Below are 144,179 nucleotides of genomic sequence, written 5' to 3'. Positions count from 1 at the left end.
CTCCATCACAATGGTGATGGATATTTCATCCACCTAAATATAAATCCTATAGGATATAATAGGATTTATATCATGACGGACAAGATGTCCGTCACTGTTCTGATGGAGTAACGCCTCCACTAAAATCTAAATCAGGCCCCGTGTTCTTACCTACAATATTCTTTCCCACAGTATTCTTGTCCTCATAATATAACAGCATGACAACATGGAAACAGTCAGAAAAGATTTAAATAAACTTTAAAATGCCCCAAACACTAACAGCCCTAGGCAAAAATTTCCAATCCCACGTGTTATTCTCAATTTCTCAGTGCAATCTTGCAACTAAATGAGTATTCCTACAATTTGAAAGTACCAGGTAGTCAGTACTCCTAAGTGCATTAATACTGATTAAGTACTACTGCATCAGTCATATTCACCCCCTTGAGCTCTAGCCAGGGCCTTCTTGCAGCTCACAGAGTCATTTGCAGTGCTTAATTTGAGCCGGTGGTTTCTGGTGCGGGGCACAGCACTTATTTTTGAGGGCTCGTACTTATTTTTCTGCCTCAAGCATTTACTGCGAACGAAAGACACATATGAGAAAAACTGAGGAAAAGAAAAATGAAAAAGTGCCACAAAGGGAGAAAGCTACAAGAGAGCTGAAGGGGCAGTGAGTATATGGAAATGGATTAAAGAGGCCCGCGATGGCTTCAGGATTACGATGCCTCAGTAATCTGTGCTCTCGCATTTCATTGCAGCAGCCTTGTGTTTCAGAGGAAACTTTTGGGCACTGACACATTTTTATTTACAAACTAAGCACTGGGATTTGTACACTTAAGAACAAGGATCTCCCTCAACAGATTCAACGCAGTATTACAGTATTAGTAAGTCACCCTCCTAATTTGTAGTGACTGCTGCTCGTCATCCGTGTATTGTTTGGTACCTTTTTCCTTACCAATGACTGTCATGTATCCTCACTGCGACACCTCTAACTAGTACTGCCATTTGGGAAAGGCAGTTTTCAGCTACTGCAGGGTTTCAGTTTTCTTTTTGCCAATATAGTGATTAAACAGAATGATCAGCGAGTGGTATCAAACTTTCAGCTTCACTCTGCCCATATAGATTACTTTAGAGCTGCACTACAATGCCATTACAGCTGTCATTAAGGGCACACTTAGGAGTAGACCAGTTTTCAGATATACTATGGTGAAATTAACAATTACCATGAACTGGCCACCACAGGTTAAAATCCCTGTAATGGCGAATAACATGAAGACCCAGGAACACAATGTCCTACACCAACGCAGGAAACCCATAGGAGACGTTTTCTGCCTTTCACGATCCACAATTTCGGACTTGCATGTTATTCTATCACGTTCAAATGCATTTAATGAAATCATGAGGGTATCCATGAATCCTGTAAATTCGGGGGTGGAACCATCAGACCACCCAGAATCAACTGGGGCCTTATACACCAGATGATACTGTTCCAGTTAATTCAACAGGCCATCTTCATGTTTTTTTAAAAACTTTTATCCTTGTTCTCACCAATCACACTCAGGAAGCTGTCCAAGACATCAATGCCTAAATGTGATATTACTCTACATTGCATGGTGACTGCTTCCCATTCAGCCCAGCTCTGTAACAGTAATAGTCTTATTCTTGTAAGGTTGATACATATATACATACTAGGTCCAGAATTACACTTCCTGATCCTTCTTGGGCTTTATTCTCATAACTAAACCTGAGAACAAACTCAAATCAACTTCTTTTAATGCTGCCAACGAATATAAAATAACGGCTCTAAGAAAAGAGTGCAGTTTTCTGGTTTTAATTTTAAGAGATGGGTTGATCGAACAATTTCATGCTTTTTGAGCATGGGGCCCAACTGACATACGGTCTCATTTAGGACATGGCACTGAAGTAAACAAAAAAGTGGTGGGTGGAATGCTTGAATTATGATAGCCTGAGTTGCACGCCGGATTAGTATACAGTGACTGAAATGATTTCAAGCATTCCACCGTCACTGTTTTGTTTACTTTATTATGAGGCCCTAAGTGCTACGGGTATGTACAGGTGTGGATCGCATGCTCACTGTGCCACTAAAACCAAGTTGCACCACACTAAACTAGGGCTTAACATGTCTTGAGTTGCTTGTTTTCTAGTTCAAAGAAGACCTGGCTTAGCAGTTTGGGCTGGACTGTTCCTATTGGAATAGGACTAAGACTGATTTGCAAATGGATGGGTCTAATCTTAGGTGGAAAGGTGTGCAAAAATTCATGGACTGGGATGCAGCACAAACAATTACCAGTGGCTGAGATTAATTCACTCATTCAACCTATCACTTTTTGTTTACTTCAGGTGCTCCATTAAAAATCAGAACTTTCTAGCAGTTACAGTGGATTGAGAATAAGAGCGATTGCTTTAAGAAAGTGAAAAAAAGAAGTACCACATTCAGACTGCAGTTATCAGAAGGTTTCTAGCACATATCTCTTAGTATATTTTGGAAAAGTTGAGAAAGTTCGAAAGTGAGCAGTGCATCTGAAGTAACAGATGGATTTCTGATATATTCATTGCCAGCAATTTGAACATTTGTATACTTTTTGTTATTAACGAGGCAATCATTAATCGCAGTGTTTAATAAACCATCATAATTATTGAATATTTCTCCAAAAACTGACTGCAATTTACGTATAGGTTAGGAAAATTATGTCTGCAAATATTCTGAAATAGAATCAAAATAGCAATGAAAAGAATGAAAAAAAAATGCTCTTCTGCGCATTCAGCTGACATTGACCCCACAACCCCAAGGGGAGCAATCGGGTATTTACTGCACAGGATAACACTTTGTGAAACTGCCAGCCAGCAGGCCCATCTCCATGAATTTTCTTTTACATTGGCCAAGGATAAATCACGGTGGGCCATGCCCATTTTGTCCCTTCTGGATGTAGCCTACAAGCCCTAGATTACATCATTATCTACTTCCAAACAGGCACCACAATACATATGGTAGACATTCTGTGTATACAAGGGATGTAGAATGTGGAGTAGTGGTAAATTGAACTAAAGGTAATTTTAGGGTTTAGTGGTGGGTAGTGGTAAAGAGATGTAGGGGGAATTTAGGGTTTAGGGATGGGTAGTGGTAAATTGAGCTTAGGGTAATTTTAGGGCTATGGGGTGGGGTACTGGTAAAGGGATGTATGGGTAATTTAGGATTATAGGATGGATAGTGATAAAGGGATATAAGCATTTTGTGTGTAGTAGTCTGAGTTTGTTTCAATTGAATTCTTTAGACAACCACTGAATACCAATTATTTGTGAGTTTAAAGTGTATAGCTGGCAACAATGTCTGTATTAACATGTAGGGAATGTATAATCGTTCACACAGGTAAATGCTTCTGGTACCTCTAGTAAGCTTCCTAAATGGAATTGGGATTGAAATCACCAACTCTCCAGTCTGCAATCCTGCTGTCCTTTGCACAGGAATTTAGGGACACCTTACTACACAGAAGTGTTAAAGCTGCATTTTAGCATCTCAGATGAATGAGTAAATGGAGCAAGGAAGATAAGCAAGAGTAGGTTAACATAGTGTTAATATTGGATTGATCGATGTTGATGCACACAGTGATACAGTTATATACACGAACAAAGCTGCATCACCATTATTAGATTCCCCGTCGTGAACTCTCCGTCAACCCTGGCACATAGGAATGTGGTCAGGCAGACTCTAGGACCTAAGCCTGAGGTTATTGACTGACAGGTCACAGGTGGGGTAACACTTAGCCAGGAACTGTTAGAAATGGGCTCTTTGGTTGGCAGTCAGGTTACCCCCTGTCCAAGCAAGGACCCTCAGTAACCTAGTGAACCCACCACAAAAGGACAGAACACAGGTTTAGAAAATAGGTAATAGTTATCTAAACAAAACAGGACCAAAACGATAAAAATCCAACATACACAAGACAGGTTATGAATTTAAAAATAAAAATAATCTTTAATCCTTTAGAAAACAGTGAGAATGCTGGTATTCCACAAAAGTACCTGGGTAGCGTCAAAATAAATATGTCGTTCTTCCTCCGGTCGGGTCGGCGTGCATCGTTTCTTCTCTCCCGCAAGAGAGTCATGCTTCGATTCTGGGCGGCACCCCAGGTCCGGGCAGGCTTGGCGCTGATTTTCCGTGCCCAACACTGTTACAGTGAACTTGGGTCACACAGTGTCAAGAAACCACACTGCATGGGGGCTTGCGTCGATAACAGCAGTCGATGCGTGTGTTATGCGTCATTTCTCCAGCTGTGTTGTGTCGATCTCCCATCTGGGATGCAGGCGGAGTGTCTATTTTGACCGCAAGGTCAGTGTGTGCCATTTAGCAGCTGTGAGGCGGGTGGTGCATCAAAAGTTTCCCCGCACAGTGGGATTTGCGTGGATTTCTGTCCTTTTCCACCCGCTGCACCTTTCAAGGGCCCAGAGACAGGGTAGAGCACAACTTGGCAGGCAGGACTCTCAGCAGAAAGCCCAAGTGCTGGCAGAAAGGAGTCTTTGTTGTCCCTGAGACTTCAACAACAGGAGGCAAGCTCAGTTCAAGCCCTTGGAGATTCTTCACCAGTGAGAAATCATACCACAGTCAGTCTTTGTCCTCTCTCAGGTAGAAGCAGCTACTGTAGGCCAACCCAGCAAAGCATAGTCCCAGGTAAAGGGGTAGTACCCCGCCTCCAGCTTCTTCAGATCTACTCCCGGACAGAAGTTCATCTTGGTTCCAGAAGTAATTTGATTTTCAGGGGTTTTGGGTTCTCCTCTTATACCCCTTTCTGCCTTTGAAGTAGGCCAACTTCAAAGAGAAGACTGTGTTGTTTTCAAGATCCTGCCTGGCCAAGGCCAGGCCCCAGACACACACCAGGGGGTTGAACACTGCATTATGTGAGGGCAGGCACAACCCTTTCAGGTGTAAGTGACCACTCCTCCTTTCCCCTCATCCCAGATTGTCCATCAGGATATGCAGGATATACCCCAGCTCCCTTTGTGTCACTGTCTAGAGGAGAGGTGCAAACAACCCAACTGTCAAACAGACCCAGACAGGGAATCCACAAACAGGCAGTCGCAGAATGGTTTTAGCAAGAAAATCTCTATTTTCTAAAAGTGGTATTTAAAAATACACAATCTAAAACCAACTTCACTAAAAGATGTGTTTTTGAATTGTGAGTTCAGAGACCCTAAACTCCACATTTACATCTGCTCTCAAACGGAATCTGCACTTAAATCACATTTAAAGGCAGCTCCCACGTTAACCTATGAGAGAGATAGGCCTTGCAACAGTGAAAACCAAATTTGGCAGTATTTCACTGTCAGGACATGTAAAACACATAAGTACATGTCCCACCTTTAACATACACTTCACCCTGCCCATGCGGTTACCTAGGGCCTACCTTAGGGGTGCCTTACATGTATAAAAAAGGAGGTTTTAGGCCTGGCAAGTGGGGACACTAGCCTAGTCGAATTTGCAGTTTAAAACTGCAATCACAGACACTGCAGTGGCAGGTCTGAGCCATGTTTACAGGGCTACTACTGTAGGTGGCACAACCAGTGCTGCTGGCCCACTAGTAACATTTGATTTACAGGCCCTGGCACTTCTACTGCACTTTACCAGGGACTTACTCGTAAATCAAATATGCCAATCATGGATAAGCCAATGTACACATATAATTTATACAGGGAACACTTACACTTTAGCACTGGTCAGCAGTGGTAAAGTGTCCAAAGCAAACAAAACAGCAAACCCAGAGTCCAGCACACAGAAGCAACCTGTGAGGTAGAGGCAAACAGTTAGCGGAGAGCATGCCAATGATGACAAGTCTAACAGCAGCCAAATGCACAAACAGGGAAATTTAAATCACATCCCATAGATAGGCAGCACCATCACAATGGTCCCGCAAGATTGGCCCCAATAAAGCACACATGGCCAGAGGGACATGTGTAATCCCAGAAATACCATAAAGTTAGATGCCACATGTAGTTATGAACACATAGCCAATCAGAAGACAGCACACACGGTGACCATGTGCCCCTGAGGTCGGACATCTGAACACGTACTCACTGGCCCACATTGTGTCCATGCCAGGTCAAGGCCAACCTGCGTTTGCTATCTGGAAGTGTATTTATGACTCTGTAACAACTATACACATTGTTTACCAAGGAAATATGTATTTTATGGTTCTGAAACACTCAGAGAAACCTGCTGCAATCTGATGTACAACGAGAGGCAGCCCTCAGACCCTTGTTCTGTAACTGCTCTCCCGGCTGTAATGTTTAGTTAAATTAACCGTTCTTGTTTTGCGAGGCACCTCTTGTCTTTTTTTTTTTTAAGGTAAATTCTCATTTGAGCAACAATAACAGAAACCTACAAGAATTGTTGGAAAATCAGAGACTCAAAAAGTGAAGATGTGCAGAAGAAAATCCTTGCGTTAAAACATTGACGGTCCAAAAGAAGTCAGTGAATCCAGGGTAATGATGGTCTACCTCCAAAGAGCTTCTATTCCATGAGATTCAGGATGCCATGTAATCTTAGTTTCAAGATGAGGGTCCTTAACAAGATGCCACCTTTCATCCCAGACAGACTGGAATTTGGTTGTAGGCAGCATAGCAGGCAACCATTAGATTCAGCATAGCTCACTTTGGGTTTATCTCTCCTTTAGTCTACCAGTGCAACTACAGAAAACAGATTTTAGTGATGCTGGCTATAGGGTGGAGCCAACAGCAACTCTTCACTAAAAGCACCAGGGTTGCAATTGGCTCACTGAATGGCCAACTTCAACTTTAGGGTGTTTGTCGCTTTCACAAGAGTTGGTTGACACTTACTTCAAATTAAACCCTGTGCTCCTAAGCAGGAGCTGAACTCCTTTTTATAGATTCAAGTGACCACCCCAATATACAATTACATGCAAACGGTGACTTCTCTGATCTCTGAATTTTCACCAATCACTGTTCAAAAAAGCTGACTAAAACCTGTCTGTTCTACTTATGATAGTGTGTCAAAACTTTAATTGATGGAGTCCAGTTTTCCAATTGCAATTTAGGTTTAAAAGCTGTGTCTCAGGGCACCTTAATTCTGTATATTTGTATGATTGTTATAGCTTGAAATAGAATATTCAGGGTTGTAATCAGGCCTCTGCAGCCTTTCAGTGCGGGAATGCCCCCAACACTCTAAGCGCACCTTCAACCCTTCAGATGGCCCCATTTATTCTAAGGCCAATGAATATCTGTAAGATATGGGCTGCTCATGGCCCCTCATCAATTTCTGCAGGGGAGGCTCAATCATTTAAAGTTATGCCACTGGGAATGATCTGGCTCAATCATGGTCAAGGGGAACCGATCACACCAGTCTTCGGACCCCACTGCAGTCCCGAGAAATGTGCACTGCGTTTCATGTTACAAGACCGTAAATACTTGAGGAAGAAGTTACAGTGTTCAGCTATAATATTAAACTAAAATAAAATGTAAAAAAACTGAGTTTTCATCTCTGACAGCTGTCAATGGTGTAGCCAGTGTGGCATGGGCCCTTGTTCAAGAAACAAAGTGGGTCCCTATTTGAACTGTGAAATAGTACTATAGTCAGGGTGCAGTGGCCCCCTCTGGCCTTTGAGCCCTGGTGCCACAGGACCTGCAGCATCCTGGTATTTCTTGTCTTCTGCTTACCAGGGTACCTGTCCTACCCTTACCCTAACATCCCTGACCTCCACCCAATGTATCCAATCTCTCTAAAATAGATCACAGCCTTAGTCTATATCCTACAGCTCAATATTCAAACATTTGGGGGGTGTTACATCTCACACATAGGGTTGCCGCATAGCCATTTTATGCAGGCCTGACTAAAAATTTTATGTCCCAGTCAGAACAAAAATTAGTAAAATCACCTAAGGCCGGTATTGTTTCACCTTTCATACTTAAACAGTAAATATAAGGTGAATACTATCCAAAATGTGTCCACAGTTACTCTTATGACCAGATTGATAATTTAAGTGCATAAAATCAGAAAGAGAATGATTAAAATGAAAATTAACAATTTTACAATAAGTTCAGTTTAGAGATCATGCCCAAGCTTTTAAAGAATCTCAAAAACGTGAACAAATGGTCAGTATTTTTTGTGGGTAAGGTTTCAGCCACCCCACACACACGCAGCTAGAAAGGTGCAAGGCTGTAACAGGATCTGCAGAGCAAAGGTGAGGCTCACAGAGTAGAAGCCAGGATCAGCTTTTGGCATGGGCGAACTGGACCAGACCCAGGGTGCCAATCTTCAGATGGGCAAAAAGTACTGTTTGCATAAAGGTTCTGCAAACAGCAACACTGCCTTACTTGGCTCAAGTAATTCAGGTTTACGTGCTTTATTGCATTCTTCATGTACTGCAATTGATGCTTTTTAGCAAACAATCAGTCTCCTACCTTACACTCCCATCTACCTCTCACCCTCTGCTGCCACACATCAACACCCCTTCCCCAACAAACAACTTGGAACCCGTCTGAGGGTGCTAAATTGTGGGTGATTAAGGCGAGCTGACAATTGAAAGTAAAAAAAGAAAAATCTGACTGGTAGAGCCCCCACAGCACCATCTGCTAAGGGTGGGACTGTATCTCAAAAGTAGTGTTTCAAGGTGCAGGGGCACGGTGCGGCTTCCATTTGAGCAGCAGGTGTAGTGGCATCAGAGATAAGTGGCCAGAGGGGCCACTTAACCCTGATTAGTGCTGTATTTTAAAATTGAAATTGCAGCCAAAGGACTCATTTCCTTCTTCACCTTGAGGCCCATGATGCACTGGCTAGGCTACTGTGCATGGGAACACCAGTGCTTGATGCAACACCAGTGGCCCAAAGAGGGCAGCATAAAGAGAAGAGAGGGATCTAAGTGGAGGAGAAGTGTCAGTGATTTCTTTGGTGGGAGGGACAGAAACAGTGAGATGTGGAGGGCAAGATAAGGCAGAGAAGTCCAGATGGTTGGAGAAGGTTAGGTCACTTTTGGTTGATACAATACAGCAAATGAGGGCAAACAAGGCCAGAATGACTACAATGTGGCCCAAATCGGAAAGGGATAACATGAGACTTAATATTGGAAATGTATGGCTGGGTTATGGGGGCACAATATGGGAGAAGGCATCAAACACATAAAGGCAAGGGAAGCTGATGGACCTGTGAGTGGAGAAAGAAATTATACTGTAAGTGCCTGAAAGGTGCAGGTGGTGAAAAGGTGCATGACTCAGATCTGTGGTCAGTTGGCCACAAATAACAAAGCCTGGGTTGGGATTAGGAGAATGGGGCAAAACAGAAAGGATGACAGAGACCAGGTATTGGGAAACATGGAAAAAATAAAAGTATCTTGAAAGCTAGAGAAAATGGGAAGGGGAAACAAGGGGTAGATGAAGTCTTGGGTGTAACAGCAGTGGACAGATCTGTAACCAAAAGGAATGGCTCTACACTCAGCACAAGCCAGCTGCATTTTGTCCCTTAGGATGAGAGACTAAAGACCTAACTGAGGCTGCCGTTGAATATACAACAAGCAACACTAAATCCACAAGCTGTGAGCACCATATACTGGCTGAGAGCCCTTCTGTTTTAAATAAGTTTTAGTAACCTCTCCTCTCCAGTTTCTACCTCTGGTTTAGTCTGTCCACTGATCTATGCCTTTTCCGCACTACCTCAACTTCATTAGATTCTATCTTACACCTAACACCAGTCAACGTCCTGTTATATAATTTGTGGGACTTCTGCAATGTATACTATATTCCATTGTTCATGGCTGTTGGACCTGGCCCTTGTGGCAGGTTCATCCCCTGACTTTTTGCCTCCTTCCTCCCATTTTCTTTTACCTCTTGCTGTTGGCTCTAGTACTCTGAGAACGTTATCACTGCTGATCAGTGCTAAAGTGCAGGTGCTCTCCCTTCTAAAGTTGGTATGATTGCCTCATACCTAATTGGCATATTCAATTTGCCTTGTACAGTAGTATCTCTATACCCAAGGCCTGTAAATTAAATGGTACTAGTGAGCCTGCAGCGCTGCTTTTGCCACCACTGAAGTAGCCTTTCAAACCTGTCTCAGGCCTTCTAGCGCAGGGCCTGTGTGCTCAGTTTTCTGCCACAGGGACCTGGCATCTAAGTTTACTTACCAGGCCCAGAACTTCCCTTTTACTACATGTAAGTCACCCCTAAGGTAGGATATGGGCCAGGTAGCGTGCCCTTTAATGGTAGTGACAAACAGCCTATTTGGTTTCTCACTGCTGTGAGTGCTGCCTTCTCATAGGATTCCATTGGAAATGCCCTGCCTTATGTTTAGGGGTTATTGTCTGATTTATGAGGGGGTAGCGTGGGCATGTTTGATATGGTTGTAACAGTGGTGAGAAATGCTGCTTACTGGTGCAAGTGGATTTTTTATTACTATCACAGAAATGCCACGTATAGAAAGTGAGTATTTCTCTGGGCCTATGACTCTGATGTTTTGTAACTTGACTCCAATCCACGTCTCAGTAGAGTGACAGTTGAGCTTTGTGCATACTTTTCAGACAGCCTGTACACAGGGAAGGCGGAGGTGTCACAGAGGTGCATCTGCATACTGAATAGTCTTCCTGGGTTGAGAGAAGGGAGAGGCGCGGCACACCTGCATTTGTAGAGGCTGTGCCCTGGCCTCACATAATACGGTTGTTTACCCCCAGCTGATGTTTGGAGCCTGTGCTGGAGGAGAGAGGGGGCACTCCCAGAACCATTTGTAATGCGCTGGAACCTCATCTCCCCTTTCTTTGTAAACATGCTGTAAAACTGAGTTTCTCCACAATTTGCAGACATCTTTGAACTGGACACAGAATGCTGCTGCTGTGCTGACCTGGGACCTGCTTGGTAACTGTGAGGAACTGCCACTTGCCTGTATCCACTTTGCGCTGGCCTGCTGCTGGGCCCTGCCACCCTGTGCTCCTTGTGTACTTTGTCCCCCCAGGGGAAGGGTGCTATGCCCCCTGACCCTTGCATCAGTCTGAAGCTCATGAGGAGCTCTTCTCCATCTTTGCTCTAGCACCTGGAGGGTGCTCTGCTTCTTCCTACAGCAAGCGCTTGGAAAGTGTCTTGCATTATTGCTCCCCAATGCTCAAGAGTGCTTTCCTGCTGCAGAATTCACTGCCGCAACCCGGACTCTATGAGCATGCTTCCGCGCTTGTAAGTGATGTACCGATGTCACCGCTGCAGCCTGGGTTGGCTGCTTCCATTAAGCACGAGTGATACGCTGCCCCTGCGACCCCCGGAGCACCATCAAGTAAGGAAAAGGAGCAAGTGCGCTCCTACCGTGCCCGCAGGGCAAAGCGTACTCTGAGGAGCACCCCCGAAGCACAAGCAGGCACCTGCTTTGGTGCATGCTCACCGCTGCGGCCCGAGAGCTGGCTCTATACTCGCGCACCAGGTCGAGTGCGGGCAAGTTGGTTGCTGATGGTCCTGGGCGGGAGAGGAAAATCTGAGGCCCCTCTGTCCCCCCCCCAGGGCCGTACAGATAGGAGGACGTGGGAGGGAAGGCGAGGGTGAGTTCCCCTCCCTCCCAATCGCTGCCTAAGGAGAAGGAAGCTCCCATTCTTTGGCTAGGGGATCCCTGTTTGTCCCTGGGCCCCCTTGTGGTTTGCTGGCTTTGGCCCACCCCATGGAGGGCTGGCTGAGGCCTGGGTGGGTCTCCTGAGACCCCTCCTGGGGCCTGTTATAAAACCGGAGAGGGTGCATGTAGCCCCTCCATACCCCCAGCAACACGCTCCAAGATAATGTTCTGACAGTGTCCATTTTTACGAGGGGCATTGTTCTCTTACTTAGAGAGTCAGCCTCTAACCATACCACTCTTCATGGGTTTTCCTTGTGCTTTAGCCTTATTCTGTTGCTTTTCATAAGAATTATAAACCACGTATTTGTTATGATTAAACAGGGTGTGTGGAGATTGGGACGTGCTGTAGGAAGAATACACAACAGAAGCTGCAAGAGAATCCCTGTGAGACTGTGGCAGAGTGGCCTGTGACTGCAAGGATGCTAGGACTTGTAACCTGGAAGGTCAAGGAGGAGAAGCTTTGTAGTCATGGTTGGCAGCAGTATCTTATGAGTGGATCACTTCCCTAGGGAAGGTGCCAGACAACGCCTTGTGTGGTATGAGCTCTTTTGCTTGTGCTGTAGTTTGTTCACCATAGTACTCATCCTTCACATGTTTTTTTTCCTTATTTTGGCTATTATTTCTTAATAAATGTTTGTCATTAGCCTGTATAAACACTGATATGAGTCCCCTGGGAGACGTAAACCAGTTGAGACTGTGGAGCTTTGGCTGTCTCTTTTCTCTCTCATTCTCATTCCCTCCAGAATTTGGCACTAATATCAATGCTTACTAATGTATGGGCAGTGCTCCATCTCAGGAAGTGAGTTGGTTTGGCAACAGACACTGCTGTTCAAGTCCTTCAAATCCAGACAGTACTTTTGAAGACATGTTAATTGCACGTCATTTACAGCCCAGTATCAAGAACCCTCTGGAGGTCAACTCTTTATAACATCAGAGTACAAGATAAATACTTTAATCTCATTGATATGAGCCCGGGATATAGATTTCCTCAGAAAAAAACTCACTATAAGAGAACAGATGTGTGATAACACAGACCAAAAAGCAACAAATATTAGAGTTTTTCTTATCAACATAATGGAGCAGTGAGTAACGGACAACACCGCACTTCCCCCCTTGTCCCGAATATTCATCCAAATGAAGTCCTCCGACGGGCACTGTACCAAAGCACCCACTTCTCAAAATACCCCAAGCAACCGCCACATTTAAAAACACATTTGCATATATTTAGTAATTTAATTAAAACAAAATCAACATCTGAGACGTTTGAGTATAAGATAGAAAATACCTATGGCACAGGTAATGGATTATAACACGTCGAAGCCACATATCTAGGTACGTTAAGTGATCCTATTCAATTATCAATAGCTTATATTATCATCATATTTTTATCTACCCATATGAAATCTAACAGCATACGATAGCACGCATCTTATATGAGCAAGTTAAGTTCACAGTGCGTAATACATCAACCATAATCCATTCTCACCATGTAGGATACCTTATCGCTTTCCCCATTCTCAATTACATCACAAAAGATACTTGAGGCCTGGAACGGAAGCTTTCAAATATATATATAAATATCTCATCAAAAAAGGATGCTCTCACAAGTGGTTATGGCGGTCCCCCCAGCAAGAGTTCCAAAATAAATTATGGTCCTCACCCAAGAGGGCTGGATACATTGTTCCTACACAAATACCCAACCCACCTAATATCACAAAATGAATAATGTGAACAATAGCAAACCAAACATTACATACATTAGAAATTCTATATTCACCAATGGAGCATCTTGTTACTTGATCCCAACAATAGTCAGTTCAATTCAAGTCCTTTAGGTACATGTGATCCTTGTATTTGTAACGGATCCCAATATCTCAATCAGTTATTGGCTATTAAGCCGCTATTGTTGACACTTATGGATGGATAATACACATATATAGGTTCACTTTAAAGGGGGATGGACCACACAGTAGCACACTGCGCAATCCCTTCTCCGCCTAAATATAATATATCCTCTGACCACTCCCACATTTACTCCAATGACTATCTGCACTTTATAATGGTATACTTTCACAATTGACACCCAGTCACGCTAAAATTATGTCATAAAACAATAAATTGCACCTAATTATTAAGATGTGTTAGAAATGGGGTTTCTGGTTGGCTAGGGTATGGACGTAAGCCAGGTAGAACCCACCCACTCTAGTCAGGGCAAGGGAGTTACACATCCAAGATAACCTTTGCTCACCCCTTTGGTAGCTTGGCACAAGCAGTCAGGCCTATCCCAGAGGCAATGTGTAAAGCGTTTGCCAACACACACAACATACACGATGCACTATCCCCACCACAAAGGAAACCCAACACCAAGATATATGAAAATATACTGTATTGTACACAATGCAATTATTAGACCAAACACAACATGTCAGTAATATCCTGCTACCCAAGCAGTTGTCAGAACATTACACATTAGTTACGCTACAGAACGAGCAGTAGTGACATATGACACACACAGGATACTTATTATTTTGCAACATAAGAACATAAGCAGTAGTCAGGAAAAACATTACTACGAAAATGCACTTGTCATTAGAGTATTATCAATGCCTATACTAAGAGCATTATAAACACATGGCAAGTCATAAAACATGTCAGCATGTCATGCCCATAGGAGGAACATCAGCACATACATGTAACACATCATAAAACTAGGCAGGTTACCATATAAATCAGGCATGTCCATACTAGGAACATTTGAATATGATCTGTCCTTTTAAAAAGTACCTGATTGTATGATGAAAGGCACTTCCAGTGCTAAGGAGAACAAAAAGACGCTACAGGCGCTCTGTGCGCTCACTTTGGGGGCCACTCCGATGATTGGGGAAGTAGTGGGGCGATATGCACCCCCTCCTGTTTTTATAACGGGCCCCTCCTGCGGCCTGTGATCTCTGGGGTCCCATGATGAGGCTTCCACCCACCCGCCCTTCACTGGGCTCAAGAATCACTGGAGCTTCATTGGGGCAGGGGGAGCCTCCGATGAGGCTTCCTTCTCCGACTGCCCGTCCACAAGACAACAGGGGCTCTGGCGGGGGTGGGGAAGCCTCTGATGAGGCTTCCTTCCCCCACCTGGCTTCTCAAGGCAGGCTGAGGCCCGCCCGAGCCGTAGCAAGCAGCATGCATCACAGTGGGTGCCTGCTTGTGCCCCAGGGGCGCTCCTCCTAGTGCACTTCACCCTGGGGGCATGGTAGGAGCACGCTCGCTCCTTCCTGATATTTGGTGGTGCCCCGGGGGTCCCAGGGGCAGCGCATCTCCAACACGCTTAAATTAGATAACGCCCGGGTCACTTTCAAGGGGCTTTAAGACAAGAAGCGCTTCTAAGGGGCTCTATATCAGCACAGACAAGCACCCTCCAGGCGCTATATGAGGATATGGAGAACTCCTCATGTTGGATGCAGTTGCAGGGGTCAGGGGCCACCTCACCCTGACCCTAGGGAACAAAGTCAAGGAAATGGAGCACAGGTGGCAGTGCCCAGCAGCAGGCCAGAGCAAGGGGTATGCAGGCAGTTCCTTACAGTGACCAGGCGGGTCACAGGTCAGCACAGCAGCAGCAGTTCATGGCGGTTCCTGGTTAGTCCTTCCTGCATTCTGTGTCCAGTTCCAAGATGTCTCCCCATTGTGGGGAAAACTCCCCTGTACTTTTACTCAGCTTTACAGTGTGTTCACAAAGAAAGGGGAGAGGAGGTTCCAGCCGGTTACAACTGGTTATGGAAGTGCACCCCTCGCTCCTCCAGCACAGGCTCCAAACATCAGTTGGGGTTAAACGACCCTATTGTGTGAGGCCAGGGCACAGCCTCTACGAATGCAGGTGTGCCCCGCTTCTCCCTTCTCTCAACCCAGGAAGACTATTCAGTATGCAGATGCACCTCTGTGACACTTCCACCCTCCCTGTGTACAGGCTGTCTGAAAAGTATGCACAAAGCCCACATGTCGCTCTGCCCAGACGTGGACTGGACTCAAGCTGAAAAACACCAAAGTCATAAACACAAAGAAATAGTCGCTTTCTAGGAGTCATATTCTGTAATAGTAGTACAAATCCACTTACACTAGTAAGCAGCATTTCCTACCACCATTACAACCATACCAAACATGCCTACACTACCTCTCATAAATCAGACAATACCCCTACACATAAGGCAGGGCATCTCCAATGCAATCCTATGAGAAGGCAGCACTCACAGCAGTGAGAAACCAAATAGGCTGTTTGTCACTACCAGGACAGGCCAAGCTACTGGGCACCTGTCCTGCCTTCTACATACATAGCACCCTGCCCATAGGGCTAGCTAGGGCCTACCTTAGGAGTGACTTGCATATAGTAAAAGGGAAATTCTGGGCCTGGCAAGTAAATTTAGATGCCAGGTCCCTGTGGCAGAAAACTGCGCACACAGACCCTGCGCTGGCAGGCCTGAGACAAGTTTGAAAGGCTACTTCAGTGTGTGGCGCAAGCATCGCTGCAGTTCCACTAGTAGCATTTAATTTACAGGCCCTGGGTATAGAGATACCACTCTACAAGGGGCTTACAGATAAATTCAATATGCCAGATAGGTATAAGCCAATCATACCAACTTTAGAAGCTGGAGCACCTTCACTTTAGTACTGATCAGCAGTAATAAAGTGCTCAGAGTCCTAGAGCCAACAGCGAGAGCTCAGAAAAAACTGGAAGAAGGAGGCAAAAAGTCAGGGGATGAACCTGCCACAAGGGCCAGGTCCAACATGATGCAATTCAGGTTGAGAGCGGTGTTACTAGAATTTCTAACAACTGATGCCACCATTCATCATCCACATGAAATGCAGTTCACCTTTGTGATACACAAGCCTCCATGCCCCCAAATTAACATAAAAATCAGGGATCCAGCAGTAATCACCAATTGATCCTTGGCATCCTGTAAGATTGGGTATCATCCTGATGTATAACGAGGTAGCTTCCAACCATTAATTTCACATGGCACAAGCTCCTCTCACCCGATTTCAAACATCACTGTGATTTCTAAAAACATATATAATGATCAATAGTTCACCCTCATCCATGTAAAAATAGGACATCCTGCATGCGTTTAGTTGTATAGTCTCCCACATGTAGAAATGCCATCGCAGATGGCCCCACTTTGTTCTCATACCTTAATAGGGGCCCTAGGGCATCCCAGCACCATAGTATATGGTAGTGCATCCTGGACAGCGGCATGTTTAACGGATCTGCCCCCCACACCTGCATCAACTTAGATATTGTTGGGCGGTCACATGGCCCCCATGTACACACACACTCTGTTTATAGTTAACCAACTCCATTTTTGGTCATAATCTATTTCAACAGAAAAATACTGATAAGCTCCACTTATTTTACGTTGTCAATAAAGTTTTTTACACATATTTGCATTAATCATATCAGATCACACAGTGATCATCAGGACAGAGGTGCGGTATCCACAATGTTCACCCTTACTATGCAATTGTCCATGTATCACCTATTTCGCCAACTCCACATCATTGATCCCAAATAATGAGCAACATGGGAGCGGGAATTTCCCTGTATTGATCTACTGGGAAATCTAACCAAGGGGTCACAACCTTGTTCACCAGACATACACTGAAAAGACCCACCTAATGTGTGTTGCCAATAATATCATTTAAGCTTATTGACACAACAGTCATCTGTCAAGCAGCGCTATATCAACAATGCACATTGTCACTACATGATCGCCCGTATAACACATATTTCATCAGCTCTACATAAATGACCCCGAATGATGACCAACATGAAGGCTGGGATTTCCCTCTAATAACCCTGAATAATGAACAATATGGGAGAATGGATTTCCCACTATTAACCATGAATGATGAAGAATATGGAAGCAAGGACTTCCCTCTTTTTGCATCGGGAGGCCTAAGTAGTAGCCCTAAGGGGGAAAGGGTCTCAACCACTATAAATCGCCTTTTATCTCCTGAGCATCACATCTACAACTCAATATACCGAATTGACCTCCCTGTAGATTCACAAGAGGTGGTCTTTCTTTCCCCGAGGTCCCAAAATCACTAGGTCATATCAGGTAGGTCGAGGTGGGGGTCACAAAAATAATGGAACTCCTCATCTATGTTGTGACCCATCTCAAAACCATGCAAGCGGCAGATCCATCGTGCCTCATTGCATTCTCAAAATTAGCTCTCTATCCCCTCCCCTAGGGTTCAATGGGATATGGTCAATACCATGAAACTAGATTTCAATATGCCCTGCATGCCATTACGCCATATGGGAGGTCATAGGATACCTCCTATCATTATTCTTTATGTCTCGAACATGTTCCTGTATCCAAGATTTCAATGACCTCACTGTTTTGCCAATGTATGCTATGTTGCATTTACAACCATTAACATATGTCACAAATTGTGTTCTACAATCGTAGTGATATTGTATTTTGTGAGTACGTTCAGTGTTATAGCAATATTGTTTGAGCTTATTTTCACCATATCTGCAGATGTTACAGTCATTACATATAAAGAAAGCCTTACTAGGTTCAGGCAGCCATGTGTTTGTTACTCTCAATGATACCACATAGCTTGGAAACAGCCAATCCTTAATTGGTCTCCCCCTACGAAATGTTATTTTGGGTTTAGGGAAGATACCATCCTTCACCTCTGGTATGTCCAATAATAAGTTCCACTTTTGTCATAGAATCCTATGGATGTCATTACTATACTTTGAATATTTGGTAACACATGCCAATTGGCCCTGTTTCCCCTTGTTTTGTCTGACTTTTTTGTTCAATGTGTTATTTTTAGGTACATGTCATGTTGTTTCCTATTCTCTGCCTTCTGTAAAATCCTGTTCTCATAGCCTCTGGGTCTAATTCACTGTTTTACACTCTCTAATTTGCTATATTAATTATTGTTTGTTGAATTGTTTGTTGAATTGTTTGTATTTTTATATATGCTAATTGTTGACTTTGCATTTAGTAATGTGGGTGTGTAGATACATGTCATACTGTATATATGTTTTATTGCAGCCCTGTGGGAATTCACATAGAGTGAAGGAAACGCGTTGGCTGTCTCACTTTATATTACGAAAGAAAATTAAGATGATTTGGAATATACTCAATTTGGAAATGGACTTGTATTTAAATAAATTATAACTTATTGGGGCACTTCAATTTGTATAAATATTAGAGTTATTTTTGCCAGATCTGTAGTAAAAGATTGAAGTACAAAGGGCATAAGGCAGCCACCGTTGGTAGTCACCTGGCCTTAAACCTACACTACTCCCAGATTGCAAATCCCTATATAGTAACAGAAATTGGTACACATCTTGTAACATTTATGACTGCAATGTAACCCCCGGCCAAACTGAAGAACAGCTGTCTAATTTGGTCTGATGCTGATCAACTAAAGGTAATTGCCAAAAAAAGGATGACAATCCTCTGACTGACCCTCCATCTCAGAGTTACTCCATGTGATAGTTTCCCTGTCTTGAATCTGCCTAGCAGTTTTATGCTCAAGTGCCTATATGCAGAGACAATGTTCTGTAGTATCCACACTCTCAAAAGGAAAGACGCTACAAGGATTCATGAGGTAGGTAAGAGGTCTCTTGTGCAATTCTTTATAACAGCTTTTAAAGGTTGAAGATTGTTTCCTGAAACAGATAGACCCAAACACATGAAGAGCTGGACCTTCGTACCAAACTCTTTGGTTCTGAACACATGCTGAGGTGTTTGTCACTGGGCAACTTAGAAAACAATTATGTCTGGTAAATGTGTGCACAGACCTAGGAGCAAAACCAAAAGCAACCCATTGATCCATGTAAAAATCAGGACTACGTCACTGAAAACCTTGAAAAGTCAACCTCTTTTAAACCCACAGCATCCAAATAAAAATCCTGGTTAGATCACAGCTTTAACTTAAGTTCTCACAATCATCATCTGCTGTCAGTGATACCTGCTCTGGTTTGGAGTTTTTGCAATGTCTCACACAGTCTTCCGAGTTTATGGACCATTTGTCATCTTCTACTAAAAGAGTGAATTCTGTAGAGTGATGTTCGATAACCAACCAGAAAAAAACTACAGCTTGGATACAGAGGCTGTGTGACCAGCGTTTCCCCACTGCAAACAACTTTCATTGAATGCTTCCACTAAGCCGATCCAGGGCTGTGTTACACAGTTCAGATTGCAACTGACGCTATCTCTCACTGGAGTGACCTTTGCTCCAGACTTTCCTCTTAAAAGCTAGGTATCATTTGTTAGCAGTGAGGTCCGCATTCCAGTTAATTATGTAATCCACACAATCTGTTTTAGTCATGAATCTAGGCCACACAAATAACATCCTTAGCTTTTAAAGCAGGAGGCTTGACTTTGCCAAATTTTCCAAAGTGGTTAATGGATTTCCAGTGCAAACCACCCCTTTAGCAGGCCCTTTAGCCCTGAGGGCAGGGTGCAACATACCTGTGAGTGAGGGCATGCCTGCACTAGCAGAGGTGGCCGCAAAACCTCCAGGACCATTTTCCCAGACTTCATGAGTATGGAAACACTACTGGACATAGGTCCAGCTACATAATGGTAACTCAGAACATAGGCATGATTGATATCAAACATGTAGGAATCATACCCCCATGCTTTTGCAAGCATTGGTTGTTGATCTCATGCTCTCTGGGGCTCCATAGGGGACCCCCAGTACAGCCATTACAGCCTTCTGAGGTTTTCCAGGCAGCCCCAGCTTCTGCCACTTCACAGACAGGTTTCTGATCTCCTGTTACTTGAGAAGCAGCTCAAGCCCAGGAAGGCAGAACAAAGTATTTCCTCCTTTGGAAATAGGTGTTTCAGGCTTGGGAGGGGTAGCCTCCGCAAGTCCTTGGAAATACTTTGAAGGACACCTTTGGTGCCCTCCTTGCATAATCAATTCTACACCGGTTCAGGGACCCCAAGTCCCCGCTCTGGTGTGAAACTGGACAAAGGAAAGGGACGTGACCACTTCACTGCCCATCACCACCCCAGGGGTGGTGCTCAGAGCTCCTCCAGAGGGTCACTGGGTTTTGCCGTCTTGGATTCAAGGTTGGCAGGGAACTCTGAGAGCATCTGAGTGGTCAGTGCCAGCAGGTGATGTCAGAGCCCTCCCCTGATAGGTGCTTACCTAGTTAGCTGACCAATCCCCCTTTCAGGGCTATTTAGGGTCTCTCCTTTGGGTGGTTCCCCAAATTCGGATTGAAAGACTCTAGCAGGAATCCTCTGCATCCTCCACTTTGACTTCTCACTGAAGAAACTGCATCTGCACCCTCCCGGAATTCTACAAACTGCAACAAAGATGCAAGACGCCTTCTGCAACATTGTATCTTTAGCTCCTGCCAGCAACTGCAACTGTTCCCGGTCGTGCATCCTCTGAGGACAGCCCGTCTTCAGCCCGCACCATAAGAGCAAAGGAATCTGCCTTGGAGTGTAGGAGTTAATCCCCTGCTTCAGCAGGCACCAACTGCAACGATGACCAGCTGCGTGGAACCCCTCTCCTGCTGAGTTTCATGGATCTGCATCATGGATGGTGAATTGAAGTAGTCACGACTGTCTCACATCCAACTGTCCAACTTTGGTGGAGGTAAGAACTTGCCTACCCCTGCAAGACAGTACCTCCATGCACCACATGTTTTGCAGCTGCCAAGGCTTGTTGGCATCCTTCCACAAAGTTCTTCATGCATCTTGTAGCTCTGGCCCTCCGCACACTACATTGCGACGCACAGCTTCCTGAGTGGTTTTCTGGTGGCGTGGGATCCTTTGTCGTCTTGCTTTGTGGGCCTCTTTTGCACCTATCTTTTCTCCATGCTGTGGGACTCCTGTGCATGCTGCCTGGTCTTCTGTGGGTTCTCTGAGTTGCTGAGAGCCCCCTTCGACTCCCCCACCTGGTCCTTCCTGGTTCCAGGCACTGCCATTTTCTGTTAACTGCAAGCTTTACATGTGCCAAGGCTTGTTGGTGGACTATAGCGTCACAAACCAGACTGCAGTCCTCCATCTGGCGTGGACATCATTTGCACAAACCAGGAACCCGACTCTATCTTCTTGAGTGCAATACTGACTGTTCTTCACAGGTGGTTCTTCTTTTGCACCTTCATCTGAGTTAGCAGGGTCTCCTGTTCTTCTTGGACTCTTCTGTGTTTCTTGGATTAATCTTCTTCCACAGGTCCTCAGGTCCAGGAATCCACTGTGTGTGTCTTGCAGTCTCTTATGGTTCTTGCATAATCTTTCTTTTCATTTCTGTGTGTGTCCTGGGAAAGTTACTGTGTTTTTTTCCTGCTTTTCTGGGCACTGGGGTGTGTTCTTGTACTTACCTTTGGGGTTTTCTAGAACTCCCAGCTCGCCTCTACACACTACACTTGCCTAGGTGGGAGATCCAACTTTCGCATTCCACTTTCTTAGTATATGGTTTGCGCACCCCCGGCCCATTTCTAACTATTGTGATTTTCACTAATTGTACTTTTTTCTAACTGTTTGTATGCCTATTTTTGCATACTAGTGTATATAATTTCTGTATTACCTACCTCCTAAGGGAGAATAGTCTCTATGGTAATTATGGTATGTGCGTCACCAAAATAAAGTACCATTATTTTTGTAACACTGAGTATTTTCTTTCATGTGTGTGAGTAGGACCACAGCAACACCCATTGAATGTCCTTTCTATGCACAGTGCTGCGTGTGAAAGGGCCGTATTTACAAGGTGGCGCTAAGCCACAAAAAGTGGCTTACCGCCACTTTGTAAATACGATGCTGTGCTTAGCGCCACAGGAGCATCAGTATAGGTGACGCTCCTGTGGCGCTAGGGACCTATAAATACGGCCCTTAGACTCACCCTGAGTGAGTCCTAAACCCCCAAGGTGTCTCCAAACACTCCTGGACCCTTGGTGTTGGTGCTAAAGTGGAACAGATACCCCGGTTGGAGCTTTTATCTTTTATTCACTATTTTTAACGTAAAACTTTTAAAATTCATAACTCCAGTTCTGATATTAGATTTGTTTTGTTTTTGGGCAAACCATTTATTGATTTTTATTTTATTTTTCTTGTGTTATGTATTCACGCTATTATTGTTTGTGTGCTGCAGAAATACTTTGCACATTGCCTCTGAGATTAGCCTGACTGCTTTTTGTGCTAAGCTTCCCAGGGTTAAGCACAGTTAAATTTAGTGACTTTTTGTGGTTCACCCAACAAGGGATTTTGGCTGTTGTTTCACTAGGACCCCAGTCAACCAACAACCTAATTTCTTACACTGAGTAGCAGTAAACCATACTCAATTTTTCGAACTAGTAATTCTGGCTGGAAATCTGCTTGAGGATTAGGTTGGAGCAGCATTCAGGCCTCATTCCTCATTTTGTGACAGGTGGAGAATACGTTGCTCCACTGTGACCAAAAAGAACAAAAATAAACCATCCCCTTGCTCTCCTGCTGCCCCACCCCCTCCCTCACTTCTCAAACCAGCCATCCAAATGCCGCACAAATTTTGACCCTCTCCTCAGAGCAAGTGCTAAGTGTTTGCATTATCATGTATGTATGAAATCCTCATGGAACTAGGAGTTGTGTGTTTTTTTGATGACTGGCAAAAATTAATCCCATCCGAGCAATAACTTTTAAATAAAGTGTTTCTTTCTGTGCAACTTATTATCAGTTTTGAGCAGAGCATGTGCTGCCTATGAATGAGTAAGTATACTGCTAAGATGGCCTTGAGCTTCCTCTAGTCACTCTTATCTGTTTTTTACACATTGAAACTGGTGCTTGTTAAATTAACAAAACTGGGCCCGTAACTCATCCCCTATGACCTTTGTATTTCTCAATCTCTGCTCTGCCTTGCTTTGAAATCACTTGACTTTTGCCTTTACTTTCTGCAGTTAATGACCTTGGCGTTCTGCCTTTCCTTTTCCTGAATTTCTTGACTTCCGCTTTCTTGACCTTTGCCTTTAGTTTCTTTCCCATTTCTTGATCTCTGCCTTTTGCCTCTATTTTCTTTATTTCCTGCCCACCCCCTGCTTCCTGCCTAACATCTGCTTCCTGCCTTTTCTGCCCTCCTGCCACCCAACACCCTCCCTTCCCACAGGACCTACTTAATGGAGGCCACAGAGTAATCCCATTAAGCAGGACCTCATGCCATCTCCTTGCGAAGGGTTCTCCTGTTTGCTCCACCCACAGTCTGCTCTCCACTCTCCACCCTCGCCTCCTGGTCTCTTGTCTTCCCTTGTCAGCCTACTATGCCCCCCTGCATTCCTGATCTCTGCTCTGCCATTACCCTCTGCTCTTTTGCATTTCTCGATCTCTGCTCTGGCTTGCTTTCGCATCACTTGGGCTTTGCCTTTACTTTCTGTATTTCTAGACCTCAACTTTCTGACTTTACTTTTTCTGCATTTCTTGACCTCTTCTTTTTGCTTCTACTTTCTGCTTTTCCTGCCCACTTCCGGCCTCTCCCCAGCATCCTGTTTCCTACCTTTTCCACTCACCTGCCACCCAGCACCCCTCCGTCCCCCATGACTTACTTAATGTTGGTGCAGCACGATCCCATTGAGCAGGTCCTTGCACCAACTCCCTTGCAGCAGGTTATCCTATCCCCTCCACCCGCAGTCCTCTCTCCACTCTCCAAATCACCTCCTGGTCTCTTGTCCCTCCCTGTTTGCCTATTCTTCACTCCATGCATTCTCAACCTCTGTTCTGCTGTTACTTTCTGCTGCTTCACATTTCTCTCTGCCTTTCTTTTCATTGCTTGACCTTTACCTTTACTTACCCCATTTCTGTACCTTTTCTTTCTGCCTTAACTTTTTCCACATTCCTTGTCCTCTGCTTTCTTGACCTTTGCTTTTACATTATTTCTGTATTTCTTGACCTCTGCTTTTTGCCGCTACCTTCAGCATTTCCTGCCTGCCTTCTGCCTCCCAACTCTCACCAGTTTCCTGCTTTTTCCCTCCCCGCCTCCTGCCTCCCTCCACCCAACACCCCTCCCCCCGGACCTACTTAATGTAGCCTGCAGTGCGGCCATGCAGCAGGTGTGCTAAAGGCATAACAAAGGCATGCCAAAGGCAAGCCCATCTGTGCCTGTCCGTACCTCAACCTCATCCAGCACCAGGGCCCATGGCTCATCTCACCACCCACCACTACACCACAGAGGAAATCCTGACCCTGGATGACGTAACAGAAACCACTGCACCTTCTCCCCTCAAACCATTGAAGCACCCTTCACCTGCCAATGCTGCCACTTCTCCTGCAACATAGGACCACCAGTCCACCCAGATGCCTGCACTGCACCTACACGGAAAACCACAAACAACCCAGAGTCGTCCCAGTGCATCATACTCAACGCCCGATCCCTCACCAAACATGCAAAGGAAATCTGGGACACTATTACCTCCCTCTCTTCTGACGTTGCCCGTATCACTAAAGCATGGCTCAAACCCTTGCCCAACCCTGACATAGCCACAGCTACGAGATCATAGACCAAGACCACACCAACAAGCATGACAGGGGCATCGTTGTCATCTTCAAGGACACCATCTGATGCACTGGCGATGCCTCCACACTGCTCATGGAACATCTCAACTTCCAATTGTAAACCGTTGACAAGACTATGGTATGTGGCATCCTGGAATGCAGAACCCCGGGACCTCAACCAGCCTTCTGCAATGCCATTGTGACATCATTGCCCCTTTATCCATCAACTCCAACCACTACATCCTACTCAGTGACCTCAATGTCCACATTGAAGATCCCAAAACCTTCAACACCACCACTCTCCTGGAGAACTTGAGCAATACTGGCATCAACCTACTGGTCACTGAGCCCACACACAAAGCCGGACATGCACACTCAACCCCATCTTCACCTCCAGCACAAGAGCCAAATTCACATGGCCCGACCACACCATTGTCCACTTCACCATCTCCGGCGCACAGCATACCATCACTAAGCATTACAGATCCAAACAGCGCAGATGGGGCAAGGTAACAGAGATGCAGTGGACTCAGGCCCTTGGCGCCTTCCAAGCCAGGGCTTCATCAGACCGCAAACAGGCCATCCAGAACTTCTCCAACTGAATACCTGAATGCACCGACAGGGTCGCCCAATGGAGGCCAGCCAAAACGAACAAAACCTCAGGACAAACCTGTTGGTACACTCCAAAGCTCAGAACCTCCAAGCTCAGCTGCTATCAACTCGATTACCACTGGCAGATTAAAGAAGCCAAGAGAGCAGCCATCACAGCCCGAAACGACACAGCAGCCAGCTGTGTGAAAGAATGATTCAAAATAGTCAAAGACTACTCCAACCCGGCAACCACAGAGCACACAATCCATCCTTCCCAGTAACTCTGTGACACCCTCTTGGAGTACTTTCTCAGAGAGATCGCCACTATCTACAACAATTTTAACCCTCAACCCACAGTCCTCCACCTCAGCAGCCTCGACCAACCAGTGCACAGCAACCGGATGATCCCCACATGGACACCACTCTCCACATAATCCACCTTGGCCATATTGTCATCCATCCATCCCAGAGCACTGACCTACCCATGCCTCCACCACCTGTCCAACCTCAGAACCAATCATATCAGCCTGCAACTCATCAGAATCCTCATTACCTCCATTATCACAGCATTCTTCCTGAAAAAATGGAAACGTGCAGAAATCAGACCCCTCCTAAAGAAACCATCTGACCCCAGTAAACTCACAAATTATCGATCGATCTCTCTGCTCCCTTACCCCGCCAAAGTACTCGAGAGGGCCATAAATCAATAATAAATCAACAACTCACCGAATACCTAGAACATCACCCAATCAGGATTCCGTGCCAACCACAACATGGAAACCACTCTCATCACAGCCACGGAAGACATCAGAACTCTCCTTGATCACAAGAAGACTGCTTCCCTGATTATCCTTGACCTCTCAGCTGCTTTTGACAACATTTCCCCCAAAACCCTCATCAACAGACTCTACAATATTGGAATACAAGAGAACGCCTTCAAATGCATTGACTTCCGGATGTGCTCAGAGCACCAGACTACCTCCCTTCACCTCCAACCCCAAGAACATTATATGCGGCATACCCCAGAGATCACCCCTTATCCCCCTGCTGTTCAACACCTACATGACCCCCCTGGCTAACATTGTCAAATCCCACAGTCTTAACATCAAATCCTATGCAGGTGATACACAGCTCATCCTGTAGATCACAGAAGACTGCTCCACTACCAGAAAAAACATCTGCAACACCATGATCGATGTAGCCAACTGGACAAGAACAAACTACCCCACAATCAACGCCTACAAAACAGAAGTACTGATCTTCAGGAGAAACACATCCATATGGGACCACAGATGATTGCCAGCAGAACTTGGACCCATTCCCATGCTAATAGACCACACATTCAACCTCAGCATCATCCTTGACAGCCAACTGACCATGAAGGGACAAATCAACATAGTCACCTTCTCCAGCTGCCACACTCTCTGCATGCTCTGAAGAATCTTCAGATGAATCCCACTCAACATCAGGAAATCCGTCACCTTGGCCCTTGTCACCTGCCACCAAGACTATGGCAATGCACTGTATGCTGGCATCTCCACCCAACTTCTTAAAAGGCTCCTGACTACACAGAATGCAGCTGCCAGACTCATCCTGGAACTCCCCAAACTGGGCCACATCACCTCGCACCTCACAGACCTCCACTGGCACACCATCCAGAAGAGATGTCAGTTTAAGATCCTCACACATGCCTACAACACAATCAAGGACTGGCCCACATCAACCACCGACTGAACTTCCACCAAACCTCCAGACACCTCAGTTTCTCCACACTAGCCCTTGCACATCTCCCTCTGAATCCATTGTAGCTGCAGTCATTCCCCATCTACATCGTCACTGAGACCTAGAACGACCTGTCCCTCCATCTCTGAACAGCACTCTCCCTAGGGTACTTCAGGAAAAAACTCAAGACCTGACCCTTTGACTGAGACCTCACACCCCTGTTCCAAGACACCCCCACAGGTGATAGTGCTGCGCTCTACAAAAACAAATTGATTGATTGATTGAACTCAGGAAAATTCTGAAATTTACACCAGGACATTTGTCTTCAGGATAGCACATTTACAAAGGTTTCCAAGAGTGTTCTAGGGGCTGATGTACAACCATTACAGATTGCAACTCACACTTTGCATTTTTTTGCAAGTCGCACTATGAAATGTACAACAGTGTCTGAGACACTGTAAGCAATTCCCAAATGGGTTGCAAAGGACCTGCCTCATTATTATTTATTATACAATTTGTGACCCATTTTGGAATGGCTGCACTCACAGGGATGGTGGTCTGCTGGGGTCAGCAGACCATCATGTCTGTTAATGGTTTTTCAGTAAAGCATTTTTTTTTAAATACAGATGGTTTTTCTTAAAGGAAAATGGGATGCATTTCAAAAATAAAAATGAAAGTTTTATTTTTATTTTTTCAGAGTAGGCTGTGGTTTGTGGAATTAGTGCTAACTGCGATTTTTTTGCGACTGCACCCATGGTAGGCCCCTTCCTAATTGCAAGTCACAAACCCTGTTTTATGGGTCGGTTATTGCATCCTGACTCACAAAATAGGGATTTGTACATAGGGAAATTTCTGTTGGTCACAAATGGGCCAATTCTGCGAACCAACAAACTCTACATACATATGGCCCTTAGGCCCATATATATACTTTTTGATGCAAAACTGTGCAAACACAATTTTGCGTCAAAAAGTATAGTACCTGCTTGCATCATTCCAAAGTGCCAACCGGGAGCCAAATTTATGGAATTCCACAAGCGGGCGCAAAGGGTGAACTAGCGTCTGGGAAAATGACGTTAGCCGGTTGGGGGTTGCGGTATGGGGGAAAGGGGTTTTGCACCAAAAACTGACACTAGGCTGGTTAGAGGCAAAAAGAATGCTTTTAATCAGCCTAGTGTCATTTCCTGACGCAAAACCATCCACACCACATGACTCCTGTCTTATAAAAGACAGAAGCCATGCCCACCACTCCAATGGCCAGCACAGGGGACAATGGGCACCTGAGCATGGCCACTGCACCCAGAGTCATGTAGGGGGCCCATTTCAGGGCCCTGATTGGCACTTTATTGTATTTTTTTTTAGGTATTTACCTCTACTTACTCTACCTACCTGGGATGGGATGCCCCCATCCTCTAGTGTCCCTCTGGTGTGGGTGGGGTTGTTCCTGGTGCTTTGGGTGGGCACCTGTGGGCTGTTTCCATGGTGTTTAACCTTGGAAATGGGTCCACAGGTCCCCTAACGCCTGCTCTGACCCAGGCTTTAAATAATGGTGCTAAGCAGGTGGGAACACCCACCTTGCATCTCATTGACTCAAGGTGGTTTCAGGCATCAAAAAAATGACTTTCACTCCAATAGACGGGTCTAGTGTCAAAATATAAAAAAGGAGTTGAGTTTGCGCTGAATTTGCATAAGAAAATGATGCTAATTCAGAAAAAACAGAGCATAAATATGCCCCTTAGTTTTTAGGAATCTGGATACACTATCACTTTTGACATCTTTAATAAAATTATTGTATTCCAGCTTGAAAAAAATATATATATACCAGATCAAATTGGATTACAATGAGTTTAGTGTGCACGTTATGAAAGAAGGCTTGTCATGATTCTTAGAAACCCACGTACCCCTCTCAACTGGATTGAAGGTTCGTTCTAGTAGATTCCATCAATTACGCCCCAGTCATTTGATTTATAAATAGTTATGCAAGCATTCAAAGTCAGCTTTTATCCAACAGAGTAACTAATTTTCCAAGTGTGTTTTATGAAAGGTTTTTCGTATTTCCTTACATACATGCTAAGGCTATTTTGCACGTGCAGTTACAAATAGTGATACATTTCACACATAAAATGTATTTGCATGATTGCATTTATTTGCTCTTTTCCTCCCTGCGAAAAAATATTTCCTCCCAAGAAAAACCCTTTACTACAGTACCACCAATTTCGTAGTTGTTACAATCCTGTTCATGACCTAGAAACAGATATTCTCGTGGGGGAATGAGTTGTGGCAAGTTTCTGAGTACCTACAAATAGACAAGTTTAAAATCTTGCCAATGATTCCACAATATTACTTTCTGCTCCAAGCCAGGGAGGAAGATTTATTATAGATTTGGAGCCCAGTGCTGCAGGCTATGTAAGCAATTAAAGGCCCAAACCAATGGTATTACAACGGAAAGGACCTTTAATGGCTCTAATAGCCCAATATGGTGCGATGTGAGGCTATTAGAATTCTGCTTTATAAAGGTGGAATGACCTAATTAGGACATAAGGGGCAGATTTACTAAATTGAGTGTTGGGGTTACATCACTTTTGTGGCACAGATTCAGAGCAAAATCATTTTTGCTGTTTACTAAGCCATGCAAAGCCATTTTTCTTATGGCCTTTCATGGTTTAGTAGATGCAATACAGAAACTTTGGTTGCGGTCCTCTGTTGCGTGAAAAATATTAACTCTGATCCAGGGGGGTTTACAAAACCTTGTGCCTCCAAAGCTTCACTGCTTTTCACATCCTTTGCTGTGTCTGCCTGACAGTTGGTGACGCCCACGCAGGACCAAATCTATTATTACAAACATTAAACATGCACAGCATCACCTGCTCCGTGAGGCAACTTCAGCCCTTTTCTCCCTCGTCTCAACCAACTGCTTTCCAACATTTGGCAAAGCCAAGGGAGATACACGACCAGGGAAGAATTTCCATCACCTGCCTTCTGAAGTCCCAGTGACACTGTGAGTTATGGAAAGGGAGGACGGGGTAGGATCGTTATGTGACCTCCTCACAAGCTCTGCCTCTCTCATTTCCCTCGTGCAATCCACTTGTTTTGTAGGGCCAAAAGAGCAGAAGAGCTAGAGGCTGGAGACAAGAACATTGTAAAGTTGACAGCAGCAGTTCTATACCAGTGTTTATTGTCCACTGCTACAGCATTATTTTCACTCGAGCTCTCAACATTCCCTTGTTTTAATTTGTAATTCGTACCACAATGGGGTAATATTAAGCATGGGAATATTCCCTTTCATTTTTTAGAGCTTTTCACAACTAAAAAGACCATGCTTCAGCATTTACATTGCTGGTTAGTAAAAAGGAACCACATTAATGGAAAACTGAAAGGCACTTTCTTAAGAAGCATCGTAGTGGTCCATTAACATTATATGCTCCTTAAAAAAGTGTAGCCCTCAAGCAGCTGCACAGCCATTTTACAGGAGGTCTGGCTGAAGCCGTCAAAACCACCTTGTCTAGATTTCACTCAAAATCGCTTTTCAGTGGACTCTCATATTTGGAGGCTAAAGCTTGGTGGGTAGTCTTCAGAAATGGTAAGAGTCTTCATTATGAGTTGAGGTAGAAACCTGAAATATTTGTTCCAGCACCATGGCCAGAGCACTTGACTAATGAGCCTGTTACTTGACGTGGAGGCTGAAGACGTGATGTCATTTAGCAAGAGTTATAATTGTGGTAACTGGAACTATGTGATAGTGCAGGAGCAAATTGCATGGCAGGCTCGACTAAATTATGCAGCAACTAAAGGAATATTATGCAGCATTATTTTGAAATTTAACACTATTAATGCTGCCTTGGAAAAGGTTTTCTTCATTAGTGTAATAATGAAACTTGGACACAACAATCAGCAATTGAAAAATGACCACTTAATATCTGCAAAGCATTTGCCTTTGTTGGGCACCAAGTGTGTCACTTTGTCCATAGCTTCTAAATTATGCTGAAAATGCCATGGCTGCATTTGTACATTTTTAATGGCCCTGGAAAAAATAACACATTTTTCAGTGAGGTAGGTTTGAACCCAACCCAGATGGAAAATGTTATTAGGAGATTGCAGTCCAGGACTAGACTGACATTGACTCTAACTTAGAATTCAGTTGTAATTCAAAAAATCATCAAGTTTCTGGCTAAAATACTAGGGGCCAGATGTACATAGCTTGACGTTTGCGATTTCCTAATAGTGAATTTTTGTGATTCACTATTAGGAAATAGTGAACAGCTATCTAGATCGGTGTGATGCACACTGTTTGCAATTCCCAAATGGGTTGCAAGAGACCTGACTCATTAATGTGCATGAGGCAGGTTGCAATTTACCATCTATTTCGGAATAGCCTTAATCACAGGTGATGGTGGCCTGCTGGGGTCAGCAGACCACCATGTTTGTGATTGCTTTTTAAATAAAGCAATCTTTTTTTTTTTTTGTAATGCAGTCGTTTTCCTTAAAAGAATACTGAATGCATTACAAAAAGAAAACTGAAAAGTTGTCTTTTCATTTTTTAAGAGTAGGAGGTGGTCCGTGGGACCAGTGCCTGCTCCTAAGAAATGTTTTCAACCACATTCACAAAGGAGAAGAGGTCCCTAGGGATCCTTTCCCGTTTTTGAATTAGTTACCACCAACTTGAAGTTGGTGGTAATCTTTGAATTGTTTTGCGACTGCATTCTTAATCACAAAAAATCCTACATACCAGTGTGACTCTATTAGAAATGGGGTCTTTAGTTGACAGTCAGGTTACCCCCTGTTCAAGCAAGGACTCACACTCTAGTCAGGGTAAAAGAGAATCACCCTCAGCTAACCCCTGGTTACCCCCATGGTAGGTTGGCAGAGCAGTAGGCTTAACTTCAGAGTGCTAGGTGTAAAGTATTTGTACCACAACACCCACAGTAACTCAATGAAAATACTACAAAATGAAACAACACAGGTTTAGAAGAATAGGAAATATTTATCGAACCAAAACAAGACCAAAGTAGTTTTAAACACACGCTAGCGATGCTGGCGTGAAAATGTACTTGGTGCACGTCAAAAATAACTTTGCACGGACGGGTGTGCGTCAAAAAGGGCTTGTGATGCGTTGATATCACTCACGAGCGAGACCTTGCTTCGTTTCCCCCATCTGTGGAGTCAGCGTGCGTCGGTTCTTCTCTCCGCAGGAGAGCGATGCGTCGATTCAGTTCGCACACAGGTCCAGGCAGGCCTTGCGTTGTTTTTGCACACACAACGATGGTTCGCGTCAGAAATCCAGCCGCACGATGATCCGAAAGCCACGCAGCGCGGGTTGATCTCCCAGCCTTCGCTAGCGATGCTGTGCGTCGTTTCTCCTGCTCTGTGCATCGATTCTTCGGTTGCGTTTCCGGTGGGCGTTGATTTTTAGCTGCGGAGCTGGCGGCTTGCTGTTTCTTCAGCGGCAGACCAGAGTTGCATCATTCTTTTCCCCGCATGGCGCTCTGTGCGTGGATTTCTTCCTCTTAGGCTGCCAGCTTCTCCTTTCAGGATCCCAGGAACTGGATGGGCACCACAGGGCAGAGTAGGAGTCTCTCCAGAGACTCCAGGTGCTGGCACAGAGAAGTCTTTGCTGTCCCTGAGACTTCAAACAACAGGAGGCAAGCTCTAAATCAAGCCCTTGGAGATTTCTTCTTAAGATGGAAGGCACACAAAGACCAGTCTTTGCCCTCTTACTCTGGCAGAAGCAGCAACTGCAGGATAGCACCACAAAGCACCGTCACAGGCAGGGCAGCTCTTCTTCCTCAGCTCTTTAGTTCTTCTCCAGGCAGAGGTTCCTCTTGTTTCCAGAAGTGTTTCTAAAGTCTGTGGTTTTGGGTGCCCTTCTTATACCCAATTTCTCCTTTGAAGTAGGCCTACTTCAAAGTAAAGTCTCTTCTGAATGAGAAATTCTGACTTGCCCTGGACAGGCCCCAGACAATCACCAGGGGGCTGGAGACTGTATTGTGTGAGGGCAGGCACAGCTCTTTCAAATGTGAGTGACCACTCCTCCTCTCTCTCCTAGCACAGATGGCTCATCAGATATGCAGGCTACACCCCAGCTCCCTTTGTGTCACTATCTACTGTGAGGTGCAACCAGTCCAACTGTCAAACTGACCCAGATAGGGAATCCACAAACAGGCAGAGTCACAGAAATGGTATACACAAGAAAATGATCACTTTCTAAAAGTGGCATTTTCAAACACACAATCTCAATATCAACTTTACTAAGAGATGTATTTTTAATTTGTGAGCTCAGAGACCCCAAACTCCATATGTCTATCCTCTCCCAAAATGAATCTATACTTTAATCAGATTTAAAGGTAGCCCCCATGTTAACCTATGAGAGGGACATGCCTTGCAACAGTGAAAAACAAATTTAGCAATATTTCACTGTCAGGACATATAAAACACATTACTAAATGTCCTACCTTACCCATACACTGCACCCTGCCCTTGGGGCTACCTAGGGCCTACTTTAGGGGTGTCTGACATGTAAGAAGAGGGAAGGTTTAGGCCTGGCAAGTGGGTACGCCTGCTGAATCGAATTTACAGTTACAACTGCACACACAGACACTGCAATGGCAGGTCTGAGACATGATTACAGAGCTACTTATGTGGATGGCACAGCCAGTGCTGCAGGCCCACCAGTAGCATTTGATCTACAGGCCCTGGGCACCTCTATTACACTGTACTAGGGACTTACTAATAAATCAAATATGCCAATCATGGATGAGCCAATTACATACACATTTTGTAAAGGAGCACTTGCACTTTAGCACTGGTTAGCAGTGGTAAAGTGCCCAGAGTAACAAAAACAGTAAAATCAGAGTCCAGCACACATCATCACCCTGGGGAACAGGGGCAAAAGGTTAAGGGAGACCACGCCAAGGTTGAAAAGTCTAACAGACTCACTTTTAGGAAAGGATGCTCTTGGCATACCCCTTACAAACAGAAACCCTAGGTTACCGACTCGCAAAATAGAGTTCGTACATGGCAAAAAGCATTTTACTGGTTGCAAATGGCCCAATTGGCCGTTTGCGAATGGTAAAAGGCTTCCAACATCTGGCCCTAGATCCAGAGTAGAATCTACTGAATATCTTCTTACATTGGATTTTATGATGGAGCAAATTCAACCTGTGACTTTTCACCAAAGTAAATGTAGTCAAAGGTAACAGCAAATGCATTGTAGAATAGATTGCAGAATTTTTGTGATTGAAAATGTTTCTGCTTCTCTGGATACTACTACTTCTACCACTGTTACTAGTACTAATATAAATAATAACACTTTTACTAATTGTAAATGTATTTGTATTTACAATTAGTACAAATAGCACACATATTAATGCTGGCAATAGTAGGTCAGTGGCACACAACACAAATTAGGTTGCCATAATGTTCTCACATAATAGATGCTATCATAGATGCTATCATGGTAAATTTGCTGGCTGGAACAGTTTGCTCATGATGTTAAACAATATCATCTTACTACTGGTCCCTTGGTTCTATTGGGCCGCTATTATTGTTTGCTACATTAACTTTTTGTAGGATCCTTGAATAGAGAACACTTAATTTAGCTTAGCTTGTTTTGATGTTTTCCACCATCCTCCTTCCATGTTTGATGGCACCTTGTTACACATGAGTGAATTCCAGAGTAATATGAGGGTCGATTTGTTCCTTTCAGGGTCACATTTTCGAGACACATATTTTGTTTTTAAGAAAGGTATGCTGAGAAAACTTTGAGAAGCTGTTTTATTGGGGCATTGCTGATGTGAAGGACAAATGCACATTGAAAGATGAAGAGAAAGTTCCTTTTTAAACATTCCAGTAAATGACTACGTTAGAGGCTGTATTGAGGGTGTTTTCATGAATGTAAGGTTCTAAATTTTGATTGTATGAACAATCCTTCATCAAAATATGGCAGTGAGGTTGGACCCTGGCACCACACAGCCTGTTAGTGGTAATTTCGAGCTCTAAAGAATACTGTCTGTTTCTGGCCTAGTTCTGCAGAGGGAAGAAAGCGCAGAACCTGAAATTCTGGCCACGGAATGTTGAAAAGTAGACATTTCCTTGGAACAAAGAGATATTTACTGCACTGTATAAACCAAACTCATGCTATGATCCTCAGATGGAAATCGAGCAAGCGACTTGTCTGTTCACTATACTGAAATTGAGAAAAATGAGGATGCAAAATACGGGAGGCACATATTTGCTTGAGGTGCTCATCCATTGTGTTGGATGATTGACCATACCCTAAAAATAGTGGACACCTTTTTCCAGTGGGAGCACTAAGGGGGTAGAGAGGTGCATGCGGAGCAGAGGTGCATCCGGTGCACTGTCATTGTGAACAAAGAGGAACAATGCATATCAAAGAAAGACTATAAACTGAGATTGCTGACTATTTCTATATATATATAGCTGTATGTATTTTATAATTGCATTCACAAGCAGCCAAGGCAAGGGAATTTATCTATATTGTTGTCTGGGGCCCATATTCAGAAATACTTTGTGCTGGGTTTGCATTATATTTTTAATGTAAACCTGACACAAAGTTTAGTGGCAGTGTTTGCAATTGAACACCGATAGGGATTTGCATTAGATTGTAACCAAACTTAACACAAAGCTGCTCAATCTGCTGCCTTGCGTCACTTTGCATTAAAGCGGCTTTCCCTGACTGTTGTATGGGTATTCCCATTAAACCACCCACAGGTTTTGATGCAAATCACTATCTACAAAGAATTGTACACACAGATTTGCACTAAAATCTGGCACCTCCATGAGGCAGCTCTAATGAGGAGAAATGTTTAACGGTTAGTTTCCTTCCATCCCTTACTAAAACTATGCTTACAACATTCCATGGAGCAAGGATGTCTTCAATGAGGAAAATCTAAAAGTGAGCCAGCACAGGGGAAGAACAGGGCAGTGCCACATCTCAGTAGATATAGGTCCTCATTATGAACATGGTGGTCCAGACCGCCACGACGGCGGTGGCGGAAATTACTGCCACCAGCATGGCGGTCTGGACCGCCATATATTGTTCACACGGGAGACCGCCACAGACGGAACTCCGCCACCGCCAGGATACCGCCGCCAGGCAGCCTGACGATGGTGGAGTTCCGTATCTGACAGGGCAGCGCTGCAAGCAGCGCTGCCCGCCGGATGAAGAACCTGTATTCCCCCAGCCTTTCCCTGACGGTTTCTCCCACCAGGGAAAGGCTGGTGGCTCCGGGGCCTCTGGGGGACCCTGCACTGCCCATGCATTTGGCATGGGCAGTGCAGGGGCCCTTGTGCTCAGCCCCATCGCCATGTCACTGCCGGGATTTACAGGCTGCACCCGCCGCACTGCAACATTGACAACAGCTCCATGTGGAGCCTTCAGCAATGTCAAGGTCCACTGTTTCCACCAGCAGAGTCAGCACAAGCGCGAGTGCTAGTGTATCCAGCAAGGCGCTAGGAGAAGCGGAGGAGGTGAGGAATGTGGCAGAGGTGGCTGAGGAGACAGTAAGGCATCCATCGAGAAGGTGGGGTTGTGGCTCTGGCTTCCTGAATGGAGGAAGGAGACCAATGTGGAAAGGTAGGAAGCCGTTTCAAATGGAGGTTGGAGGAAAGAACTGATCTGACTAAGGCAGTAGTAACAGGGGACAAGCGAGGCAATTTTCAGCTAGAAGAGAAGGGGATAATGAGAGTAAATCCTGTAAAGTAACCAAAAACAGAGAAGAAGCCTTGTTACAAAACTGAAACCCAAAATCACTCCCTCGTTGAGGTCTTATTTCAAGGTAAGATCGGTAGTAACGGATACTTCCCCTGGTTAATGGAGAAAGAACAAGAAGTGAGAGACCTTATCTTGCAAGGCATGGAGGGCGAGAAGGAGATGGGGAGAGTGAAGTAGGGGGTAGTCTGCAAATACTACGTATGTGATCTTTCTTATTAAGTCAGCAGTTTCATCCATAGAGATACTTTTAAGAGAAACCCCAAAAGTAAAAAGCCCTGGAAAATCTTGATAAACTTTCAAACATATGTGTTGAAAGAAAAAATATTGACAAAGGCGTTAAAATTGAAATCTATAAGAGGAGAAGATTTCTCATTCGAGATCAGGTCGGACTTGTCCAGGGTAACCATGAACAAACAGTGGGAGTTAGGGAGTCGTTTGGAAGAATTAAAAAACCTAGGCACGTCAGCACAACTAAAGTTTCTGGCCGCCCTCCGAGTAATGAACAACAACAGGATGTACAATTTAAAAGATATTAAAGCAGCGGATAAGCTGCTGGAGGTTATCAAGAGTGAGCGTGTCAAGAAAAATTAAAGGATTAGACGGTGTTAGGGTGGATGCACCTGGGAAACCCATAGGCGCTCTAAAATTGGACTAACACCAGTCCACTATGCAGGAAGGGTTTTCAAGAGAAGGGAAGAGGGGGTCACAATGGAGGGGGAAGTGGGGTCGCTTGGTGGGGAGCATGTGGGGGAAAATCAGGAAAAACCTCATACACCTCAGCTAGCTTCATGTCAACCGTAACAGACAGATAATATTGGTGGGTGCCAGGGGGCCAGGAGTAGAGTAATCCAGATCATGTCATCGAATGTTAATAGTCTGAGAATTAAAGGGAGAAGTGATAGGATCCTACAGTAGTTGAGTAACTCTCCAGCACAACTATTAATGCTGCAAGAAACTCATCTAACTAGAGCTGAATGTACTGAGTTGTTTAAGACACAAAAATGGGCTCAACATTGTGTCTGCACCGAGCATAACATTAATACTAAGGGAGTGAGAATCCTGATCAAACAACAGGTCAATGCAGAGCTATTGGAGGTGAAGTCAGATACAGCAGGAAAATGGATTATAGTTAAGTTACAGATGAGCGGTAGGAGGACTACGTTGGGAGTTTTTTTGGGCCCTAACTGGGATGATATAGAGCCACTCAGAAGGATGTTCTCTCAGCTATTGAATTTTCCAGATTTTGGGTAACAAATTAGACAGGTCAACAAAATGTAGATCCATAGGTATGCCAAAATCTCAGCAATATCTGAGGGAGATGATGAGGGAACTCGGGTTGTGTGATCTATGGAGGCAGAGAGCAGGTGTGAAACAGTGTTTTTCCTATAGCAATAAAATGTACGGCCATGCCTCATGGATAGACTATTTCCTAGTAGATTTGATGTTGTGTGACTCAGTAGAGGATATAGTCTACAAGCCAATTCACATATTGGACCGCGCAGATGTAGTACTAAGAATAAGTCTAGCTCAAGATACAGGAAGCAGGAGATTGACGTTAGACCGCACGCAATTGTTAGATAATGAGGTTGTCTCCCAACTACGTGTAGAGGCAGAGGAGTTTTTTAAGAGCAATCTGGGAGCCTGCCCCTCTGTTTGTGGTATGGGAGACATTCAAACAATCATATGAGGAAAAATCATGAGCCTTTCCAGTTATAGCAATAAACAATATAGTAATGAAATAAGTCACTTAGGACAAGATATGTTAAGGTGCACGAATCAACTAACAATGAATACAGAGGGGGAGGAAAATAAGGTTTTGACCAATAGGTTGAGTCATCTGAGGCAGCAGCTTGAGGATGTATTACAAGTTAGAATTACAAAGAGATGGGAGGCAAGTAAACTAACTCATTTTGAGTATGGAGAAGGTTCAGGAAAATTGTTAGCCTGGAAGAGCAAGAGGGACCAAGTGCAGAATCATATTAATGAAATCAAGCTAGACCAGCCAGGGGAAAGGACTATCAGCAGTGAGGGTATAGAGAATGATTTTCAGAAGTTCTTTGCACAACTCTATACAGAAGAGTCAGAGGTGGGAGAGGAAGAGGTAGGAACCTGGTTACGGAAGGACACACTCCTGAGTCTTACACAAGAGGAGCAGATCTATTTAAACAAACCAATTTCTTCAGGGAAATAAGAACAACTCTGAAAGGAAGTAAGGGAGGGAAAGCTGCATGTCCAGGTGGCATCCCGGTAGAGCCTTATACAGTCCTGAGGGAGGTGATAATACCAGCCATGTCAGAATTGTTTGTGGGGATCCTTGGGAACGGGGCCCCTATACTGACCTCTTGGAAACAGGCAACCATTGCATTGATTCTGAAAACAGGCAAGAGTCCAGTTAAGTGTGAATCATATAGGCCTATAACATTGTTAAACAATAATTATAAGTTATTTGCTAAGATACTGGTGGATAGATTAAATGGAGTGGTGAACTGTCTGATACATCCAGACCAGAAAGTTTTCATCAGAGGATGATTTTTACATAAATTGACCTTCAACTTGGTTGGGGCAAGAGATTTGGCCTATACTCACGAAGCCCTTCTAGCTGGTATAACTTTGGATGCAATGAAGGCCTTTGATAGAGTCAATTGGGAGTATTTAAATACGATTCTGAGATTCTGAAATTTAGGTGACACATTCTGTAATGATATTGGGCAGATTTATCATGCTCCCTCGGCAAGGGTACTGGTGAATGGAAACCTTGCAAAGCCCTTAAGGATAACAAGAGGTACTAGGCAAGGCTGTCTCCTATCTCCACTATGGTTTAATTTGTATATAGAACCTTTTGCTAGGAAAATAAGGCCTATATCCTTTTAGATGTAACAGCTGGGTTAAAAAGATAGTCTTGTATGCGGATGACTTTTTGCTGTACACTGCTGACCTATCAACAGCTCTTCCCGCACTATTGGGTATAGCAGAGAACTTTGGCAGAGTGTCTGGATATTATGTGAATCCTAGGAAGAAAGAGCTAATGTCCTGGAATCAGAAGAAGGAACAAAGACAAGGAAAGAGTGAAATGAGATACCTAGGTATAATGCTCACACAGGATATTGAGCAACTCTCAGCGCTGAACCAAAAAAAACTTTTGGGAGATTTAAATACGTTAATGCAAGGATGGGTACACCTCCCACTGACACTATTGGGAAGAGTCAGTCTGGTGAAGATGGTGATCTTGCCTAAGTTGAATTGTTTGCACAATGCCATCCTACTCCAAATTAACAAAGGATACTTAGATAAATTTCAGCAAGCTATGAATTCTTATAAACGGGCATATAAGGGCTCCAGGATTTCCTGGAAAAATCTGCATAAGTGGATAAAAAAGGGAGGCTTAGCGCTGCCGGATCTACAATATTGTACATGAGCATTTCAACTAAAAAACTCGAAGATGCTCTTCGACTCTCCGGACTCCACTGCAATTGGTGCCATGTTTAAAGCTATGGTAGGCACTGTGAAAGGTGCAGCAAAGCAGTTTCTATACAAAGTTGGAGATTCAAAATTCTTCAAAAAGGTCTAACTGAAGGTACTACATGATCTCGCTAAGAGTTAGTATCAGTGAAGATCAGCAGCGAAGGCTATTTATTACAGTCAAAATGCCCCCATCTGGGAATCGCTGGGCACTCCGGAGTGTTTAAATGATGTATTAGCCGTGCCAATCAGGAAGGCTGGCATAGAATCCAGGGGAGACCTTTTTAGGGAAGGATCCCTACTCTCCTGGGAAGAGCTAAAGGACAAAACATGGGGGAGCCTATCCAGATTGAAGAATATTTCGTTGGAAGGCTGGTCACAGAGCACTCGTGTGAATTTGAGATCAGAAAACCCCACAGAAGATAAATTACTCGGAGAATCCTCTAGTCCGAAGAAGGTATCAGTTTGGTACTGGGAAATCTTAGAGGTATTGGACAGTGATTTTAAACTGGCAGAAGCCCTTTGGGGAGACAACATACCCTGGAAACTGGTACAAGTGTGGTGGCAAGAGTCAATGTCCACTTTGTTTTACGTAGTAAAGCCCGCTCCTTTAAGGAAAAATCATCTTTCTCCATACATAGAGCTTATATATCTCCGGGCAATCTTTCCAGAATGAAGAAGGGAGGAGTGGTAGAACGTGCTAAATGTGGAATGCAGAGTGCAGCTGATATACACATGTTTATGGATTTCCCAGTTGTTTGTTCTTTCTCGGAAGAAGTGTGTAAAACGCTATCAAGTGTATTGAGGTGAGATATCATCGAAAGCCTCCCCTTGATTATATTTGGGAAATCACAGGAAGCCAAACTGAGAAGCAGGAAAGTGGGGAACCTGCTTTTTTACTCTATTCTTCTGGCTAGAAGAGAAATTTGTCAAAAATGGGTGGCAGTGTCCCCTCCTTTGCCCACGGAGTGGCTTAATGCTCTTTTTCACACGTCAAAAATGGACATAGATGTGGTAGGGTCAAAAAGGAAAAAGAAGAAACTGTGGCCCCCCCTGGTTATGTGGAGGGGAATTCAAGGGTGTCAGTAGGTACCAGATTTGGGTCAAAAACAAAGTCCAATGATTATACACTTTCCCACTACCCAGCCACGTTGGTCTTTCTAAGAGAAGACAAAGTGAGAGAGAATTGGTCTCCCTGGCATAGGTCATCTCCGGATACGAGAGGGTGCGAAAGGCCAGTGCATATCCAAAAATATAGCGAATCATGACTCCACAGCTGAAACCCTGGCAAAAAAATGATTTTCTGGATCTCAGAGCAAAACTGAAGTGGTGAGACCTTTGCATTGGCCTGCAGGAATTAGGGACAATGCTGATTACCATAGAGAGTAAATCCAAGGCATTAAATAGCTCTAGTATATTAAAGAACTTCCTTGAATCACAGGAAAACCCTTTATGGATGCCTCTACTAGACAATCCTCACATGACACAAAAGGTGTGTAACATCTAAATAAACATTCCAAAAAATTCTCACTACCAAAAGGAGGGAGGGAGAGTGATGAAGGGGGAATATAGATGGGGAGACCTTTAAGTGTGCAGCTACTCAGACACAACGGGATTGTCTTTAAATTAACTGGAATTGTACCTGGTTGTAAGACACTGATCTGCACTCTAATGATTTAAACATAACATTGTCATGACTTATATCTGCCTATTTGTTCTATGATGGAGTCTAAAGATCAGATATCAGAATATATTTACAAGTTGTTAGACCTGACAGCCTTAGGGTGGTCACCCCTAACTTTTTGCCTGTCTCCCTCCACTTTTTAGACACTGTTTTTGCTGATTTTTAGACTCTGCGCACTTTGCCGATGCTAACCAGTGCTGAAGTGCATATGCTCTCTCCCTTTAAACATGGTAACATGGGATCATACCCAATTGGACTATTTAATTTACTTATAAGTCCCTAGTAAAGTACACTATAGGTGCCCAGGGCCTGTAAATTAAAAGCTACTAGTGGGCTGCAGCACTGATTGTGCCACCGAATTAAGTAGCCCCTTAACCTTGTCTCTGGCCTGCCATTGCAAGGCCTGTGTGTGCAGTTAAAATGCCACATCGACTTGGCATTTAAAAGTACTTGCCAAGTCTAAAACTCCCCTTTTTCTACATATAAGACACCCCTAAGGTATGCCGTAGGTGACCCATAGGGCAGGGTGCAGTGTAGGCAAAAGGCAGGACATGTCCATGTGTAGTTTACATGTCCTGGTAGTGTAAAACTCCTAAGTTCGTTTTTACACTGCTGTGAGGCCTGCTCCCTTCATAGGCTAACATTGGGGCTGCCCTCATACAGTGTTTGAGTGGTAGCTGCTGATCTGAAAAGGGTAGGAAGGTCATATTTAGCATGGGCAGAATGGTAATAGAAAATCCTGCTGACTGGTGAAGTTGGATTTAATATTACTATTTTAGAAATGCCACTTTTAGAAAATGAGCGTTTCTCTGCACTTAAATCTTTCTGTGCCTTACAATCCAAGTCTGGCTGGGTTTAGTTGACAGCTCCTTGTGCATTTACTCAGGCACACCCCAAACACAGGATACTCAGCCTCACTTGCATACATCTGCAATTTGAATGGGTCTTCCTGGGCTGGAAGGGTAGAGGGCCTGACACTTACATGACAATGGACATTAGCCTGCCCTCACACAGGGACCCTGGCAGACATGATTGACCTGAAAAGGGAACTTGTGCACTTCTGAGGCACTCTTTGTAGTCTCCCCCACTACAAAGGCACTTTTGGGTATAAAAACAGGGCCCCTGCCCTACCAAGACAGACACTCCCTGGAGAAGAAACCTGAACCAGAACCTGCATCCTGCCAAGAAGAACTGCCTGGCTGCCCAAAGGACGCACCTGATTGCTTTCTGTGAAGGACTGCTGCCTTTCTGTTGCCCTGCTGTCTTGCTGCTCTCTTGCTGTGCTGCAGAAGTGCTCTCCACAGGCTTGGATTGAGCTTGCCTCCTGGTCCCTGAAGTCTCAGGACCAGAAAAGAAATTCCTTGTGCTCCGAAAAACGACGCACAGCCTGCGAAAAGCAACGCACAGCCTGCACCGCGGTGAAAAATCACCGCACGCTGAATCCGGAACGACGCTGCCTGACTCCACAACAGGAAGATCAATGCAGCGCCTGCGACGTAACTGGAACTTTGACGCACGGCCCACTGGATCGACACACATCCGACCCGGAATGACGCAGCCCGACTTCCAGAGAGGAATCTACACCACGCCTGCTGTGCGGGAGAAATTTCCACGCATCGCCCACTGGAATCGATGCAGTGTTTGTGACTTCAAAGCAAGCCCAGGATTTTCCACGCATTGACCCCGGGGAGTCCAAAAACCCCGCAACCTGAAGAGGACCCGAGTCCGCGTGTCAGAAATCGACGCACGGCTTCCCCGCATGGAAAATATCGATGCAAGTCCGTGTGCGAAGGGGCGAATCCGACGCATACCTAACTGTTTCCTAACTGTTTTCCACACATCTCCTCCTCTTGCGAGGATTTTTCAATGCAAACCAGGTACTTTGCCCTGCAAGAGACACTTGTTGTTTCTAGAAGACTTTAAGACATTTTGGGGGTCATTCTGACCCCCACGGGCGGCGGGAGCCGCCCGCCTGGAGGGAGCCGCCATATGGCCGCTCTGCGGTCGAAAGACCGCGGAGGCCATTCTGGCTTTCCCGCTGGGCTGGCGGGCGACCGCCAGAAGGCCGCCCACCAGCCCAGCGGGAAACCCCTCCCCACGAGGAAGCCGGCTCCGAATGGAGCCGGCGGAGTGGGTATGTGCGACGGGTGCAGTGGCACCCGTCGCGTATTTCAGTGTCTGCAAAGCAGACACTGAAATACAAAGTGGGGCCCCCAGGGGCCCCACGACACCCCTCACCGCCATCTTGTTCCTGGCGGTCAGAGCCGCCAGGAACAGGATGGCGGTGAGGGGGTCGGAATCCCCCATGGCGGCGCAGCAAGCTGCGCCGCCATGGGGGATTCCCAGGGCAGCGGAAAACCGGCGGGAGACCGCCGGTTTTCCTCTTCTGACCGCAGCCAAACCGCCGCGGTCAGAATGCCCTGCGGGGCACCGCCAGCCTGTTGGCGGTGCTCCCGCATCCCCGGCCCCGGCGGTCGGAATGACCCCCTTTATATTGCTTTTGCAGTAAAATTTCAATTCCAAAGACATTTTATATTACTTTTCCAGTAATATTTCAACGTATACTTATTGCATTCTAACCGTTTTTGACCTACAATTATTCAGATAAAGATTCTAGATTTTTATAAACACTGTGTGGTGTGTTTTTGGTAGTACTATATGGTGTTATTGTATGATTTATTGCACAGATACTTTACACATTGCCTTCTAAGTTAAGCCTGACTGCTCAGTGCCAATCTACCAGAGGGTGGGCACAGGATAATTTGGATTTTATGTGACTTACCCTGACTAGAGTGAGGGTCCTTGCTTGGACAGGGGGTAACATGACTGCCAACCAAAGTCCTAATTTCTAACACAAGTGTATTATTACTTTACCCAAGTCCTTTCTATAATTATGCTATAATGACAATTAAGATGCTCAAGGCAGCTTAAGCATAACTGTACCTCCACTACATGGTGGTCAGGAGCTCTATCACTCCCCTTGTGAGTGTAGCAGTGGCTCACATGTAAGTGCTGCCCCATATATTATAAACAATACCATTTGTTCCCCTTGATTTTTCAGGCTTGACTTTTTATGTTAGTTCTAGATGTGGTGAACTTTGTGGAATTTCACTTTGTGAAAGTCCACAGAGTTAAATATAATCTCTGTGACATTCCTCAGAGTTCTACTAACAGGCAGAAAAAATTAACTTTGTACTGATCGCCCTTCAGTTGAGTGACTGAAAAATCATCGGGAACAGCAATATGCAGTGTGCAAAAGTGATCACCTATTCGAGTTGATTTTGCATCCTCTTGAATAGAAAGTCTACTTGAGAAGAAGCCATATGACTGCTCCTACAAACGCTCACATTAGAAAATCACACAGGAAGGCTTCCTACTTGCCTTACATCACACTAGGGGGCACCAAATCTTGAAGTACATTTAGAGGAGTGCACCCAGGGCACCAGCCAGCTCTGACTTGGGTCCTATCACTGCTGCGACTTGGGCGGACTGCATCACACACTTGCACCGGATCGGGTGCAGGTGAGCCAGTGAGTGTTTGGCAGGACAGGTGGGGAGGAGGTCTAATCAGAGGCCCCAGGGAGTTCAGTGCAGAATGAGCAGGGAGGAGGCCTCATCGTAGGCTCCCCGCCCCACAAGGCCCCCCATTCATGTACAGGAGTCGCCGGTGGGGTGGAAGCCTCATTGGAGGCCCCCGCACCGCTGGGCCCCTTTCTGTTGTTGCTCTGCTCCTCCCAGGAAGGCCGGTCGTGGCCCGGGGGGGGGGGCCCAGGGACTGTGTGCACCCCAGGAGGGGCCCCTATATAAGAACAGAGGGGGTGTGAGCCACCCTTCCACCCTAATCATCAAGCGGCCCCCGTTTTGGTGCCGAAGAATGCTATGGGCCCCCTTTCCTTCCTGGCACTAGAGGGGCCATCATTCCAAATGCAGGTGCATTTGATGGCATGTTTAGTGTGACCAATGCATTTATGCTACTGTCCCTTTTATGTGCATGTAGGCTAATGTGTTTCTCTGACTTGCCATGTATTTTGTTGATGTTCCTTTGATGGGCATTTCTTCTGGTTTGTTTCTCATGATATGCCATATGTTTCCAGATGTTCCTTTTATGGACATTTATGATGATTTAATGACATAGGCATTAATGTAGTAATGTTTTTCCTGAATACTGCTTATGTTGCAGAATAATGAGTAACCTGTGTGTTATATGTGACTACTGCTGGTTTCTGCAGTTTAGCAGTACTGTGTAACTGTGTGACAACTGCCTGGATAGCAGGGTATTACTTATATGTTGTGTGTGGTCTAATAATGTTGTGTACAATACAGTTTATTTTTATATAACTTGGACTTGTGTTTACTTTGTGTTGGGGATAGTACATCACTTGTGTTGTGTGTGTTGTGCAAACGCTTTACACATTGCCTCTGAGATAGGCCTGACTGCTCGTGCATGCTACCAAGGAGGTGAGCAGGGGTTATCTTGGGTGTGTAACTCCCTCGCCCTGGCTAGAGTGGATGGGTTCTGCCTGGCTGAGGGTCATACTCTAGCCAACCGAGACACCATTTCTAACATGTATATTAATACATTTTCTGTTTATAAGTAGATCCACAGCTGTTAACAATTATCAACAATTTAATATATCCTGTATTCTGTATGCACTCATGTTAGACACTCCTTCCTAAAGCTGAAATTGATGTTGACTGAAAACACACTCACTTATACACTGAATCAGCTGAATTGAAATTTACCGACTGTAGGAAAGTACCATCTTTCTTGGCATGTTACCCCCAATTTCTGCCTGTTTGTCAGTGTGGTTTTTACTGTATCACTGGGATCCTGCTAGTCAGGACCCCAGTGCTCATAGTTTGTGGCCTATATGTGTTGTCAGTATGCTTGACTGTATCACTGGAGTTCTGCTAACCAGAACTCCAGTGCTTATGCTCTCTCTCTGTACCAAAAATGTAACTGTAGTTTAGTGGCTCCATATTCCAATTCTGGTTGGCACATTGGACCCCCTTATAAGTCCCTAGTATGAGTTACCTAGGTACCCAGGGCATTGGGGTTCCAGATGATCCTTATAGGCTGCAGCATTTATTTTGCCACCCATAAGGAGCTCATACAAACCTTTCTTCAGGACTGCCACTGCAGCCTGAGTGAAATAGTGCACACACTATTTCACAGCCGTTTTCACTGCACTAAAGTAGCTTATAAGTCACCTATATGTCTAACCTTCATTTACTGAAGGCTAGGTGCAAAGCTACTATGTGTGACAGCACCCTTGAACTAGCAAAGGTGCCCCCACGTTGTCCAGGGCCAATTCCCCAGACTCCGTGAGTGCGGGGACACCATTATAAGTGTACACTACATATATGTCAATACATATATGTAGCTTCACACTGGTGACTCCGAATATGGCCATGTGAGGTGTCTAAGATTGTGAAATTGAACCCCCAATCCAAGTATGGTATTGAGGGTCAAATTCCATGCACCCTTGGGGCTCTACCTTGGACCACCTGTACTGCCAAACCAGCCCTCTGAAGTTTCCCCTGCAGCCTCAGCTGCTGCCACCTCACAGACAAGTTTCTGCCCTCCTGGGGATTGAGCAGCTCAATCCCAGGAATGGAGAACAATGCATTTCCTTTAGGAGAGGGGTGTTACACCTTCTTCCTTTGGAAATAGGTGTTACAGGCATGGGAGGGGTAGCCTCGCAGAGCATCTGGAAATGCTTTGAAGTGCATAAACAGTGCCCTCCTTGCATAATACAGTCTACAGTGGTTCAGGGACCCCCAGTCCCTGATCTGGCATGAAACTGGACAAAGGAAAGGGGAGTGACCACTCCCGTGTTCCTCACCACCCCAGGGGTGGTGCCCAGAGCTCCTCCAGAGTGTCCCTGGCATTAGCCATCTTGGATTCCAAGGTGTGGGGGCCCTCGGGGAGCATCTGAGTGGCCAGTTAAAGCAGGTGACATCAGAGACCCCTCCTGATAGGTGCATACCTGGGTAGATAGCCAATCCCCCTCTCCTGGCTATTTAGGGTCTCTCCTCTGGGTGTTTCCTCAGATTGGGTTTGTAAGACTCCTCCAGGACTCATCTGCTTCCTCTGCTTCAGCTTCTGACCGTCGGGTCAACCGCAGACTGCTCCAGCAACCGCTGTCACTGAAACAAAGTATCCAGGAAGGCTACTGGGACCTGTAACTTCAGCTCCAGCCAGCAATTGCAACAGTTTCCAAGGTGTGCATGCTCTGAGGACTGCCTGTCTTCGCCCTGCTGCAGAAGAACTGAAGGAATCTCCCGTGGAGTGACGGAGTCACTTCCCTGCTTCAACAGGCACCTCTCTGCAACAACGACCAGTACTCTGGGACTCCTCTCCTGTTGATGAGCATGATCCCTGAAACACAGATGGTGGACCGAAGTGATATTGACTGTCCAAAGGTCCAGCTGTCCAGATTTCCTGGGTTAAAGGCTTGCCTCCCCGTGCCAGACAGTACCTCTGTGCATTGCATCCTCTGCAGCTCCTTTAGCTTCTGTGCACTTCTTTCAAAAGCACTTTGTGCACAGCATAGCCCAGCTCCCCAGCACTCTATCCTGCGACACTCAGCTCACTTAGTTGTTCTCCATCGGTGTGGGAACCCTTTGTGTAGTGCTGCAATGACTGCACTTTGCAACTCCTTTGTCATAGTGGTCTTGGACTCCTGTGGGTGCTGCCTGGTCTTCTGAGTGCTCTCTGAAGTGCTAAGAGCCCCCTCTGTCTCCTCAGTCCAAGTTGAGACCCCCAGGACCTCCTGGGCCCAGACAGCTCCTCTTTGACGCAAAACGCGTTCTTGCGTGAACCAAGGCTTGTTGGCGGAATCCTAACCAGCCAAGCCCACCCCTTTGGCTGTGTGTAGCACAAGGTGGTTGCAGGTCCATGTGGCCCCCTTCCCCTGCCTGATTTCAGCCCCAGGTACCCCGTTCCCCAGGGCATGGCCTTCTAAAAAAGGTTTTTTGAAGAAGAGGGGCCCGCACCTCCCTGACCAGGCCGATCTAGGCTCTGGGAACCCCATCCCCTATGGCCTGGCCTAAACAAAATGCTTAATTTTTTGGGGGGAGAGGGGCTCCTCCTCAGGCTGATCTCTGCCCCAGGGACCCCATACCCAGGGCCTGGACATGTGACCTGTGTGCACCGCAGGCCACCTTGTGACAATTTTAGGGACTGTAGGGAGAGCTTGAAGGCGCTTGTGGTCCCAGCCGACTCCCCATAGCCTGTGGGCATTGTTGTGAGCTCCCACCAAATCACAGGAAACAGCTATGTCCTCGTGGTGGGCACACCAGGACATGGCAGGAGCCGGCCCTAGGGGGTGGCACTCCCCAAGGCCAATATTGGCCCGGGGAGGTGGTGGTCCCCTGGTTGGGGATCCACAATAGACTCCCTTTATTATTTAAATTGTGCCCCCAGGAGGTGTTGTTACTCAGGGCTAGGCACCACACTGCATTCTCTTAAGTGGTAGCCCCAGGGAGGTGGTGGTCCCTGGGGCTGTGAGGGGATGAGTCGCCCCCCACATTCCCTTTAGGTGTAGCCCCAGGGAGGTGGTGGTCCCCTGGGCTGCTGGTTAGCTGGGTGGATCCTGCACATTTTATTAAACAATGTGCCCCAGGGAGATGGTGCTCCCCGGGCTGCAGGGGGGCTTGGATGTCCACCACATTATCTTAATTTGTAGCCCCATGGAGGTGGCGGTCCCTGGGGCCATGGGGTCCAGGCGCCCCCCCCCTGCATTCTCTTTAGGTGTAGTCCTGGGGAGGTGGTGGTACCTAGGGCTGTGGGAGAGGCTGGGGCCCCCCCACATTTTGTTAAACAATGTACCCCAGGAAGGTGGAGGTTCCTGGGGCTGCGTGGAGGCTGGGTGCCCCCCCCATTTTATTAAACAGTGTGCCCCGGGGAGGTGGTGTTCCCCGCATTCAAAATTATAATGCCCCCGAGACTTGGCCTACCTGAGAGGCTTGCTAAAAGAAGCACAGGAGCCCACGCTTGCCTTTTTAAAAAAATAATTCAGCAGATCTGCATATCCACATTGGCTCCTGACAAAAAAAAATGTGTTTTAAGCTTTTTTGGTCTGCGGGGTCCCTCTGGGTCTCCAGCACCAGAGCAAAGGGGTCAGGATGTCCCTACCCTGACCCATTTTCTTTTTTTTTCATCTTTCTTTAAGGGATTTGGCTGAGGTCAAGTCCCAACATGTCTGCCAACACTGCCTTGTTGAAGTATTGGCAGCCAATCAGATCTCAGAATGAGATCAGGAGGGTTTGCGGAGCCTTTGCATCCCTATAAATTCAAATTTGGATTTTCTTTAATTTCTCTAAAACTACTGAACGGATTCACACCAAATAACAAAAAGGTCACTTTCTAGAGCAAGAGCTACCTTTCTCCCAAATTTGGTGTAGAAACTTTCCAGACAGCAGCTCACATGAGTGTTGAAATGTATATGTTTACAGTTTGGCAAAATATTACTTCACCATACGTTTTACATCTCAGGCAGAATACACATTTATATGCAAACAAAAAAACATTATGAACACGGTGGAAAGCTGGTTCAATATCTGGTGGGTGTACAAGTGCTGCACAATTGTGAAAGGACTTGTCATCCCTACTTTTTTTGCTAGCTTTCGAATCACTGGCAGCAGCATTACGCAAAAATGGAGATTTAAACTCAATACAACACACAGCAGGAGAGCTAAAAGTGATGTTCTGTGTTGCTGAGGTAGAAATTACGTTATTGAGGCCAAATACATTGCTACAAGCCCTCATATTACAGAATTCATCCCTCTCATGATTCTCGGGAAATAGGATAAATTGGACAGAATTGCCATCTGAGTATATGATTTTCAATAGCAACATTGGTGATCACAATCGTGTGTCACCCTACCTTTGCACCAATACTACATTCCACTCATTGGCTGTTATGTCCCTCCATCTTTCTCTTCTGATGCGATCTCAGACTCACATAGAGGGTCGAAATGCTGTTGACATATATATTAACAAACAAACTTCATTGTAACATTTCCCTATCAGTGTATTATGATGTATTGTATGCTATGAATACAAAAGGAGTTTGTATCACAATCACGTCTCTTTCACTGCTTTGGGATGTGATTTTCTTCTTTCAATGAGGACCCATTGCACTTATGGCGGTAGTGAAGCATTGAACACTGATTATCAGATGACAATTTTGAATAACATTTTTTCTCTTGAAATAAGAAGTATTTTGGTCGTATAATTTAATAAGTTACACGATATTCATTGCATACAGTAATTTTTGACGATTGTTGAAATTAGATGTGAATGATACCAATGAGAACCACTGTTAATGCTAAGTTGCGAATTTCCCAGGTTCCCAAGAGTTTAAGGGCTGCTCTTGTCTAGTAATTATACTCTGCTTTTATGTAGAATATGAAAGATATGTTCATCATGGCCTTTTACATGAGACTCATTAACAAAATACATTATCAACTACATGCATTTTAGGATATCTAAGGACTTTTCACCCAAAAAAACAGAATGAACATGTCACATCCTACAAATAATGGTAATAATAACACTATCATTCTATTCTGGTAGGAGATAACAATGTTTGATCTTCATTTTCACAACTGTGCCCTCTTTGAGAATTGATAAATATGGTACCAGGTCTAGCACTCCTGTGTCTACCTATGTATTTTCCCATATTTTCTTTATTGATATACATTCATCTCCCTTGCAGATATGAGAATGGTGAGGGAGAGACGGAAGAGTGTAAGATGGAACAGTGGAAATATAATTGTTAGAATTATATTAATGTGAAGTTGCTCCCAGTTACCACTGGTGTTCCTTAATATCGTCCCCAGAGTGGTAGTACACTTTTGCATTGTATCAGCTACTTCGGGACATACATGCGTACTTGATACTGCTCTATACAAACTGCTTCTTTTGAATAAATTATTGTTCCATGAAATGTGGTACTAAGAATATTGAGGTCATGAGAGATAATTAATGAAATCCAATTTTGCATCGATTCTTGACTGTATATGATCTTCATTAATAAGAATTTTGGAGATTCACTAGGACTTCCCACCAGCAATAGTAAAGAATGTACGAATCATGCATTGACAGTAAAATTGCCTACCACTTGCGTTCGGCAAAATTTTTATTATACTTTCACAATTTTGAGACATTTCTGTTTTTCAAATTTCCAAAATGTCCTCATTATTTCATTTCATGTCATTTTTCGTGCAGTTAATGTCTCTTGTGAATGGTAAAACGGCGAGAAAGAGACATTTTCTACCAGAATAATTCTCCTACTGGTATTTCGCATGATCTTTGTGTGCAAGATAAATAAAAGTATCAGCAAATCGCACTTTTTGTGATTTTGCATAATTTTCATACAAATATCCAATTTTGATAACCCCTATTTTTTCTTAAATTGCTAACGTGTGCTCGCTGAAAACATTATATACAGTACATTGGCATAGGGTTAAGAAATGGTTGGAATTTAAACATTTTCTTTTGATCAATGGTTCTTCAATAAACATGTCTTTTTAAAGTGTCACTCTGCACGCACACTCTGTAATAACTAGGCATGTTGTACTCTTTCCCATAATTCCTACACCTGAACCATTTTGGGGAAATTTTAGGAAATGCAGTGAGAAATTTTAGGGAATACCCACAATATTATTACTTTGGCAGTGTTCTCATCATTAACATTGCATTATTCCGATTACTTATTTAAAATGTTTTGGGCAGTGCACAAGGATCTCCTTTAAGTTAATAGTTAAGAATTTTTTTCACAAAGCCTCTTCTATGAGTAAGTGTGTCTTATTCCAGGTTTGGTATGTATTTATTAAGATATGAGTCAGGCAAAAGTAATCATCCAAATAGATCTCTTAATCAAACCCCATGTGTGTGCGGTTTACACATTGTGTACAAAACAAAAGTGTGATTGACACTTTGTGAATATGCATAAATTATAGCTTGGGAGCAGATTCACAAAGGGACATATTTAAAGGCCCCTAGAGCCTCCTTAGCGCCACCATAGAGTAATTTTTTCGACACTAAGGAGGCACTAAAGTGGCAGTTTCCCTGCACCATATTTACAAAGTGGCCAATGCATGAATTAAGCCACTTTGTAAACCCTTGTACCACATTATGCCTGCACCAGGGGGGTGTTCACCCGTTGGAGGGTGGGTTTGGGGGGTGCAAAAGAAATGGCTCAAGGAAATCTAAGAGATTTTCTTGCACCATTTATTTTGGCACTTTTATCGCCTGCTCAGAGCAGGCGTTAAAATGAGGCATATGATTATACCTAATGGGCCCCTATGTACTCTACAGGAGTAGTGCCAAAATGTTTGTGCTTCTCCTGCAGAGTACATAAATAGCATTAAAAAAATTACACTAGTGTCCCCCTACCCTGCGCCATGGTGCACCGCACAGTATTTCAAATATGGTGCACATATGGAGGCGGTAGAGGGGCGCTAAGGGGCGCAAGGAAAGTGGAGCTGCACTAAGTGCTGCACCAATTTTCTTAAATCTGCCTCTAAGGGGCATATTTATACTCCGTTTGCGCCAGAATTGCGTCGTTTTTTTAAACGCAATTTTGACGCAAAACTAACTCCATATTTATACTTTGGCGTTAGTCGCGTATAGCACCAAAGTCCATGGAGTTGGCGTCATTTTTTAGCGTGGACACCTACTTTGCGTTAATGAGATGCAAGGTAGGCGTTCACGTCTAAAAAATCGACTCCGAGGCATGTGCGTCGGATTTATACTCCCGGGCAAAATTCACGCCCGGGAGTGGGCGGGTCAAAAAAAATGACATACGGCCGCTTTTGCGCCGTTTTTTAGCGCCTGCAAAAGGCAGGCGTTAAGGGACCTGTGGGCTCTGAAGGAGCCCAGAGGTGCCCTCCCATGCCCCCAGGGACACCCCCTGTCACCCTTGCCCACCCCAGGAGGACACCCAAGGCTGGAGGGACCCATCCCAGGAACATCAAGGTAAGTTCAGGTAAGTGTTTTTTTTTAATTTTTTTTTGTGGCAAAGGGGGGCCTGATTTGTGCCCCCTTACATGCCACTATGCCCAATGACCATGCCCAGGGGACATAAGTCCCATGGGCATGGCCATTGGGCAAGGGGGCATGACTCCTGTCTTTGCTAAGACAGGAGTCATTTCTATGGGGGTTGGGAGTCGAAAAAAATGGCGCAAATCGGGTTGAGGCGAAAAAATTGCCTCAACCTGACTTGCCCCATTTCTTGACGCCCAAGCCCCATATCCCCCTACGCCGGCTCTGCCTGGTGTACGTCGTTTTTTTACACGCACACCAGGCAGCGCCGGCGGCTAACGCCGGCTAACGTCATTGATTAAATACGGCGCCCGCATGGCGTTTCAGAATGGTGTTAGCCGGCGCTAATTTTTTTGACGCAAAACTGCGTTAGCGCAGTTTTGCGTCAAAAAGCATAAATATGGCCCTAAGTTTTAGCTCAATGGTGCGCAGCATTCAAGTAGCTGTGTTGCATTGTTTCAAAGGTGGAGGGTAAAACAGTGTGATGTCTACTGAGATGTGGTGTTTTTCTCTCCCCAGCTATGTTGCAATTTAGGCTGACATGCATCAGAACACAGGCCTTTAGACCACCATACTGGAAGAGTACTCTTCCTGTATTCAAACTATGCTTTAATGCATTTCCCACTTTATATTTATTCTGTACAGAGCAGCAAACATGCAACGTTTGGTACATCTGTATACGTAGATGGAAATAGTGACCACATCACATACCTCACATTACATAGTAATTTAGTTTAAAAAAAAGCCGGATTCGAAAGTTAAGAAAACTACAATAGCAAAATGTCTATTATGAATCGTAACTGTGTTGTTTTTTTAATTGAGTAACACTGAATACAATAAACCATTACAAATATGGTCTTTCGTTTGTTTTTGCTCATTATAACATGATTCCTCATCTATAATATCAGCTTAATTTAGTCAGTGGATTTGATATAAGCTGTTCCTGTCTTCATTTGTAAGATGTGCAGTTTGACTTATACAAGTGGGTGGAGAAGTGTCCTTATACAAGTGGGTGGGGGAGTGTCGACCCCTGATTGCACTAGTAAAGTAAAATATATTGACGGTGTAGTAAAAGCACATCCATAAATGAAGACATGCTGTACAGAGCAGTTCTTTTATAACATTTTTATATTTGCCACCGTTTAAATTTACTAACTAAAGCATTTAGGATACATACATTGTGTTTAATGAATTATGTGATGCTTTCTACAGGTTCAACTCAGTATTTTATATCGTAAGAAATTAATATGTACATTCAATATTTGTTGGTTTAAATCTTCATTGTTTCACTTATGCCCTATTTAGAGAAATCGGTAGTTGATAATTCTGAAGTTCTACAACATTCCTCCTTTGTAGTGTGGAACGATAATTGTGTAAGAATCTTCATAGACTCTTTCTTTCTTTTTGTCAAGCAGAAGATACATTTAAATTCTTTTGAATTACTATCAAAGGCTTTCGTTAATGCAAAACATTGTTAATTTCTTCTTTTAAATGGCTAAAAATGAGGATTGCGATCAGTTTTGAGGAATGTTTACGAAGGCAAGAGGAGATACCAGCTTGCACGGAACTTGACAGCTCCCGACAATTATGCATAAAATGCAAAATAAATGTATTTTTCCTGAGAGGGAAATAACACAGTGTGCTACTGCCCTCTACTGGTAATCTTACATTGTGCTCTGCTTGCATTGTAAACATCTCAAGTAGAAAGATATGAATACCTTTCCAACCTATAAGGTATCACATTTGAAAATACATTTTCAAAATGGAAATCTGCCTCTTAAGTTTGAATTAAATATAGTTAAGCTGATAATGTTCTATTTGATTTTTATGTACATTCTGATGTGCTGCATACCATCTTTTGAAGACAGTCATATTTAGGCACCTAGACTCCTAGCTTTAATTTTTGTCCGTACCTCTATTTTATGTCCACATTTAAACACTTTGTGAATGCAAATTTATGTGACACTCTACTGATGTTTCAAGTTTAAATGTTTTCAGGAAGTGCAGGTGACCATTGAGGTACCTATGACTAACATCTATCCCACATTTGTTTTATTTTAAAAGATACATTTAGGATCAAGCGAGCGGAAGAGCAATATTTAGTTCTCCTATAATACGAGATCACTTGACGTGTCAGATTTTCAGTCCTGTAATATGACTGTAATATTTTTCTATCAATTCATTTTGGAAGCAAGTGCTACACTCTTACATTTAGTAGCATTAGTTTCCATGAAATACTTGCACATAAGTCATGAAAGGTAGCCCGAACATCCACGCCAGAATCACAGAACATATAAAAAGGGTTTAGATGTGATGTGAGATTTCTTTTATATAACTCACACGAACCTCGCTTCTTGGAAAGAATGACGCGAGGCTTACTAGTCGGCCATTGAAGTAACCTAACACACAGGAAGCAGTACATTATTTCTTATCTTAATATATTTGTCTCCCCCTTTTTTCTGTCGCAATCTTTTTCTTTCTCCTTCACCTGTTTTTCCTTCTTTTGCTTTCCCCATTTGTTTTTCTTTCACCATCTTTGTTTCTCTCCATCACTCTCCCCTTCTCTCTCCCTCAATCACACCTTTAATTTCTCTCCCTCATCTCCTCTTCCAGCTCTCTTTTTCTCTTCTTTCAACCCTTCATTGTCACTGCCTCCTCTTTTTTCTTTTTCTGCTACTTTTCTCTCCTCTGCTCTATCGCAGACTTTTTTTCTGTGGCTTTTTAATCCCCTTGATACAATACACGAGATATTGGTGTGCTGAGAATTTGAACCATTTGGGTACTAGGTATATCTTTCAATGATGCATGCTTTTTGTTTTTTAGAACAATAGATGTTATTATCCTATAGATCGTATTTTGAAATAAATAATAAGTATTGTTTGAAGTGTGACATTTGCAAATATTGAAAACTGGTTTCACCAAACCTTCGGTTATTAAGAGTTTGTTGTAGATCTCTCGATGAATCGGAGAACAAAAAGTATAGCTACAAGGTTTCAAAAGGATATTCTTTATAACCAGGGGAAATGTTTACTACACCTACGAAGTTTCTCTGTATTCACCCATTTCGTGTTGTATGAATTTTAAATTATATTTCGCGAATTTTTCATCAGTTGGAGAAGCTTCCAGCCGAAACTTTCTTGTAAGGTCTACCGTGGTAAAGAGACATTTCTGCCTGAACCAGTCTCTTGCCAGTATCTTGCAAGGCTTTAGCACTTGATGCGGCGCTCACGTTCGATTTTCACTCAAGATGCCGGCAATATTGGCAAAATAACTACAAGCTCCCATAATTTTATAAAGCACCACCTTTTCCGCCTGACTCCTCTGATATCATTGATGGCTGCACATGCTGTTATGGTGTTACATGTAATGAAATATAGCATGAAAGAGGAATTATGTTCATGTTAGTCAAACGTGCAGTGCATCTAGATTCATTATGGCAACAATAGATATATTTTTTAAATCGTTTAATCTGCATTGCCCAGTAGAATTCTCATAGCATGTTTTTTAATCCTCCCCCTCAAGTTGTCTATACCAATGCTTAGCATTTTTTTATTTGCCGTTTAATTGTAAAATAAATTGCACCTTACATGTTGGCCCAGATTTACTAAGAATAGCACATCATAACTGCATGGAAATCAGCAGCATTGCTCAAACAGGAAAACAATATACAGTCTCATACCGAAAGAGCATACACAAAATGTAGGGCCAACGTGTAATACTAAATCCAATTTAGGGCCAGATTTACTAAATTCACATGCAATGCAGCACAGCAGGCAAAAATGTTGCGCTGGGTTGCTAAGTAGGCGAGACCAAAAGAGTGCCATATCTTCAGAGATATGTCTCTCTCCTCTCCCTAGAGCTGGCACAGAATTTTGCTCCCGAAATCCTCACACACATCATTGTGCCGTAGTACAAGGGTGTGTGCATAAGTCTAGCAAGGTATTCTAACAGGAAGATTCCCTTACAGTACAAAATACAATGCCTCGACAACTTTAAAACTTTTCCTACATTGTATGTGTGCTGCACAGTCCAGTACACATACTAAGTCGGAAAAGGAAGGAGAAATGAAAAGATTTCTCCTTTTAACACCAGCTTTCGAGTGGCATTAATTCTTGACGCAAAACCCTGTTTCAAATTTTGGTAAATAGAGTTTTGCGTCAGAAAGCATGGATGGTTGCATGGGAACACCCATGTACTACCCATGTAATGCCCGTTCGATGCTATGTAATGGAGACAGTGCTTTACGCTAATTGTGCCTTACTTTTAGACAATTTCATAACAATTTCATAAGTAGAAAAAAACATTTTGTGCTCGTTTGCATCACTTTTGTTGGTAAATCTGGCCGTTATTCTTGAGCTACGGGCCCTGATCAAGTGCAATATTGGGTGAAATTTGTACTCGAGAAAAATACTTTTGTACAATTGTCACTCACTCATACAGCGTCCCAAAGGTGACTCGTATGATCCGTGTAACTTTTGCGAAAGCTACACATCTTATGCAAAGAAAAATACATGATGTTGCCCCCCCCCCTACTCTTACCTAATGTGTGTGCCTGTTTCAGGGGGTGGTACCATTCCTTGCAAGTCTGGTCGCGTTGCTTTGTCTGAGTTTCATTGATACAGCTTTGGATATAATCTTAGGGGTGTTTACCCTGTGCCCACCTCATCACACCCCATTGCATAACCTGTCAGTGATTTGGACTACATGAAATATTCACATTAGCATTGCCCTCTGGTCCACGTTTGACGCAAAAAACATTCTGCATGAGAATGTTGCCAATTCCATACCTAAAGAAAAGATTCTCATGATACCAGTGGTGCTGGAAAAAAACAGATTGGGGGTGCTCCTACAATGTCACATTACTGAAAAAAACATGCATTACACAAAGAACAAGTGTCACAAATGAGCCACGTCCATTGAGAGGGAGAGTGGTAAGAGTGTGGTATGTAGCTGGTGAGCACACTGTCATACATATACTGTATTACCAAAGCTTGGTGCACATTGTCATTTACAGAAAGCATATTTTTCATTGAAATGACCACTAAATATGCACAGACATACAGATTTACTAATAAAATTACATAGCACATAAACACTAAAGTGTGGAAATTGGGTTTCAGTGAATATTTGTCATTTGAACAAATTTATTTTCATCACATTAAAATCTTTATTTACATCATACTTCAAAACTGGATAAAAAATGCTTCATTTAAGCTTTCCTACCTATTTATTTTGAAATATCTTTAAAGTTCTTGGAATGTTGTTGTGTGTTTGCAGAAAGTGACATCCTATAGCCTTTCATTTTACATCGGTGTCAACATCCCTTTCAGAGGGCCTTGGGGCATTCAGGGGGTACTGGACTAAACCGTGTTGGTTGAGGCCTTTTACTCCAGATGTCCCAAGGCCTGACTTACTATGGATCCTGCTTAACTGGGCAAAGTACCCCTTCTGCATTTTACTCTTTGTGGTAGTTGTGGTCAAGCTGCTAAGTCTCCCTGAGTGAACATGACTCATAACTGCAAACAGTATGATGTTGTCATTTGTGGTGGTGCACTGGATGGATTTCTTGTGTATGATGGAATTCTCTCTGCCAGGCTTGTTGATGCAGTCATGCTGTGTCCTGTATTAAGCAGGTCCTCGGGTTGGTGAGGCTTCTGTTGGCAGGAAGAATCATGAGCAGGAAAACCGGGATGGGAAAACCCTGCCAGCGGCACTGTAACTTGGTCAAACAATGACAACTGGTTCGGGCTGGAACAAGCAGGAACTGGGGGCCACAGGCAAGTGGCAGGTTAAGTGCCAAGGTGATATCATTTTGCTATGCACCTTTCTCTGAAGCTCAAAGGATGAAATAAGAGGAACTCTGAACAGGTACCTATGTAGGGATATTTTGACCTGTGTTGCAAGTAATTAATTGTTCTAAAACAATAAAATATATTTCATCTGGATCCATACTTTGTTTTGAGAGCCAATACCTAGGGTTTTTCAGCATTTGCTTATCTTAGACTGTTTAGAGTGGTTTCATCAATTGTGGTTGCATCAACAGCTTGGATTTTCTTTATTTCCTGCTGCAGGATTGGGAATTTTAAGAAGATTCAGCCAGACATTTCACAGGCCAGAAAACATAGATCGACCCAAGGCCCATCTTTAGTTTTGTCTACTTAGCATTGCAGACTCGCACACTTCCAAAATATTTTTTCCACTTTCTCCCTATACCTCATTTTCGGAGTGCCCATAAAAAGAAACAGTCCACCCTCTTTAAGGCTGGCGGGAAAAGTTTTTAATTTGATATAGTATAACGTGCTTTTCCTGGATTGATAGATGAATGGATATTGGCAATACTTTTTTCTCAGAAACCATAAAAGGGGTCCAAAAGAATTTTTTTTGAGTGAAAATCCAGATGCTGAAATCTTTGTGAACCAGGTGATGTAAATATAGTATTTATAAGAATTGAAAACTGCTTTGGCAGGGAAAGTCTTTGTGACTTTGCACTCTCTTCTGCATACAATGGGTCTCATGATTATTCTAGGCACACAATTATGGCAAAATGTAAAATTTTTCAGGTGGCACTTTTGATTAAATACTGGATTTGCATGCTAGATTCAGATTCAGCTTTATTGCACTTTGTAGGAAAACATAATGCAAAAACATAACAGTAGTAAATATACAATTAAAACATTCCTTTGGTAAACATCCTCAACAACGACACCGGAACCACAACTTCGTTAACTCAAGCAGAACTACGCTTGCGATAAAAACAACTCCCTTTTTCTCTACCCTAAGCACGCATGTGCTGAACTATGCACATGCGTGTTTAAGGCAGAGAAGAAGGAAGTCAGCATCGGGAGAGGACGCGGTCAGGTAAGTGAGGCTGGGGGGTAGTTTGTTTTTGGGGTGGGGTGGATGGTTGGGGTAGTTTTGTTTTTAAGGACGGGGTGGGAAGTAGGGTTAATTTTGTATTTAGGGTGGGTGCAGGGTGGGTTTTTATGAGGGGTGTGGGGTCTGGGTTATTTTGTTTTTGGGGCTGGGTGGAGGCAGGTTTTTAGGGGTGGGGTAATTTTATATTAAGGGTGGTTGGGGGGTTGGGTTTTAAGGGGCAGAGGTGGGGGTGTTGGGGTAATTTTGTATTTAGGGTGAGGGGGTCGGGGTAGGACACAGTCAGGTAAGTGGGGCTGGGAGAGGGTTGGGGGTAACTTTTAGGGGTGGGGGTTCTTTTTTTAAGGGCGGGGGGTCGGGGTAATTTTGTTTTTAGGGGAAGGGGTGGGGTGGGGCTAATTTTGTATTTAGAGTGGATTTTTAGGGATGGGGCGGGGTCAGGGTAGTTTTGGTTTTAGGGGAGGCGTAGATTTATTTTTGTGGGTGAGGGTTGTTTGTTTTTAGGGTGGGTCGGAGGGGTTGGGGGAGGTTTTAGGGCTCAGGGTGGGTGGGGTATGGGGTAGTTTTTAGGGGCAGGTGTGGGATAGGGTAGTTTTATTTTGTGGGTGGGGGTATGGGTTAGTTTTATTTATAGGGTGGGGTGGGGGTCGGGGTAATTTTGTTTTTAGGGGAAGGTTAGTTTTATTTTCGGGGTGGGGTCAGTTGTTTTTAGGGTGGGGGGTCGGGTAGGTTTAGGGCTCAGGGTGGTTTGGCAGTATTGGGATAGTTTTTAGGGGTGTGTGGGGGTCGGGTAGTTTTAATTTTAGGGCTGGTGGGGGATTGGGGTAGTTGTGTTTTTAGGGCAGGTGGTGGGGATAGTATGTGAAAACCACGTTTGGCATTCCACACATGCTTTTACTAAGCATGCTTTTACAACGAAAAATCGCTGTAAAGGCATGTGTGGTAAAGGCATTCGTGGAAAGAACGCGGTCATTGTTAAGACTGCGTTGTTCAGGCATGCATGGTTGGCCCATGCGTTGTTCGATCATATATCCATTCCTTTAGCAGAGCAATGTGTTTGGCATAGTATGCTATGTGACAACTACTGAGGTTGCAAACCACTGTTATATAGCATTGTGTTTTGGAAGAAGGAATGGGACTATTCTTCTCAATATTAAGTCAGATAGATTTTGTCACTTAAAATGGACCTGTAGTACTACTTGCCCTTATGAGGGAGAACAAAGTACAGCAATCATGTGCATGTTGGCCCTATTCACTGACAAAATGCTCAGAATTCTAAGAAGCTATCTTCTTAGAAATCTCTGGTTAAGTGATTTGAATACCTACCACAGTCGTAAGGGATAGGCTGCTCTCACAAGCACATGTGCACTCTGCTAGTGTAGGCTGCACCAAAGGCAGTGCAGTCAGCAGCACTGGAACTGGCCCATGGTGCTTGCAGTAGAAAGGGCACTGGCACTAGAGTACGGTGCAAAAAACAAATCCAGGTTTGGTGCACATTTGTGATTCTCCTTCAACCTTTTTTAACATCTGCTGAAGTACGTGATATTTTTTATTGTTGTGCATACTGCTAACAGACATACATTTGCCCTGTTGTTTCTTCTGTTGAAAGTAATTTATCAACTACCATTTATCCACTGACATCTACTCTGTACTTTTTCCTTCAGATGACTGGTCTGGAGGTTGATCCCTACTAGGCCCCCTTCTTCATGTTTACATTTTCATTAACTAGGATGAAGGTGATCATTGTAAAAACTGTCTCAAGAATGTGGATGGTGTTCCATTGTAGTGAGCAGTGTCACACAGAAATGATCAAGAGAAAATAGCTCCAATAACTCAAGGCCTTAAGGCTGGGGAAATGATTACACTTCCAAAAAAGGTTCAATAATCAGGTTTGCAAGTAAACAAAACACCAAGAACAAGGAAACAAACTGATACTTGTGTGCCACCAGGATGGATCACTGAGTTCAACATTTTGGGCCTGATTACGAGTTCAGCAGACGGTTTTGCCTGTCTGCCGAACATCCGACGGGGAGGTTGCCGCCATAGTGGCTACCTCCCCGCCGGCCCCATTATGAGTTTCATGCTAGATCGGCCTCGAGGGAAACACCCTACATCCTTGTCTATGGCTCATAATTGAGCCAGTGGCAATGCTGTAGGATGCACCAACACCCTCACAATGTTCACAAAGCAGACAGTGAACATTGCAATGGTGCTGGCCAGAGGGGCCCCTGCACTGCCCATGCTAAGTGCATGGGCAGTGTAGGGACCACTTGGGGCCCTCTGCACCCGTTCACCACCAACGTTTTCATGGCAGTGTTATTGCCATGACATTGCTGGCAGACAACAAAGTTGTAATCTCCAGGGCAGTGCTTACCTGGTGGATTAGGACCACTACAACCACCAGACCGCCAGGACAACTAATTCTAGAGGTGCTGGTGGTCCGACCGTGGCACAACCGCTATGGCCATAATGTGGCGCTTGGACCGCCACATTGACGGCGGTCCAACCATCTCTGGGAGGCTGACGGTCAAGTGACTGCCAGACTCATAATGAGGGGCTTAATGTTTACTATGGCTGTCCTGAATTGTTAGGAATTTGAATAACTGAGTAAAATACTTAACATTCAATTATTCTGTAGTTTGATAAATTGGGTGATAATAACAGCTTTAAATGGCTGAAGTTCTAAAGAGTTTATATGTAGAACTTTATAAAACTCACCTTTTTTCCTTGCTACTATTCCAACTTTCCAGTCACCATTTGTCTACAGGCCTTATTCTTTTCTAGTGTTCAGTATTCATCTATCAGCTTCCTTTTCATATAACGATAGTCTTGACTTTTGGCAAATCAATCCCTTTGGAGAGTTGATGTATGTGTGATTACAACCATACCATGGTAGACAATTTATTTACAATGCCAACTTCGGTTGAATAAAATAGGTTCTTCATTTAAAGAAAGTCTGCAAAAATAAATGTCACTCTGGAATGAAGGGATCCGGCGAGGAGTGACAAGCTCAGCTTGGTCTCCCCCAAGAGAATTATGTGCAATCATGGAAGCCAGTAAAGGGGATGGGTAAGGACAGGGGAGGGGGCAAGAGTAGGGACAGCAAGGTTAGGAGTCAGGAAGGGACCTGGCAACCTCTTCTTTACTCCTTGTGCCTCCAGGCATGCAGGGTTTGCCAAAATAATTGGAGGAAAACAAGGCCATACGAGAGGCCTTGGTCCCTGTTGGTGCCACTGTACTCTTCGATCGGGAGGGTTGTGGCTATGGGAAAGGAAGGCCACAACGGATGAGCACACAGCAGCAGAGATTGAAACCTTTAGATTTAACTGCCATGTGGACACATGTTGGATGACATGGGGGAGAAGGGAGTAAGGAGGATGAGGCACATACAAAGCAGCTTCCATACATGGGCTTGTCCGTGCTCCTGGGGTCACACATAGATGACAAAATGAAGAACAGAATTTGGAAGCACAAATATGTAGATGTTTTCAAACTACTGGATAGTGACATTCAGGCTAAAGAAGAGTTTAAAGAAGAAAAGTGAGAGCTGGAGAGGTGCCTCATTAATATGGAGAACTGGACGTCAGCCTTTTTGTTTATTCCAATGTTTACAGTGAGAAACAATCAGACAGGGCAATTGCATTCGAATATAGACATTATCAGGAAAGCGCAGATGCCTCTTGGGGGTAACGCATGGCTGAGTTGTGATAGAGAGTTTAAGGGCCCGAGTTAGCGTCAACCCTGAAAAGCCATGGGGGGAGGACGATTCTGAATTGTGGCTGCAGTGAATGCCATTGACACAGCTGACAAGCATGACTCATACAGCCAGTGGCCTTCCAATCTTGTATCAGCCCTTTCAGCCACACCACGATCAACAGGTGGTGCGTTATGTACCAAAAAGTACAGAATCAAATGTTGGGGCATGTTAGAACTTCAACAAGGGTTTCTGCTCCAGAAATCTGTGTAAGTTCAAACACGAGTGTTCCAAATGTAGGGAATGAAACCCCAGTACTCAGTGTGTGACATTGTCCAGCCCAGCGGAACAGTGATGACCATTCAGGGAGAGAGGACATCAAGGAGGCACTGAGCCACAGGGCTCCTACACTATTTAGGATTGAAGGGCTGTTTTCTTGGCTTGCATATGCCCGGACAAGGAGGCAACGTTTATGCTTGAGTGGGTCTTCCAAGAAGGCTTTCAGGTGGGTTATTAAGGGCCTACAGGACTGAGGTGTGCTGACAACTTGTGCTATGCAAAGTCGGCAACAGCAGTGATGACTGCCAAGCAGAAGAAGGAGGTGGAAGAAGGGAGGGTTGTGGACCCCTACCATGAGTGGCCTTTAGAGTGGCCTTTAGAGGCCTTTAGAGGACTTGATCCCCGCTGAGGAGGCACAAGGAGAGTACAGGATGATACACCACTTGACATGGCCAGACATTACTTCTGTAAATGATTTTATTTCCATGGAGGACACTAAAGTGGTATATCGGTCAGTAGATGATGCTATGCATTTAGTGAGACACTGGCAAAGAAGCAGAGCTGCAAAATGGGAGATCAAATCAGCTTTTTGGCTGTTGTTCATTGATCCAGAGGATTTTCCTTTGTTGGGCATGCAATTTGGAGGTGCCAATGGGATGTGCCATACTCTGTGCTTTGATTGAGACATTTAGCACTTTTCCGCAGAGGGTGTTTTCAAAGAGGAGTGGGCACCGTGAGGTGTCTCACTATCTGGGCAATGAGAGATGGATGAGTGTCACAGGGCTCTGAGACATTTTGAACAGCTGGCAGCTGAACTAGGAATTCTGTTAGCCCCAGCCAAAATGGAAGGCCCATTATGGTCCTGATGTTTCTAGGATCTGAGTTGGAAACAGACTTGTTGGTGGCAGGGTTGCCAGGTGAGAAGGTAAAGGAGATTCAGAGGATTTTGAATGAGGTGTTTGGAGCTGAGAAAAGTGTAGAAGTTGCTGGGGTTCTTGAATTTCGCATGCAGAGTAGTATGGACGGACTGACTTTTAGCAGGGGCATGGCAATGTCAGGGGCAGTGTTACCCCGACCATAGAGTGTGCATTTCTTTGGCAGTATGTGTGGGCCTGTGTACTTGGAGGACCTTCAGGATTTCAGTGGTGTGTCTATGTTGTTTCTGGAGAATAACACAGTTTGGCAGGTGCAGATCTTTTCAAATGTGGCAGGGGCACATGGTTTTGGTCTTTTGTGGGATAGCAGGTCATGTGCTGAATGGTGGCCGGCGCATTGGTTGCAAGAAGGCAGGAACATTGCCTTCTTGGAATATTTTTCCACTTTTGGTGGCCTTGCCAGTGTGGGGTGGGGAGTTGCTGAACAGGACAGTGATGTTCAATGTTGACAGCATGACAGTAGCTGACCTGGTAAACAGACATATGGAAGGGACCTGAGACTGCTGCAAGTGTTGAGGCAGTTTATGCTGGGCTGTTTGTGGTTGAACATTGTTTTGAAGGCAAAACAAGTACCTGGGTGAACATGGATATTGCTGATTCATTATCTCGTTCACAGTGGCAACATTTCTGCAGCCTACCGTCTGTAGCAGAGGATGCCAGGTGCCTGTACCACAGACATTTGGGCACGGGGGAGTAAGAGTGATTGGGCTGGTGGAGAGGTCTTTAGCAGAGTCCACAAAGAGAAGCTATTGTCTGGCCTCTGCCTAATTTGGAAGTTTTTGAGGAAATCCACACAGACCAAGGACAGTGGATTACAATGACAGAGAAAGGAGACTGGCATTTTTGTAATGTCTTAAATTGGCAGAGGTTTATCGCCCGCAACTATTGCAGCAAGTTAGCAGATATTTCATTTTATGGGAAGCTGTACTGTGGTTTTGCCCCAGCGAGAGATGACATTTTTGGGAGAGTTTTGAAAGGCTAGGGCAGACAGAGGGGTAGACAGAGGGGGATGGGTGGTTCGAGCTTGCAGGAAGCAATAACATTGGAGTTATTGTTAAGCATTATGGCAGTTTTGCCAGTTTGAGGTTATGATGTGTTTGAAGTAGCAATTTTCAGACAGTGTATGATATGGATGTTTTTTGGCACTTTCCGAGTGTCTGAGTTGCTGGGATCTGTGCAGGACTAGGGTGTTCTGCATAGTGAGATCCTTTCTGACAAAGGACATCTGAAGATTTGGCTGCAGAAGTCTAAGACAGACCAAGGTGGAAGTTTGTGTGGCTGCAGGCAGGGGGAGAGCAAAGACATGCCCAGTGGCTGAGTTGCACAAGTTTCAGGTCTGGCCAGGCCTCAGGCAGGAGGCAATATTTTGTCATGAACGTGGGCCAAAGGTTAAGGCCTTTCAGTTATAATCAGTGCTGCACAATGCTTTGAGCAAAATGGGGCAGGATCCAGGCAATGTTGGCATGCACTCTTTTAGGATTAGGGCTCAATGGTGAGCCTGGGGTAGGATAGAAATCAAATTAGGAGGATATGCAGGTGGAGATCTAACTGCTGTAAGTGTTACATTTGAAAGTAAAGGATTTCAGAGTGGGGAAATGTGGGGAGAGGGTCATAGACTATTGCATTCTCTTTCATCGTAGGATGTGTGAATGGTCCTGGACAGAGTATGCTGATGACTTGGGTGGTTGGAAACTCTTTTGTGTACTGGGCAACTGAGTATGCGGACCAGCAGGTTTATGGACAAAACCTGGATCTGCTCAGTAGCAGACATGAGGTAATATGGTGGAAGAAGAATGGGATGCGATGAGGGAATTTGTTTCAGTTTCCAAGAAATATGGTCCCACAGAGCTCAGACTTGCTCATGGTATATCATGGTATATTTAGGGGAGAATGATCTGGTTCAGTTGGTGAGACACATATTTGTGCCTAGGTGACCGTGGAGAGGAGTGCCTAAACATGTGGCCATTGACAAGGCCAGGAGGAAGCTCAGAAGATCAGTGAGAGTGTTTTGCTTGTTGACGGAAATTAAGGTGACAGCCTATGGAGGCATCAGGGAGGAAGAACAGTGCATGTTCAGGAATGATAGGGTACACCTTTCGCAATTGGAAATGATGGAAATGAGGGACATGATCAGCAAACTGTGCAACAAGAGGATATGCTGCAAAAGAGTGTATGAGTAAAGGTTTGGTGACAGACAGAAGTTGAAGGGGCAGTAAAATGTGCTGTGGGTTTTTACTGGATGGTGGTAGTTGGGGATGGAGAGGCAGATGTGGGCATATCCACCCCTCAGGGATATGAAGGGAACACGGGTGAAGGAAGATGGGATGCAGGATTCTTGGAACTGGACAAGGAGGCTTCAAAGGAGGATGTGTGGTAGGGGAACTGAGAGAGAGACTAGGGACTGGAAGGAGGTTAGTGAATGAAAAGGGAAAGAATGAAGCAAGATATTGGGAGTTGGTAAAGCTTGGTGTGATGTGAGAAGTGTGGGCAAAGAAGGGGATGATGGTTCAAAACATTTGCTGCTATGTTCTGTTGTTAAAGTTAACTGTTTTACAACCGTGTGCTATAGTGAAAGTGGTCTTTTATGCTGCATGGTAGCATGACATGTATTATTTCACTAAAAAGCCTCCTTGCGCTGTGAGAAATTAAAATGGAATCACATTTTCTCCATGCTTGGAAATAAATTAAACTCCATTATATATGTATCTAATCTAATTAAAACCTTTCCCAGTTAATAAATTCCACACAATTTGTAATTATATTTAAAAATGTTTTCCACTCTACCCAAAAAAAAAGGTTTTTATACAAATTCTTCCTTCCCATCTTTATACATAAGCAAACAGTGGCAAAGTAAATAATTATGCTTTTAATGTGGCAGCATGTAAAAAAAAAAATCTGTTTGCATGAATTAGTATATTCAACTCAGACCTAGTGGCTTTACCATTCCCGGTTGGGTGTGTGTCTTGTGTTGGTATTCTATACCTTGCTTCTTCTTCTTTATTTCCCACCCCTTGAGTATAGCTTCCTTAAAATCCTTTTGACAGGATGATTGTCCCTCCACTGGTGACATGATGGGACTTCTTTATTTTCATTTCTTTTGGCTCTCCATGGAAGCTCTCTAGACATCTTCTCCTTTCCCCTCCCATGCCCACTATCTAGCATGAGAATAAACAATTCACACAGACCCACATGTTCATTGCTCTTACACCCCAATTCATGCATTTTATTTTTATTTTATTTATTTGCTTTGACATGAGCCCAACAGTTACAAAAAGCTTTGGGATCACTTGCATATTTTACTCTCCATGAAATTGCGTGCATCTTTTGTTTTTTAATTTAATATTTCCAAATGGTTGTCAACCTTCTTTGCCTGGTAAATTATGGGCCTCATTTATAAAAACTGATGCATAGGACTGATGCATCAGATTTCTTGTTCTGGCCTATGATCCCCTTATGGGACCATGGATGTGCTGTATTTAGAATACAGAGCTCCATGGTACACATATTCACATATGTGTCAGAAATTCTGACGTATCTGTTGGTGCTAAACTCACGCATTGCTGGATTAGTGGGAAAAAATGACGCTACTCCAGCAATACGAGGAGGACCCTAAAGGGAAAAGCAGTGCATCCATTTTACTCTTGCTCTGATGCAGTGAAATCGCAGAATGAAGCAGTGAAGTGTTGTAAGTTTTGCTGCATCAATTCTGGATGGCTTTTCCTGCTGGAATGCCTAAGCTGCATACATTAAAGCTGGCACAAGTATAATGTGATGCAAAGGCTTACAAACTAACACATTGGACCCAGTGCATCAGTTTGTAAATCTGGAGCAGTGTAGAGCACTGCTAGCTCCACTGCTGCGTAAACAAATTACACAACGGTAGTGCAATTGCCTTGTAAATGAGGCTCTAAGTTTAAAAAACAGATCAAAATGGGCGACGGTATTTCACGATGCATACACACACACACTTGCTTGTGCATTGGCAGACATCTTTGAATACTTTTTTTTATTAGAAATCCCTTTGCAACTCACTGCTCATGCATGCACATAAATCTTGATGCACTGGAAGATATTTTGGATGTTTTTCTGATAAATATATATTATGAACCAACTGCTGTTTTGGATTTTTTGTCAATGAGAACAAACATTGAAAAGGCAATAGCTTGGGAATAGGAATTTAAAAGTGAGATCTATTGGCTTTGTCAGTGCCTATGTACTACTGCCTGGGCATCAAGGCATGCCTTTTAGGTGTGAACTTGGTTTAGGTTTCATTTTGGATCTTTGCACTGGAGGGTCCAAAGACCTGATTTTTGGCATAACATTACATATTCTGTTATATCAATTCTCCCCACTTTCTTGCCCAATATGGGCAGGAGGAGCTGTCATAGAGTTATCATGCAATTCTTATGCAATTCCTCTACATGCCTATATGCTGCATACCGTTAACAAGGCAGTTTATTCACTCAGGTGCCTGTGCTTATCAAATGACCTGAATAAAATTCAAGACCTTCTATTCAGTGGAAATAATTAGTAATTTTTAGTTTCAAATGAAATGCAGTAAATATACAAAATACATGCTTATAATATTAAACAATAGAATCAAACACCCTTGCACGTTTACTAGTTTAACTAAAATGAATGGATTGCATACATGTATGAAAGCACTACATATCACTCTTAGTGCAGCAGTTTAATACATCAATATTAACATTGCAATGCAGTTAACCCTTGCAAGTTGTGCATCAGTTTTAACATTTGTCAGATTTCCTAATTGTGCAAAAAACTCACATTGTTCTTGTATGTTTCACTACTAGGGGTCACATACATTCAGCATCTACTTTGGTCTGTTTTTGTAAAAATAAGAGTGCTCCATTTAAAAAGCTGTGTTGAACTCCTTTTTAACTAGTGAACTGCATTAACTAATGTGCACAAAATTGCTGTGCACTCATGATATAGGCTGAACTTTGATTTTGAGAGGCCTAATGATGTTTATGTGTATTTTTCCATGTTTGTTTCTGACAATAGCCAAGTTGGTGGTTAGAGCACCCATCACATATTTAAGATAAAGTACCCCATTTTAGAGATATTGAAAGACACAGAGGAGTCCTGTGACCATATAAAGGAACTAAGCTAAAAACCAAGGACCATATTTATGGCCCGGTTTGTGTCACTATTGTACCACGCAATGTGGTGCAAAATCAATGCACACCCTAAGTGCGATTTATGAAACCACCCTAGGCCACCTGTGTGGCTTCATAAATCTCGAGTAAATCGATGTGTTACATTACTCTGTGCCACAGAGGCATTTCTGTGGGTGTTGTGTGGGTGTTCCCATGCAACATCCAGGGATTTTGACCAATTGCCAGATTTACAAGAACTTGTAAACCTTCAAATGCAACAAAAAGATGTGCCTCCCCAGGGGAAGTTTTTTATTTTTCTCGTCACTCTTTCCTCTTTCTATGTGTGCTGCATTTGGCAGCACACAAAGAAAGAGGGAAAAGCCTCTCAGGATTCTTCTAATGCAGCAAGGTATCCCTTGCAGCACAAAAACAATCCTGTATGCAACACAAGAACCCTAGCACCATGGTGCAAGGGTGCCTGCAATTGGCTTTAGCCTGCCAAAAGGGCGTCTGTGCAGGGGGAAAGGACAGGAATATGCTGTATTGGATAAATGCAGCACATTCCTGCCCTTTTACTGTGACACAGGGCAAAACAGCAAGGTGACTTGCTGTGCAGCCCTGCTCCACAAAACCCATAATTATGGGCCCAAGTTCCTTTATAAAGTCATGAAACTCCCATTGACTTGCAATTTCTTTATATGGTACAGCAGGGGGTACTTCATTCCTTTTAATACATTGTCACACCACAACCCTTCCCACAAACCGCTTAAATCCCTGGTGTAGTGCTATTTCTTATAAAATATGGGACATTTAGTGCAAAATTAAACATACAAAATGAGTCAGATATTTGTTGCAGAAATGCATGAGAATCAGTTTAATGCAAGACAAATTTAAAACAACACTGTAGCTCAACATGCAGAGATATTCTTTATTTTCTTTGGTTACCGAGAGTGGGGAAAAATAGAGACTTTGTCATAAATACATCCTTTCTGCTTATCACTATAAATAGAGCAGAATAAGGAAAAGGCACATTTTGATTTCATTTTTGAAACAGCAGCTTTAAATATGCTCCATGAACTACGTTTCTCCTTGCAGCAGGCAGGAGGCATTGTGATGTCAGAACCAACCTGTATTAGGTAATTAAAGTTGAACTGATATGTCATTTCTTTATTATAGATGACTATATGCAGCACCAGTCACTTGTAATAAGGAAATTAGAGACAGGCTTTTTTTACAGAGATTTTCAGGCTCCCATATATTATACAAATATTGAAGTATTTATATGAAAATGCATGTTTGTGTCTGTGCCTATCTTGTGTTATGTGGAACAACCCTACAAATAAATAGACATTCACACATTTATCACTACTGTGCAAAGGTCAAATATGAGTTATTACATGACTTGACATGAGAAAAACACTATTTACTGCCACACAGATTGCAGGTAACAGTTACTTTACACAGGAGCACAACTCTACTAACAGTCACAGAATCTCTCCAGTGTGATTTGTAACCTCTTGCATCCTAGCTTTAGTTAAATAAAGAAAGAAAGAAATTAACACACACACATATATATATATATTCATACATAAATATAATCGTATTATCTACTGGCAGTCGCAACTAGATAGCTATAGTTAGAACCTAGTTTCCATAGAAAAAGTTTCAGGGTCATCTGTCAAGCAGGGCTTGAGAAAATTCGGGCAGTGAAATGTGCGACGGGGCTATGCCTGGGGGCCCCTGCACTGCCCATGGGGCCCCCAGGGGCACCCCAAGCCCCCTTACCGCTGGCCTTTCCATGGCGGTATACATGGCGGTGTATACCGCCATGGACAGGCCGGCGGTCGGGGACTCATAATCCCCAGGGCAGCGGTGCTGGCACCGCTGCCCTGGGGATTATGACCGCCAGGCGGAATCCTGGCGGGAAAGTGGAGGGGCCGGCGGTATGACCATGGCAATTCCGCCACGGTCATAATTGCTGGCGGATCACCGCCAGCCTGTTGGCGGTGTTACCGCCAACATACCGCCGGCCGCCAGGGTCGTAATGACCCCCATAGTTTCCTTCTGGCACGATTTATAGTTACTTGAGATAACTCTAACTATAACAGGTGAATTTCTATGGTTTGGTATGTTTAAAATGTGAGCCTAACCATGACCTCCGGATAACATTTGGTTTTGTTTTTTTAGGTGAATTATATATTTAGTAGATTTATTTAGATTCATAAGAAAACTAAAATGTTTTAAATGGCATCATCTTAGAACCTATTCCATGCCCCCTCAAGACCTGAACATGTGTCATATGACTTTTGAGAACATTACTATCAACAACCTCAAGACATTGACTATCTTACATGAATTACAGTGTGAGGAGGCTGTAAACCTTCTTCCATATTTTTACCCAGTCTGCCTTATGACAATATCTATATGTTTCATTATGATGTTGTGATTCAGGACTTCAAGAAATTGAGGAATAAGAAGTATGGCACAGTGAAGCACTGCACCTCATTGGAACCATACAGGCCATTGAATCTCCAGCCAGAGATGACAGTATTATAACCAGCCATGCTGATCAGGGGGCTAACATTGATATTCTTAACAAAGATATGTACTCAGCAGAGTTCATGAGGCAACTCATTGACACTGCATCATATGAAGTTACAGATAGAAATGTTTACACGAGAAGTGTCTCTATTTTGTGGGGGGAACTCACTTCATGGCGTGACAAAGCATTGCTCGATTGAGAGGCATTTTAAAAAAAAGAAATAATTTCCTAAATAACCCATTCTCTATTTACTACCTACAATACATAAGGATAGTTCAAACCTTCTTGGCAGACCCATTGTACCTTCTAGAGAGAGTGCTTATGAGAATGTCTCTAAATATGCTGACATTGTTCACAGAGAGCTTGTCACCACCCTTCCCTCCTATGTGTGAAACGCTAAGGATTTCCTTGGGAAAATCTCGGGGATCAGTTGGAAAGAAGATTTTTTTATTGGTTACCTTGGACATGAAATCCCTCTATACTATTATAGATCAGGATGTAGGTATTGCAGCATGCCACCATTTTCTGAGAGCAAGATTTATTCAATTTTTTTGATCACATAGAAATAAATTTGAAATGATAAGAATGTGTCTCCAGAATAACATCTTTCTATTTAACAGGACCTTGTACTGGCAGATTCTTGGGACAGCAATGGGTACCTGCTTCGCCCCCAGTTTCACAAAACATTTCCTGGGCTGGTGGGAGGATCCGATATTTAGTGATACCTTTTGGAGAAATACTGTGACCATGTGGTATTGTGGCTAATGGCTCATTGACAACTTTTTCATTATATGGAAAGGATCAGTGGAGAAAATGTCTGACTTTTTTGAGATTCTGAAAAACAACACCTATAATCTTAATTTTACTTTGACCACCAGTAGAAATAGCATTGAGTTTCCAGATGTGACAATTGAAGTAAGCAACAGGAGTCACAAAAAGGCCTCTTCAGAAAAACTACAGCAGTAACAGCCTATTCCATGCCCTAAGTGGTCGCCATGAAAGCCTAAAATGGAGTATTCCATTTGGGGAATTGCTTAGGGCCAAAAGGAACTGGAATACTGAGGCTATCTACAGAAGTGAACGTAAAGTGATGATACAGTGTATCAAGGAGAGAGTTTATCCTAATTGGATACGTGAGAGGGCCAGTAAGAAGGTAGAGGGAATAAAAAGAGATCAGATTAGTTTTACTAATACTTTTACCATTGAGGATGCCCCACACTTAAATGCATTCTTACTTACAACAGCAGCTTCAAAGCCACATGCTAAATACTAAATAAACACTGGGGGATCATCAAAGGTGATGCAAATATTGGTAACAAAATAACACGAAACCCAGCATCACTTATCGCAAAGCAAAATCTTTGGTACACATCATACAGAATAAGGAGAACTCTAGATATGGGTTGCAAGGCTTTTACCCATATGGATGCTGCAAGACATGTAAGTATAGTCAGATGAAAAAAAGATTACATTATAGTGGAAATTATACACATCCTATTAGACAACTTCTCACATGCAATACCCAATATGTGGTGTATGTGCGGGAATGTCCCTAGCCGTTCAGATATGATGGGAGAACAATATGTGCTGTGAAGAAGCGGGTGCTTGAACACATGTCACCTATTGAATATGGTGACCCCAAGTACCCCATAGAGAGACAGCTCCAAGCTGTACATTACAACGATCAAACCAAGCTGTCACATTATGCTATTGAACATATAGTAAGGAATCTCAGAGGGGGTACCCATACTTTATAGCTTAGGAAAAGGGAATCTGCGCGGATCATTGACCTCCAAACATGTACCCCTCATGGATTAAATTGGGATGAAGAGTTAAATGTATACCTTCATATATATTTATCAGTTTTGGATGTGTATATATCAGTATGCTGTTCTTCGTTTCTTCATGATCCTATAACAATGATTATTTTGCTCTTTTGGTGCTGCTATATGTTTTCTAATAACTCTTTATATATTGTATCTTTGAGTTACGGGAAGAAAGGAAGGGTATTCAATCTGCTCTCTCCCGCATAAATGGGGGAGGAGCACCCTACCCTTTTTTTTATCTACACTTCTCCAGTGTGGTGACTGTTCAGATAAGAACTGTACTTTGTTTATTTCTATCTCACTGTTTGTTTATGATTTGGTGATGCCATGGTTGAGACATTGATACCATTATGTGCGTATATGTTTGACTGCATTGTGAGATGAGTTGTCTATTGTATTATTACATTTTCCTACAGAGGGAGTCTAGGTAAGTGCATCTCCATTTACAGTACATTAGTTCTTACACAGGGTTATGATGGGGGACACACAGGTTCGTAAGCCCCCTTTTTAGTGTGCATATATATATTTTGTGTACTTCTGATGTAATTTGAATGCAGTCACACATTCCCGAATATATTGAACTCAGGTTGCTCAATTGTGTTGTATTGTATTGCATATTTATACACATACATACATACATATATATATATATATATATATATATATATATATATATATATAGACACACGCACACACACACATATATATACCTTAGAAATTCACTAACAAAAACAAAGGTTTTATAGATGTTATAGTTAGCCTCAGGTTTCTCTCGTACAAAACCAGTGAAATTCACCAGTTATGGTTACCTGACCTAACTATAACATTTGCCCCCGTAATGCACTGCTTATGACCTCGCATTTTACATCCCTCATGACATGGTCGGTGACATCCCTGGTGACATCACTGATGACACCATCCAGGAAGTGGTAGGATTTCTAAAAGTTTCTGAGACTTAAAAATACATACTAAGCTACTACAAAGTTAAATAATTGTACTTTGTGAACTACTAATGAGTGATACTATTTCTAACATACATTATGTCAGTGACTGTGTATAACCATGCATGAGTGGCTTTCTGAGTAGCTGTATGGGTATGTGAGTGGGTGTGTCAGTAGTTGTGTGGGTGTATAAGTGGGTGTATTAGTGATTGTGTGGGGTCTGAGTGGGTGTGTGTGTGGTTCTATGGGTTTGTAACTGGGTGTGTGAGTTGTTGGATGGGTGAGTGGCTGTGTTATTGCCTGTATGTGTGGGTGTGTGGGTGTGATAGTGCTTGTATGGGTGACTGAGTGGTTCTTTGAGTGTGTTACAGGGTGTGTAAGAGGCTGTATGGGTGAGTGAGTGGCTGCTTGAGTGGTTGTTTGGTTAAGGGAGTTGTGTGTGAGTAGCTGTTTTGAAGAGTGAGTATCTGTGTGAGTGGCTGTATGAGCGAGTGAGCAGGTGTACGAGTTCTTGAATGGATGTGTGAATGAGTTTGTAAGTGGTTTTGTGAGTATTTGAGTGGGTGTGTGAATGGTTGTATGGGTGAGTGAGTGGCTGTGTAGAAAGACTGTATGGGTGAGTATGTGGTTGTGTGAGCGGCTGTATGAGTGAGGCTTGTGTCAGTGACTCTATGGATGAGTTAGAGGGTGTGTGATTAGTTCTATGGGTCTTGGAACAGGTATGTGTGTGGTTGTGTGGGTGTGAGAGGGGGTGTATGAAAGGTTGCATGTGGATGTGAGTGGTCAGTGATGTCGCTGACCATGTCATGAGTGATGTAATATGTGAGGTCATAAGCAGTGCATTGCAGGGGCAAAAGTTATAGCTAGGACCGGTAACTATGGCTGCTGAATTTCACTGTTTTGATTGAAATCTGAGCCTACCTATAATGTCTCTGTAACCTTTGATTTTTTCAGTGAATTTCTAAGGTTTTTAAATGTTATTTCCTAACTATAACATCTCTGTAACCTTTGTTTTTTATTGAATTCCTGAAGCTCAGTTCTTTTTGTAGATGCTATTGGTGTGCAGGTGTGGAGCTGCAGGTTGAAGGGGACCCTTTAAGTGAGGCCAAGCATTTGTCTACCTTGATCACACTTCAGTGGAGAGCCCCCACACCTTTTGTGCCTCTGTTGTGAGTGTTCCAAGCTGGAGACAGCCCTGCTGTGAGGGACATCACTACACAAAGGCTGTCTGGAGCCATTCTGGAGGATATAGGAACTATAAATGTATTGAAATGTATATTTCCTTATCAGGACAGGTAGCTGCCTCATGTTTTCGCAGATATGGACAATGTTAGTTGGGCAATGTTAGTAAACAAATTACCCCTATTTGTGAGAGGATTTTCTTGCTGTTACACAGTTTTCAAAATATCTTCTTATCTTTTCTAGACACAGATGTGTGTTTCACATATTTTTAAATAAAGTTGCTAAAAAAGCATCAATTGTTGAAGACGCTGAGTCTCGCTTTAAATTTGCTAATGAGGGGCAACACACACACCTACACAGTATCAGCATGTTTACATTTAAATACTGGTATCTGAAATACACGAACAGCACACTTGACAGGGTCTGCTCGAGTGAAAGAAGCAATACATTGAATCTTCCACCAACTCTAGCACGATGGAAAGCGGTTCACAGGCCAGTCAAGCTAAATGGGACCTTTTTATGGCTTCCCTGAGGCCCATATCATTCATCCAGGCTTAGAGAGCCCGCGCTTTTTTTCAATGAACGAGCAGGTGGTGTAATTTCATGGCCTGTCAGTGCAGGCTTCCCACACTCAGAGTAGAGTTGGCAGCATTAAAGTTGGACCACACCTCAGACCCGCATGGTACATTATTTACACATATTGTTACTTTGCATAATTGAGTCAATGTTCTATATTTCATTATTTACATAATTTTATATATGTGCAAGCTCATTCCTTTCATTAAAAATAGTTTTTTTCATTTGCTATTTCCTTTGTAATTTGCTGTTCATCTTCAGCTTAGGTTTTTCATGTATTCCATGTTCAAGAATTCATTGTATTGGGAAAGGTTACTCAGTGCAAACCAAGACACCTCTGTGCACAGGGAACACTTCCTCTCAAACACACATAGGCCCTCATTATGACCCTGACGTGGGTGATAAAGTGGTGATAATACCACCAACAGGCTGGCTGTAACTATTGCCAAATTATAACCAGGGCGGTGATATCTCCGAAAGACAGCCAATATACCACACCGACCGCCAGGGCGGAAACAACAGTCACCACAGCAGTAGCCACCTACAGCCATGTGGAAGACAAAGCATTCAGATCCTTCAATCCACCACCTTTTATGGGGCGGTACCAATGCCAACAAAAGCCTGGCGGAAACACATCACAGAAGTGAAAGGACTGACCATTCGAGACACAGGGAAGAATCAAACCGCCATGGAGCCCGAACTGTTTGGCTGAGGTGCTTGGCTTGGTCCTTGATACCCTGGCCATACGTGCAGGAATGGGGGTTGAGGGGTAGGGAAGAGGTCATTCTGGGAAAGGAAAAGCTTTTTAGGGACATTGGGATGGGAAGAGGGAGAAGTAATGCGAGTGGAGGTTGAGGGAGTGATTGTTGGAGGAGTTTGCTGGATTTGGGTGGAGGTGCATGGGTTGTATGCTGTTGTGAGGTGGATGGCCGTTGGGTGTCTGAGTGCTTGTGTTTGTGTTCTTTGGGAAGGGGGAAGAGACACAGTGGGAGAGGACACAGGGGATGTGTGCATGGATGTTGTGGAGGTGTCTGCCAGTGAGAGGTGTGTTCTGCTTGGTGTGGTGATGATGCTGGTAGTGGATGATGAAGTAGTGCATGCAGGTGTGAGTGCGGACGTAACTGGGTGGGAGGTGGAGGAGGAGGAGGAGGGTGAGACAGTGGAAATAGTGGATGTTGTTGTGTCTGAAACTGGATGGTGTTTGTGTGAGTGCCTTTGGGATGATGTGTGGTGCTTGTGTTTGCCTGTGACACTCTTGGGTGTTGTCCTCTGTGCATGCTTGTCTGCCTGTGTGCTTGAGATGGGTTGGGGTTGAGGAGAATGGGACTGGGAAGAGGTAGTTGGAGGGGGGAACGGTAGAAACAGGGACAATGGCTGCCATCAGAGAGGAGGCCAGAGCCTGGATCAATCTCTGTTGGGCTGCCACTCGACCATGAATGCCCTCCCAGAATGCATTAGATTGCTGCATCTGGGCTGCCAGCCCCTGGATGGCATTCACAATGGTTGTTTGCCCTGCAGAGATGGATCTCAGGAGGTCAATATCCTCCTCACTCAGGGCAGCAGGGCTCACTGGGGCAGGGCCTGAGGTGCCAAGGGTGAAGGAGATGCCCACCCTCCGGGGTGATCGGGCACGGGCAACTCACTGAGGGGCTGCTGACAGAGCGGTGCTGGTATGGGGGATGGCGGCTGTACCTGTAGCTGGGGTGGTCACAGAAGTGTCCTCCACCACCATGGAGCTTCCATCGGAGGAGGTATCAGAGTCTGTGTTGTCCCCTCCAGTCTCCGGCGTGGTGCTCCCCTTGCCTTCCGTCCCACTGGTGCCCTCAGCGTCAGTGGACTCTGCCGTCAGGGTCCTGTGGGATGCAGCTCCCTCTGTCGCTGGTGCCTTTGCTCCTCCACCAGATGATGCTAATTCACATAAGGACAGGATGACAAAACAATAAGGGGGGGAGAGACAAAGGATACACTGGGTCAATGACTGCACCAACACCACCCTTGGAGTACACAGCACCCTCACACACAGGGTACAGGCCTATTCACTATGCGTTGCACTACCAGTGATATTGCTAGCCACCAAGGCATGAGGAGGAGCACACACCGCCAACTGCAGCACATCTGGGACCCACGCAGCCCCGACCAGTAGTAGATGCTAACAAGCTAAGTAGGCAGTATTTCCCCTTCAGATCCTTAGCCACCAGAGGACCTATGCTGCTATGTCTGGCCTGGCCTTGGGGCACCCACTAACACACAACCACCACCTGGACACCACCCCTCCAGCCATGAGCTACAATGATGGCCTATGTACTCCCCCCCTTGTCGCTGCTGTGATGCCCTCAAGGGCCCATCCAGGTCTTGATAGGCCACCCCCAGTATGCAAGCCATCAGGGGTGTTAGGATCCGACGGCACCCCTTCCTCGTTGGGAGGCCATCCCCAGCTGGGCCTCCTAAGTCTCCCGTGCCCAGCGTCTCAGGTTCTCCCACCGTTTCCAACAGTGGGTGCCCCGCCTGCCATAGACCCCCAGGGTCCACACCTCCTTGGCGATGGCACGCCATATACCCTTCTTTTGATGGGCACTGACCTGCAGAGGCAATACAGACAGGAGAACACCATTAGACAAACAGCCCAGCCAGTAACACGAATATCTCACCATACCCATTTCCATCACTATTGGCACACACGTAGCCCAGCACACAACGTGTATCCAGCCAAGAGGACATCCCTCCCCTTACACAATGCCTTCCCACACAACTCCATGCATTCATGCCACATGCATCGTGCCCACAGTGTACTCACCTGTTGGTCTGGAGGCCCATACAGCAGACCGTACTGGGGTAGGACCCCATCCACCAGTCTCTCCAACTCCTCCGAAGTGAAGGCTGGGGCTCTTTACCCGGTCAAACGGGCCATGGTAGGTTCCAGACACAGGTCACAGCAGCATATGCAGTGTGGGTCCTCTCCTATGGAAGGTCAGGAAACAAGTGAGGAATATGATAGAAAATGGCAGTCACGTCCACGGCGGTGCATACTGTCACCGCCGGCATAGATCATCATTGGCCACTGTCCCCCATAGGGCCTAATAATAACCAATGAGGAGTTGCACTGCGGTTCCCAACCGCCTACCGCTACGGCGCACAACGTCAGCGGCATTACCTCACTTCCACCTATCCCTCCACACAGGACAGTCAGACGCCATTTCGGAGGGATGGGGACAGGCCTGCAATACTGCTGCTTCACAGGATAAATAGGCACATACTTGACAAATTGCACTGTCCCATTACATGTTTACAGATTGTGGACTACTGTTGTGGTTCCATTGTTCAGTTTGTGACAGCCTCCTCACTCTTTTGTCCCTTAGATACCTACCGCTGAAGATGAATAGGAGATAGAGACATACCCCGTCTACAGACCCCTGGTGGACTTGGATACATTGGAAGACAGGCACATTATCCTCACCTATAGACTGGACAGGGCCACAATCACAGAGCTTTGTGCCCAATTGGAGCCTGACCTGATATCTGCTATCCGTCAACCCACTGGCATCCCCCTCTTATGCAAGTGCTATCAGTTCTCCATTTCATGGCAACTGGATCATTCCAAGTGACAGTGGGCATGGCAGCAGGAATGTCACAGCCAATGTTCTCAATAGTGCAGACAAGAGTGTTGTCTGCTCTGATAAAACACATGTGCAGCTACATTGCATTCCCTCAGGTTAAGGATTTGGCCACTGTGAAGGCTGTTTTTTCAGCAATGGGACATATCACCAATATAGTTGGGGTGATTGACAGAACACATATTGCATTTGCCCCCCCCCCCCACCAGAATGAACAGGTGTTCAGGAATCGGAAGAATTTCCACTCCATGAATGTGCAGATGGTGTGCTTGGCAGACCAGTATATCTCCCATGTCAATGCTAAGTATCCTGGGTCAGTGCATGATGCCTTTATCCTGAGGAATAGCAGCATCCCAAATGTGATGGCCAACTACAGAGGCACAGAGTGTGGCTAATTGGTGAGCCCAGGTTCCCACCCAGTATATGTTGGTGTATGCCTATGGTATGGGCCATATAGGATAGTTTATGGCTAAATGTTGTCCCTCAATATTTGCAGATGACTCTGGTTACCCAAACCTATCATGGTTGCTGACCCCTGTGAGGAATGCCAGGACAAGGGCAGAGGAACATTATACTGAGGCACATGGGCGAACCAGAAGGATCATTGAAAAGACCGTTGGCCTTCTGAAGGTCAGGTTCCGGTGCCTCCATCAGACAGGTGGATCCCTGTGCTACTCACCCAATAAAGTCTGCCAGATAGTTGTGGCATGCTGCATGTTGCACAACCTGACCCTCAGATGCCATGTACCTTTTCTGCAGGAGAAGGAGACTGGAGATGCCCCTGTGGCAGCAATGGACCCTGTGGACAGTGAGGATGAGGAGGCAGAGGATGAGGATATGGACAACAGAACATCCGTGATCCGTCTGTACTTCCGATGATACAAAGGTGAGACAGTGTAACTTTACATTTCTATGACTTTGGTTGTATTCTGTGTGACATTGGCATGTTGGTATTTCCCACTTCTATGCCCACTTACTGTTATCTCTGGCTATTAATTTTGCAAATGTTGGTAATTTGACAAATATTCCTGGTGTGCTCACAACAGCCAGCTAAGGTCATTGATTCTATGCTCATTCTATGTACAGTTCATGTACAGTTCATTTGCAATGGTTGTACCTGTTTCAATCAATACATATTTTAAATACATGACATACTCGAAATCGATTTATATCAAAGGGTGTTTATTGTAGTTAAAATATATAGAGGTGAAAGTGCAATGGGATGGGGTGATGATGGAGGAAAGTCCAGGGTATTGTTCCAGTCTGTTCGTAGCACAGGTGCATGGTCCAAGGGGATATAGGAAGGGGAGCAATGGCAGTTCAAGGTGGACAGCTGGACAGGGTGACTGAGTGGGACACCAGGAGGGTCTTGGCAAGTGTCTCTGGCTTCTGTCTGGATCTCAGGGAACATTTACGGGCTGGTTCACCTTCTGCAGGGAGAGGGGTGCTGGCGGCCTGTGGGGCCTGTGGCAGTGCCCCCATCCACTAGCGGCAGCAGAAGAGGAAGGCTGTTCAGATGACTGGCTAGTGGCAGGGACCCGGTGGTGTGATACTGCCTCCCTCATAATGTTAGCCATGTCTGCCAGCACCCCTGCTATGGAGATCAGGGTGTTGTTGATAACCTGCAAGTCCTCCCAGATCCCCTGATACTGTCCCTCCTGCAGCCGCCTGTTCTCCTGCACATTGTCTAGGACCAGGCCCATCGTGTCCTGGGAATGTTGATAGGCCCCTAAGATCTCAGAGAGCTCCTCCTGGAGATTCGGTTCCCTGGTCCTGTTCTTACCCTGGCGCACAGCACTCCTCCCAGTTTCCCTGTTGGCCTGTGTCTCTGTCCCCTGAACCGTGTGCCCACTGCCATTGACCCCAGGTCCCTGGTTGTCTTGGGGGCAAGGGGTAGCCTGGGGTCCCTGTACAGGTGGACACACGGCTGATTGATGTGTCCTGGGGAAAGAGTTTTGGGTACGCTGGATGGGTGCTGTGGTGTTGTTTCCTAATGGGGGAGGCTCTGTGGTAGTCTGTGACTGGGCTTGGGTAACCGGCTGGCCAGTGGTCCTTGATGGGCCAGGTAGATCGTCCAGATCCTGAAGACCAGAGTTACTGTCATCACTGTGGGACTCTTCTGTTGAGGGACTGGATAGTGCTGGCACCTCCTCTCCAGTGACATTGGCAGGGGTACCTGTGGGGATGTAAATGATGTGTTATGGTTAATGTGTATGACTAATTGTATATCCCTGGCTTCCCCTCTATGGTTGGTGTTGCTCTGCCAGCTTTTACTTGTGTATGTTGGTGTATGATGGGATTGTTAGTTTACCTATGCTGTGCATGCTTTAGTGATGAGTGTCCAAGCAGGGCTGTGAGGGGTGTCCATGCATTGCTACAGCATGCAGGGCTTGGCATTGGTATTAGTGGGATGTGATGGGGGAGTGTGTGGGATGGAGTGGAGTTATGGGAGTGAGGGTGAGGGTATGTGATGGCATGCAGGTATACGGGGTGATAATAGATGGAATTTGACTTACGCAGAGTCCAGTCCTCCTCCGACTCCGGGCAGGCCCTACGGATATAGTATTGCCAAGACTTGCTACTCCCATGCTGTGAGTTGTGGGGGAGGCGATGGGGGCCTATCGTCAGTCCTCTGGATAGCGAGCTGGTGTCTTGCTGCTATGGAACGTACCTTCCCCCATAGGTCGTTCCACCTCTTCCTGATGTGGTCCCTTGTTCTTGGGTGCTGTCCCACGGTGTTGAACCTGTACACAACTCTCCACCATAACTCCATCTTCCTGGCTATTGATATTTGCTGCACCTGTGCTCCAAACAGCTGTGGCTCTACGCTGACGATTTCCTCCACCATGACCCTTAACTCCTCCTCAGTGAAACAGGGGTGCCTTTGTGGTGCCATGGGTGTTCTGTGATGTGTGTTGGTGAGGGCATGTTGGGTAATGTGTTGGAATGTGTGAAGTGGAGTGCATGAGGCATGTATGGGTGTATGTGGTGTGTGTGTCTAGTTGTCACAGTGGTTCTGGTGTCAGTCTCATGCCAATGATTTGTATTTGTAAGGGGTTGTGGGTAATGTTTGTGTGTGCTTTATAGTGGTGTGGGTGTGTGGCGTGATGTGTGTATGGGTGTTTGAATTGTCCAATGTAGTGTTGTTTTGTTTGTGGGTGTCCATTCTGAGCGCGGCGGTATCTACCACCAATGGTTTACTGCCGTTGAATGTCCGCTGGTGTGGGTTTTGATACAGCCACTTTTGCACTGACCTTTGGTCTGGCGGATTTGTGTATGTGGCTGTATTTGATTGGTATGTGTGTGTCATGATATGGTGAATGGATATCTGCTGCCGCCGCGGTAAGTTGGCGGCCATCAGCGTGGTGGTAAGTGTGATTTACCGCCAGGGTCGTAATGAGGGCCATAGTTACGTGGAAGTGCACAGGTGAACTTTACTGAGCAGTTGTAGGGGAGCATTTCACAAGTATTTATAACTAGAATCTTGTTATCCCAGTATTTGATCAAATTGGAAGTGGTACACATGGCCTGGTATCACTCCGTCTCCCCTTTGACTTGCTGTGGATGTACGGTGTAGGGTTGCTGAGTATCACAGGTGGACCAGATACAGGTTAAAAACAACTATGCCAAAGAGTTAAGCAAGAGGCATAGAGTAACCATCTGCAGTCTGCTGGTTTGCATCCATTATTCATTGGTATACATTTTGAACATTTGGAGAATGCCTAGCATGCTTCAGACTTGCTCATTACAGGTCTTATTTAGGCAAAGATCTATCTATCTATCTATCTATCTATCTATCTATCTATCTATCTATCTATCTATCTGTCTGTCTGCTACTTTCTGCATCAAAGGATTAATGATTTAGTGAACACATTTATAGCGAATTACCATCAAGTTACGAAGTCGGCCTCCGCTGCCAAATAAGGTTGTTGAAACTACTTTTTAAATACTTGTAAATAGACTTTTTTTAAATGGCAAGTTTAACAACTAGTCATATCCACACAGGCTTCTGCACCTGTGCATGTTTCCTTCAGTCTTTTAATTGTTCCTTATTGTTTCTATTTTATGTGTTTATACTTTGTCAGAATTACTCCGTCTGGGGAGCAAAGCCCTTGTTTGTTAATAGAGCACCACATTGCCACAGACAATCACATTGCCACAAAAAATCATACAGGTGCGCATGGTGCCCACATCTGTGTCCTGAGCATTAATTTAAAATGATGTTTGTCATTAATTTATTTTTCTTCATTTTTTGCAATTATTTGTATGGTGCAAGACATCCAACCTGCTGGCCCAGTCATGCCCCCCCTGTGTGGGTGCACAGGGTAGGCTGCACACACGTAAGCATGGGGCACACATGCTGTGCACACTCCCATATAAGCGTGCAGGTACCACAGAGCACACAGTGTGCAGGTGGTGTACACTCAAAGTCTTTCCTGCGGCGCCACTGTACCTGCAGATCACGGCAGAGCCTTGCGTACCAGTTCACCCAGGCTTAAGCAGCATCCCTTTACTCCTTAAAAAGTATTCCACTTCAGTGCAATACCGGGAGCAACCAATTTTTCATCATGGATGTGGGTGGCCGGACCCTGAAAGCAATGTTCTTTCCTTTCATTTGATCAATTCTGCCTGAGCGGATTCAACCAGCAGTAGCTTTGGGACATGTCCCTCTGTAGAAACAGGGCCAGAGTCAATCAAAAGGATGTGGACTCCTCTTCATATTTTAATACTTGAGTGCCACTATCATTCCCTGATGGTTCACACCAGAGTAAACCACATTTGACGGCCACTCTTGCCGTTGGACTTGGGCCACCCGAGGACTAATAATTACAGAGACTTGGGAGACCGTGCTTTTTTTTTTGCCACAAATTTGCAAATATTCGTAATTTATTGGCAACAATTTATTTTTTTAATGTTATTTTTTGCCTTGGTGGGGTCCAATGCTAGTGGTGCAGGGAAGATGTACCTTGCCTCTTTTCTTTTTTCAAAACATTTGTTTTTTAGTCTCAAAATGGCTGCCAACATTACCTGGTTGAAATGCTAGCAGCCAATCAGAGGTCTGCAAATCTGCAGATCTCTGCACGAGCTTGTATTATTTGTGAAAGGTTTGCAACCACAGCTATACAAATTTGGCTTTCATTTTACATCTCACACGCTACTGAACGGTTTGACACCTAAAAAATGAAAAACATAATCTGTGGACAAAATTTAGCTTTCTGACAAATTTGGTGTAATTTCATCCAGTGGTTTGGGCTGTAGTTGTGTTTGAAACTCTTTTAGGAATTAACATGGGAAATACACTTTTTTTTGCCCACCCTGTTACTTGTCCCCTGCTTGACAGATCACCCCGAAACTTTCCATGCACAAGAATCACCGGCACACTTTTTTAAAGAAAATGTAATGAAGATTCGTCAAACAACGCCAAAGATATAGGCAGGTCAAAAAATGCTTTTCCTGTGAAAACATGGTCCTAACAATAACTACCTACTACCAAACACCAGTATATATATATATATATATATATATATATATATATATATATATATATATATACATCTCTGCTTCCCATGTTTTGACTGTGTGCTGGACTCTGATTTTGCTTTTTTTGGTACTCTGGGCACTTACCACTGGTGACCAGTGGTAAAGGCTAGAGTGCAAGTGCACCTATGTAAATTGTATGTGTAATTGGCTTTTCCATGAGTGGCATATATGATTTACGAGTAAGTCCCTAGTAAGTCACTAGTAAAGTGTATTAGAGGTTCCCAGGGCCTGGAAATCAAATGCTACTAGTGGCCCTGCAATACTGGTTGAGCCACCCACATGAGTACCCCTGTAAACATGTCTCAGAGCTGCCACTGCAGTGTCTGTGTGTGTAGTCTTGCACTGCCAATTCGACCTGGCAAGTGTACCCCCTTGCCAGGCCCACACCTTCCCTTTTTATACATGTAAGGCACCCCTAAGATAGGCCCTAGGTAGCCCCAAGGACAGGGTGCAGTGTATGTTAAAGGTGGGACACGTACTGATGTGATTTATATGTCCTAACAGTGAAATGTTGCCAAATTCGTTTTTCACTGTTGCAAGGCCTATATCTCTCATAGGTTAACATGGGGGCTGCCTTTAAATATCCTTTAAGTGCAGTTTCCCTTTGGGATCAGACAGAAATGTGGAGTTTGAATGTTGAATTTAAAAATACATCTTGTGGTAAAGTTGGTTTTAAAATTGCCAGTCTGAAAATGCCACTTTTAGAAAGTGGCATTTTTTTGCTTAAACCATTCTGTGACTCTGCCTGTTTGTGAATTCCCTGCCTGGGGCAGAATGACAGTTGAACTGTTTGTGAATCCCCTATAGACAGTGACACAAAGGGAGTTGGGGTGTAGCCTGCTTAGGCGGATGAGCCATCTGGGCTGGAGTGGAGTGGAGGGAGGAGTGGTCAAATTCACCTGAGTGGGCTGTGCCTGCCCTCACACAATGCAGTCTCCAACCCCCTGGTGTGTTCCTGGGGCAAGGCCTGGACAAGGCAGGATCCTGTAAAAAAACAAGACTTTCCTTTGAAGTTTGCCTACTTGAAAGGCAGAAAGGGATATAAGTAGTGGACTCAAAACCCCAGATTTGTAGATTACTTCTCGAATCATGAGGAATATCTGCCAAGGAGAAGAGCTGAAGAGCAGGAGGAGAAGTACTGCCCCTTTACCTGTGACTGTGCTATGCTGGGATGGCCTGCAGTTGCTGCTTCTGCCTGAAAGAAGACAAAGACTTGACTTTGTGGCATATTCCTGCTTGTGAAGAATCTCCAAGGGCTTGATCTGAGCTTGTCTCCTGTTTTGATATCTCAGGGACATCAAAGACGTCATCTGCCGGCACCTGGACTCTCTGGTGAGACTCCTGCCCTAACAAGTGATGTCCCATATAGTCCCTGGGCTGTTGAGAGGTGAAGCTGGCAGAACAAGGAATGAAATCAACATACAGAACACCATGTGGGGAAATTTTAGACGCACCACCTACAACGCTCCTGAAAAATGACACGCCACCCGCTTCGCGGCTGGAGAAGCAACACAACACCCGCTTGCAGCTGTTGATAGCGATGCATACACCATACAGCGTGGTTTTCTAACACCGTGCGACCAGATTTCTCATGCATCATTGCTGGGAGTCTAAGTCATTGTGAATCTGAGCGTATCCGAAGTGCCCTGTCCAGAAATTGACACATCGCTCTGTTGCAGGGAGGAAAAATGATGTATCGTCTACCTGACTGGAAAATAAATGATGCACGGCCTCAGTTGTGTGTAAGGAATCGACTCATCGCTAACTTTTCCGATGCTTGCTCGCCCGTGAGGCTTTATTTTTGATGCAAACCAGGTACTTTGTACAAAATCAACTTTTCGATTGTTTCCTATGGAATAAGCCTTTTTTTTTACTTTAAAAATTAATATCTTGAGTAATGTATGTTGGTTTTTTGTTTTTTTGGTATTGTTTGATTAAGATAAATATTCTCTATTTTTCTCAACTGGTGTGGTGTTCATTTTGTATTACTGTGTGTGTTGGTACAAATAGTTTACACATTGCCTTCAAGATAAGCCAGATTGCTTGTGCCAAGCTACCAAGGGGGTGAGCAGGGGTTATCTTGAGTGTGTAATTTTATTGCCCTGACCAGAGTGACGGTCCCTTCTTGGACAGGGTGCAAACTGACTGTCAACCAGAGACCTATTTCTAACTATATATATATATATATATATATATATATATATATATATATTCATTCACTAAAAAGCCAAAGGTCACTGGGACGTTAGGGTAGGTTACACACAGAAAACCATAGATATGAAGCTGTTAGAGTCATTTCAAGTATCTAGAACTCGTTCCCTAAAGTAACTAGAACTCATGCCCTCTCCATGCACAGTTTTCTCCTGAATAATTTTACTGTAAATGTTACATTGATATTATCAGTGATGTCATAGAAGATGTCATGAGTTATGTGATATCTGGGGAAGTCAGTGCATGGTGAGGGCCCTTCATGGCCTGTTATGCTGCAACTGTCCCTCCAGTCTGTCCGGTTTGGTCAGCTGCCCTTCCCTCCATCCCTTCTGCACTCTATTGTCTATGTGCCTGGCCCTATCTCCTTCCCTATTGCTTTCTATGGTCCATTGTGCTGCACTGCCGTCCTGCTTGCCCTCTGTGGTGTATTTTGCTGCTGCAATCCCTTCCGCCTGCCCTGTATGGTCAGTTTGGTACTCCTGCCCATCTTCCTCCTACCCTCTGTTATCCGAGTCCATGTCCCTACCCCATTTCTCCTGCACTCTGTTATCCAATGTACCATGCTTGCAAAAATTCTGGACTCCTTAAGAGAGAGATTGTGAAAAAATAAAACCTTCGAAATGCATTTTCCCCACTGACATATTTTGACAAATACGTGATTTTAGACAGGAGACTCGTAAAATAAAGCCCTTTTGGGCTTAAAAACATTGGGAGTCTCCTGCCTGAATTGGGTCTATTGGCATATTTGGTCGTCCTCTCACTGCCTCTTCCTTCTGCCCTCAATGGTCTGTTATATTGCCACAACCTCTCTTGCCTGACCTGAATGGTTGGTTTGGTGCCCCTGCCCCCCTTTCCCCTGCCCTCAATGGTCTATTGTGCTGTCACTGCCCCTTCTGCCTGCCCAGTGTTCTCAACTTTTTGCCTTTGCAACCTCCTTCCTGTCTCAGTTATTCAAGTCTATCCCACTGACCTCTGCCTCCCAACAGTATTCTAATGACCAACTCTTAACACTTTATATTTATTAGAAAAGTGTGGCACACCTAATGTCATCTGGATGTAATCAGAACTGTAATACCTAAAACATTTCCTTTAGAAAATATTTAAAAAATGAGGTCTTATTCCCATAGAAATTATAGTTAGTGATCTAAAAACCTAAAATGAGCACAACTCTCAAATAACGAGAAAGCACTTCTAAATTATTTGCTATATTTATGTTTTTTATCCAGTTGATCACTTGATTATATGTTACACTTAGGGTAGAGGATGTGGTGCTATGGCATGAGATTCAGACTATGCGACTGGGGAACCAGGTTCGAGTTTCGGTGGCGTCATCTCCACACCCTTTGATTCTGAGCAAATTACTTAATGTCCCCATGCCTAAAACCAAAATGAATATATCCTTGTGCAATGTAACTGATGCTTATGTAAAGCAATCCATTTCCTTTGGGTCAGGTCTGGGCTATATAAAATTGCAAAAAAACTAAATAATTAAGGGCCAGATGTACGACCTTTTGTTTATGACTCACAATTTGCGCTCTGTTTGGCAATTGCAAATTGCAAGTCGCAAAAAAAGAATTACAACAGTGTTAAGTACAGTTTGCGATTCACAATGGGGTCGCAAATGACCTACCTCATCAATATTCATGAGCTAGGTCACAATTTGTGACCCCATTAGGAATGGCCCCACTCACAGTGATGGTGGCCTACTGGGGACAGCAGACCACCAGGTCTGTGACTGCTTTTTGAATAAAGCAGTTTTTTTTCCTTTTGAAATGCAGCCCATTTTCCTCAAAGGAAAATGGGATTCATTTAAAAAAGCATACTGAAAAGTTTTCTTTTAATTTTTTAATTGTAGGAAGTGGTCCTTGGGACCACTGCCTGTTCTTAAAAAAATTATTGCAATCCCATTCACAAAGGGGAAGGGGTCCCTTAGGGAGCCCTACCCATTTGCGAATGGGTTACTATCTCCTTCAAGGAGTCAGTAAAATGTGAATGTTCTGCGACAGCATTTTGGTCACAAAACATTTACACATACCAGACTTCTCAAGACCTGGCTGTTCAAGCAGTAGCAGCACCCCCCCCCTTTGACTCCTCCCCCCTCCCCTCCTCAGTGTCTTGAGACCCTCACAGGTGAGAAGTGCACTTCACAAATCCCTGATTGATTGATTCAGTATTAGGAAGAGACGCCCCAAACACGCCCCTTCCTAATACCAAATTACAAAAGCAAAATGTGACTTAATAACAGTTTACTGAGTTAGATTTTGCCTTTGGTACATCGTGAAAAGCATTTTTCCGGTTGTGAACAGAAAAGTACTTCATGAATCTGGCTCTCATTTCTTTCATTGGTCTATACTTAGGCTACATTTGGGTGATATTTGTGCTACATTTGGACTCTTTTTTCTCTGGTGGCCATCTTGGGAAACTTAGAGCCTGATTTACATCTTGGCAGTGTCAACGCTAAACCACTGTGGCATCGGACCAGAGAAGACTGTCAAGTCAACGGTGTTTCGCCTGCTGTATTTAGATGTTTCAGTCCTGCAGGTAGTGTATTGGCAGCAGTTTTCTGACGGAGGGAGGCCGTCACTGGAACCAGTGGATATTGGAAAATTGGCTTTGGCTATGTATTAGAGGTACATCACACATGTACTGTACTTTTGTGTCCCCCTGCATAACCCAGGACACAACACTGATGTACAACCATGACCCAGCAAACACACTATTGACAATGCACCCACGTACAACACAACCACAACAAACAACTACACACTCATCCACACACAAACACTCACACATCACAACTACACACATCACAACAATGACTGCCACACAACAACACTCACCTGAATGTTGCACGCAGAAACACAACATACACAACATCAATGCCATATGCAAGTGGCACACATACTGAAACAACCACATCACCCACTCTTGCTCCATTCAATCGCATCACACACACACACACATACACATCCGACTCACAAACATAACTCAAGGCACAACATGACAAGTACAGGTCCCCTTGCAATGTGCACACATGGACACAGTTCACTGGTGTGATTGTAATGCCATTGTGGTGACAGCATTCACTTGGCAATGAATACTGACACCAAAATGACATTTGTGTATGTGTGTGATATGAGTTGTGTACCAGTGTGTCCCTATCCATGTCTGACACAATTGGCTCCCTGACATATACATGCCACAGTAATTTTAATAATATATAGAAATAGAAGAGAAAGATATATGAGAACTCACTTAAAACGTGTCTTAATTTTTCATTCTACAGCACTAACCATAATTTCTATGATAAAATGAACACCCTCATTTTGTTCCTTTCCAAATTAAATGCTTTTAGGTTTACCAGTTTGTTCAAACAAGATGGCTTCAGGTGTGCCACTCTTTGTCATAAGTAAGGCTGTTAGCGCTCTAGTTGTTCTTTAGAACACTCTGGGAGACTGCAGTAGAACACAAGGGATCAACTGACAGGCTACTCCTTTTGGAAATACTTGTTTTACTGAGAATGTCAGACTTCATTCTCATATGACTGAGAAAGATAGTGTGAATTTACAGAAAGTATGCTCTCATTTTAGCTTCTGGAGCACCTTCCATAACCTCTGTGAGAAAATCATGAGAAAACAGTTTTCTCTCAAACATGATTCATGAAATCCCAGCAATACACTTTTTCACTGGCTAAAATCACCTTAGAACCCACCACAATTCCTAAAATGAGTATGTTACCATCAACAAATGATTTATAGTGTAACTAAATTATGTTATCTCCCTTTATATGTGTTCCTTTTTATCACCCTCAAAACCTGCCATTCACTACAAGGCATTTCATGAGGGTGCTGTCATATTTATTGGTCCAAAAATGGCAGCCACCACTTCCTGGCTGAAGTGCTGGCAGCCAATCAGAACTCACTATGAAATCTGTGCTTAGGCTCCGCCCACATATACACATTTCTTTTTCCTTTAATATCTCAAAAACTACTGAACATATTTATCACAAAAGAGGTATTTTCTGGACCAAAAGCTACCTCTCTGCCAAATTAAGTGTAATTCTGTCCAGCGGTTTGGGCTGTAGTTGTGTTTAAAAATACCTATGGAAATTGCTTGGAGGAAAAAGCATTTTGGGACTACCCTGCCCCTTTCCTGGCCCCAACTTGATGAATCACCCCAAAACATTCAGCACAGCAACTGAACTGACTGTCGTACTAGTTAATTTTGCGAAGATTCATCAAATACCACCAAAGTTATTGGCAAAGCAAGAAACGGTTTTCCTATGGAAACTAGATCCTAAATATAACTGCCTACTGGTGACTGCCAGTAGGTAGTCATAGTTACGACCTAGTTTCCAAAGAAAAAGGTTTTTTGTTTTGCCAATATCTGTGGAATTGTTTGACGAATTTTCAGGACATTTTCAAAATACAACAGTCGGTTCATCTGCTGTCTTGAAACTTTCAGCGTGATCCATCAAGTGGATGTTGAGAAAAAAGCTGTGTTTTTTGTGATTTGCAGTAAATCCATTCAGTAGTTCCTGAGAAAATAAACATTAAAAAGTATAGCTATCTAGGTTTGCGGATCCTCAATGGATCCATCTGTCCCCGTGATGATATCTGATTGGCTGCCAACACTTCAACAAGGAAATGTGGGCAGCCATTTTGGGACTTGGCTTTAGCTGAGTCCCACAAAAAAGATAAATAAAAAGAAAAGGGGCCAGGGGAGGGATACCCTGAGCCCCTTGCCTTGGTGCAGGTGTCCCACAATGACCCTGCCAGTGCCAAAATGCATTTAAAAAAAAAATCTAAAACAAAATCCACAGACAGATCCATTGATTTTTCTGAGATTAAAAAGAAAAAAAAAATGCAGTCTCCTGCCCTTTTTTTATTTTAAGCCCAGGTGGGCCAGGTCCCGGGGGCTCACGGGGCCCCCTCCTCCTAGCGCCTATAGTATCCCTGTCAATCACCACCTCCTCGCGGCTAAAATGAAAATATATGCAGGAAGGTTGCAGGACCACCCTTGCCCCAGAGATCACTACCTCCCTAGGTCCTGTGAACCCCCCTGGATCCCAGGGACCGCCACCTCCCAAGTTTAAGTATTATGCAGGGGGGTGCACATGCCCTCCTGTTCCCTGGGGACCACCAGCTCACAAGGCAAGATGCACTTATAAAAGCGAGGGGTGTCCTGCAGACCTTCCTGGACCCCGGGGAACACCACCTCCCTAGGGAAAAATGCTTTGAAGATAGTAGGGGTGGTGCTGTGAACCCTCCAGGCCCCAAAGACAGCCACCTCCCTGGGACTTAAATTAAAGTAAAGCAGGGGGTCTGCCATGGACCACCACCTCCCTGGGGCTAAATTCTAAAGATGGTGGGGGCAGCGTGGGCCGTCTGGGCCCCGGGGACCCACACCTTCCTAGGGCAAATGCATTTAAATTAGACCTGGGTGAAAAACTCTGCTCCGTTGGCAGAGTTTGCAGAATTCGGCAACTCCACGTTCTGCAGACAACGTGGAGTTACTGATAGACTCTGCAACATAGCAGACTTTTTTTCTGTTTTACCCCCATTGACACCACTTTCTGTGATTTCGTGTGTGCGAGATGTGAGACAATCTAAAATTAGATTTTTTTACCCATTCGTGAAAGTTAGTGCCACACCCGCGACTTCCGGCTGGCCTTTATTGACATAGGCGAACACGAGTGAGCACCATCGACTGCTGCTGCAATCTGGTAAAGCAGAAGCAGCTAAAATCTACAACTTTGAGTGAAAAATCTTCTCTTATTAAATGTTCGTGTTGATAGTGCGAGAAGTACTGTTTTTTTCCAACAACAGGAAGTGCCCTAGTGACTCCAACTTCCTGTGCCTGTCCAGCAGGCTCCTCCCACAGCTTTGTCCATCTCCTGGTCACTTTTCACTTGGATTTCAAGCTGGAAGGGTTACTTTTGCTGTCTCCTGGATATATCATTGGACTTAAGGACTGTGGAAGTTCAGTTTTCACAAGTAAGTTAAAAAACACTTGCGTAAGTGTGTTGTACAACTTATTAGTTTGATAGGGGGCATCCCCCAGCATTTCTCTGTACTTTTATTAAATTTTTTAAAATGTATTTTCGTGGGTGGCCTGCATATATGGCCTAGTTCTACTTTTACTCGTACTTTTTGTTCTACAAAAGAAAAATGTTTAACAGTTAACTGCATTTTCTCCATGTTTTGTTTTGTAAATTAGCAATATTCATTAAATTGAATGTTAATGTTAAGTGGCGTAGCCTTCTAATATAATAGGTCTTCCAGCAGTAGGCCCAGTACTAGTCATGAGTGCATGATGAAAACCAACTGTTTGTGGTGTCTGTGGAACTGAAACACCATGGATGGCATTGGATTAAAGATAACAGAGGGGGTCATTCTGACCCTGCCGGTAATTACCGCCATGGCGGAGGTCGGCGGTAGCACCGCCAACAGGCTGGCGGTGCACCGCTGGGCATTCTGACCGCGGTGGTTCAGCCGCGGCCAGAAACGGAAAGTCGGCGGTGTACCGCCGACTTCCCGCTGCCCTTGAGAATCCTCCATGGCGGCGGAGCGCGCTCCGCCGCCATGGGGATTCTGACACCCCCTACCGCCATCCGGTTCCTGGCGGTTCTCCCGCCAGGAACAGGATGGCGGTAGGGGGTGCCGCGGGGCCCCTGAGGGCCCCTGCAGTGCCCATGCCAATGGCATGGGCACTGCAGGGGCCCCCGTAAGAGGGCCCCACGAAGAATTTCAGTGTCTGCTTTGCAGGCACTGAAATTCGCGACGGGTGCAAATGCACCCGTCGCACCTTCCCACTCCGCCGGCTCCATTCTGAGCCGGCGTCCTCGTGGGAAGGGTGTTTCCCGCTGGGCTGGCGGGCGGACTTTCGGTGGTCGCCCGCCGGCCCAGTGGGAAAGCCAGAATGACCACTGCGGTCTTTTGACCGCGGAGCGGTCTTTCGGCGGGAACCGCTTGGCGGGCGGCGACCGCCGTCCGCCGCAGTCAGAATGACCCCAGAATGTTGTTTGGCAGTATGTCTAATTTTTTTCTGCAGTATATGGGGGGGGGGTTATAGAACTTAGGGGGTCATTCTGACCCCCGCGGGCGGCGGGAGCCGCCTGCCTGGAGGGAGCCGCCATATGGCCGCTCCACGGTCGAAAGACCGCGGAGGCCATTCTGGCTTTCCCGCTGGGCTGGCGGGCAACCGCCAGAAGGCCTCCCGCCAGCCCAGCGGGAAACCCCTCCCCACGAGGAAGCCGGCTCCGAATGGAGCCGGCGGAGTGGGTAGGTGCGACGGGTGCAGTGGCACCCGTCGCGTATTTCAGTGTCTGCAAAGCAGACACTGAAATACAAAGTGGGGCCCTCTTACGGCCCATGCAGTGCCCACCCCTCACCGCCATCCTGTTCCTGGCGGTCGGAGCCGCCAGGAACAGGATGGCGGTGAGGGGGTCGGAATCCCCATGGCGGTGCAGCAAGCTGCGCCGCCATGGGGGATTCCCAGGGCAGCGGAAAACCGGCGGGAGACCGTCGGTTTTCCTTGTCTGACCGCGGCCAAACCGCCGCGGTCAGAATGCCCTGCGGGGCACCGCCAGCCTGTTGGCGGTGCTCCTGCATCCCCGGCCCCGGCGGACCTTGACCGCCGGGGTCGGAATGACCCCCTTAATGCCTTTGTATGATGTATGTTGTTGTTGTAAAAAGCATTTTTAGCTCCTTTAATTCTAGTTTTTGAAATAACTAATACTGACTTAATGCTGTTTTTTTCTTCCTTTACCAATGCCTTCTTTGTCTGGCCAGTGCATGAGAGTGCTTGTCAAGGTGACCATTTGTCTTTGTTCCCCATGCCGTGTGGGCAGGGGACCTTTTTGTATAGTAAAAATTACAGTCCTATACCTAAATGTGTTTTTTGTTTTCTATTCATCCAGCTTGTTGCTAGATGAGGATGGTGGCCATTTTGTTTAGGTAGCCAGTGGTCCTGCATGTGTTCTTCTTTGTTGTAATGGCCATGCCTCCTTGCTGGTTGTTATTTGACCATGTGTCTGGTGGCCATTTTGTGTAGGCAGCCAGTATGCTTTAGTTTAGGCCTGCATGTGTTCTTCTGTGTTGTGATGGACATGCCTCCTTGCTGGTTGTAGTTTGACCATATGGCTAGAGGCTATTCTGTGTAGGCAGCCAGTGTGCTTTAGGCCTGCATGTGCTCTTCTATGTTTTGGTGGCCATGCTTCCTTGCTGGTTGTTGTTTGACCATGTGGTTAGTGGCCATCTTTTGTGTTTTATTCAGGCCTGGTAGGTCAATGATTATTACTAAATGTACTGTGTTAGAAATGGGGTCTTTGGTTGGCAGTTAGGTTACCCGCTGTCCAAACAAGGACCCTCCCTCTAGTCAGGGTAAAAGAGAATCACCCTCAGCTAACCCCAGTTTACCCCCTTGGTAGCTTGGCAGAGCGGTAGGTGTAAATTCAGAGTGCTAGGTGTAAACTATTTGTATCAGCACAAACAACAACTCAGTGAAAACACTACAAAATGACACAACACAGGTTTAGAAAAATAGGTAATATCTATCTAAACAAAACAAGACCAGAACAACAAAAATCCAACATACACATGTCAAGATATTCATTTTAAAAGCAAAAGAGTCTTAAATCCTTTATTAAACAGGTAAAACACTGTTAGCATTGAAAAGTACCTGGATAGCGTCAAAATAATACGCACAAGCGAGTGTGTGTCAAAAAAGGTAAGCGGTGCGTCGATTTCTCACTCGCAAGCGTGCTTCGTTTCTCCTTCTCTGGTCTAGTCGGCGTGCTTCGTTTTTCCTCTCTGCAGGAGAGCGATGCATAGATCCGGGCAAGCACTTGGGTCCGGGCAGGTGATGCGTCGTTTTTCCGCGCCCAGCAAGGTTTGCATCGAAAATCCTGCCAGCCAGTACCAGCAAAACAACACCATGTTGGTTGAGACATTATCAGCCTCCGTCAGAAGATGTTGTGCGTTGTTTCTCCAGCTGCGTGCCTCGATCTTCCAGCCGAGATGCCGGTAGAGCATTGATTTCTGCTACTAAGCTGGCAGTGCGTCATTTTTCAACAGCGTCTCAGATGGTGCATCAATATGTTCCCTGCACGGCAGTCTGTGCGTGGATTTTCAGTCTTGGTCTTCACCTTCCAAGGTCCCAGGAACTGGATAGGGTACCACTTGGCAGGGCAGGAGTCTCAGCAGAGTGTCCAGGTGCTGACAGGAGCCTTTGATGGACCTGAAACTTCAACAACAGGAGGCAAGCTCAGGACAAGCCCTTGGAGATTTCTTCACAAGCAGGAAGGCCCACAAAGTCCAGTCTTTGTCCCCTGGCACAGACAGAAGCAGCAACTGCAGGATAGCTCCACAAAGTACAGTCTTAGACAGTGCAGCACTTCTCCTCAGCTCTTCTCCAGGCAGAGGTTCCTCTTGATGTCCAGAAGTGATCTAAAGTCTATCGTTTTGGGTGTTCTTCTTATACCCATTTTGGCCTTTGAAGTAGGCTTACTTCAAAGGAAAGTCTCTCTTGTTTGTGAACTCCTGCCTTGCCCAGGCCAGGCCCCAGACACACACCAGGTGGTTGAAGACTGCATTGTATGAGGGCAGGCACAGCCCTTTCAGGTGTAAGTGACCACTCCTCCCTTCCCTCCTAGCACAGATGGCTAATCAGGATATGCAGGCTACACCCCAGCTCCCTTTGTGTCACTGTCTAGAGGGAGGTGCAAACAGACCAACTGTCAAATTGACCCAGACAGGGAATCCACAAAAGGCAGAGTCAAGGAATGGTTTAGGCAAGAAAATGCCCACTTTCTAAAAGTGGCATTTTCAAACACACAATCTTAAAACCAACTTTACTAAAAGATGTATTTTTAAATTGTGAGCTCAGAGACCCCAAACTCCACATGTCTATCTGCTCCCAAAGGGAATCTACGCTTTACTCATTTTTAAAGGTAGCCCCCATGTTAACCTATGAGAGAGATAGGCCTTGCAACAGTGACAACTGAAATTGGCAGTATTTCACTGTCAGGACATATAAAAAACATTAGTATATGTCCTACCTTAAACATACACTGTACCCTGCCCATGGGGCTGCCTAGGGACTACCTTAGGGGTGTCGTACATGTAAGAAACAGCAAAGGGTTAGGCTTTGCAAGTGGTCTGGGCCATGTTTACAGAGCTACTAATGTGGGTGGCACAACCAGTGCTGCAAGCCCACTACTAGCATTTGATTTATAGGCCAAGGGTACCTCTAGTGCACAGTACTAGGGGCTTACCAGTAAATTAAATATGCCAATCATGGAAATCCAATTACATACACATTTTATAAAGGGGCACTTGCACTTTAGCACTGGATAGCAGTGGTAAAGTGCCCAGAATAACAAAAACAGCAAGAACAGAGTCCAGCACACATCAACAACCTAGGAAACAGACGCAAAATGTTAGGGGAGACCACACCAAGGATGAAAAGCCTAACATACTGTATGAGAAGTTTTTATATTTTATTCCATACTGTTGTTTTGCATGTTTCACCTCCACCACTCCTTGCCTCCCAAATTCCTGTGGTTTTTCATGCTAGTCCCCTTCCAATAGTATCAGCAAGTGCAATCTATTTTATTTTACATGTTTTTTGATCCTTTTCTTCAAATTGTTTTCACAACCTTTATTTTATTTAATGTTATAATTTCAGTCTAATAAAAATATTTAAATTTTTAAACTCTTTTCTTGCTTTTCAAAAAATAATTTCATTAAATTAAAAATGTTCTAATATTTTTATTTTATTTATTTTTTCCTATTTTTTCCACTAGCCCCATGTCTCCAATAGGCGTACAGTTGAACTACATTACATAACATTACATTATTCAAGGATTATTATTATTCCATTTGTCACCAGCACCTCCCTCAGTGCCACTTGCCAACTTGATGCAGACAGATAAAGCTAACAGTTACATTGTGCATGCTGCAGTTGTTGCTCTTTCTTATCCTTCATGACTGTACATGATAATGAAAGTTAACGTTGGTGTGTTGAATCTATTAATGGATAAACTGTATTTCCAAATTGTTTATACATTTATTTAAGTAATTGCACAACAATGCTATGTTTCACTGATCCTTCTTTCATGTTTGCTTTTAAGTGCATGAAGAAAAAGAGACATCACCAACAATACTGCCAGACATAAGGCCTGTGCTCGGAGTGACGGGTGACCACATGAACATCTCTTCATCTGGAGAAGCTAAGTGCTACTGCCAACTGAAAGCTTCAACATGGCCCCAAAGAAAGGTGCTACCAAGAAAGTGGCCAGTGATAAGAAGGAGCTTCCACTTCTGGTATATCTCCCCAGACCTTTTTTGGGAAAGACGTGTGCTTGCTGCACAAGGCTCTGGGGAGCAATCTCGGAGCACCACTCCTGCATCAGTGGCCCCTTCCTAAAGTAGGCCCAAACCCATGTCTGGCACAGAGACAGCCTCTCTAATCGCAGGAAAGCCGATGAGCAGTGACATTGAATAGGACTTATCTCTTTCTCAGAGTAGTGCCCAAGCATTGCCAAGAAATCAGGCCAGTGAACAACAGCCACGTCCAGCATTAGCAGTTCCTCCCTAAGTAGGAGCACATCAGGATGTTGAGCTTCAAGCAGAGGAAGCCGAAGGAGCCACTCTTTCACAAGATTCACTGTCTTCCAGATCTCTGCCATCTGCTTCCTCAAGTCCCCCTTATGAAGATCACGACTCCCCTTTAATGCCACCTCAGTCCTAGGCACACTAGGAGAGGCAGGAGTGAAAAGGAAGGTTCCCAAAGGCGTTAGAGTTATGGATGAAGAAGAGGAGGATGACAAGTCTGACAATGAGCCAGTCATCGTATATGTTAGCCCAGCCCCAGTGGAGTCAAACATTACCCCATCTTCTCAACCTGCTCCAAAAGATGTGGCATCAATACCACCACCTCCTCCAGCTTCCAAATTTACAAGGCCCCGGGTGCGACCTACATCCACACCCACCCCAGTAGAAGATGGCACTGCAGAGAGGTAACAGAATCAAAACAACATCTATTTACCACCGCTTCTTCAGACATTGGCAGTGGCACCAGTGTTAGAAAATTGACCTACCCATATGCTCCATTTGTCAAACAAATGTTAGTCAGGGTAAGCTTGGTGCAAACTATGGAACCAGAGGCCAAACAACCCATTTAAGAAATCATAACGCAATCCGCTGGGAGGCATACCTTAGCAGCCAACAGGAAAAGCCTGCAGGTGGTGTTAGTGAAAGTGTTGAAAGCAAGAAATCTGAGTAAATCATGGTGGAAGGAGAAGAAGAGGGCTGCCCCCTGAGACACACATTGAGCCTACTACCACCTTCTAAGTTGCCCACATCAGTGGCGCCAGCAAAGAAAACAAATCCAGGCTACTATTACTGCCATGTTTAGGCAGGAGGGGCAGTACAAGTGCAACCACCCAGAGGCACGTTTGTACAATGGGAAGCTGGCTAAAATGTTAGTGTTGGACCTCCTCTCTTTTTCTTTTGTGGAAGGTTCCCAGCCAGATCTATTTCGCCAGAGTTGCTGTTCCAGCGCCACATCATGATGTGCTGGAATTGGTTGAAAAAACTTTGCAGCAGAGTGCTGTCCAGACAATCTACCTGATGACAGACATGTGGACCAGTTGCCAAGCCACTGATTGCATGTGCATCACTGCACACAGTATCTCTTTTGTGGGGGTTAGATAAATTATATCTGCAGGTGCTATGGAAAATGGCAGTAATTTAGTTAAGGCCATGTCAGATGGTTTCTATTTCAGGGTCCTGTATTTGGCGCACTGCACAAACATCATTGTACAGTACTTCCTCAAAAAAGAACCTTGAGCCTGTAACTTGTTGTCCACATGCAGAAGAATCTGCACTCATTACTGACATTCTTGTAAAGCCCATAAGCTGTTGAGGTTTATCCAGCATGATAATAGAATGCCAGTCAACGCCCTCATACAGGAGGTGCTAACATGTTGGAATTCTCCTTATTACATATTACAGCATCTATTTGAGCAGTACAGACCGATCAAATAATATGTAATACAAAGAGGGGATGCAACTGTGAAAGGCATGATTATTGAGATGGACCAATGGGGCCTAGTCAAATGCCTGACAGAGATGCTGCTTCCTTTTTAAATTTTCACACAGGAAGTCAGCAAGCAGAACTGTACCATGGGTTAAACTATCTCTGTGGTGCATATGTTGCAGAAACAGCTAAAGGAGGTGTCTGAAACATACACTGGTGTGGATGAAAAAACAGATGTGCAGGAGTTAGTGGAGAGCTTAATCCTTCGCTTATCCGTTAATACAAGTTTTTGAAGAGACATTGGGGGTCATTCCGACCCTGGCGGTAAATACCGCCAGGGCCGGGGACCGCGGGAGCACCGCCAACAGGCTGGCGGTGCTCCCTTGGGCATTCTGACCGCGGTCTCCCGCCGGTTTTCCGCTGCCCTGGGAATCCCCCATGGCGGCGCAGCTTGCTGCGCCGCCATGGGGGATTCCGACCCCCTCACCGCCATCCTGTTCCTGGCGGTTCTGCCCGCCAGGAACAGGATGGCGGTGAGGGGTGTCGTGGGGCCCCTGGGGGCCCCTGCAGTGCCCAGGCCAATGGCATGGGCACTGCAGGGGCCCCCGTAAGAGGGCCCCACTTTGTATTTCAGTGTCTGCATTGCAGACACTGAAATACGCGACGGGTGCCACTGCACCCGTCGCACATCCTCCACTCCGCCGGCTCCATTCGGAGCCGGCATCCTCATGGAGGGCTGTTTCCCACTGGGCTGGCGGGCGGCCTTTTGGCGGTCGCCCGCCAGCCCAGTGGGAAACCCAGAATGACCGGTCTTCTGGCGGTTCCCTCCAGGCGGGCAGCTCCTGCCGCCCGCCGGGGTCAGAATGACCCCCATTGTGTCATCCAAACATTACATCTGTGCCACTATTCTTGACCCATGGTACAAACAAATACTGGCCACTCTCATTCCTTTTTCAGATGGGGATGTTTCAAGCTACAAAACATGTATTGCTGAGCAAGCCAGAGACCTAGAAAAAGAACAGCTGGAAATTAGAGGCCCACTCACCGTCAGAAGTTCTGGGGTGCAGCCTAGAACTTCCATAGAGCCTGTGGACAGTGCTGTTGTCTTAAAGCAGCCAAAATCAACACCAGCAACAACAACAGGAACAGGAGCAGCAACCCCAAAATCTGCATGTGATTGGTTTCTAAAGGAAAGGCTTAGCCCACTACAGAGGCAAAGGCAAAGAGCTAGAGCAAGGTGGAGCACCAATGACTACTGAGTGCATGGTCCAGGCCTATCTGGATGACCCAAAGGAGGTCCATCTAGATCAAAATCCATTGGTGTATTGGTATGGGAAGAGGTGCCAATGGACAGTGCTTAGCAGGCTGGCAATAGCGTTTCTGGCTTACCCTGTAGCCAGTGTATCTGCTGACAGTGTGTTCAGTGCAGCTGGTGCAGTTGTGACAGTGAGAAAGGCCAGTTTCTCGCCACAAATTGTTAAGAGATTGCCCATGATAAAATTGAACCAGCACTTTATACCACCAAATCACAGCATACATGAAGAACAACAGGAGGTGGATGAGGGTGATGATTGGTCAGACTCAGGTCATGATAGTGTTTTAGATGACTAACTTCTGGGTGAACTACCTGAGTTTGAGGACAAACCCTACTTCCCTGACTAGTCCTGGGGCATCATAAAGCTTTCTACTTTCTACTATGATCAGCTTTGAGAAAAAAGTAGCTGGCTGTGGGAACCTTATTATTGTATAATGTTTATTTCTGTCTAAATGACCAATGAACCGCAACTGTTTTAAGAACATGTATGGCCGAATTGTAGTTGGACCAGTGTGCGTTGAAGAAGCCCCCAAACCCACCAAAATCACTTCCAGGAGCTTTGAGAGACAATGCCTGCCTCTATCCTGTGTCTATCCTTTCTTTTGTACCCTTGCATGACTGCCCCAGAAATTTGATCTACAAATTACTGGCCAATATGTGTTTCATTTCCTGAATCAAAGAGGATCAGCAGTGTGCTACTATGCTTGATTGGAAAAGGTAAGTAATGCTATACATATGCATCAACGATTGATATGAGAGATACTTGTTTCAATGTTGCGACTTGAGATGGTTCATGTTAGACCTGACAGCCTTAGGGTGGTCACCCCTAACTGCACTGATTGTTCCACCCACTCAAATAGCCCCTTAACCTTGTCTCAGGCCTGCCATGGCAAGGTCTGTGTGTGAAGTTTCACTGCCATTTTGACTTGGCATTTAAAAGTACTTGCCAAGCCCAAACCTCCCCTTTTTCTACATATAAGACACCCCTAAGGTATGCCCTGGGTAACCCATAGGGCAGGGTGTTGTGTAGGCAAAAGCAGGACATGTACCTATGTAGTTTACATGTCCTGGTAGTGTAAAACTCCTAAATTAATTTTTGCACTGCTGTGAGGCCTGCTCCCTTCATAGGCTAACATTGGGGCTGCCCTCATAAACTGTTTGAGTGGTAGCTGCTGATCTGAAAGGAGTAGGAAGGTCGTATTTAGTATGGCCAGAATGGTGATATTTAAATTCTGCTGACTGGTGAAGTTGAATTTAATATTACTATTTTAGAAATGCCACTTTTAGAAAGTGAGCATTTCTCTGCACTTAAATCTTTCTGTGCCTTACAATCCACGTCTGGCTGGGTTTAGTTGACAGCTCCTTGTGCATTTACTCAGACACACCCCGAACACAGGATACTCAGCCTCACTTGCATACATCTGCATTTTGAATGGGTCTTCCTGGGCAGGGAGAGTGGAGGCCTGCTCTCACGCAAAGGACTGCCACACCCCCTACTGGGACTGTGGCAGACAGGATTGAACTGAAAGGGGACCTGGTGCACTTCTAAGCCACTCTTTGAAGTCTCCCCCAATTCAAAGGCACATTTGGGTATATAAACAGGGCCTCTGCCCCTACCAACTCGGACACTTCCTGGAGAGGAAACTTGGAACCAGAACCTGCATCCTGTCAAGAAGAACTGCCTGGCTGGCCAAAGGACTCACCTGACTGCTTTCTGTGAAGGACTGCTGTCTTGTTGTTGCCCTGCTGTCTTGCTGCTTTCAGGCTGAGGTGAAGAAGTGCTCTCCAAGGGCTTGGATGAAGCTTGCCTCCTTTTCCCTGAAGTCTCAGGACCAAAAAGACTTCATCTCTTCAAGAAGGAATCCTTGTGCGGTGAAATTCGACACACAGCCTGCCAGAAACGACGCACTGCGGGGAAAATTTCACTGCACGCCGAACCGGAATGACGCAGCCTGACTTTGCAATGAGAAGATCGATGCAGGGCCAGCGTAGCGACCGGAAATTCGACGCATAGCCCACTGAGTTGACTCATAGCCGAGCCGTAACGACGCAGCCCGACTTCCAGAGAGGAATCAACGCAGCGCCTGCCGTGCAGTAGAAAATTCGACGCAATGCCCACAGGATCGAAGCAGCTCCTCTGACTTCGTCCTGCCAGTGCAGGAAATCCACGCACCGTCCCCGGGGCATCTGAAAACCCCAGAACCCGAAGACGATCCACGACCGAGTGCCAGAAATCGACACGCAGCCGTCCCCTGCGTGGAAACTAAATGACGCATCACCATGTGCAGCCCAAGAAATTGACGCACACCCCTTTGTTTCCACGCTTCTCCTCCTCTGCAGCCCCTTGCAGAGATTTTTCACGCGAACCAGGTACTTTGTGCTTGAAAGAGCCTTTGTTTGCTTTTAAAAAGACTTAAGACACTTTCTATCACTTTTTAGTGATATCTCTACATTTACTTATTGCATCTTTGATCGTTTTGACCTGCATCTATCCAGATAAATATTATATATTTTTCTAAACACTGTGTGGTATATTTTTGTGGTGCTATATGGTGGCATTGTATGAATTATTGCAAAAATACTTTACACATCGCCTTCTAAGTTAAGCCTGACTGCTCAGTGCCAAGCTACCAGAGGGTGGGCACAGGATACTTTGGATTGTGTGTGACTTACCCTGACTAGAGTGAGGGTCCTTGTTTGGACAGGGAGTAACCTGACTGCCAACCAAAGATCCCATTTCTAACAGTTTGTGTGACTCATCATGTCTAGTAATGGCATATAGTGAGAGTTAGTGTTTATATTGTTTACATTTATTACACTAGCTTGTGGTTGTGTTATGATCGATTTACAATGTTGGTGGCATACAAATAATAATGGGTGATAATTGTTTTCCTGAAGATGATTTTTTTCCCATTCCCCTTTCACGCTTACCAAAATTTGTTTGCTGGCATTTTCACACTGTTTTGTTTTCTGGTGCTCTGCTTTCTGGTTCACATTTGTCAAAGAAGACCCGACCAGTATATTTAGCTAACAAACAAAAGTCTAGTCCAGAAAAAAAAAAAAATTACTCAATGCTTCTCTTGTTATTAAACAGTTACATGTCTCTCTATCTCTATTGGGTCGTGAGACTGTGACTCTTGGGCAGTTGGCATGGAGATGGACATAATAATCTTTAATCAGGCTTTGGAGTATGATGTTAGGAATCAGAGCGTGATTTGACAACTTAAACAACTGCCAGAAGAAGGAAGTTATCAACTTCATGGAAATTAAAAGGGTTGATGTAAGGATGAGTGTAAGAGGCCTACTCTAATTTGTGGACTGGTGGTGAGAAGTGCATCAACTACTTGTTTTGAGAAATGCAATTCTGCTGTGTGGGGCTGCTGGATGGCTCAAACTTGAAACTATATGATTTGGTGGGGGGCTGTTGTAGGAAACTGGAGGAGACAGACATGTGATGGCTAATAGTGTCACATTATGCAGTGCTCTAGGCTAAATGTTATGATGAGCATGACAGTTGCAAGTTTGATCATCCTGATACATGCTGACACTTGTCTGTGATTGTTGGTAGATGATCACAAAGGTCTTTGCTCCTGCTTTGTAACCTCTGAGCCTTCTTGGTACACTACTTCTCAATATCATGATGATAATCACTTCTGTTTTTCAATCCACAGGCCTTCTCTTCTCCTGCAAAGCAAAACACAAACGCTGTGGGATAGCGTTATTGGATGGACGGAATGCGGAACCAATCAAACATTCACCCCCAGTCACAGATCTGGGTTTAATCCATCCATTATTTTGCTCACCATGCCACCCTAGTTTGAACCCAGCCATATGCAAATCAGTCTTGACCCTGTTCCTCATGGGAACAGTCCAGCCCGAACTGCCAGGCCAGGTTCTCCCTGGACCGGAAACAAGCATGCTGGGACCGGTTTCGGGGTTTCACCCCTCTTCAGCCAGGCTAGCTTGAATCCAGTGGCACAGTGAGTCCGGGACCCACGTCTGGGCATACCCGGCGCACTTAGGGCGGCAAAAGCAAAGCAAAACACAAACGCTGTGGGATAGCGTAATTGGATGGACGGAATGCGGAACCAATCAAACATTCACCCCCAGTCACAGATCTGGGTTTAATCCATCCATTATTTTGCTCACCATGCCACCCCAGTTTGAACACAGCCATATGCAAATCAGTCTTGACCCTGTTCCTCATGGGAACAGTCCAGCCCGAACTGCCAGGCCAGGTTCTCCCTGGACCGGAAACAAGCATCCTGGGACCGGTTTTGGGGTTTCACCCCTCTTCAGCCAGGCTAGCTTGAATCCAGTAGCACAGTGAGCCCGGGACCCACGTCTGGGCATACCCGGCGCACTTAGGGCGGCAAAAGCAAAGCAAAACACAAACGCTGTGGGATAGCGTAATTGGATGGACGGAATGCGGAACCAATCAAACATTCACCCCCAGTCACAGATCTGGGTTTAATCCATCCATTATTTTGCTCATCATGCCACCCCAGTTTGAACCCAGCCATATGCAAATCAGTCTTGACCCTGTTCCTCATGGGAACAGTCCAGCCCGAACTGCCAGGCCAGGTTCTCCCTGGACCGGAAACAAGCATCCTGGGACCGGTTTCAGGGTTTCACCCCTCTTCAGCCAGGCTAGCTTGAATCCAGTGGCACAGTGAGCCCGGGACCCACGTCTGGGCATACCCGGCGCACTTAGGGCGGCAAAAGCAAAGCAAAACACAAACGCTGTGGGATAGCGTAATTGGATGGACGGAATGCGGAACCAATCAAACATTCACCCCCAGTCACAGATCTGGGTTTAATCCATCCATTATTTTGCTCACCATGCCACCCCAGTTTGAACCCAGCCATATGCAAATCAGTCTTGACCCTGTTCCTCATGGGAACAGTCCAGCCCGAACTGCCAGGCCAGGTTCTCCCTGGACCGGAAACAAGCATCCTGGGACCGGTTTTGGGGTTTCACCCCTCTTCAGCCAGGCTAGCTTGAATCCAGTGGCACAGTGAGCCCGGGACCCACGTCTGGGCATACCCGGCGCACTTAGGGCGGCAAAAGCAAAGCAAAACACAAACGCTGTGGGATAGCATAATTGGATTGACGGAATGCGGAACCAATCAAACATTCACCCCCAGTCACAGACCGGGTTTAATCCATCCATTATTTTGCTCACCATGCCACCCCAGTTTGAACCCAGCCATATGCAAATCAGTCTTGACCCTGTTCCTCATGGGAACAGTCCAGCCCGAACTGCCAGGTCAGGTTCTCCCTGGACCGGAAACAAGCATCCTGGGACCGGTTTCGGGGTTTCACCCCTCTTCAGCCAGGCTAGCTTGAATCCAGTGGCACAGTGAGCCCGGGACCCACGTCTGGGTATACCCGGCGCACTTAGGGCGGCAAAAGCAAAGCAAAACACAAACGGTGTGGGATAGCGTAATTGGATGGACGGAATGCGGAACCAATCAAACATTCACCCCCAGTCACAGATCTGGGTTTAATCCATCCATTATTTTGCTCACCATGCCACCCCAGTTTGAACCCAGCCATATGCAAATCAGTCTTGACCCTGTTCCTCATGGGAACAGTCCAGCCCGAACTGCCATGCCACTGGATTCAAGCTAGTCTGGCTGATGAGGGGTGAAACCCCGAAACCGGTCCCAGGATGCTTGTTTCCAGTCCAGGGAAGACCTGGACTAGCAGTTCGGGCTGGACTGTTCCCATCGGGAACAGGGTCAAGACTGATTTGCATATGGCTGGGTCCAAACTGGAATGGCATGGGCAGCAAAAAAAACGATGGATTTAGGCCCAGATCACTGTACTGGGGGTGAATGTTTGACAATGTTCAGAATTCCGTCCATCACTTGTTGTTTTTGCTTCTCTTCTCCTGCACCATAACAGTCATGCTTGCCTTTTCGGACCGCGTCAAGCAGGCACCCAAGAAGATTGACTGGGCAATTCAAGAAGATTGCAGATGCACCACTCAATTTGGCAATACAGACTAGTATAATTTTTCTTTCAATATTCTTTTTTTTAGAACTGTTTGTTTTAGCGTAATCCCAAGATTAATTATATGTACTATTTTGCAAAGGTAGCCGACCGAGCATTTTTATATATATACAACGTGGGTCTTACTGCGGCTCACAGAATGTAAAGTTAACTGTGTCATACATATCCATGTTTTTCTATTCCTCCCACAATAGGCTGCTGACCTAACTGCATAGTTAATTGTTATACACTATCAGCAGATTTGTAAAACATGCTGTGCTAAAATGAATACACAATCATCAGATTTTAAAAACACGTTGTGTGAAGGCAGCAGTGCGAAGTAAAACATCCAAAATAAACATTTTAGGCAGAAAATACTGTAAATAACTATTTGTTTCACTTGGTCCCTATCAAAAGTAATAAATGCATACCCAGCCCTTCCACCCACAACTGGCCCACCCCTATCCCAAAGAAATGTCCCTTTCCCCAACCAATTTTAAAAACAAAAAATGTTCAATTGCCCAATGTTGCATAGGAGTAAAAAAAAAAAATAATAATCCTGCACAGACCCATTCCCACCTTCTCCACCCACATCAAGTCCCACCCACCAAAATAAAAGGTTGAAAATGGGGCAAAGGATGGCACAAAAGGTGGGCCAGGATTCTCCTGAGGAGCCCCTCCAAATGTGCCTGACGTGCCTCCAACTGTGCCAGCCTCCGAAGGACACAGCGTTGGAAGACGGTCTCTGAGAGGGGAGCGACAGGGATGATGTGATGGCAGGTGGCTGCCCTGGCACTGTGGCATAGGTGTTGCTGGGCTGGAGGCACAGGGGCCTGGCTGGGGCCTGGCTGGGGCCCTGAGTACCGGCAGAGCAACTCCTTCTTCGAGGACCAATAGTCTCAGGTAGTCAGCCCATATGGCCTCCAGCTTTGCGCACCGCAGCCAGGCTGCTATTCCCTGTCGTGATGGTAGACCAGCAGGAATAGCTATATCAAGAAAGAAAAAAGCGATACTGTAAACAATGCTCTGAATAAAACACTTGTTTAAAATCATGTAGAGTAGTGGCACAGTAGCAGTACATTTGGTGGTCACCTCAGGTCATTCAATTTTAAGGTGATTACTGTCACAGCTATGATATGCACCATGGAGTGCAGGTATTCTTCTCTCTACTTTTGTGCTAAATTAATGGTGGCATTGCTAAGTCAACTGGTGACATAGTCGTACTTGTTACTTTCTGTAGCTTAGGCAGGTGTACTAGAAAACTATTTTATTTCAATGGCCCTGTTCTTCTTTGTACTTGGACTACAAGGCAGATGAATACTAAGAATGAAACACGCCACATAATATAATCAATCATGCAGACATCCTGTCTGCTATAAGTAGGCGGTGGGAGAATCAATGCACTGCAGGACAGGGAAAGGATTAAGGCATGGGATATAAATTGTATGTGGCGCATTTGCATCGTCACACACTATCCTATTCAGGAAAATCAAGGAACCTACCTATGGACCACTTTACTCTGTGTTCTCATGCCCCTTTTCCACCACACTTTCCAAAAAATACATTTGCTTTGCAGTAAGGAAAGGAGTCTTCTTAACGTACTCAACTGCAGGGTATGGTAGAGTGGATTAGGGTGGGTAGTTAGAGTACACACTTTATAGATTAATCAATTCCTCCTCATCATAGCCAGACAGTTTGAGGTGAAGAAACTTGAAATATAGAAAATAAGTAAAGAGGATAAGGCAGGAATAAGAAGAATTTACAAAACAGATCAAAGTGGAGTTGAAATTAGGAGACAGGCACAGTAAAAAGGTAGAAAATAATTCTAAGTGAGAGTGGTAAAAGTTAGGGAATTAAATATAAATATTACCAACAACAGGAGGACTTACTGGAGCCAGCAGAGACATCTGCCCCAGCACTTGTGGAGGGGCCACCTTTAGCTGCCTCGCCCACCTCAACACCAGCCCTCTGCCTGCCCCTGGATGCTGGATGATGTAAGAAAGAAAATTAGAAAAGATTAGTAAAACTGTTAATAAATAATCTCCCCAAGAATATATATATTTCTTTTAAAGGAAAATGCAAACGCAGTAACTTTTCTACATCAGAGGTTGAGAGGGCCTGTATAATAATAATATTAGTATCAAGGGCCATCCTATTTCAAATTTCTTAACCCTATTCCTAATTTCCTAAACTACATTTTGGAATTACTAATAAATTGCAATGAATGATTTCTACAGTTCTCATTTAATTCTCAATCTCTCAATGCAGAGACTGGATGCATGCAAAACTACTACACATCACTGGGAAATTGTTTGCCAATTGTCACTGTGAGAGTTACTGAAAAGAAAGGCACAGAAAAGTGAGAGAATATGCTAAATCAGTAATACTAATATATTAACAATGACTATCTAAAACAGGACACAGGAGGAGTCTCTGCATTACTTCTTGATCAGCCCACGTAAGAGCCAAAAAGAAGTACAATTAGGAAGCGCTGAACCCCTGTCTAGATGACGATTACATAATATTATATTTGTAACATAAAGTTAACTTACCTGCATGTGAGCAGCGAGCTTGCTATTTGGGAAGAAACTATTACCATAGAGCACAAATAATAATTATTTTTTACTCACCGAGCCCCGTAACCTCGAGGCCTAGTAGGTCGAGCAGGTCCATCTCCTGATCAAGGATGTTAGCCCACTGGTGCGTCAGCTGTTGCTGGGTGCACCGAAACCTAGAGCTGCGGCTCACAGCCTGGCATGCCCTCTCCCATTTCCCTGCTTGCGGGAGCAATGCCGGCTCCTACAGAAGTCAGTAGCCATCTGGGACTGTCGGCGACAGCGGAGGCCTTAAACCTGAAACCCACTGTCCCCTCAAGTTGTTAAAAATAAAAAAATAAACAAATATTGAAGACACTGAAACAACAATCACGTAGACAATGTTACAAACACACAAGGTCAATATAGAAATTTCCTTGCAGTCCTTTACCCAGTTGTAGTGTAGGAGAAGAACTATATATAAGGAGGTAGCACTCACTAAATAGCCAGTAGAAAGAATTCCAGCTGGGTAGCCATTTTGCATAAAACAGTGGTTTCTTTTTTGGTAAATACACATGCAGGATTCATTCTGGCACAATGCTAATTTTACAGCAATTTTATTTCAGCAGCAAGCACTTACACATACAAACAAGGCAGGTGCTCACGTAGAAGAACCACTTATGTAAAGTACTAATCAGCCTGACTTCGTATGCATAGCCAAGGCAAAGCAAATGTGTTTTTTCCGTATTTCCACCTTGAAAAATTACCTGTAATCCCTGATGGAAGTGTTTGCATCCTTACCTTTTTCAAGAGCAATATCTCATGTAGTAACTGTGATGAGTGGATTCTTTCTTGTCAACTGCTGCTGAGACCCAACCCCACCGCACCTGGCCAAAGGCGGTGCACAAAGTGGGGCTGGGCGGTTATATGGGGTTGGTGGCAGGTCCTGGCCACAGGCCAGGCCCTCACACCAATACCCCGCTGCACATGCCCTACAGTTGTTGAATTAACTTATGGCCATTAAAATTACATTAAAAAAAATGAAATTCACTCAAGGAACCAAAGGCTATAGCGACGTTATAGTTAGGCTCACATTTTAAACATAAAAAACCCTAGAAATTCACCTGCAAAAGTTAGAGTTATCTCAAGTAACTATAGTTCATGTCCTCCCCATGCACTGATAATTACCCCACAAACTACACTACACATGACATTTTTGATAACATCACTAATAGTGTAATATTTGAATGAAAATTATTCACAAGAAAACTGTGCATGGTGGGGCCGCGAGTAATAGCCACTTTAGGGCACGAGTTATAGTTACTTGAGGTAACTTTTACTATAAAAGGTGATTTCCCATGGTTTTGTACATTTAAAAGGTGAAGAAAAAAAAACAAAAACAACAAATGATGGATGGAATGCAAACATTCACCCCCAGTCACTAGGTTGAATCCATCAGTTTTTTTTTGCTTGCCATGCCATTCCAGTTTGGACCCAGACATATGCAAATCAGTCTTGACCCTGTTCCCCATGGGAACAGTCCAGCCCGAACTGCCAGGCCAGGTCCTCCCTGGACCAGAAATAAGCATCCTGGGACCAGTTTCAGGGTATCACCCTTCATCAGTCAGGCTAGCTTAAATCTGGTGGCATAGCAAGCACGGAACCCACGTCTGGGCATACCCTTCCCACTTCGGGTGACAAAAGCAAAAACAACAGATGATGAACGGAATGCAGAGCAAATCAAACATTCACCCCCAGTCACAAATCTGGGTTTAATCCATCAGTTTTTTTGCTTGCCATGCCATTCCAGTTTGGACCCAGCCATATGCAAATCAGTCTTGACCCTGTTCCCCATGGGAACAGTCCAGCCCGAACTGCCAGGCCAGGTGCTACCTGGACCAGAAAAAAGCTTCCTGGATCCGGTTTCAGGGTATCACCCTTCATCAGCCAGGCTAGCTGAAATCTGGTGGCATAGCAAGCACAGGACCCACGTCTGGGCATCCCCTTCCCACTTGGGGTGACAAAAGCAAAAACAACTGATGATGGACGCAATGCAGACCAAATCAAACATTCACCCCCAGTCACAGATCTGGGTTTAATCCATCAGTTTTTTTGCTTGCCATGCTATTCCAGTTTGGCCCCAGCCATATGCAACTCAGTCTTGACCCTGTTCCCCATGGGAACAGTCCAGCCTGAACTACCAGGTCAGGTCCTCCCTGGACCAAAAAAGAGCATCCTGGGACTGGTTTCAGGTTATCACCCTTCATCAGCCAGGCTAGCTTAAATCTGGTAGCATAGCAAGCATGGGACCCACGTCTGGGCATACCCTTCCCATTTGGGGCAACAAAAGCAAAAACAACAGATGATGGACGGAATGCAGAGCAAATCAAACATTCACCCCCAGTCACAGATATGGGTTTAATCCATCAGTTTATTTGCTTGCCATGCCATTCCAGTTTGGACCCAGCTATATGAAAATCAGTCTTGACCATGCTCCCCATGGAAACAGTCTAGCCCGAACTGCCAGGCCAGGTCCTACTTGGACCAGAAAAAAGCATCCTGGGACTGGTTTCAGGGTATCACCCTTCATCAGCCAGGCTAGCTTAAATCTAGTGGCACAGCAAGCACGGGCCCACGTCTGGGCATCCCCTTCCCACTTGGGGCAACAAAAGCAAAAACAACAGATGATGGACAGAATGCAGAGCAAATCAAACATTCACCCCCAGTCACAGATCTGGGTTTAATCCATCAGTTGTTTTGCTTGCCATGCCATTACAGTTTGGCCCCAGCCATATGCACCTCAGTCTTGACCATGTTCCCCATGGGAACAGTCCAGCCTGAACTACCAGGCCAGGTCCTCCCTGGACCACAAAAAAGCATCCTGGGACTGGTTTCAGGGTATCACCCTTCATAAGCCAGGCTAGCTTAAATCTGGTGGCATAGCAAGCATGGGACCCACGTCTGGGCATACCCTTCCCACTTAGGACGACAAAAGCAAAAACAACTGATGATGGACGCAATGCAGAGCAAATCAAACATTCACCCCCAGTCACAGATCTGGGTTTAATCCATCAGTTTTTTTTGCTTGCCATGCCATTCCAGTTTGGACCCAGCTATATGCAAATCAGTCTTGACCCTGTTCCCCATGGGAACAGTCCAGCCTGAACTACCAGGCTAGGTCCTCCCTGGACCAGAAAAAAGCATCCTGGGACTGGTTTCAGGGTATCACCCTTCATAAGCCAGGCTAGCTTAAATCTGGTGGCATAGCAAGCATGGGACCCACGTCTGGGCATACCCTTCCCACTTGGGACGACAAAAGCAAAAACAACTGATGATGGACGCAATGCAGAGCAAATCAAACATTCACCCCCAGTCACAGATCTGGGTTTAATCCATCAGTTTTTCTGCTTGCCATGCCATTCCAGTTTGGACCCAGCTATATGCAAATCAGTCATGACCCTGCTCCCCATGGAAACAGTCCAGCCCGAACTGCCAGGCCAGGTCCTACCTGGACCAGAAAAAAGCATCCTGTGACTGGTTTCAGGGTATCACCCTTGATCAGCCAGGCTAGCTTAAATCTAGTGGCATAGCAAGCACGGGGCCCACGTCTGGGCATCCCCTTCCCACTTGGGGCGACAAAAGCAAAAACAACAGATGATGGACGGAATGCAGAGCAAATCAAACATTCACCCCCAGTCACAGATCTGGGTTTAATCCATCAGTTTTTTTGCTTGCCATGCCATTACAGTTTGGCCCCAGCCATATGCACCTCAGTCTTGACCCTGTTCCGCATGGGAACAGTCCAGTCTGAACTACCAGGCCAGGTCCTCCCTGGACCAGAAAAAAGCATCCTGGGACTGGTTTCAGGGTATCACCCTTCATCAGCCAGGCTAGCTTAAATCTGGTGGCATAGCAAGCATGGGACCCACGTCTGGGCATACCCTTCCCACTTGGGACGACAAAAGCAAAAACAACAGATGATGGACGCAATGCAGAGCAAATCAAACATTCACCCCTAGTCACAGATCTGGGTTTAATCCATCAGTCTTTTTGCTTGCCATGCCATTCTAGCCATATACAAATCAGTCTTGACCCTGTTCCCCATAGGAACAGTCCAGCCCGAACTGCCAGGCCAGGTCCTCCCTGGACCATAAAAAAGCATCCTGGGACCGGTTTCAGGGTATCACCCTTCATCAGCCAGGCTAGCTTAAATCTGGTGGCATAGCAAGCACGGGACCCATGTCTGGGCATACCCTTCCCACATGGGGCGACAAAAGCAAAAACAACAGATGATGGACGGAATGCATTTAAAAGGTGAGTCTGGCTATAATGTCCTTTGTTTTTTCCCCACTATATATATATATATATACATATATATATATATATATGTATATGCTATTTATAACAGCTCCCTGCTTCTGGGAGCAATGCTGGCTCCCACAGATGCGATCAACCGGCTAGGACTGTGGGGGCCTTGAAGCTCCTTCCATGGCCCTATCACTCTCTCTCTCTCTCGTCCATTCCATATTGGGCTGGAATGGAGAGAGAGAGATATTGTCAATGCAATGGTCTTTCCATATAATGGCTTCAAAGAGTAAGACTAGCAAGATGTTTGGTATCAAAGTTATAGTTAAGTTTGGATGCAGAGGAGAGTCACTTCTGGCCTAATGGTCAAGGTCTTGTGCTGTCACTCAGTAGGTTGAAGGTTCAAAGCCTATTATTGCTTGGCAGTATGTTTGTTTACTTACTAGTGTTTTGACTCTTAACTTTTGGTCCAGACTTCTTAAACGTTTGGTCTAAGTTTACCTTTGTGAATTGGGCCCTAAGTGTGTCTGTGGTCATTTCCCTTCTTTAATTTCTTTTAAAGTTCAAATACTGAAAAGTGATCTCAGTCTTTTTAATTGACAAATGCATTTTTCTTTTCATTTTGTCCAGAAATATCTCATTCTAAGTATATCATTCATCATAGCCTAATCAACTCTCTATCTCTCTGCCTCTCACCCTCTTTCTCTCTCTCTTTCAATTTCTCTTTTTCAATATTTCTCCCACTCACATACCTGCTCAGATTCTTTTGCACTCACTCACAGACCCACTCAGACACCCACTCACAGACCCACGCAGACCCTCGTGCACTCGCTCACAGCCCCACTCAGACCCCACCACACCCACGCATATACCTACACTGACACTCACAGACTGATTCAGACTATCACACACCCACTCACATACCCACTGAAACCCTCATGCACCCACTCAGAGACTGAAACAGACACTGATGCACCCACTCACAGACCCATTAAGACACTGATGCACCGACTCACACCAAGAAAGACACTCTCACAGTCACTCTTATACCCAGATACACCCTCTCACATCTATTCTCACGCCCAGAGATACAGGCCATGACCAAAGGCCATGCATGTGTGGGGTTGGGTGGTTAGTGGGGTTGGCAGAAGGGTCTGGCCTGTGGGTAGGCCCAGCGGCCGACCCCTGCCATGTACGGTTAAAGGCCTCTCACCGCACAGGGTTCGGTGATAAAGAGGGTTCGCCGCAGGGCCTGACCACAGGCTAGTACTTGCGGCCAACCCCCGTCGCACACAGCCAATGGCCGTGCATGGCGGGGGTTGGATTAATGTATTTTAATAAAAATGACTTTACGTTAAGAAAACCCATTCAAATTCACTGAACAAAACAAAGGTTACGGGGATGTTATAGTTAGGAAACAGAATTTTAAAAAAACATAGAAATTCACTTAAAAAAACAAAGGTTACAGTTAGGCTCACATTTTAAACATACAACACCATAGAAATTTACCTGTTATAGTTAACGTTATCTCAAGTCCTAAGGTTACTCTAAATTGCACCCTAGCCATGCACACTTTTTTCATTAAATATTACATTGATATTGTCAATGATGTTATCAAAGATCTCATGAGTACCGTAATTTGTGGGGTAATTAGCAGTGCATGGTGAGGGCAGGAGTTATAGTTACCTTAGGGCACCCAACACCATAATTGCTTTATGCCCCAGAGAAGTGGTGGTCCCTGGGGCAGCGGAGGGGGGCTGTGTAGCCTCCCTGCATCATATTTGCTTTATACCTCGTGGAGGTGGTCCCTAGGGCAGCGGGGGGCAGGTGCCCCCCCCAATAAAATAACAATGCCCCTGTTACCTGGCCCACATGGGGGCTTATTTAAAAACAAGTGTGGGAGCCCACGCTTGTTTTTTAAAAAAATTCAGCAAATCCGCTGATCCACTGCAATGTGCGCTGAAAATATTTATAAAATGCTTTTTTGCCCGGGGGTGGGGTTCCCTCTAGGACCCCACCAACAAAGCTAAGGGGTCAGGGTGTCCACATCTTTGCCCCTTTTCTTATTTTTTACATTTATTTTTTAGTCCTAACATGCCTGCCAACACTTTCTTGTTGAAGTGTTGGCAGCAAATCAGATCTCTACACAAGACTGGGAGGGTTTGCAAATCCTTTGCGGCCCTACATATACTAATTTGGATTTTCTTTAATAGGTCAAAAATGACTGAACGGATTTACACTAAACAACAAAAAAATCTCTTTCTGGACCAGTAGCTACCTTTCTGCCAAATTTGGTGTATTTCTGTCCAGTGGTTTTAGGCTTTTGCAGTTCAAAATTTCCTATGGGAATTAACATTTGAAATGCTCTAATTCTGACCAGTCCCCTTTATATCAACCCCTGCTTGACGGATCACCCCAAAACTTTCCAGACAGCAGTTTGCATGATTGTCACATTTCTTTTTAGAAATGTCCGTGAAGATTCTTCAAGGTGCGCCAAATATATGCGCAAGTAGTAAAAACTGTTTTTTCTATACAAACTAGGTCCTAACTATAACTACCTAGTGGCCACCACCACTAGGTTATGTATATATATATATATATATATATATTCTTAGATTTTTCATGCATGCATGGTTTGCTTTGCACATTATGCAGGGAGATATTGTAGAACATTAAAGTCAAAAAAGCAACGACTGCCATTCTTCCAGTATTATTCTGAAAAACGTTAGGCTTAATTTAGAAATCTTTTTATGCAACTTTGACTCTGCTCCCAGAGAGGCTCGGAGGACATTCATTTGGTGTCCTAAGAGATGAATCTCTTAGCTAGCCGGTTTGACATTAGTCTTTCCCCAGAGAGGACTGAAACCCCTGATCCGACGGTTTTTCTGGAGCAGCTGTACACCACAAACAACAGCTGATTTTGAAGTTCAGGGATTCATTCATTACAACCTGGTTATGCATGCCCTGGAGAACATTACTGCATGGCTAACTGGCATGCATGTCCTTTGCAAGCACATTCTCACATTAGATACAACAAAGTACAGCAACATACCTCCAAAAGGGTTCAATGTTTACAGCATGAAACTTCAATAAAATTCTCACAAAACCAAAAATGCAGCTTTCTTTTCATGGTGTGACCATATTGCAAATATATATATATTTTTTTTCCTTAACTCTATTGGAATGACTTAGGTGATGTTATTAAACAATGTAGGTTGAGTTAAATACGCTGTAAGAGTAAGATGTTTCCCAATAAACTGTTTATGCTGCTAATGATATAATGAATGCAAATATATGTATACATGAATTTCATTGGCGTGGTGACTTTGGAGCATGATTCCGTGAAATGAGCTTTGCCCTCCAGTGAAAAAAGTACCAAAAACATAGTGTGCCTAATCCAGCAAAGATATTGGCCATGATTACAAGTGCATGGCTGAATTCTGTTCCTAGTGCGAACACGTGTTTGCACAGGAACTGGAAATTACGAGTGGTGTAATAAGTATTGCACCCTCACTGTTTTCCCCTGACAAACGCAGACAGGTAAAACCTGCTGAAATGCATGGGGGCGGCGTAAGAAAGGAAACACATGCAGAATTAGTTCTGCTAAATACCCACTCCACGTTATGCTTCATTTGCAGATTTAGCAATCAGAATAGACTTTATTTTACATGACTCTAAATACCTTATTCTGGGGTAATGATATTTACCACATGTGGTAATTACCTCCTCTTTCCCGACTAACTTGCAATGTGGGCCATAATGAGTAAGAAGAGGGCTTTGAATTCGCCAAGGGCAGCTCAGAGGTTAAAATCATTATAAACACAGTTCGTTATCAAAGAGAACATTTAACATAAATTCAAGTAAAGCTGATTACAAAGTAATTGCAAAAAATGGAATAAACAGCGATTCTTGAAAGAGGTCCACAGAGGATCCGTGATTGTTTAGAAAATTAACTGTTAGTGGATTAATAACGTATTTATACCTAAAAATAAGATTGCAAATGATACATTTCAGAACACTGTATAAATGTGATTGATTTGGAGGCTGAAAAATTCAGTTGGTATTTTTATTTTGGTTTGGGGGAACAGTGCAAGTACAGCAAACAGAATTTGGTATAATCAGTCAGTGGCAACTGAACCACTGGTGTGAGCCGACACAAAGGGCCTCATTACAGATTTGGTGGTCTCAGGACCGCCATGTTGGTGGTCGTACCACCAACAGCCTGGCGGAGAAAAACGCCAAATTGTGACCATGTCTGCATTGCCAACAAAATACAGCCAAAGCACCGCAGGCACCGCCACTGCGGTCTAGCCGCCGCAGACGATAGTCACCTGCAGGCCAGTGGAGACCATGTTTCTGCTGGACAGATTACGAGGCTGCACTCCGCCAATATTTTCCACCGTGGAAACCCAGGCAGAAACCAACTGCATAAAAGGAGACACTCACCTTCAGGAAGCATGCTCAGCCAGAGCCACCATGAACCAGAACTAGACGTCTTCCAGCTGCACATGCTCACCCAAAGACTTCAGAATCTGCAACAACGACAGCAACAGTAAGTATATACTCTTATATGTTACTGTTGAATTTTGTCAATTTTTGTACAATCACACAATGTTAGAAATGGGGTCTTTGTTTGACAGTCAGGTTACCCCCTGTTCAAGCAAGGACCCTCACTCTAGTCAGGGTAAAAGAGAATCACCCTCAGCTAACCCCTGCTTACCCCCTTGGTAGCTGGCAGAGCAGTAGGCTTAACTTCAGAGTGCTAGGTGTAAAGTATTTGTACCAACACACACAGGGGGTCATTCTGACCCTGGCGGTAAAAGGCACTTACCGCCGGTCAGAAGACCGCCATAATCCCGCCGCGGTAAACCGCCACGGTCATTCTGACCCACAACAGCCAAACCGCCAAAAACCCGACATCCACTGAAGCCCGCCTCATCAGCGGTCAGCGATCAACTGGAGATGACCAAACCTCCACCGTCACGCCAACACAAACACGCCCATGCCATTACGACCCACGAATCCACGCGGCGGTCTTTCAACCGCGGTATTCCATTGGCGGCACACACCACCGCGCTCAAAATACCCACACCTTTACAAAACACAGCCACATTGGACAATTCCAAATACAAACACCACTCCCACACACCCATCACCATATAAAACACACACCCACATTACCCACAAACCCCCACAAAGCGAAATTCAGAGACAAGGCGCAATACACAGAGAGAGAGCACAGGGAACGCAAACCACAACACACACAGGAACCCAACATCATCACCCACACCACATCTACGCACAAAACACCACACACCACTACACTCATCACCACAAACACCACCCCACACCTCATCCACACCACCCCATGGCACCCCAAAGACACCCCAGGTTCACGGACCAAGAACTCAGGGTCATGGTGGAGGAAATAATCAGGGTAGAGCCCCAGCTCTTCGGCACACAGGTGCAGCACACCACAATAGCCAGGAAGGCGGAGCTATGGCAAAGGATCGTCGACAGGGTCAACGCTGTGGGACAGCATCCCAGAAATCGGGAAGACATCCGAAAGCGCTGGAACGACCTACGGGGGTATGTGCGGGCAATGGTGTCAAGATACAACATCGCTGTGCAGAAGACTGGCGGCGGACCCCCACCCACTCCACCCGAATTCACAGCATGGGAGCAAGAGGTCTTGAACAGCCTGCATCCTGAGGGCCTCGCTGGAGTAGGCGGAGGAATGGACTCTGGTAAGTCTAATCTCAACTACTTCACCCCCCCAACCACCAGCAGGCCAACCCACACCCCCACCCTCACCCCCCAGCACACATACTCCCTGTTAATCTCTCACCAGCACAACCCACCCAACCCAACCCAATCCCCTGAATGCCAGCACAAACCATGGACACCCATCACCTAAGCATGACCACTGCACATACCCATCCCCCCCCACAAACCACCCTCACAACTCCTCCCACATGGGACTGCCAGCACTGGGGGACAAGGGCACCCACAAATCGCACGCCACGGCACACACAAAATCAATAACCATATTCTTTTACCCCTGCAGGGCCCGAACGCCAACACACCGGCCAGGAGGGTCCAGATTTGTCCATCCCACCCCCAGAACAGGCCCCCAGTGATGACAGCAGCTCTGTCGACCTAGAACCTGATGACCAGCCCGGACCATCGGGGACCTCTGGACAGTCGGTTACCCTCAGTCAGCCCCAGGCCACAGCAGACCTACCCCCCTCAGGAAACACCAGCACAGCACCCACCCAGCGGGCCCATGCTTCTGTCTCCAGGACAGGTCAAGCAGCGGTGTGTCTACCAGTACAGGGCACCCAGGGTAACCCACAACCCCAACAACAACAGGGACCTGGGGGCACTGGTAATGGGCACACCGTCCAGGGGACAGAGGCCCAGGAACAAAGAGGAACTGGGAGGGCTGCTGTGCGACAGAGGGAGGACAGGCCTAGGGAACCCACTGTCCAAGAGGCCCTCACCACCATCATGGGAGCGTACCACCACTCCCAAGAGACGATGGCGACGGTCCTGGCCAGGTTCCAGGAGATCCAGGCCATGCAGGAGGGCCAGTACATGGGGTTCCGGGAAGAACTGCGCACCATCAGTTCCGCAATGGGTACAATTGTGGTGGCACTCAACCAGATTGTCACCACATTGCGGGACCATGTGGCCCCCCAAAGGGCCCCTGCCACTAGCATGGAGGAAGAACAGCCCACCACCTCCGCCGGCGCTAGTGGTCAGGAGGCCCCAACACAACAGCAACGGCCCTCCCGGACCTCACCCCCTGCAGAACAAGAAACACCCCGCAAGAAAGGCCTGAGATCGAGGAAGAAGACAGAGTAGGATGTCAAGACCCCCGCCATGCACGGAAACCCCCGGATGTCATCCCACTGTCCCACTTGTTTACCCTGTCCAACCTTGAACTGCCCCTGCTCCACCTTCCACAGGCATATGGAGAATGGACCTGTAGGAACGACAGTCTGGACACTGCCATGGACATGCCTCCACCATCACCCTGTTTGAACTATGCACCTATCTTAAAACTTCAATAAACACAATTATTGCACATTAACCAACTGGATTCTGCTATCTATTTATTTAAACCAAATGTATTCGATATAACCAACAAAACATTTCTAGTTACATTGTGATGACAACATACCAGTGTCACACAGCGGTAGTCCATGGGGAAAAAAACCAGAGGGCACTCCGTGGGGGTCAGATCACTGAAATAGGAAGTGATATACACAACTAAGTTACCATACATTGGGGTGAAAGGTCAGACAGTAGAGAGCCACTACAGTTACAGATATAATACAATGCTGGAGTAGATTATTACCTGTGTGTCACTGGAAATACTGCAGTATCACTCTGTCCCTGTTGTCTGTGTCGTCCTCTTCGTCTTCCTCCTCTTCACTCTCCGCAGGCTCCACAGCGGCCACAACACCACCATCTGGACCATCCTCCTGCAGGAAAGGCACCTGGCGTCGCAAAGCCAGGTTGTGAAGCATGCAGCAGGCCACGATGATATGACACACCTTCCTTGGTGAGTACATTAGGGATCCACCAGTCATATGCAGGCACCTAAACCTGGCCTTCAGGAGGCCGAAGGTCCGCTCAATCACCCTCCTAGTCCACCCATGGGCCTCATTGTACCGTTCCTCTGCCCTGGTCCTGGGATTCCTCACTGGGGTCAATAGCCAAGGCAGGTTTGGGTAACCAGAGTCACCAATTAGCCACACACGGTGTCTCTGTAGCAGTTCCATCACATAAGGGATGCTGCTATTTCGCATGATGTACGCGTCATGCACTGACCCTGGGAACTTGGCATTTAAATGGGAGATGTACAGGTCAGCCAAACAGACCACCTGGACATTTATCGAATGATAATTTTTACGGTTCCTGTACACCTGCTCATTGTCTTTTGGGGGAACCAAAGCCACATGGGTACCTTCAATGGCACCAATGATATTGGGAATGTGTCCAAGGGCATAGAAATCACCCTTCACTGTAGGCAAGTCACCCACCTCAGGGAAAATGATGTAGCTCCGCATGTATTTCATCAGGGCAGACAACACTCTGGACAACACCTTTGAAAACATAGGCTGAGACATCCCAGATGAAATGGCCACGGTAGTTTGAAATGATCCACTTGCCAAAAAATGCAGTACTGACAGCACCTGCACTAGAGGCGGAATCCCTGTGGGTTGGCGGATGGGTGACATCAGGTCTGGCTCCAGCTGGGCACACAGTTCCTGTATAGTGGCACGGTTGAGTCTGTAGGTGAGTATGACGTGTCTTTCTTCCATTGTCGACAGGTCCACCAGCGGTCTGTACACGGGAAGATTCCTCCGTCTCCTCGCAAGTCCCAGCGGACGATGCCTAGGAAGGACAACATGGAGCACAGAGTCAAGCAACCCACAGGTAAGTGCCCACAGCATGCCCAGTACACGTATCTCTTGGGATTGAATGGCTAGTATGATTGTCGGTGCAAGGCCTAGCCATGTGTGACGCAGTAGGAATGAAGCCATGTGGGCCCTTGAAATGGCGGCTGCCTGACCTGTGAAGTGTGACATTGTGAAGTGAGGGAATTGCGCAAGCGTGGCACACCGTGGCGGTAGGCAGTCGCAGTCCACGGCGCAAAGCCGCATTGGACAACATTGGACCCTATGGGTTTCAGGAGCCAATGGCGGTGAGCGCCGGCGGTCGCGGTACGCGCCGCCGCGGTACGCGCCGCCGCGGTACGCACCGCCGCGGCACGCAACGCCGCAGCCGTAACCGCCATTTTCTCTGCTTGATCACACGAGACCTGAGCATCCACAGGAGAGGACCTATACTGCAAGTGCTGCTGTGACCTCGGTCTGGAAGTGACAATGGCTGCTGCGACTGGGGAAAGGGCCCCCGCCTTCAGTTCCGAGGAGTTGGAGTAGCTCGTGGACGGGGTCCTCCCCCAGTATGCGCTACTCTACGGGCCTCCAGACCAACAGGTGAGTACACGGGGGGCAATGCATAGTGCCCAATGCCTGGGCTGAGTGGGGAGGATGTACGATGGAGGGGAGGGCAGCGAATGACGAATGCATGGCACGACAGATGAGAGCATGTGTCACATGGAAAGGTTGGGGAGGGGGGGCCACTCACATCGAGCATGCAGAAAAGTGATGATGTTTCTCTTCCCCCCCTGTACATGTCACATAGGTCAGCGCCCATCAGAAGATTGACATTTGGCGTGCCATCGCCAAGGACGTCCGGGCCCTGGGGGTCCACACCAGAAGGGGCACCCACTGCCGCAAGAGGTGGGAGGACATCCGCCGCGGGAGCAGGAAGACCGAGGAGGCTCTGCTGGGGATGGCCTCCCAACCTAGGAGGGGTGCCAGTCGTACCTTGACCCCCCTGATGTCCCGGATCCTGGCGGTGGCCCACCCCGATTTAGATGGGCGCTTGAGGACATCACAGCAGACACAAGGGGGTGAGTACCAGCACATTCAGCTATTTTGCGCGCAGTGGAGGTGCCTGGGTGGGGGAGGTGGGCTGTGGGTATCCCTAGGCCAAGGCGATTTCTGTAGGATAGGCCCGTCCGTGAAGTATGGTCCTGTGCCCCCGCCCCCCACCTCTGTAGGGTGCCTAGTAACGCGATTCATGGTCTAGTGTATACTGTGTGGGCAGTTGTCGCCCATAGGCTTGTAGGGCATGTCCTATTGAATGAGTAGTGTACCGCAAGTGCGCAGCGTAGTGCAGGGGGCTTCTGTGTCTGTCCTCTCCGCCAACGGTGTCCCCAATGCATGCACTCAACTTGTCTTTATGTTTTCCACCACCCCCCCATTTTATTTGTTTTTCTGTGAATGCGTGCATTAGCATCATCAGGCGGAGGAGAAGTGCCATCAGCGCAAGAGGGAGCTGCATCTCACATGGCCCCGGAGGGCCATGCAACGGACTCCGACAGGACCAGTGAGACGGAGGGCGAGGGGGGCTCCACCACGGGGACCCGTGGAGACGGCAGCGACACCGACACGTCCTCGGAAGGGAGCTCCCTTGCGGTGGCGGCAACATCCGTGCCCACCGCAGAAACAGGTACAGCCGCCACCCAGCGCACCAGCTCCGCCTTCCCAGCAGCCCCTCGGCCTTCGGCCTGTGCCCGCAAGGCCAGGAAGCCGGCCATCTCCTTCGCCCCAGGCACCTCAGGCCCTGCCCCAGTCACCCCTGCTGCCCTCAGTGAGGAGGTCATTGACCTCCTGAGGACCATCATTGTTGGGCAGTCTACCCTTTTGAATGCCATCCAGGGTGTGGAGAGGGAGGTGCATCAAAGCAATGCATACCTGGAGGGCCTTCATTCGGGTCAGGCTGCCCATCAACGATCGTTCAACGCTCTGGCCTCAGCACTGACAGCAGCGATTGTCCCTGTCTCCAGCCTCCCTCTTCTGACTCCCTCCCCCCAGTCCCACTCCCCTGTTCCTCTGCCTATCCCATCCACACATACAGACCAGCCTGCACACACCTCAACACCCAAGGGCAGGTCATCCAGACATAAGCACCACAGGACACACAAGCATTCACCCAAGCAACATCCAGATGCAGACATGCCAACAGCCACTACCTCCTCTGTGTCCCCCACCTCCTCGTCTCCCTCCTCCCTCCCTGTGACGTCTCCACACACACCTGCAAGCACACCACCATCAGCCATTGCACCCATCACCAGCACACCCTCCACACCAGTCCGCACACGTGCAGTCACCACCCCCACTGCCATGTATACGTCCCCTGTGTCCTCTCCCAGTGTGTCTGTCAGCCCCGCTTCCCAACCACACCAACGCAGGCAGGCACCCAAACAACAGCCATCCACCTCACGTCAGCCTCCTGCCCAAGCACCTGCACCCAAAGACAGCACACTTGACTCTCCTACAACCACATCCTCTTCCTCCACTCCCATACCGACTCCAGCCACCCTTCCCATGGCTCCAAAGAAAATTTTCCTCTCTAAAGTGGACCTCTTTTCCTCACCTGACCCACCCCCTCCATCCCGTAAGAGTTCCACAAACACCTCAGCCACCAACAGCCCAGCAACTCCAAAGAACGTCATGCCTGGTTTTTGGAGTCCGCCCTTTCCTTGGGCTGGGACATAGTCCAGCAGCAAAGGCACAGCCAGCCCCCCCCCCGGGAAGAGGACCAAAAAACTGAAGGGCAGGTGCGACAGGCCTGATACGCCTGCCCCCAAGGAGGGTAGCCTTGCACCGTCACCTGCCACATCGGGTAAGGGAGCCAAGGGCCACGGACAGTCTGCCAAGGAGGGCAAGGGCAGTAAGGAGCAAAAGGCAGGGAGCAGCCGACCTGGCCATGAGGGCCTCACCAGCCCCATTCCGGGGGTATCGAAGGAGAGCCAGGTCCCCAGGACTCCATCACAGGAGGGCCCCGCAACGGAAAGGTCCGATGCAGAGTGAGCGGCAAGTATTGGCCAGGTGTGGTTCACTGGAGACACAAGACAGGCACCGCTGTACAGGGCCCCGCCGTGAGAAGCACCGCTGAACAGGGCCCCGCCGTGACCAGAACCGCTGAACAGGGCCCCGCCGTGAGAAGCATCGCTGAACAGGGCCCGCCGTGACCAGAACCGCTGAACAGGGCCCCGCCGTGAGGAGCACCGCTGAACAGGGCCCTTCCTGTCAAGCACCGCTCCGCTGGGCCCTTCATCTCAAGCACCGCTCCGCTGGGCCCTTCGTCTCAAGCACCGCTCCGCTGGGCCCTTCATCTCAAGCACCGCTCCGCTGGGCCCTTCATCTCAAGCACCGTTCCGCTGGGCCCTTCCTGTCAAGCACCGCTCCGCTGGGCCCTTCATCTCAAGCACCGCTCCGCTGGGCCCTTCATCTTAAGCACAGCTCCGCTGGGCCCTTCATCTCAAGCACCGCTCCGCTGGGCCCTTCCTGTCAAGCACCGCTCCGCTGGGCCCTTCATCTCAAGCACCGCTCCGCTGGGCCCTTCATCTTAAGCACCGCTCCGCTGGGCCCTTCATCTCAAGCACCGCTCCGCTGGGCCCTTCATCTTAAGCACCGCTCCGCTGGGCCCTTCCTGTCAAGCACCGCTCCGCTGGGCCCTTCATCTCAAGCACTGCTCCGCTGGGCCCTTCATCTCAAGCACCGCTCCGCTGGGCCCTTCCTGTCAAGCACCGCTCCGCTGGGCCCTTCATCTTAAGCACCGCTCCGCTGGGCCCTTCCTGTGAAGCACCGCTCCGCTGGGCCCTTCATCTTAAGCACCGCTCCGCTGGGCCCTTCATCTCAAGCACCGCTCCGCTGGGCCCTTCCTGTCAAGCACCGCTCCGCTGGGCCCTTCATCTTAAGCACCGCTCCGCTGGGCCCTTCATCTCAAGCACCGCTCCGTTGGGCCCTTTCTGTCAAGCACCGCTCCGCTGGGCCCTTCATCTTAAGCACCGCTCCGCTGGGCCCTTCCTGTCAAGCACCGCTCCGCTGGGCCCTTCATCTCAAGCACCGCGCCGCTGGGCCCTTCATCTCAAGCACCGCTCCGCTGGGCCCTTCCTGTCAAGCACCGCTCCGCTGGGCCCTTCATCTTAAGCACAGCTCCGCTGGGCCCTTCCTGTCAAGCACCGCTCCGCTGGGCCCTTCATCTTAAGCACCGCTCCGCTGGGCCATTCATCTCAAGCACCGCTCCGCTGGGCCCTTCCTGGCAAGCACCGCTCCGCTGGGCCCTTCATCTTAAGCATCGCTCCGCTGGGCCCTTCCTGTCAAGCACCACTCCGCTGGGCCCTTCCTGTCAAGCACCGCTCCGCTGGGCCCTTCATCTCATGCACCGCTCCACTGGGCCCTTCATCTCAAGCACCGCTCCGCTGGGCCCTTCCTGTCAAGCACTGCTGGCCCATTGGCAGTCCCGGTTCTGTGTCGGGCAGGCCTTCACAACGCACTCTGCCCACCATGCCTCCTCCATGACCAGTGGTCTCTGTAATGCACCTGATGGACTGTGGCTTTGCACTCCCCAGGATGGCACAGTGGGCAATCCACCCACTGTAGAGACTTGTGAGACTGTGGCTTTGCACTCCCCAGGATGGCACAGTGGGCAATCCACCCACTGTAGAGACTTGTGAGACTGTGGCTTTGCACTCCCTAGGATGGCACAGTGGGCATGGAGGCCCTTCGTGGATCTGGCGTCAAGGACTCATGTGGCTGAGGTGCCCACCCTTCCCTTCCCCCTGAGGTGCCTGTCTTTTTATTTTAGTGATGCCCCAGCAGTGTTCTCTCCAATGGACTGGATCTCGTGTGTGGGCTTTGCCCATGTGTTGCTGCACATTGGCCCAAGGACCTTTGGACTTTGATTGACTGGGCCGGACTTTTGCTGCTTGTATGGATAGAGTTCTAGATGTGTATTCATTCTTCATATATTGCTAAGGTCGCTATAGTTTATTGTTGCATTAATATGGTTCTACTTTTACATTCATTGGCTTTTGTCTTTGTTTTTGGGGGGGGGAGGGTTAGGGGTGTCACTCTGACTTTTTTTATCTGCATAGGTGTGTAGGTATTTCGGTGGGGGTGAGGGTGGGGGTGGGTGTGTGGCGTATGTGTGTGCCCGTAAACTTTCCTCCTCCCCCCTCCCCTGTGTCGTAGGTGCAGTACTCACCGTTGTCGTCTGCGGCGAGGTTCGTGATCCTGGAAGAAGAGCAGGAAGGCAATGGCTGGGAGGATGTGGAGTTCGGGTTCCATGCTGTTCCGATTCCGCGTGGAGTGTGTCGAGGTAAGCGTTTTCCATTGGAGATGTCTGTTTCCGCCGTGTTTTTATCGGCGGGGCTCCCGCCCCGGAAAAGGTGGCGGATTGGTGGGTCGTGATAGGGTGGGCGGTACATTGTCTGCCGCCTGCCTGGTGGCGGTGACCGCCGCGCTGTTTGTTTGTACCGCCGTGGCGGTCGGAGTGTTAAAGCGGCGGCCTGTGTTGGCGGTTCCCGCCAGGGTCAGAATTCATATTTTTCGGCCGCCAGCCTGTTGGCGAGTTGGCCGCCGCTTTAACACTGACCGCCAGGGTCAGAATGAGGGCCACAGTAACTTAATGAAAAACACTACAAAATGACACAACACCAGTTTAGAAAAATAGGAAATATTTATCTAAACAAAACAAGACCAAAACGACAAAAATCCGACATACACAAGTCAAGTTATGAATTTTTTAAGATTAAACTAAAAAATAGCGTTTAGAAACAAAAATGCTTCGTGAGGTGTTAACACGGCGTCGTGACGGAGTTGTTCCCAACAAGCCGACACCAGCGGCGCCGGACACGGAGTCGTGTAGACCCCCAAGTACAGTACCTTGGGTGAAGAATGAAAACAAGCCGATGCGCGAAGTCGGGGATCGCGGCGTCTGCGCGAAACGTTGAATCCGCGCACTTTGAGCGGCGTCGGTCACGACGTGGTGCGGCGACTTCCACGGAGTCGTGGACTTCAGAGGGGCTGCAGTGGCGTCGGGCCTGCGAAGAGCGTCGCGTTCCAGCGAAGGTTACGTGTCGGGTGCAGGCGGCGTCACCGGATTCAGCAACGGCGTCGGTCCGGAGTCGTCCGAAGTTGATTTCCTTGGATTTCCACCAGCTTTCCTTTCAAGGGCCCAGGGACTGATTAGGGCACCACTTGTCAGAGCAGGAGCCTCTCCAGAGACTCCAGGTGCTGGCAGAGAGAAGTCTTTGCTGTCCCTGAGACTTCAAACAACAGGAGGCAAGCTCTAACTCAAGCCCTTGGAGATTTCTTCACAAGATGGAAGGCACACAAAGTCCAGTCTTTGCCCTCTTACTCTGGCAGAAGCAGCACTGCAGGAAAGCTCAACAAAGCACAGTCACAGGCAGGGCAGCACTTCTTCCTCAGCTATCAGCTCTTCTCCAGGCAGAGGTTCCTCTTGGTTCCAGAAGTGTTGCTAAAGTCTGTAGATTTGGGTGCCCTTCTTATACCCATTTTAGTCTTTGAAGTCACCTTTCTTCAAAGGGGACTCACACCTACTTGTGAAATCCTGCCTTGCCCAGGCAAGGCCTCAGACACACACCAGGGGGTTGGAGCCGGCATTGTCAGAGGAAGGCACAGTCCTTTCAGATGAGAGTGACCACTCCACGCCTCCCTCCTAGCAGAGATGGCTAATCAGGAAATGCAGGTTACACCCCAGCCCCCTTTGTGTCACTGTCTAGTGTGAGATGAAAAACAACCCAACTGTCAAACTGACCCAGACAGGGAATCCACAAACAAGGCAGAGTCACAGAATGGTTTAAGCAAGAAAATGCTCACTTTCTAAAAGTGGCATTTTCAAACGCACAATCTCAAAATCAACTTTACTAAAAGATGTATTTTTAAATTGTGAGTTCAGGGACCCCAAACTCCACATGTCCATCTACTCTCTAGGGGAATCTACACGTTAATCATATTTAAAGGTAGCCCCCATGTTATCCTATGAGAGAGACAGGCCTTGCAACAGTGAAAAACGAAGTTGGCAGTATTTCACTGTCAGGACATATAAACCACATTACTATATGTCCTACCTTATCCATACACTGCACCCTGCCCTTGGGGCTACCTAGGGCCTACCTTAGGGGTGCCTTACATGTAAGAAAAGGGAAGGTTTAGGCCTAGCAATTGGGTACACTTGCCAAGTCGAATTTACAGTGTAAAAATACACACACAGACACTGCAGTGGCAGGTCCGAGACATGATTACAGGGTTACTTGTGTGGGTGGCACAACCAGTGCTGCAGGCCCACTAGTAACATTTGATTTGCAGGCCCTGGGCATCTCTAGTGCACTTTACTAGGGACTTAACAGTAAAACAAATATGCCAATCATGGAGAACCAATTACGTACACATTTTACACAGAGAGCATATACACTTTAGCACTGGTTAGCAGTGGTAAAGTGCTCAGAGTTCTAAAGCCAACGGCAACAGGTCAGAAAAAATAGGAGGCAGGAGGCAAAAAGACTGGGGATGACCCTGCATAAGCAAAAAAGTCCAACACACAACATACAAGGGGGTGCGAGGGCTACACTCACATGTAACAACACTCTAACATGCACACTCAAATACAGCCACACACACACTTGCATATACACAACAAACGCCACAGCCACCACACAAACACACACAGGTATGCACGGAAACACTACACAGGCCCACACTACATAATACCCCACAACACCACAACACGGCACAACCACAATACAACCACACCATATCCAATCTCTTGGCAGGGTCCCACAAGGGACAATACCCAGGTATACATCACACATACATCTAACATAACCCCAACAAACAAATAATACAAACAAATACACAATCATACTACTTACGATTGACTTACAAATAACACTGTATCTAACATTTCATGCACATAACACGCACACAGTCAAATCGGAGAAATCCACAAAACACACCAACAAACACATCTCAACACAAACAACACACAATACAAACACAGCAAAAACTCTTTAACACACAAATGTCCATCACACAACACGCACCCTACCACTTTCTGACAAAAGCACTGGACACAACCTCACACACTGCCTAAACAACACACAAAGCCCAAGCTAAACACACACACACACACACACACAACTAATGTCAGCCAGGAACAACTCTATACTAGGGAAAGAAATGCATGACAAAGATGTAACCAGGAAACCAACTACATGTAGGTACAAGTCATTATTTCATTTTACAAAAATGTCATCAACTATGAGGGCATCGGGTCTAGCAGGGGCAGAGCTGCCTGTGGCAAAGGAGATACCCACCCTCTTGGGTGAGCGTGCACAGGCAACTGGGTGGGGAGTTAAAGGGGGAGCGGTGATAGAAGGGGGTGGCGGACAGAGATGGAGCTGTGGTGGTCCCAGGTGGGTCCACCACTGCCAGGGAGTGTGCACTGGAAGAGGATTCTGAAGATGATGAACTGGTTCCTGTCTCCACTCATTGCACTCCCCTCACCCTCTGGGCCACTGGGTCCTTCGGTGTCGATGATATCAGCACTCCAGATCCGTGTCCAGCAGCTTTCCCACTTGGCTGTGCCCCATCTCCTTCACCTGCCGATGCTGATGCAGAGAAACAGAGAGAGAGGGGGTCATCACATTCTTAACACACATACATTACACCATACACAACAGTAACATCACACCAATCTCTAAGAAAGACCCAGGTAAGAACCAATTAGAGCATACATCATGTCACAAATACATACTTCCATCACTCCTGTATGACAACAGTTTCACCCACAACATAAGCCAAACATCTGACCACTACATCACCATCCCATCAATAGAGATGTAACACAAACTATTCATGCACAAGATGATTTGGCAACATCAAAAGTCTCTCCCTATACAGATCATAACTGTGTATCAACAAATCATCATAAGCTAATGCTGTTAATTGACATCACAATATCATGTTTACCCATAATCCACACTTGCCGAGTCCATCACCAATAGTCATGTTTCATGAAAGTAAACTCATCTTACTTCATCTACAGCACAGCATGTTGCTTTGCAATCACATACCTAATATGTGACTCTGTCCATAACATACACATTGTCAAATACCTCAGATGAAATCACAACATACGGCATACCCAAATAGTGAGTCTCATACAATTACATGCCCTGTCAGTAAAACATCTATCAAAAGTCTTTAAACAATGTTCAGATAGAGTTTCTGGACCCACTTATCTTACTCACTGACAAATCGACAAAGGTATGTCTAGCAATAGGGGCCTACTTAGCACACAGGATACACCCACAGACAACCACAGGGAGCATACTAACACCTTCAAATAAAATGGACACTAATCATGTGCATAAAGGCCACATACTATTCCACTATTCATGCTGAGTAGAACCCCCTACATGACAACATAAAAAAACCTACATCACTACCAAGTGTCCAGACATCTGTAACCTAACATCTTATGTTGGAAAGTGGGTTATTGGTGAGGGCAGGTAATTACCTACACTTAACAACAGGCCCCTACCTCCCAATAGGTTCAGTTAGGTCTCAGGAAATTAACCCCAGTTCAACCCTTGGTAGCTTGGCAACGAGCGACAAGGCTTAACTTTTGAGACAAAGTGTAAAGCATTCAAGTAATAACAAAACAGTAATTAAGTAAAACACACAAAACAATTTCTACGTTCAGATTTAGTCACTTTTTCAGGAAGTTTTCTTCACCGGGATGAAGCTACAAGTCAGTGGGTCGTGGTTACGGCAAGCCAGCTAGAGATGCTGCGGCGGGTCGGTCCATTTATGCAGCTTTTTTCCCAAAATCTCCAAATTTCTCCAAACTTCTGGATGTTCTCCCAGCTGTTCTTTTAAGGTTCTTCTGAGGTCTACAGCTCACCCTAAGGTTCCAGAAGCTCTGAGTTGCTCCTTGAGAGTGCAGACTACACCTCCCAGAATGCACCTGGTGTAGACTCCAAATTGGCCACTGGTCAGTAGTCAGCTGGTCAGGTTCTTCAGGAGTTGATGCATGGGACTCTTGTTAGCAATTGTTCACCTGTAGCAAACAGGGAGTCCCTCCTTGAACCAATTGAAGCCAGGCAAAGACCTTCTTGTGGTGAAGCCCAGGTGTGCAGCTGGTGCAGTCCTCCAGAGGTCAGTGTCCAGGTGCAGGTCAGGGGTCCAGCAGGGCAGTCATTCTTCTCCTGTAGTTCTTCCTTGTAGGGAACTGAGGTGTGGGTGCAGGTCTGCCAGTTTTATCCTTGCTCCTGGGTGAAAAACAGGGGGTCCTGGTTCTCCAATCAGGTGCGGGGTCCTCCCCACTGTAAAGACCACTTCCTGGAAAGTGTGGCAAAAATCAATCCCATTGAGGAACATTCCTCAAAAATCCAGCATGGCAGAAACTGATTTTTGGAGGTTATATCTGACTGAGCCCACCCACTGGTGTGGCAAAAAATCGTAAAAAAACACACCCCTCTCCTGCCTCTCCTAATCTAATCAAGGGGGCACCTAATTGTCTGGGTTTCAGGATGTGAGGGTTGCTTCAAATGTCCTTCCCTGCCTATGAAATCCAGTTTGGCAGCCCCCCCCCCTTCCTACTTCTCCTTCTGCTGAGGGAAGTTCTCTTCCCTCAGGCACATCTCTTTGTATTTAGCCCAGGCTACATCACTCATCCACAAGCTTGTCTTGCTCTTCTGGAGTGAAATCTGGGGCCCTATCACCTGCAGGACGTGGCATGATATCTCCCAGTGCAGTACATGGCAACTGAGGTAATGGAGGTCTTGCTGGCAGCAGTGTCAGGAGTCAAGGGAGCAATACTGCAGAAGATGGTGGTCATGTCTGCCACGTACAGGACCGTCACCGCCGGCGGTCATCGCCACTGGCCCAAGTGTTAGGGTTTGTGCACAGCAAAGAGCATGTCCCCTCTCACTGCACTAGTGGGTTCTGTAATAGCTCCCTTTTAAACTTACTATTGAAAGCCTTTCTTGTTATCTCACCTCCCCCCCCCCCAGGCTTCTGTCTATGTTGTTTAATGTGCTGTTTTGTTTACACATTGGGCCTTGCTTTTACCAAGGCTTCTTTAAAACACTCCTCTCTAGGCCATGTGTTAATTTAACTCATTTGCATAATAACTGAAACTCTGCACACCTGTCAAGAACATGTGCAGCATGTGAGGACCACACCCAGCCCTGTCTATAAAGGGCAGCCCCCGAGCCTCGCCCAGTGCTTGTGCTCGTCTATCTCCCGCTTACCTGAGGACAGATCCCTCGGCGCTGGCACTCCTGCTCTCTACAGACTTTCATTGGCTTCAATGGTCGCAGCTGCTGGCTCTTCCTTCTTCCAGTTTCCGGTTCCTCCTTGCCTCAGCCTCTCTCCTACAAGCAACCTGCAAAAGAGAAAGAAGACAAGGTTAGACTGATCAGTATCTCTTGCCAGCAACAAGTAAGTGCAAAACTTTTATTACCTGAAAGAACTTTGACTACAATTTCTGGATTCGTGTATAGACAATTTGAAACAAGATACCTTTCACGAACATTGTGATTCAAACTCTTTGTTACAACAATACTTAATAACATTTTTTTTATGGAACTTTTAAGAATCGAACCGTGGAAACCATTAACAGCAAGGCAAACAGTAAATCAAGGACTTGCACAAATTACATGCTGTATTTTGACGTAAAAGTACAGTATTTGTTTTATAAAAGATTCTGGAAATATGGGAAAAGTGAGTCTGCTATTGGCAATTTAGGCTTTAGTTATATTAAGATGAATGTTTGATATTGATAATTCTGATAACGGTATTTGTTTAATGTTTTAGAAGCTTTAGAGTAATAGAAAGCACATCCCAGAGCAGTAACACATTCCAAACCTGGAAACTAGAGACCAGGATCCAAGAGGTACATTTAGAAGAACATTTCTAATAAATAAAGGGATAGTCAGGAACCCAGTTAGGAATAGGATGTACTTATCTGTTCTTTGTTTATGTTTCATTAGGCACCAGTTTCTACAGAAGTCAGAGAGGGCCGCAGATTTGTGCAGCACTTTAACAGTGGAAACGCAAGAACGCTGTTGTCTCTATATTTTATTTTATCCACTTCTCCCCTTCCCTTGAGCTTCTGTTCTTAGTGCACTGTTTTAAAAACTAGTGTGCTGGAACAAGCAGTTTCAGGGTGGGGTCGGATTGTCTTCAACCTCCATCAGAACTGAACAAGGACTCAGGTGAGCTGGGCTTTGACACCAAGTCCACTAAAGGCAGTAATGTTTTCCAATGGCAATTTCCATTGGACCCCCTACTGCCATGACGACATTCGCTGGCAGAGTTACGTCACTTCTACATGTTCAGTAAAGTATGTCTGGTGGCTGCCATTTTGAGCACATTTCATGGAAGGAAAAGTTATGGAATCTGCATCATGTCGATTTCCTATATTGTGTTAAATATCAGTTAGTACTGCCTTCAGGTTTAGTAGTCTATTTGTGCATGTGAGTAGTTAAAGCTGTGTAACAGAGGTATTTGTGGTGATAGTAATGTGAACCTATTCTCAACATCCTATGTGCGTCATTAATGTAGAATAGGTGCTACAAAATGTGCTTCACATGTAAACTTGGTTGGACTATCAAACACTGTCAGTCACAGTTAAATATGTATGTTTAGTACATTAGATAATTCAGGGAGTTTGCCCCAAGGAGAGAGTCATAGGATAAAGCAATATGCTGTGCTGTAAATGTCAGATGTTGTAACTGACCTCGACTGCAGATATGTGTGACTTGTATATGGATATATTCATTATGTGTGCATTTTATGTCACATACAATATTTTCATGTTTCCACATAGTTACCCTGGCATGAAGAGAGGAAGACAACCTCCATTGTACTGCCCACTAGTAGGCCTGCACACTATGGAGGAGAGACATACTATACTGACATATCGCCTGAATAGCCATAAAATCATGATTCTGTGTGATCTTCGCAATCCCTATAGCAGTCTCCCATCATTCAAGTCATGCCAGTGCTACACTTCCTGGACACTGGGTCTTTCCAGAATAAAGAGGCTCTGGCTGCAGGAATGTCTCAGCCCATGTTCAGTCTGGTTTTGAAGGATGTACTGTGTGCATTGTTGACACACCTAGACAGCTACATCAGGTTAACCCAAAGTGCAGATTTGGCCTATGTGAAGGCAGAGTTTTATGCTATGGGACACAACCCACATGTGGTTGGAGCCATAGATGAAACCCATGTAGACTTGGTTCCTCCAGGTGCAAATGAACATGTTTATAGGAACAAGAAAAACTACTACTCCATCAACGTTCAAGTGATGTGTTTGGCAAACCAGTACATTTTACAAGTTAGTGCAAAGTATCCAAGATCAGTCCATGGCTCCTTCATGCGGAACAGCAATATCCCACTGCTGATGAAACAACTCTACATAGAGAGGGGTTGGCTAGTTGGTAAGTCAGATTTGACATGTGAGTTTGCAAAGTTTATCTCCTGCTATCACAATTGTGCAGTTCCTCGATATATGTTGGTGTTGTTATACCTATGTCCTTACAGGGGACTCTGTCTTTCCAAACCGTCCTTGGGTGTTGACACCAGTGAGGTAAACAACCACGGCAGGGGAAGTCAGCTTCAAAGAGGCCCACAGAAGGACAAGGCGTGTTGTGGAGTGGACGTTTGGGCTCCTGAAGACAAGATTTTGCAGAAAGAATTTGCAGAGTGCACATATCAGGAGGAGCCCTCCTCTATTCACCCAACAAGGTATGTCAAATAATTGTTGTCTGCTGCATGCTCCACAACCTTGCCCTGAGACATCAGATACCATTCCTACCATATGAGGGGAAGGCAGCAGAAGCTGTTGATGGAAATGCAGATTTGCTAAGGGTTGATGAGCCAGATGAGGATGAAGCTGGATACTTCAGGACAGATCTCATTAATCAGTACTTCAACTGACTCAATATATGTGATGTCTTCCTAATGCTGAGATTTCAGTATGTAACCTAGAGTTGATAGGTAGCATGTCACCTTCTTTTTTACCATCATCTATGAGGTTTTAGGTAGCTCCAATGCCAATGAGTGAGTTGTGCATGCAGATTGTAATATGGCATTGTGTACAGAACAGAGTACAAAGTCACACTTCTGAACACGACTTGTCTAAATTGATGAATGTTTTCTGCTATGTCCTATCCTTTATCTCTGTCAATCACAGATTTGCCGAGTTCCAGTCTGGCTTTTCATCCTTGGCAAGTCACAGACAGTGTCTGAAGCAGATGGGAATTGCAGACAGAGAGAAAAAGTGGACATGGCTAAAACCAGGTACTAATTGTCGTGAGTCTGTGGAGTGTAACTAACATGGCCAGACTGACAGAACACTGTAGTGGAAATGTGTTTTTGCATCAAGATGACCTGTAGTTTATTGGAGGTGGTCAAATGGTGTCATTTGTGTATCCATATGTGTCTGACACGTGAAAATGTGGAACCATAGCCTCTAGTATCACAATGGTTTCTGTTGTAAGTAATCTACTTTGTACAGAACTGCCAGCATTTTTCTAATTTTCAGACCAATGTGCAAGTATTTTTGGACTGACGTAGGTGAATGACAAGCCTACAGGTACGTAACCAATGTAAGTGATTGATCCCTGGATTAGGGATATCAGTACTGATCTCTTTCTGTACCATGGGGTATGATTAATAGGAAGCTAAGTATGGGTATGGGATAAGGCTTTACCAGGGGAAACAAAGAACCAATCTGTATGCCTCCTGGCTTGTAGGAAGACTGAAATGTCCCTAACTTCTGTATCCTGTGGTTTAGTAGCATATGAGACCTTAGCAAACATCCTGATGTTACTATCAGTTAGACTCTATGGGGGTGATTCTAACCCTGGCGGTCGGTGTTAAAGCGGCGGCCAACCCGCCAACAGGCTGGCGGTCAAAAAAATGGAATTCTGACCCTGGCGGGAACCGCCAACACAGACAGCCACTTTAACACTCCGACCGCCACGGCGGTACAAACAAACAGCACGGCGGTCACCGCCAACAGGCAGGCGGCAGACAATGTACCGCCCACACTATCACAACTCACTAATCCGCCACCTTTTCCGGGGTGGGAGCACCGCCGATAAAAACACGGCGGAAACAGACTACGAAAGGGAAAACGCACACCACTACGCACTCCAGGAGGAAGGAGGACAGCATGGAACCCGAATTAAACATCCTACCTGCTCTCGTCTACCTTCTCATCTACCACGAGTACGAAGTCCGGCGCAGACAACAACGGTGAGTACTGCACCTACGACACACGGGAGGGGGAGGACGAAAGGTTACGGCCACACACATATGCGACCCCCCCCACCCCCAACTATGTACACACCAATGCAGAGCAACAAGTCACAGTGACACCACCCAAACACCCCTGAAAAATGCTATGACATAATCAAATTTGGAATAAATATCTATGTACATAAAAGCTCCTGAAAATTATCGTACAACCATGAAAGATATTTACAAGAAAACAAATGATATACACATCAGTGTATAACTGAAGTAACAAGTCCTGCACATCCTACGAATTCATCATGTCCGTGGGCCAAAGTTTTGAGAAACAAGGGCAAAGCCCACACAGGAGACCTGAGTCCTTTGGAGAGAACACTGCAGGGGCATCAGATGTAAAAACTACAGGCACCTCAGGGGGAAGGGAAGGGGGGGGCACCACAGCCACATGAGTCCACGACGCCAGATCCACGAGGAGCCACCATGCCCACTGTACCATCCTGGGGAGTGCAAAGCCACAGTCTCTCAATGTCTCTACAGTGGGTGGGCTGCCCACTGTACCATCCTGGGGAGTGCAAAGCCACAGTCTCTCAATGTCTCTACAGTGGGTGGGCTGCCCACTGTACCATCCTGGGGAGTGCCAAGCCACAGTCTCTCAATGTCTCTACAGTGGGTGGGCTGCCCACTGTACCATCCTGGGGAGTGCCAAGCCACAGTCTCTCAATGTCTCTACAGTGGGTGGGCTGCCCACTGTACCATCCTGGGGAGTGCAAAGCCACAGTCCATCAGGTGGATGACAGTCTCCACTGGTCAAGGAGGAGGCATGGTGGGCACAGTGAACCATAAACAGTGCTTGAGATGGCGGTGCCCAGCGGAGCGGTGCTTGAGAAGAAGGGCCCAGCGGAGCGGTGCTTGAGATGGCGGTGCCCAGCAGAGCGGTGCTTGAGATGAAGGGCCCAGCGGAGCGGTGCTTGAGACGGCGGTGCCCAGCGGAGCGGTGCTTGAGATGAAGGGCCCAGCGGAGCGGTGCTTGAGATGGCGGTGCCCAGCGGAGCGGTGCTTGAGATGAAGGGCCCAGTGGAGCGGTGCTTGAGACGGCGGTGCCCAGCGGAGCGGTGCTTGAGATGGCGGGGCCTTCTTCAGCGGTGCCTATCTTCACGGCGGGGCCCTGTTCAGCGGTGCTCTTCTGCACGGCGGGCCCTGTTCAGCGGTGCTCTTCTGCACGGCGGGCCCTGTTCAGCGGTGCTCTTCTGCACCGCGGGCCATCTTCAGCGGTGCCTATCTTTACGTCGGGGCCCTCTTCAGCGGTGCTCTTCTGCACGGCGGGCCCTGTTCAGCGGTGCTCTTCTGCACGGCGGGCCCTGTTCAGCGGTGCTCTTCTGCACCGCGGGCCCTCTTCAGCGGTGCCTATCTTCACGGCGGGGCCCTCTTCAGCAGTGCTCTTCTGCACGGCGGGCCCTGTTCAGCGGTGCTCTTCTGCACGGCGGGCCCTCTTCAGCGGTGCCTATCTTCACGGCGGGGCCCTCTTCAGCGGTGCTCTTCTGCACAGCGGTCCCTCTTCAGCGGTGCTCTTCTGCACCGCGGGCCCTGTTCAGCGGTGCTCTTCTGCACCGCGGGCCCTCTTCAGCGGTGCTCATCCAGCAGGTCAAGGGAGCCAGACCTGTGCTGCACTCCCTGCTCAGTCGCCCTCGGACCGTGACGTTTCTGGACCCTTCGGGGACGGACTCCTGGCCTCTTTAGAGTCCTCCTTCCCAGCTGGGATGTGACATGTGGGGTCCACCTTCTCCGCGCTCCTGCTGCCCTTCCGCTCCTTTGATGGGGCTCTCGGGCCCTTGCCTCCCCTAGATGGTGTGGCTGGTGAAGTGGCCGCACATTGCTCCTTGGGGGCAGCCCTGTCAGTCCTCGCACGGCGGCCCTTGTTTTTGCGGGTCCTCTTGCCGGGGGGGGGGGGGCTGGACGTGTCCTTGCTGCTGATCGATGTGTCACTGCTGGCAAAGGGTGGACTCCAGAACCCATGCACAACAGTGACACTCGAAGCTGGGCTGGTGGTGGCTGCGGTGCTCTTGGGACTCTTTGCAGATGGAGGGGGGAGCTCATCGGAGGGAAAGAGGTTAAGATTAGCCAGGAAAAGCTTTTTAGGTCCAAGGTAAAGGGTAGGAGAAGTGGTGATGGGAGTGGAGGAAGAGGATGTGGTTGTAGGAGAGTCAGGTGTGCTGTCATTGGGTGAAGGTGCTGGTGCTGTAGGCTGACGTGAGGTGGATGGCTGTTGGGTGGGTGTCTGCCTGCGTTTGTGTGTCTTGGAAGAGGGGGTGACAGACACAGTGGGAGAGGACACAGGGGACGTGTAAATGGCAGTGGGGGTGGTGACTGCACGATGTGGACTGTACTGGAGGGTGAGGTGGTGATGGAAGCACTGGCTGATGTTGGGGTGCGTGCAGGTGTGAGTGTAGACGTCACAGGGAGGGAGGAGGGAGACGAGGAGGAGGGGGACACAGAGGTGGTTGTGACTGCTGGAATGTCTGCATCTGTGTGTTGCTTGGGTGAGTGTTTGTGGGATCTGTGGTGCTTGTGTCTGGATGAGCTGCTCTTGGGTGTTGAGGTGTGTGCAGGCTGGTCTGATGGTGTGGATGGGATAGGCTGAGGAACAGGAGACAGAAACAGGCTGGAGGCAGTCAGAAGAGGGAGGCTGGAAACAGGGACAATGGCTGCCGTCAGTGCTGAGGCCAGAGCAGTGAACGCTCGTTGATGGGCAGCCTGACCCGAATGAATGCCCTCCAGGTACGCATTGCTCTGTTGCACCTCCCTTTGCACACCCTGGATGGCATTCAAAAGGGTCGTCTGCCCAACAATGAGCGTCCTCACCAGGTCAATGAGCTCCGCACTGAGGGCAGCAGGGGCAACAGGGGCAGGGGCTGAGGTGCCTGGGGCGAAGGAGACGCGCGCCTTCCTGGGCGAGCGGGCACGGAGCGTAGGCTGAGGGGCTGCTGGGAGGGCGGTGCTGGTGCGCTGGGTGGCGGCTGTACCTGTAGAGGCGGGGGGCCCGGATGTTGCCGCCACCGCTAGGGAGCACCCATCCGAGGACGTGTCTGAGTCGCTGGTCTCACCACCGGTCCCCGTTGTGGTGCTCCCCTCGCCCTCCGGATCACTGGTGCCCTCGGTGTCTGTTCCTGGGCCCACCGGGGCCTTGTGTCCTGCAGCTCCCTCGTGCTCCGATGCCAAATCTCCTCCGCCTGATGATGCTAATGCACACATGCACAAGAAGATGAAGAGAAAGGGTGGGGGGAGAAAAAAGAAGACCAGGTTGAGTGCATGCAATGTCAACACCGTTGGCGGAGAGGACAGACACAGGAGCCTCATGCACTAAGCCGCGCATTCGGGGTACACTACTCAGTACTACTGACTAGGACAACAGGCCAAGAGACGTCAAACGCGCACATGGGTGATGCTGGATCATCAATGGCTGTACTTGTCACCCTACAGAGCTGGGGGCCGGGGGCACAGGGCCATGCCTAAGGGAGAGGACTACACTACAGAAAGCGCCCTGGCCTAATGTCACCCACAGCCCTCCTCCCCCACCCAGACGCCTCCACTGCGCAGAAAGATAGGAGAATGTGCTGATACTCACCCCCTTGTGT

This window comes from Pleurodeles waltl, chromosome 5 (assembly GCF_031143425.1).
Source record: "Pleurodeles waltl isolate 20211129_DDA chromosome 5, aPleWal1.hap1.20221129, whole genome shotgun sequence".
NCBI lineage: Eukaryota > Metazoa > Chordata > Amphibia > Caudata > Salamandridae > Pleurodeles > Pleurodeles waltl.
This window is presented reverse-complemented; position numbering follows the sequence as displayed.